The sequence below is a fragment of the Lingula anatina genome, chromosome 5 (assembly GCF_051362555.1).
Source record: "Lingula anatina isolate TDL-2025a chromosome 5, LinAna3.0, whole genome shotgun sequence".
Classification (NCBI taxonomy): domain Eukaryota; kingdom Metazoa; phylum Brachiopoda; class Lingulata; order Lingulida; family Lingulidae; genus Lingula; species Lingula anatina.
The window spans coordinates 25,189,829-25,334,007 of record NC_141771.1 but is presented as its reverse complement, the minus strand read 5'-3'; the positions used below and the strand labels follow the sequence as shown (position 1 = coordinate 25,334,007).

The window sequence follows — 144,179 nt, the reverse complement described above, 5'->3', positions numbered from 1 at the left end:
AATTATAAAATTATATATATAGTTATAAATGGCATAATGACTGTCAATTTTTAATAATAAAATATACGTATCATGGCTTTTCAGAAAATGTGACTGCTTGGGTCTTCAAGCCCGTGGAACTTCAAAGTCACACCTTGAAAATGCCAATGTGTGAAAAATTATATTTTCACAAAAAAAAAAACTGTTTAACTGGCGGTAAGAATTATCAAACAGACTGCATTGCCTACTGAAGCTATATTTTAGTACCATGTTTCTTTCCTGTAAGTTTGAGAACAGTAAGTGACATGGTTTTTCTTAAATGGTCATCATGGGAGCAGTGCCAAAAATAGTTTTTTTTTTTTTCAAATTTTGATGCAATATTACATAACGTTTAACAGCATAATGACCATCACTTTTAATAATAAAATATTAGTATTATGGATATTCAGAAAATGTGACTAGCAAAGGTCTTGAGGCCCATGGAACTTCAAAGTCACAACTTGAAAATGCCAAAATGTAAACAAGACATCACTGTTCTGAAATGTTTTTTTTCCATTTTTAACAATTTTTAACATAAAACATAATAAACAGTTTACTGCCATTTTTATATTACCAACTAAGGAAATTGATGGGATGGGGAAAATATCAATAAGACAGTGTTATATGTCCAATTTCCTCCATTCTGAGATTCTGAACATAGTGGATGATTGAATCTGACAAACTGCAATGATATGTGTTTATTTCCATTTTTGACACTTTATTACACAATACACAATAACAAGATTACTATCATTTTCACAAAATCAACTAACAATGTTGTAAAGATGCAGGAAATGCGAAACAAACACATTTACATATCTTATTAGTTCAATAATGAGACTGTTAACATGCCTAAGAATTGAATGTGAGGAAATGTGAAAAAACAGCATAACTTCTAAAATAATGGACCGATTATGCTGATTTTCCAACTCAACCTGCGTTTTAGTAAGATTGGCCACTCCTATGAGTATTATGACAATTGGCCTATCTGTTTTTCTTATATTGTGTTATCAGTGTTGCATATATGCTGAAAAAAAGTGAAAAAAACTTCCATAAAAGTGGCCCAATCATGCTGATTTTCAAACTCGACCTGTGTATTATGAATATTTATCAGTTCTGTAAGTTTCAGGCCAAAGGGTAAAACAGCTTCTCATTTATTGTGTTATCGGTATTGCAAAAATGCTGAAAAAAAGTGAAAAAATAGCCTAAATTCACTATAAATGACCCAATCATGCTGATTTTCAAACTTGACCTGCGTATTATGAATATTTATCAGTTCTGTAAGTTTCAAGCCAAAAGGTTAAACGGTTTTCCACTTATCGTGTTATCAGTGCTGCATATATGCTGAAAAAAGTGAAAAAACAGCATAAATTCCCTATAAGTGACCCGATCATGCTGATTTTCGAACTTGACCTGCGTATTATGAATATTCATCAGTTCTGTAAGTTTCAAGCCAAAAGAAAAAACAGTTTTCCACTTATCGTGTTATCGGTAAAAGTGCACGGCGACGGCAACTACGGCGACGGCGACAGACGCAGATGACGGCTATATGTACAGACACATCTGTGCCTGTACATAAAAATGACCCAATCATGCTGATTTTCAAACTTGACCTGCGTATTATAAATATTCATCAGTTCTGTAAGTTTCAAGCCAAAGGGTAAAACAGCTTTTCATTTATTGTGTTATCGGTGCTGCATATATGCTGAAAAAAGAGAAAAAAATAGCCTAAATTCACTAAAAATGACCCAATCACCCTGATTTTCAAATTTGTCCTGCGTATTATGAATATTCATCAGTTCTTAGGTTGCAAGCCAAAAGGTTAAACGGTTTTCCACTTATCGTGTTATCGGTGCTGTATATATGCTGAAAAAAGTGAAAAAACAGCATAAATTCCCTATAAGTGACCCGATCATGCTGATTTTCGAACTTGACCTGAGTATTATGAATATTTAACAGTTCTGTAAGTTTCAAGCCAAAGGGTAAAACAGCTTTTCATTTATTGTGTTATCAGTGTTGCAAAAATGCTGAAAAAAAGTGAAAAAATAGCCTAAATTCACTCAAAATGACCCAATCATGCTGATTTTCAAACTTGACCTGCGTATTATGAATATTCATCAGTTCTGTAAGTTTCAAGCCAAAAGGTTAAATGGTTTTCCATTTATGGTGTTATCGGTGCTGCCTATATGCTGAAAAAAGTGAAAAAACAGCATAAATTCCCTATAAGTGACCCGATCATGCTGATTTTCGAACTTGACCTGCATATATTTATCATTTCTGTAAGTTTCAAGCCAAAAGAAAAAACAGTTTTCCACTTATCGTGTTATCGGTAAAAGTGCACGGCGACGACGGCAACGACGGCAACGACGGCGACGACAGACGCAGATGACGGCTATATGTACAGGCACATCTGTGTCTGCACATAATGACAACCCAAGTGTTAAAAGTTTACAGTTATATAAATAGACAGCACCTGTCTGGTCGCCTTCCCTCACAGCAGTCCACAAGACACTGTTCTGATCCCCTGTTATCTCCTCTAGATATGTGCCAACATCACTGTCTACAAAATCAGGATGGTCACTTAATGGAAAGACCTTAAAAAGAAAATGTATATATGATATGATATGATATGATATGAAATGATATGATATGATATATAAATAAATGGACAGAAGAAAAGAGTGCTACATCCATACCTACTCAGTTCCATATTCCAGCCTTATTTACTCCACCCCCCCCCCCCTCCACCTTTAGCAAATACTTGCTTTAAAAAAGTACCAAAAGTCCAGTAGGTTTGAAAGTGTTTGGCAAAGAATGCAAATTCAATGTAAACATACCTGGACAGTGGAAGTCACCATAGTCCTTAAACCATTGTCATTGACAACATGTACACACTCTAACCCCCACAGATAATATAAACATACCTGGACAGTGGAAGTCACCACAGTCCTTAAACCATTGTCATTGACAACATGTACACACTCTAACCCCCACAGATAATATAAACATACCTGGACAGTGGAAGTCACCATAGTCCTTAAACCATTGTCATTGACAACATGTACACACTCTAACCCCCACAGATAATATAAATATACATGGACAGTGGAAGTCACCACAGTCCTTAAACCATTGTCATTGACAACATGTACACACTCTAACCCCCACAGATAATATAAACATACCTGGACAGTGGAAGTCACCACAGTCTTCATACCATTGTCATTGACAACATGTACACACTCTAACCCCCACAGATAATATAAACATACCTGGACAGTGGAAGTCACCACAGTCCTCATACCATAGTCATTGACAACATGTACACACTCTAACCCCCACAGATAATATAAACATACCTGGACAGTGGAAGTCACCACAGTCCTCATACCATTGTCATTGACAACATGTACACACTCTAACCCCCACAGATAATATAAACATACCTGGACAGTGGAAGTCACCACAGTCCTCATACCATTGTCATTGACAACATGTACACACTCTAACCCCCACAGATAATATAAACATACATGGACAGTGGAAGTCACCACAGTCCTCATACCATAGTCATTGACAACATGTACACACTCTAACCCCCACAGATAATATAAACATACCTGGACAGTGGAAGTCACCACAGTCCTTAAACCATTGTCATTGACAACATGTACACACTCTAACCCCCACAGATAATATAAACATACCTGGACAGTGGAAGTCACCACAGTCCTCATACCCAGGCATGAGATTTGGTTTTGATAAAAAAGTCTGAAAGATTTTTCGAAGAAAAATCTTAACGCACACGTAGGCTAGGCCTATACATGTAGGAATAGTTTGATTGACAGTATACACTATAATACAGTAACACACACACACACACACTCAGTGACACACACACACACACCAGTGACTGAGTGAGAACGTTACTGATCTCTAATTCAGCATTTAATTCTGTTGATGTACGTTTAAACCATGTCATAGATCTAGTACAACTATCGTTTATACTATTACTAGTGACAACACCGTCATCACATCAGACGATCAGTAGATTTAGTGATTCAACAGTTGGGCACAATTTTAAACGAGCGACAAGTCGACAACTCAAAACATGAAAATTTTCAAATGCAAGTTCAATGTCTTCATACGACATATACACAACCGATCTAGTAAAACAACCTATCTGAATTTATTCTTAATCCCTTTATCGATTTCTCTGACTCTATCGTCGTTTACACCGGCCTCAAGTAGCTTCATTTTCCAAAACGCAAAAGCGACACACGATACCACATGGAAAAAACCGCGCAGCGCTATATGAACAGGATACAGGCCGTTTTACGGTAATTGCATTCAATGACTGTATAAATGTCGTATAGATGTCGCAAAAGTTTCCCCCTTGATAACAGTGCGTCCCAGAATCGATATATATGTACGGTTGGTAACGTTTTTCGGCAAGGTCAAAATTGAAAACATGCGAGTGCCGATGAGTGAAGGGTCTCGCCGGGGAAGGGAAGGGTACCCCTACCCCCCCCCCCCCCCTGAAATTTTCTCAACGGATTTGCAATGATATAAAAAATGACATTTTTGAAGGAAAAAAGTCGGAATTCCGCCAAAAGACGGAAAAATCTCATGCCTGCATACCATTGTCATTGACAACATGTACACACTCTAACCCCCACAGATAATATAAACATACCTGGACAGTGGAAGTCACCACAGTCCTTAAACCATTGTCATTGACAACATGTACACACCCCAGACAGCCTCAGTAATCTGGCCCACGTCTGGCCCAGATCTGGCAACGTCTGGCAATATCTGGGCCAGATTTTGCCAGACACTTACCAGATCTGGTCCAAGTCTGGCAAATTCTGGCATTTATGCCACATTTTGCCAGATGCTGCCCAGACTTGGGCCAGATATGGTACTTTCATTTTCAATTTTTATTTTCTATTTATTTATTTTTTATTGACCAGTGAGCTGAATGCATTAAACTGACATCATTTGATAAATTTTGATTTAATTTCTCTCTCTCTCTTTTTTTTTTCAAAGTCCCCTCATAAATGTGCTGTTTGTTTAATTTGACTTGACATTTGAATGAATTCACTTTCTAAAACTTTTTTGAACTACTCGTTCCGCTGTTGTAAAATTCCGCTTTTTATGATAAGCCGGTCAAGGACCCGGATGTAGCGTTTCTTAGAGTTATGGATATGAAAAAAAACACAAGCGTATCAAACTGATACAATTCGTTGAGTGATTTGATTCGTGATGCGATTTATTTCTAAGGCATCAACACTGGCGACGAGGATTAACACTAGTGCAAAACTGTGAGCCAACTTTCTTTGAGAAAATGGAGGAAAATATGAAATTACGAATTTCGAAACGTACAGAAGTCCGGAGACATTAGGGTCACACGCGATGGCTAGACAGTTTTAAACTCTTCGCTGACGGAAAAGGATTGATCGTTTCAGACCCAACGGACGGCATGAATAATGTACAAAGATAGAAAATTAAAAATACATGTCAGAGGAGACGCGCGCTTATGTTGTATTCAGCAGGGACAGGTGTACAGTTACTGTACAAGATATTTTCAGGACTCTCCCAAACACAGGTGAGAAACATGAATATACAGTTAACGCTTTAAATGAAATTGGAACACCAGAAACTGTGAGTATGATGAAACCGAAGTCATTTGACAAACCAAGCCAGTCTTAACATTACGAGTTTAAACATGAAAAACGAAGTAGAAACTCCCCGACTGAGAAAACATGGAACGTTGGATCACTTTGCAAAAGTCTGCAAAACTGAAACTATTATTCATGTAAATGACAGCTTTGAACATGATAATCCAGGAGTGCATATACATTTGGTGTGGGAACCAATGCAATATACACAGAAGACATGGTGGAAATAGAGGAGGCGTTAATCTCAGTGTATTACCAGATTCAGGTGCATATTGTAATATCATTGATGAAAATACATGGAGAATGCTGAAATCCAAGAAAAATAAATGTGGCTCTTGTGGAGGCCCAGAAAACAAACAGTATTATTCATACATGTCTGAGAAACCTTTAAAAGTGAAGGGAACATTTGAATGTGACGTAAAGGCAAGCAAAGGAAGAGACCAGTAGTAGTGAAAGGACATGGGATTTGATATGAGTTGATTAGTTTTGAGAATTTTCAGTGTGGTTTAAAGAATAATAGTTGGAGTTCATATGCTATTCTGCAAATGCTTGAAAAGACATTTTAAAGACTGAACTGTCAATTAGCATATTTTGAAAGGACCGTTTCTCTCCATGAAAGGAAGGGATGTTGTGTTTTGACTTGACATTTGAATGAACTGTTGTTAACTTGGTAGAGTTACTTGTTCCATTGTTAATTCCTTTAATAATTATAAGCTTGTCAAGGAGCCGGATGTATCATTTCTTAGTGTTATGGATATACAAAAAAGCGCAAGCGTAGCAAACTGGTTCAATTCATTGAGTGATTTGATTCGTGATGTGATTTAATTCAAAAGCATTGATACTGGGGTTTGTTTTTGTGTACATGTAATTCTCTTTTAACTGTACATCTATATCTGTGCTGGGGTATACATAATTCTTTTTTCAGAGTTTACATGTATGTACTGTAGCCAGCATGCAAGTTGATTTGAAACAGTTACTGCATGGTTATTTATAATTTTGTTATAACTCTCCGTCATCTAAAAAACAATGTTTTTTCATTCATTATTCAAGATTTATTCATTACAGAACTATATTCATTAGTGATTATGATTATTAATGATATGTTTGAATTAGTTTAAAAATGACAATGTATAACATTATTTAGGTTAAGGTGTGCAAAAATATTTCTCCCCCTCAACCCCCCCCCCCCCCCCCCCCATGTACATACATAATTAATTACAATTTTTGTATTTTTGTGTTAATTCAGATTCGATGAGCAGCTTTGTGTTGAAAAAAAATTTTTGTTGTTATTACTTTTTTCTTAACATGTATGTAAGTGACATTTCCTCCTGTTAAGTGTCTGTATATTTGCCTTTTTGCGAGAAGTTTTTTTTTTTTTTTCAAACATACATTGTTTTGTACAAAAAAACAAGGAGTGGCCCTTAATTTGTTACATGTAAGTTGCCAGCAAGATGATATAATGTGTTATAATTTTGTTTAGGTTTGTAGCACAGAATAAATACTTGAATCTTGAATCTTGTATGTCTTTTTTTATAGTAATCTTATTGAATAATATAAAATAATTATTAAAAAAAAAAAACAAAAAAACAATCTGGGCCATATGTGGTCCATGTCTGGCCCTAATCTGGCCCCTTTGAATTTGATCTGGCCCACATCTGGTCCACATCCGGCATGCCATACCTTTGCCAGATATTGCCAGATCTGGAACCATCTGGCAACATGAGCAAATGTGGACTGGGCCAGATGTGGCAAGCCATACGTGGGCCATACCTTTTGCCAGACATTGCCAGACGTTGCCAGATCTGGGCCAGACGTGGGCCAGATCACTGAGGCTGTCTGGGACTCTAACCCCAACAGATAATGTAAACATTACCTGGACAGTGGAAGTCACCCCAGTCCTCATACCATTGTCATTGACAACATGTACACACTCTAACCCCCACAGATAATGTTAACATACCTGGACAGTGGAAGTCACCACAGTCTTCATACCATCTTCATTGACAACATGCACACGGACCTCCCCCTGACTGTTCTCACTGGCTGGGGACACAGACAGAGCAGAGATGTGGATATAACCACCAGAACTGCTGCCTAACAGGACACCTGAGGAAAATATGAACATTTTTACACAAATATTGGTGGATACCAACAGATCACCCCTTACTGTTGGAATATTACTATGAGCTTCAGGTGTAATACATGAAAGCTTCTTCATCTCCATATGTGCATACATATCAGACTCAGAAATTCAGCTAAGGTTTGGTTGAGATTTCAAAAGACCATGTTATGCAATTCCTATGATTATATGACATAGACTTGCCTAACAATTTTAACTGTTGCCATTTCGAGTTCTGTTTTGTCATTTAAAGCTGCAGTATTCTGTTATCTAAATTTGTTTTAAACTATTCATCAACAAACTGCAGATCAGTTACCTGATTGATTCTTGGTAGCAGGATCTCCGTCCCAAAAATGGTAGTTGTAGTGGAGTTGACTGGTGCTGTCAATGAACCCAGAGCAATTCACTGAGAAATTGGTGACAATCTCAAAGCCAGTGGAAGGAGAAACTGTGCATATTCCTGGACTAGGGCTGGTCCCCATTTGTATGACACATGATGTAGACAGCACTGTACCAGCAGACTGACTTGTACCTACAGACACACATGACATGATGTAGACAGCACTGTACCAGCAGACTGACTTGTACCTACAGACACACATGACATGATGTAGACAGCCCTGTACCAGCAGACTGACTTGTACCTACAGACGCACATGACATGATGTAGACAGCACTGTACCAGCAGACTGACTTGTACCTACAGACACACATGACATGATGTAGACAGCACTGTACCAGCAGACTGACTTGTACCTACAGACACACAAGACATGATGTAGACAACACTGAAGATATTGACATAACACTGCAGAAAATGTGTAAGATAGTCTTAAATATATGGGTATGTCCCAAGGGCAAATCTTAAATCTTCAAATTAGCAAAATTCATTCATCTGTTGTCACAATACTTACCATGTGTTGTGACCTGGTAGAGCTCCCCAGGTATAAGAACACCTGGTTTAATACTCAGTCCTCTCTCTGTTCTCTCAGTGGTGGTGTCCTGGCTCCAGTCCAGTCCCTGTACTGTGGTGTTCACTGGGTTGAGGTCCCATAGGTAGTCCATGGAGTCACAGTGATAACACACAGCCTCTAGGGACACCTTGGCTCCAGGGTCAGACAGCTTACACTGACCAGTACACCTAGAGAAACAACTGGACAATTAAGTATGGACACCTTGGCTCCAGGGTCAGACAGCTTACACTGACCAGTACACCTAGAGAAACAACTGGACAATTAAGTATGGACACCTTGGCTCCAGGGATAGACAGCTAACACTGACCAGTATACCTAGAGACCATTCCCAGTCTCTATCATCCTAACTGTGGATTGATCTATCTACAAGGAGATTTTTGCTAAACTGCAATCAAGTTAAGCGGCACAGATATCTGTTAGGCCTACTTACACTGCTAGCAGGTAATTAATTATCATTAACAGCCTCACTGGGGGAGCCAGGCATCAAAGCCTCTTCCGCTGAAAGCAATTTAGCAAGAAACCCCTTGGAGATGGATCGATCCTGGTAGATTGATCTAAGTGTGGGAACCCAGTCCAAGAGAAACAACTGGAAAATTAAGTTTGGAGAAGTATTTGGCTTCAGGGTCAGACTTTATACGCCAATCTTACATGTCAACTCATAATTTGTGGACAGTGGGAAATATATGATAATTAAATTTTCAGTGGTTAAATCCTTTTCCTCAGGAAGAATCACCTCTGTGTTATGTAGAGCGCTGAGTGTTCAACTGTGCCAACTTTGTCTTCCACACTGTGAGGGCAGACACAGTAGGAGTGTAGATCTCTCACTATACACAGCCCTAGGCAGTTCATTGTGCTGCAATCTGAAATAACCATTGACATATGTGCTTGGATATGAAACAGAAATTAATTATTAACTGATTTATTTGAAAACTAGAGAAAAAATAGTAGGGAGACAGTATCTTAAAATACAAATTATTATTATTATTATTAAAATAACATGAGTTCATATTCAGATATTAACAGCTGACACTTTGATATATTAAAATAGTACCATTATCTATAAATCTATGGCTGAAGGTAATATGTGATATTTTTGTTCAAAAATATGTTCAATATTTCTAAATACGTGGGCAAATTTGATCCAAGCAGGTCGCTGTCTGGGTTGAGTTGGTGGCGCCACCTGTACACAGGGCCTGTTCACTGGGCACATTTGGGTCATGACAGGTACGGTTTCTGGATGTGGTTCCTGTCCCACACAGCGCAGAACAATCACCCCAGGCTCCCCAGGCCAACCAGCTCCCTCCATCTGGATATATATATATATATATATATATATATATATATATATATATATATATATATATAAACTAAATAACTTCAAATATATAAATTAATTAAAGCTTAAGCCTAATTAATTAAAATATGTATTTACAGAAATAAATATAGATATATATGTCAGACCTTATAAACAGAAGAGACTTTTGCAAACTTGAACTGAAGATTTGTAAGCATGAACGGTCAAATTTATGACTCAAGACATCAATTAAGAACCTGAATGTAAAATTTTTGTGGCCACAAGCATACCACTATCTGGTCCATGAACCATAAATCTGCTCATCTAAAAATTTGTTATGTTCTCTATATGAACTGGAGATTGTCCAGCGTAAAATTCTGACATATACCTGGTATGCACAGTGGATTAATTACATGTGTATGAATACATTAGGCCCCACTTTTTATTTTTATGGATGACATCCTGCGCGCACACCAATTTTTGTCTGTTCTCCGAAAAAAAAAAACAAAAAAAAAACCTTACCCCCAAAAGACAGTTGTCGCAAACGTCCTTATTGAATTTTGCAGGAAAATGAGCTTTCTGCACATGCGTATTATCGCCACGTGGAAATTGGTGGCTTTGCCATCAAATTCATCTCTAGGATTACTGTCAAGTTACACAACAATTAAAGTCATAAAGAGGCGTGAGGCCGTCGTTTTGGATTGGCATGCCATTGTTATTGGGCATGGAGATATCACCTTTCTATAATTATAAGAAAGGCTGGTGGCTGTGAAAATTTCAGTGACATTCTGTCCAAAGCAGCACCTTTTATGTAGTGAAAACAGGGTCCACAAGGGTGTGGAGGTATTTGGTGGGCTGAAGGTCGGACAGGCCACCCGACACTTTGGCTACTTGGTGCGAGTCAAAGTAGACAAAACGGCGTTGACCGAAATTACCTTTAATTTGATAGTATTAATAGATTTGGTAGTATTAAGCATATCTTTGCATGATTTTTTACATTTCTGTGAAGTGTTCATAATGCCTTAATATTCTGAGAGCACAAAGAAAGACCCACTGTTTGTTTATTAGTTTTATTTATTGGTATATATATATATATATATATATATATATATATATATATCAACAAAATGCATAAAATACCCTTAATATAGATTTGGTAATATGTAGCATATCTATTCATGACTTTTTTTACCTTTCTTCGCAGTATTGACAATGCTTTAATATTTTGAGAGCATGGATAAAGACATAGTGTTAGTTTGATACGTGTTTCTGTGGTAAATTTGTTTCCAGCTGTGTACTAACAGAATTCCTTTACTTAAGCAGTATTTTTTTTGACTGCTTTTTTTGCCCAACCTCTCACACCAATTTCAGGGTCTCGAGAGGATGTCATCCATAAAAATAAAAAAGTGTGGCCTTAATATCGTTTGATAAAAACCTTTTGAGACTGTTTTGAGGTTTAATTGGGACTAAGTGACCAAAACAAGTATGATCACACTCCTCATATTCTGTCATTAAAGAACTATTGGGGCTTGATGAAGTTGCCAAGAATCCTTTCTCTTTTGCCAAACACAGACTGAGGAGAAAATGATACTCTTGTAGGACTAGGAATCTTGAGAGCTTTAATTGATTGTATCATTGAAAATTAGTCCTGGGTTGAGAAAAACAACCGGTATTGACAGAAGGGTCCACATGAAAGCTGGCCAAGTGGTTTGTGCACTCTAATGTTAATGAAGGGAGGAGGTCTTGTTCATGGCATCTGTTGCATTGTTAATAAACAAATGACAAATAAATAATTTCTAAGATATTCCAGCTTAAGCAGATATAGAAAAGGTTGCTGAAAAGTGAAATATTTTAAGGTAAAATTTTTGATAATTATAATATTTTGTAAACTTTGTGATTCGAATAAAGTAGAAGATGAGTTCCACCTCCTGCTAGAGTGCAAAGCATATGATTCAATACATGATCCCTTCAGAGGGCAGCTGTCAGAGTTCCTACCCCTAGGTGACCTCAGCAATAATAAACTGTTTAATCTTCTTATGGGTGCTCAAGACATAGACATTCTTAGAATGGTTATGTGTTTTGTAAATAGATGCTTACAACAAAGAGAACAGGTCCTCTCTTAATAGATTGTACTCTTTCCAGTGTATCTATTTAAATTCATCACCTATAGATTATCATTATACATTTCATATATATCTCTTTATAAATTAACTTATTGGTATTATTCTACATGTAAACATTGAAATCATGTATATTTATTCATTTACTTGTTTGTACTGTTATAGTTAGAAGTACTGTCTTTGATTGTACCTTATTTGTGAAGGTGTATCAATAAAGAATCTATAATAAATCTTGCAAGCTTTAATATTGGCACTCATTAATTGTTTAAATTTTAGGAGTTGTCCACCATATTCTTACATCCACAGACAGGCGGTGAGCCACTCCAGGTTCTGTTGATTAGACAGATCCTGGTCGTGTCCCCAGAGACCACTTTGTACCCAGGCAGGCAGGTGTAGGTGATATTGGTTCCTGTCATATTCCCGTCCCGTTCTTCAACAACATTTGGAATAAATGGGAATTCACACTCTGAAACAAATATATGATAGAGTCAAGTATTTTGTTGTAGGCAAAGTTCCTGTGGAAGTGATCTCCTCATGCACTTGAATAATGACCATTGTGACAGGCTCAATTTATGGTTATATTTGGGGGTCTGGTAGAGTTGCCTTCCAGCTTTTCTCATTTGTAAATGGAAATAGGATGAAAAATTATATCAACAGGTCTTTTAGCTCCCACTCAAAATTCAATCCTTACTGGTTCATTGTCAATTATAAAAGAGCAGTGCTGGGAGGAGAGAAACATCAACACAACTGCAAATGCCTATATAGTTCCAAAGTAACCGGTTCATGCATCTTCCAAATCATTCAGATTTAATGCACTTTCTCAACACTTAAAATATCTGAAATAAACCCCTTAATAAGCGTTTTATGTCTTACTCATGCAAGCAAATAAATTAAGCTAAAACCAATAACTTGTCAAAGCTCAAATGTTCTTTTAAATCCATGCATTTCACTCCCACACCCACTGTTTGTTCAATCAATAACTGCAGGGAAATGTCACTCAAAAACACTGTCAAATTAGACTCTTTGCCAAGCAAGCAGAACAACAGGAGGGGTCAAAAGACTGACAGGAGCCTTGAACAGGGCACCATCAGACAGCAATGTGCCACATTTATGTTACCTGGACATTGCTGACTGTTACATGTTACCTGGACATTGCTGACTGTTACATGTTACCTGGACATAGCTGACTGTTACATGTTACCTGGACATTGCTGACTGTTACATGTTACCTGGACATTGCTCACTGTTACATGTTACCTGGACATTGCTGACTGTTACATGTTACCTGGACATTGCTAAATATTACATGTTACCTGGACATTGCTGACTGTTACATGTTACCTGGACATTGCTAAATATTACATGTTACCTGGACATTGCTAAATATTACATGTTACCTGGACATTGCTGACTGGTACATGTTACCTGGACATTTCTCACTGTTACATGTTACCTGGACATTGCTGACTGTTACATGTTACCTGGACATTGCTCACTGTTACATGTTACCTGGACATTGCTGACTGTTACATGTTACCTGGACATTGCTAAATATTACATGTTACCTGGACATTGCTAAATATTACATGTTACCTGGACATTGCTGACTGGTACATGTTACCTGGACATTTCTCACTGTTACATGTTACCTGGACATTGCTGACTGTTACATGTTACCTGGACATTGATAAATATTACATGTTACCTGGACATTGCTAAAATGTTACATGTTACCTGGACATTCCTGACTGGTACATGTTACCTGGACATTGCTCACTGTTACATGTTACCTGGACATTGCTCACTGTTACATGTTACCTGGACATTGCTGATCTGGTACATGTTACCTGGACATTGCTGAATGTTACATGTTACCTGGACATTGCTCACTGTTACATGTTACCTGGACATTGCTCACTGTTACATGTTACCTGGACATTGATAAATATTACATGTTATCTGGACATTGCTAAAATGTTACATGTTACCTGGACATTGCTGACTGTTACATGTTACCTGGACATTGCTCACTGTTACATGTTACCTGGACATTGCTCACTGTTACATGTTACCTGGACATTGATAAATATTACATGTTACCTGGACATTGCTGACTGTTACATGTTACATGTTACCTGGACATTGCTCACTGTTACATGTTACCTGGACATTGATAAATATTACATGTTACCTGGACATTGCTAAAATGTTACATGTTACCTGGATATTGCTGACTGTTATATGTTACCTGGACATTCCTGACTGGTACATGTTACCCGGACATTGCTGAATGTTACATATTACCTGGACATTGCTCACTGTTACATGTTACCTGGACATTGCTCACTGTTACATGTTACCTGGACATTGCTGATCTGGTACATGTTACCTGGACATTGCTGAATGTTACATGTTACCTGGACATTGCTAAAATGTTACATGTTACCTGGACATTACTGACTGTTACAAGTTACCTGGACATTGCTGACTATTACATGTTACCTGGACATTGCTCACTGTTACAAGTTACCTGGACATTGCTCACTGTTACATGTTACCTGGACATTGCTCACTGTTACATGTTACCTGGACATTGATAGATATTACATGATACCTGGACATTGCTAAAATGTTACATGTTACCTGGACATTGCTAAATATTGCATGTTACCTGGACATTGCTAAAATGTTACATGTTACCTGGACATTGCTGAATGTTACATGTTACATGTTACCTGGACATTGCTAAATATTACATGTTACCTGGACACTGCTGACTGTTACATGTTACCTGGACATTGCTAAATATTACATGTTACCTGGACATTGCTGACTGTTACATGTTACCTGGACATTGCTCACTGTTACATGTTACCTGGACATTGCTCACTGTTATATGTTACCTGGACATTGCTGACTGTTACATGCTGACTGTTACATGTTACCTGGACATTGCTGACTGTTACATGTTACCTGGACATTGCTGACTGTTACATATTACCTGGACATTGCTGACTGTTACATGTTACATGTTACCTGGACATTGCTGACTGTTACATGTTACCTGGACATTGCTGACTGTTACATGTTACCTGGACATTGCTCACTGTTACATGTTACCTGGACATTGCTCACTGTTATATGTTACCTGGACATTGCTGACTGTTACATGTTACCTGGACATTGATAAATATTACGTTACCTGGATATTGCTAAAATGTTACATGTTACCTGGACATTGCTCACTGTTATATGTTACCTGGACATTGCTGACTGTTACATGCTGACTGTTACATGTTACCTGGACATTGCTGACTGTTACATGTTACCTGGACATTGCTGACTGTTACATATTACCTGGACATTGCTGACTGTTACATGTTACATGTTACCTGGACATTGCTGACTGTTACATGTTACCTGGACATTGCTGACTGTTACATGTTACCTGGACATTGCTCACTGTTACATGTTACCTGGACATTGCTCACTGTTATATGTTACCTGGACATTGCTGACTGTTACATGTTACCTGGACATTGATAAATATTACGTTACCTGGATATTGCTAAAATGTTACATGTTACCTGGACATTGCTGACTGTTACATGTTACCTGGACATTGCTGAATGTTACATGTTACCTGGACACTGCTGACTGTTACATGTTACCTGGACATTGCTCACTGTTACATGTTACCTGGACATTGATAAATATTACATGTTACCTGGACATTGCCGACTGTTACATGTTACCTGGACATTGCTAAATATTACATGTTACCTGGACATTGCTGACTGTTACATGTTACCTGGACATTGCTGACTGTTACATGTTACCTGGACATTGCTAAATATTACATGTTACCTGGACATTGCTGACTGTTACATGTTACCTGGACATTGCTGACTGTTACATGTTACCTGGACATTGCTGACTGTTACATGTTACCTGGACATTGCTGACTGTTACATGTTACCTGGACATTGCTCACTGTTACATGTTACCTGGACATTGCTGAGTGTTACATGTTACCTGGACATTGCTGACTGTTACATGTTACCTGGACATTGCTGACTGTTACAAGTGTGAGATTCTGATGTGGGTCCAGAGCAACTAGCACCTCCAAACTGAGGAGCTGGATTGGTACATGTCCTCTGCCTGGTCTGCTGACCACCACCACATGTGACTGCACACGTGCTCCAAGGACTCCAGTCTGAATAGCCACCATCAACTAGAATCACATACATAGATAATTAATTTCAAATGAACTGAGAGTACTAAAACTATTTTATGGTGCACTGAATTAATATACAAATTAGCAAAACAAACTTATATCATCACTATTGACTCATGTTAGTGTCTCTAATATGCCGAATCAATATACATACTCATATTTCAAACATGTTGATGTATATTTGAAATCCTTCAGATCTGAAACCCATTCCTACTGCATGCTTATAAATAGAAGGGACAGACTTTGCTGTGAATATCTATAGTTGGTGGCTCATCAAAACTCACACAAAGTATACAAGTACCTTTGCGATAAAGAAGTTACTAGAGAGTTTTTTCAGCCCACAAGAACTGTCAGCAACAGTTTCTTTTGTGAAGGATTATCTAGTTGAAAGAGCTGTGCAGAGTAAGTTTTAAAAGAGAACATCACTAACTGCAAGTTGATTATATTTATATCATTTAACAATACTTTAAATTTTGTTGGATATAAGTGAATGCAGCCATAAACCATAAGCTTTCAACATCACATAAATATGTAAGGGATGTACATGAAGTATTCTTCAAAGCAGTTTTAGCACTTTGTTTTTGTTTGTTTTTTAGTATCCAAGACATTTTTTATGCATTCCTTTCTACCTCTTCTTTATATGAACAATAACCACTTGAACTTGATTTTAGGACTTATCAAACAGTAATGTGTATATTGATGTTTTTTGTCCTCCACATGGATGTTTAAGATTTGGATGTTAAGCATTGTGCGCAGTGTGGTGAATTTGTAGGACTTTACGGTTTACTATTTTTTTAGATGGACGGAGCAGGACAGGATGAGTAAAGAAGAGAAATGTGGTAGAAAGAGGTAAAGAAGAGAAATATGGACATGGCTTGGATTTTGCTAATTTTGTTCGATTTTTTAATTTGATTGATAAAGCACAATATATGACTGTAATTTCTTGTTTGTTGTTGATAAACAGATTTAACAATATTTCTGTTCAATGACAGTACAGATTCTAAAGAATAATATTAACTTTTCTAACATTCTTAGTAAAATTTTAAGTTGTTGGCACATGTCTTTAGTGTAATTCTTTATATTAATTCTTTGTAGAATTAATATAAAGGGACTGAAAAACAAGCACGTAAAATTTAAATCATGTTATAAAATATTTTAATTAGTGTGCAGGAAGTGTGCAAGAAGGTATGCCAAAACTGTGCAGGAGGTGTGCATTAACTGCACAAGAGGTGTGCAAATAGTATGCAGAAGGTGTGCAAGAAGTTTGCAGGAGGTGTGCAAGATATGCGCAGAAGGTGTGCAAAAAGTATGCAGTAGGCATGCAAGAAGTGCGCAGGAGGTGTGCAAGAAGTACGCAGGAGGTGTGCAAGAAGTATGCAAGAGGTATGCAAGAACTGTGCTGGTTGTGGCGTTGGGGGTGTGCAGGAAGTGTGCAGGAGATGTGCAAGGAGTGTGCGGTAGGTGTGTATTTTACCATGCAAATGAGGTGTGCCGCACATGCGCAGAAACCCTTACTGTGAATATGCTGCGCATACACAGAAACAGTGTGCGGGAAGTTTAAAATTTTGCTACGGGTTCTCATTCTCTGTGGGGCTGCCTGAACAAAAACTACCACCATTTTGTGGTGGAGGACAACTGCGACCGCACGACCTGATCTACAGTTTACAATGCAAGCACTCCATGCTTGCCACACTATCCAGGTCCCATTCACTTGGAAGTGTGCAAGAAGGCATGCCAATTATTACTATATATCAGTTTAATCAGCTAATGGTGAGTACTACAAGAGTTCCTTTATTATACACAATTAATAATATATATATTTTTTTTACTTTATTGAATTAAGTTAATATCCATTTTTTTCAGCATATAATTATCTCTTGGGCTTTGAGTATATATATTACCTGGACAGCCATTAGTATTGCAGGACCCCGTATCAGTCTGTGTGTCTGGAGGTGATCCTGGGCACGGGCTGCCACCAAATGCTGGTACTGGATCACTACAGGACCTGGTCCTACTCCTACTGCCACCCCCACAGCTTACTGAGCAGGTGCCCCAGTTTAACCACTGAGACCACTGGCCATCCACTTCATATATATAGCAAAATATGAGACCACTGGCCATCTACTTCATATATACAGCAAAATATGAGACCACTGGTCATCCACTTCATATATACAGCAAAATATGAGACCACTGGCCATCCACTTCATATATACAGCAAAATATGAGACCACTGAGACCACTGGCCATCCACTTCATATATACAGCAAAATATGAGACCACTGGCCATCTACTTCATATATACAGCAAAATATGAGACCACTGGCCATCTACTTCATATATACAGCAAAATATATTTGACTGTTGTTCAAAGAACATTAAGATTTTTTTTTTTTTTTTTTTTTTTTTGCCTCTTTGGGGCATGTGAAAAAGTTGACATTAACTAGATTGCTTTTGAAAATAAATAATTATGTAATGCAACCAAAACACCCATTAATCCTAGGTTGTTGAAAACACATTTTGGATTATGTTTGATTTCAGGTCATTATGTTGCTATAATTTTGCTAAATGTGAACCTTAAAATGACAAAATAAAGTTGTGCAACAGTATGTTCTGCCTTTTTTTTATTTTTTTGGAGGTGGGGAGGTATGAAATGTTCACTCTACATGCACACACACACACACACACAAAGGGAACCCTAGATGTAGTAGATCCACCCATGGTTAAAAAAGAAAGACTCTCATACCTTTTGCACAATCCTCATTCTGTCTTCCATCACCATCTTCATCTGACAAAGAAAAAGGCTCATACTGTAACATGCTTTGAAGTACAGTTTACCCACAGTGATACAAGAAGTACATTCCAAACATAATTAATTAAATAGGTAAAAGTCACACAAGTCTTACATGAGGTTTTCAAAATTCCAAACTATTTAAGAAAATCAGGGTTATAACTTATATACCAAAATATGCATGAACACAAATCATTGAAACAATATACCTGTATTTGCATCACTGCAGTCTTCCTCATCAACCCGTCCATCACAATCATTGTCTATGCCAGCTGCTTGAAATTGGGCTTGGACACTGCATCCACAAGGCTACAAATAATATAAAATTGAATAACTTAGGTGTCATTTCACTTACTATAGGACAAGGCAATGTATAGAAGAAATAATCCAAATTATAATTATTGATAGTTATATCTATAATTATATTTAAAAAACCTTGGAAAGTTGTTTCACATGTACCTTACAATGAAACAAGTATTATTTGTACTTCTCAGGATTTACACTTACTTCATTAATCCTGGACAGCCTCATGCCAATAGCAGTAGCATAGGATTCTGAGGCTACTGTATCATTCAAAACAATTCCATACAGCACTGCACCAAAATAATGGTTCGCTTTGGGATGACTCAGTTTGTGAAAGCCAGCGCTGACAGTAAAGAAGCCGGCACTGTACATGACACCCCCTGCATCGACATTGGTCCAGGTAATTGCTGGTAAGGCATTCCCATCCAATGTGATGTCACCACGACCTGACAAAGGACTGACAATAATAACTGTGTTCACAAAAACCTTGTTTGTGCTGAGAGATCTTTCCAAGGCAGTGAATGTGTATTCATTCCTGTACAATGAAATAGGTGGCAGATAAATCATAGAAGGACCGGCTACCTCACTGGTACCTATCATACTGACAATGAATTCAGCTAACATTATTGGAGTGTTTGATGACAGATAGGCATAAGTGTTTTGGCTTCCTTGGCCAACCAGGAACTGGGCATAAGAAAACCCATTGGGCACTGCTGGGTATATGTGGTTGGAGCCCACTGTCAGGTCGAGTTGTGGTGTTTGACTGAATCTGGGAACCACAGCTCTGAAATTGTTCCCAGGATTAGATACTGTCCCGTCTGGAATTTGGAAAGTGATGAACTCTTTACCCCAGGCAGATACTGGTGGGAGCATTTCTACAGTGTGATCTTTTGTTTGTCCACCTAACCCTCGGTCTATGTTTGTATGCCTGTTCCCACTGAAGAAGCTCACAGGTTTGTTGGTTATGACATGAGAGCCAGTCAGGTCGTGAGCAGCCTGTATTTGAACAGTGTCATAGGCACTGAGGGTCAGGCGGATTGTTTGTCCACTATAGTATGTTGTGCCCTGAAAAGTCACCTGCACAATTTGACCAGAAGGCAGTGGAGAAGGTAAAGATATCGAGACCTCTGTTCCATCTTGTATTGCAGCAATACCAAACTGGCAATGAAGGAAAGCAGGACTGTAACACACTGCATAATACTCACTGCCAACAGCATCAATTGGAAGAGCAAGAAACATGCCCGTAGAGTGTTCTTCAGAATTCACACCCTGGACAACTACCTCCCCACTTGACTGGACCAAGATGGCCTTGGTGGAGAGAGTTGACTGCTGCATGCGGAGCTCTTGTGGAATACTCACGGTACGATACTGACCAGTGGCCAACGTGAATTGCTCATTTACACTTGGGCTGCTCCAGCGTGGCGTTATCACATTCACCTAAAGGTAATTTTTAAATTGGTTAGGCTGGGGTTTATTAGTTGAATACGGTAATATGCCAAACAATTCGACCAAGATTAATTAATTAATTTCATGGAAATGTCAGTTTGGTCGAATTGATTAAAATACAGCAAACGGAAACCTTTGATATCGTCGGATTGTTAAGGGCATCTGCTAAAACGTCCATCTTTCCGGAAGTATTGCATTTTACCGGAAGTGTTACGCAAGATAAGCCGCAATTTTCGCCTAACACGTGTTTCAGGCATGTTTTATCCTCCTGAAATCTTATTTTGCTGTGTACAATATGTGCTAACATTACTTAACATTAAAAAAGACGACAATTATAATTTTTAATTATATATTTCCCTCACCTACGATCACTTTCATGATGCGCTTCACAAGTGGGACGAGTATTTCCCCGGAGACAGGTGTTGTAAACAAAGGCCGGTCACTTATATTTGAAATCGGTAGCTTAAGTGGACTTAAACTAGTTATGTGATTTACGTACGCCCTATTTGAATTTTAATATGACAACTGAAATCAACCGAATTGAAACTTTTTACCAGTCTGAGATCAGTTGTTTTCAACCCGCAAGGCTTGCTCAGCGTCGAGGCGTAGACGTACGTACTTCCGAAGAAAATTCAATCACCCATATCAAAGAATACCAACTGGTACTCAAACGGAAATCAGTGTAACTTCAAATTACTATTAAGTATTTTATTTAAAAAGCATGTCATATAAAAACATATTGAGAAAAGGCAAAATACGGAGCGTACCTGTGCCGATAGACATACAGTATCTTGCTTGCACTCTTCCGATTTTCTTACTTATATACTCTCGCTGTGCACAAACCACGGTGCATATTGAAAACCCCACTGATAAAACCTGAACGTAAAAAAAAGCATTTACTTGCCATAATTTTCACAAAACATGTGCATTTATAATTTGAAGTGAGAATTGAGCACTTGCAGAAATGAGAGACTGGTTTTATCTGGCCTGCTCCAGCATAGCGCAAACCACATGTTAATAAAGACTGTCCCATTTTGGGGGAGGGGGGTCACAGGAATGGAGTTCGTCGTGGATTATGCTAAATATTATCAACATTTCATGCATCTGGGGAAATAGAAAGTGACTCACAGGTAACGTAAATACCCAGTGGAACTCTCTATGAAGCTCCCATGGAGTTAAAGAAGACGTCATTTTTATTGTTGACAAATCAGTTATCCATGCAGGTGAACAGCGACATGTGTTTGTCAGATTTTGACAGCGCGTGGTATTTGGCGCCAAGAAGTCTGGGCGGTCGATCCTGCTGATCTTTCGGTCGATTGTAGTAAATGTAAGATCTTGCGGTGTTGACTTCAAGAACGTTTCCCCATCTGCATATATATTTCAATCAAACTTGAAAATAAATTGCTTATTCTTCCCAAACTTTTTATTGCTAGCAAACGCTATATATGGTCTATATGAAGGTGTTTACGACGTATTCTACCCACTGTCGATATTTGGTTTCATCCAGAATAGACCTTTTTTTAACCCCCCCCCCCCTCCCCAGTTACGGGCGTGATGAATCAGTCAGCGAGGGCAAGTCTGCTTAATTAGCAAAATTTGTATGTCTATAAGCACTATTATTGTCATCGGGGACAAAGGAAAAGACAGGTACGTCATGCTTCCAGATTAGATCTTCAATTAATTGTTTCTTCCTCATTGACGAGAGCTATTGAAAGGACAACAATTGACAAAGGGCCGAGGCATGCAGCATCTATTTCACTGGCTTGAAAATTTACCGAGTCTTGTCGACGATGTGGTCGAACAATTGGAACAAGAAAAAAATTCTGCCCCATGATTTTGACGTATGGACTAATTGTTTGATCCCAGAAAAATTAATTTTATAAAATAATTTTTGTGGTCGGATTGACTGGGCCCGTTGAAATGCTTGGCACATTACCGTATATACACTCATTTATAGCTCAATACTATACAGTGAAACTGTGTCATCCAGAATAAATAAAAAGAGGTATCAAGTTGCAAGATCTATCATTTGGACAATTACCTAAATGCAATTTGATTAACTTTTTACCAGTAGAATGCCCACTGTTTGAGCCAAGAGGGCTATATTTTAGTTTTTGTATAGTTCAGTTTTTTTGAAATTTGAAAAAAATTCAAATGGGAATTATGAGGCATATAAAATTAATAATTTAGAAGAAAAGCATACCATGTTTTGTCCATAACTTTTCATCCTACCTGTACATTTTCTGTTTCAGCATTAGTAATGACCAGGAAGGGATTGTATGGGTTTCCCACCTGAGTGTAGTGCTCACTGAACATCAGCACAAAACCATAACCCTGATTGTCAAAGGGTGTGCCTGGAATAGTTGAGAGCAGGTTAAGGTGCACCTGATTTTATAATTATTCATTTTTTTCATATGGGGTGAAAAAAAGCCTACTAACTTTAAAAAGCGGTGGCGGTCATTTAAAAAATTGGTTGTCATACGTAAATGATGGTAAGTACTACTAAACATAAGGAATTACTTATTTTTTTATTATATATAGACTTGCATATTAATTGGCAAGACAATTTTTCTGAATTATTTGGATATCATACCTTGACAAAAGTTATTGCCATTGATAATGCATTGGCGATCAACTGCTTGACTACTGCACACTAAAAATAGTAAGAAAATGACAATATTATGACTAGTCCAAGGGAAATATGAAAATGTTACTATATTTGGAGACTGAACATGAATAAAATGATAACCTTTAATTTACAGGGGTCATCAACCAGACGTTGACATCATTGGTGGTTATAGTCCTCTGTCTTATTTTGCCGCAGTTTATGGTCCTACATGCTTACTCAGTACCCCTACCATTGGTAAGACCTAACCCTGCCTAGTGTTACACTGGGTTCCCATACTTAGATCGATCCAGCTGGATTGACCTAATTCCCTGAGAGTTCACTAAATTGCTATCAGCTACAGATGTTTAGATGTCTGTCGTGCCTAACAAAGCAGCTAGGGGTAAAGATAATTACCCAGGGGCGGATCCAGAGCTATTTACTGACAGTCTTCCAAATTATCTTATAGATACTTGTCAATGTCAACTTGAAAATCTGACCGTCATCTGGAAGACCCAGAAGACGGCCTAAATCCGCCCCTGTTAACAGCTTTACTAGGTGTGACAGACATTTAAGCCAGATAGTTTGATAGGAATTTAGTGAGACTCCACAGGGAGATTGATCAATCCAGATATCTGTGGGAATGGTCCTTTATAAACACTAGTTTTGTCAGGATGTGGATATTTAGTTTAAGACACTTTTAAGTACTACCAGTGCTACCACTAGTCACCGGCTAGTACTTAAAAGTCTGAAACACTAACCAGGGTTCAGCCTCACCTGCTGTAAGGGTACTATAGCATGTAAGGCCATAAACTGAGGCAAATCATAATGTATTATATATTACAATGGGCAAAAATCTAAAATTCAACCTTGCAAAAAATATCCCTTACGAAAATTTCCTATAGGATTTCCTATAGGATTTCCTATAAGATTTCCTATAGGATCCTATAAGATTTCCTATAGGAAATTGTCCCTTTTTCCTATAGGATCCTATATGATTTCCTATAGGATCCTATAGGAAATCTTATAGGATCCTATAGGAAATCTTATAGGATCCTATAGGAAATCTGATAGGATTCTATAAGAAATCCTATAGGAAATCTTATAGGATCCTATAGGAAATCTTATAGGAACCTTTAGAAATTCATATTAACTGCTTTGAATATTATTACCGCTTTTTATATATTGCTGGATCTTTGGCAAAATTGGTTATAGGCACTGGTTTCTCAAAACAAAAGAGAGTATCATTTTTACATTCTTTATTCAATATATATAAATGTACTAGTATGTACATATTCAGTATGGTATGCAACCAGCTTACTAGAGAATTGTTTCATAGATTTTTGCAAATTTAACGGTGGTGCTGCTACTGCTTTTGAATTATAAGTTCTATAAGTTAACACAAGGATCCAATACATCTTGTCAAGCTGTGCCATCACTGTCTTTTTCTTGTGTGCATTCGAACTCCTGCCAGAATGAGTGGCTAAAACCTCCCTTGGCCAGACCGTGTCCATTGTCAGCATACTGCTTTAGTCACTTAATAATTGAAGAATTTCAGACAAAAGTCTTTTGCACATTGTTCAACTTTACTGTGATAGTCTTCTTAAACTCCGTCTAGATTGTGTTGAACCATTTGCAGACGCATTCTGAAAGAAAGACATTGTGAATTTTAATTAATTGTACATGTCTACAAAAATGCAAAATGATGAAGGAAAGATTTTCTAATGAGATCAATAATAATCATTGCACCATTGTATTTTGAGCAATTCATAGCCTTTATTAGTTAACTGATTTTTTTTCAAAGACAAGATATTAAAGCTGGATAATTTGTAAAAAAATATTAAGAACATGAACATATTTCGTAGAACCAAGCCCACAGGAACAATCAGAAACGAATTTTAAAATGCAGAAATCAGCAGTGGAGAAAACTCTACTCTGGTGAATTATGCAATTGGGCCATTACAGAGCTGCCAGGGCCAAAAAAGTCCCAAAAACTCATGGAAAACTAATTTCCGAGGGTAAACAGTAATTCCCTATTCTCACCAGTCTTTGCTTGACCTAAATCATCGTTCCAAACAACAAAAAAGCAACCCCCAAGTTAAAATTTATAGCTTCTATATAAGCAAAATGGTCAGATTTCCATTATGTATAGGTTAGCAAAAAATATTTTCAAACAAACTATGGTGTTTACCTCACATTAAGGGTTGAAAAGAAATTAAGGGAAAGAAAACTTGGCAAATAAACGATCCTGAAGAACATGTGAGGTAATGAAATTTGCTCTGACAGCCTCTCTAACATGTTAATTGTATGTTATTTATTAGCATGGGTCTTTCTCAGTTATATATCGTGATGGTCCCTTGAATAACATTAATAGATAATTTATAATCAATCACAAACCAAAAGTTAAATGAAATGTAAATTGTTTTTTTTTAAAGATTCAACTGCATTTAAAGAAATATTTTGATGAACAAGTGATCACAGTTTTATACGAAATAAATAGACTAAACAGTGTTTCTTTGTTGGCTAAAAGGGAAGCTATACATTATAAATTATAACTTGTTTAATGTAATATGGACATGATGTTTACAAGGTACACTGCAAATTAGATCAATTATCTCATTTTCAATTTGATTAGAGCTATGCCTAAATGATCCAATGCATTACTGTAATACATACCTTCCTCAATCCGATTTTTCTACACTCTGTACCATTCCACTATGCTCCTGAATTTAAACTGTCTTGATAGCTGTATATACGACTTGCATTATTAATCGTCTCGTTTTCGATATTGAGCGCAATGCACTGTGGGTGAAGTGGGACCTATCTTGTGTTGCCGCCATTTCTGTACACAGAAATAAAATGCCTCTCGGCGGTTCTATGTGTTTTGTGCCTGTTTGTTTCAACAATACGAAGCGAGATCGAAATTTTTCATTTTATGCTTTCCCCAAGGACCCAAAAGAGAGAGGTATATGGATTGACAATATTGGACGAGCGGGAAATGAAGGCAAATTTAGTAAGTTCGAGCCCGCCAAGCATCACTGTGAGTGTAGTGCTCATTTTGAAGGAGGGAATAAATCGTATTTGGGTGGTAGACCAACTATATTTCCACTCAAAGAATCGAAGATTTGTAAGCCCAGAAGAAAATTTATAAGACATTTAACTGTTGATAACTCCAAAACAAATTTTAGTGAATCTGGCGGCGAGTGGGAAGTTGAACAGCGAGGACGAAATGGCTTCTCAAATACAGACCACGATGCATTGTATCAGATGCAGGCTCAGATGTGCTTTTAACGACAGTTAAGGAAAAACAACATATTATTTTCAGTATAGAACAGAAAATCGGATCTTTAGAAATTGAACTTTCGGAAACAAGAGTGGAATTACAACGAGCAAAAAAAAAAAAAAAAGATGCATAAAGAAATAGTGTGACAGAGGAAAAGTACATAAAATGCTGAAACAACTGTCCAAAGCACATGAGGAAGTTGACAAACACACTTTCAGCATAAAGTCTATGCACAACAAACCTGAAATGGTTAAATTTTACATCGGTCTTGAAACCTACGAGGAATTTAGAATTTTCATGACTTTTTATACCCTGACATTACCTCAGTATAAAAAAATGGCATGAAAACTGGTTTTAGTTTTACTTTGGTTTTAGAGTATTGTTATCGCCATTGCTTAGATCTGAGTAAAACAAAAAACCAGGTTAAAACCTGACTGTGAAGGAGTATTGAATCGGATATTACTTATGCAAATAACAAAAAAGAGAACAATTTACCAAATATCACATTTTTATTATCACAATGCACTTGAACATATCTAGAAAATGTTTAAAACATTGCATTTTAAAACATGAAATACCGTAAGGTACCTTGGAAAGATATTTCCAAGGCCACATCATTGATTTTATGCAAAATAAAATTGTGAAACGAAATCTTGAATTGTATTTATTAATAGGCAAATATTAAAAAAAAAAAAAAAAGGTTTGGGCATTCTCCACTGTCTTGATTCAAACTTCAATCTGGTAGGCCTACTTCTAATTTTCTCTGCCAAACTCCACCGTCTGGATCCAATATTTTGTTTCTCTCTCTATCGTCACTGTACAGTTTACAGCTATAAAACAAGTAAAACATAGTCATGAAAATAATTGTTAAAGTCATCATCACCTCATCTATAACAGTGATTTATTTACATACATACATATTAGACTGATGACAAAACGGAAAATTGACATGATTAGTCATTTTTTTTAACCGAAATCTACCTGGATACAGAACAGAAAGATAATGAAGAAGAAACAAATGATAGATCCACTGATACTGACATTGAGCTTGTACTTATTATCTGTACAGTGCACTAGCCCACCTCAAAGATTGTATCAGATAATTGCCTGAACCAGGTGACAGATTTATCTCCCCAATAAATGACTCAGGTGAACATAATAACATAATGACCACATGAGAGTTTTGTACTTAGGAAAATATCGTGTAACATACCTTTTTTATCAGCTCTTCTTTTTTGCCTGATTTGTGAGCATTCTACATTTTAACCAACGTTAAACTCCGGCACCATTGTCGCCTCAAATGGCTTGTTTAATATCGCCCCCGGCATGTCTTATGCTCCCATCATGTGTTCCTATCGCTGTCAACAACGCTTCCGGTACTATTTTGACCCCTGCAGTGCACAATTCCGGCCATGCGCACATCGCACCTTTCGAATAATGCAAGTCGTATATACGCATTTGCTGCTTGTCTCATATAAACAAAGACTTAGACAGGATACCACACATCTGATAACACCTAATAGGCGGTTACTATTGCTAGTGTAACAATAGCTACAGGAGTAGTGACCTAATAATAGGTGCCAGGCTAACAAAAGAAATTCACATCTGTTGAATCTGTGGTTATGGCTGGTGGAGTAGGGCATTCTCTAGCTAACATCAGTTGACTGTTAAACCTTACAAGTGATAGGGCATAAAATGTATCTTTATAAACATATTAATTTGTCCTCATTTTCCAGCCTTTATGAGGGACAGTACTATACCTTAATGTTCACTTATTTTTACATTATATTTTATATATTAGGCAGGATTGCACTTTCACTTTTAAACAGCCAAGGTCAAGTAAAATCTGATTAGATAAGGTTGACTTTCAATATAACAGAAGAAATATGAAGTGAATATGATCACACAAAAAGTAAAAAATACATTATATACTGATATTTAGACCAGTTTCATTATTTTTCATTCATCCTGGCCTTATAATATTCACTATATGAATTAACATAGGATTTCCTATATGTTCCTATAGAAATTCCTATAAGATTTCCTATAGGATCCTATAAGAATTTTTGTAATGGTCTGAACATAAATTAAAAATCAAAATCATATACTGATATTTAAACCAGATTCATTATTTTTCATTCAACCTGGCCTTATTAAAATACCCTTTATGAATTAGCATAGGATTTCCTATAAGATTTCCTATAGGATCCTATAGAATTTTTTTAATGGTCTGAACATAAATTAAAAATCAAAATCATATACTGATATTTAAACCAGATTCATTATTTTCCATTCAACCCGGCCTTATAAAAATTCCCTATATGAATTAGCATTAGATTTCCTATAGGTTCCTACAGAAATTCCTAAAAGATTTCCTAAAGGAGCCTATAGGAACTCATAGTAGTAGTGGTCAGTAGTAGTACTACCACTTGTCACTGGCTAGTACTAGCCGGTTTATTTACAAATTTATATTTTAGATCAATTCCAATGTATTCTTTAATACATACAGATACTGAAGACTGATAGTTCATCGTATTAAGCATGCATATGCAGGTGTGTAGATATACTAGGCTAAAACAAGGTAAACAGGTTTCAGATGCAATCAGTTTAACAGAGATACCGGGCACAGTAATTAACAAGTAAGTGACCACTCCATGTGGCAGATGAGTTAGACAAGAAAACTTGCCAGCCAGATTGGCATCTAGACAAACCGGTTAATTGCACTTGTGCAACATTACACTAGTAATTAATTCTTGCATGAGTCTGTTCAGTATGTAACTCCAGGATGTAGCAGTTTATCTGTCTCTTGAAGTAGAAGGTCCACTGGAGACCGGGCATAATTAAGTACAATTAAAGTAATTACAAGTCAGGTAACCAAAGGCACCTGTCCATCAAAACTAGTGTTATCCAATAGAAATTTGGACAGCCTCCACCTTCCATGTAACATAGATAAAAATATAGGAACTGACCATAGCCGGCAGTTGAGAGAATGGGAGTGAAGGAAGGCAGTTGAGGGAACACGAGCTAAAGGTGCCAGGTTGAAGGCAGAGATTGAGAAAGCTGTAGACAGGAGAACGAAGTGAACTGAGTACAGTATTGTAACCAGAGTACAGAAATAAACCATTTTGTTAAACCCACCAAACTAGTCAACTTGCTGTCTAAAAGTACTACCACTTGTCACTGGCTAGTACTAGCCGGCTGACCACAGCAATTAATATTAATAGTAGTACTACTCATAGTAGTAGTGGTCAGTAGTACTACTACCACTTGTCACTGGCTAGTACTAGCCAGCTGACCATAGCAATATTAATAGTAGTACTACTCATAGTAGTAGTGGTCAGTAGTAGTACTACCACTTGTCACTGGCTAGTACAAGCCAGCTGACCATAGCAATATTAATAGTAGTACTACTCATAGTAGTAGTGGGCAGTAGTAGTACTACCACTTGTCACTAGCTAGTACTAGCTGGCTGACCATAGCAATATTAATAGTAGTACTACTCATAGTAGTAATGGTCAGTAGAGAGAGTTAGGTAGACAGATGCAATTAAATTTTAAGGTCTTAAGGTATGGCATGACGCATGTCAATCATGGAAGTTAATTTAAAATGTAAATGAAGTTTTTGTATAAAAGCAGTGACAGGGAGAGAGTTAGGGAGATATAGATACCACAGACAGAGATGGAGAGAGAGCAGAGACCTGAGTCTTCAGTCAGCTGAATAAATCATGTAGCAGTAAACCATACCTGCCTGTCTCAGTTGTCTTACTGGTGAAAAAGGAACTCTAAGAAGGTGTGTTATTACAATGCGCATATCCCCTCAAACCTTGTTTGCTGTTTTACTTATGAACACTGTTTCAAACAATTAGGAGCTCCTTGGTTTCAAAGTATGTTTTAAGATTATAGTTTTGATTTTTGTATTTTCTATCTGGATTTTTTTCTTAAATGCAAGTGAAGATAGCAGCCCATACAACAATAGGCCTCTCTCCTAGTTTTTCAACTTTTCACTCACAATCCGGTCTCAACCGGGTCATAATCGATACACGTGTTACACGATGCTAAAGTTACAGCCGCCGAGCAAAAAAAAAAAAAAAAAAAAAAACGATTTTAAAATATGTGTGCTAAGGAATATTGACATAGTATAAGTCTTTATAAAGATTAGTTGATTAAAAAGTAGAAAGATAAATTACTGGCATGATGCAAACTTACCCTCTGGAGCAGGCTAAAAAGACAGAATGAATACAATATTTAGTATATTTACATAAAATCAAGGAAATTTATAAAAATAAGTCTATAACTATAGAAATAATGCTAAAATTAATGCTCTTGATCTTCATGAAACATATTCTGCCATTTTTTATGTACAGACACAGATGTGTCTGTACATATAGCCGTCACCCGTGTCTGTCGTCGCCGTTGCCGTGCATTTTAACCGTAAACACGATAAGTGAAAAAACATTTTACCTTTTGGCTTGAAACTTACAGAACTGATGAATATTTATAATACGCAGGTCAAGCTTGCAAATCAGCAAGATCGGGCCATTTTTAGGGAAGTTATTCTGTTTTTTTCCCCACTTTTTTCAGCATATATGCAACACTGTAAACACAATAAGTGAAAAACCGTTTTACCTTTTAGCTTAAATCTTACACAACTGATGAATATCTATAATACACAGGTCAAGTTCAAAAATCAGCATGATCAGGCCATATTTATAAAAGTTATGCTGTTTTTTCCATTTTTTTCAGCATTTATGCAACACCGATAACATGGTAAGTGGAAAACCGTTTTTCCTTCTGGATTGAAACTTACAAATCTGATGAATATCTATAATACACAAGTCAAGTTCGAAAATTGGCATGATCATGCCATTTTTATGGAAGTATATGCTGTTTTTTTTTTTTTTTTTTCACTTTTTTTCCACAAGTTATGCCTTTTTTATGTATACAAGTGTTTTTACAGGCATGTTAACAGTCTCATTTTTTAACTAATTTAGATAAGTTTTAGATAAATTGTTCTTTTGACATTTTCTGCATCTTAACAATATTGTTAGTTGATTATATAAAAATAACGGCAAACCTGTTATTGTGTATTGTGTAATAAAGTGTCAAAAATGGAAATAAACTCATATCTTAACAGTTTGTCAGATTCAATCATTCACAATGTTCAGAATCTCTGAATGGAGCAAATTGGACATTTAAAATTGTTCTATTGATATTTTTCCTATGTTAACAGTTTTCCTAGTTGATCATTTAAAAATGACAGTAAATTGATTATTTTGCTTAATGTGAAAAAGGTGTTGTAAATGGAAATAATCCCATTTTTCAGTAATAGCTATCTCTTGTTTACATTTTGGCATTTTAAAAGTGTGACTCTGAACTTCCATGGTATAGAAGACCTTCCCATATCACATTTTCTGAATATCCATGATACTTTTATTTTTTTTGTAAAAAAAATTGGTCATTGTGCTGTTAAGCATTATGTAATGTTGCATCAAAATTATACAGCTAGATTAAAAGTTTGAATAGCAGCTTTATTGGAATTTAGAAAAAAATGACATTTTTTTAAAACAAACTCAACTAAAACATGTCATGGACAAAAATCCAGTGTCATTTACTCACCGGGTTCAGCACATTGAGGTTAAATCCTAGAGGGTAATTGTAACTTTCCCTGTCCCCAGCCCCGTACAGAAGGACACTGAACATCGCGGTCGGGTTGACATTCGTTAGTGTGTATCTCATGTTGTTCTGTTGAATTTCAAAGGACACGGCCACCATTCTGGGCTTCCCTTGGACGATAGGTATAGAATGCCACAAAAGTCCGGGAATAACACTACCATTCAACCGCAGACCATCTTTGTATTGGTCCTCGATGATGATAGTCAAAAAGTAAAAGAAAGGTCCCTTGTTGGGTTCGCTTAAATCTGTCGGGTCTGTCATTCGAGGGACGACGTAGTTGTAGGCGTTGGTGTATTGAGAAAGGGGAGGGAGAATGGTAAGGGAAGTATCCCCCGGCTCAGGGTATCTATCATTGTTGCTAAGAATAATCTGGGCAACCATTATGGGTTTGTTTGAAATGATCATTATATCCTTAACTATACGAGAACTCAAATAAAATTCTCTTGAATTACCAGCTAAAGGTAAAGTTATGGATGAGGTAGTTGAATGTTCGTACCACATTACCATTGTTTTGGGTTCACTGAGGACAAGTTTAATGATATCTCCACTGGTGCGGAGGGGCGTTGATACTGCGATGAATTCAGTCCCCCAGTATTCTACAGAAGGCAGTTGCTCTACCAAATGGTCTTCCGTTAATCTTCCGTAGCCAACATTAGTCCTTTTATTTCCACTAAAAACGCCAATTGGCTTGGAGGAAACGATGAGCGTTCCAGACAAATCAGACATCGAAACCTCATCATCAAACAAGACGGTTTGAAAGGCGTTCAGTGTAAAACTGAACGTCTGATCACCTGAATATGAGATGCTATTAAAAGTCAGTTTGGCATATCTTTGAACAGTGATGGTCACGGTCGTGTCATACTCCACAGCGACCAAACCCATCTGTGTTGAGACACGGGGTCGGGAGTAAGAGACAGAATAGTGCCGCTTGCCTAGTTTTGAAACTGGAATTGCTGTAAAACCGTCGGAAGAATGGCCTTTCCTGTTGATAGCAGAAAGACAAATCTTTTCGGAAGTCACTACACGGATCCCGCAGTTCGATATCACTCCACTAGTCCTCACCTCTAAGTCTGAGGGTAGCAACACAGACGCGGCTGTATTGGGTCCTGCCGGTATCGTCCGTGTGATGTTTATCAAATCATTTTGAAGTATGTAATAAACGCTGAATGTTACAGCCTTGGTTCCATCGATTGGGGTTATATATAATGTCATATTGGATGTATTATATGGGAAGGGTTGATCGTTCACTCTGTTTTCAGTGAACATCACCATGAAATCAGTCCCAGCGCTGTCTGGTATGCCTGACACACCTAAAACAAGAGAGGAGTAGTGAGATTCAAAATCAAAACACATCATGGCAAAAAATATAAATATCAGTTTATTGGAGTAGTCGAGGATATATAAATTCACTAAATGTGACCAAAACAAAAAACATTAACTGAGAGTCAGTGTTATGCTTATGGAAGTTGGTCGCTTTCTAAGCTAGGTCAACCCCCCCCCCCTCCCTTTTCCTGTTTTCACTGGTTAAAATGTTCATAAACAATTCTCCTAAAATACAGGTGCTGTTCCAACATGTTTGCACTATGTTCTTTGCATATTTGGCTTTAGAGTAAATTCAGTGGCTAACTTCACAGATGACAAGTCCTTTAAAATTTGTCAAAGTCAGTTTTCGCCCCTATCCATGTTTGGTACTTGCGGAAACCGTTTAATACATGGTTAACTGTCACCCTAACAATGTCAGACCATGATGCCTTCATCATAAACCATATTATGAGAACATGCAGGTTTGAAACTTAGTAAGCATGGGAATAAAATGGGGGACACATTAAATTGATTCATGTGCTTGAAACAGACACCCTCTTTGGCAACTATGTTAAGTCATTATATTGATCTCCATGCACTGCTGCGTTCTTTTGTATGAGGCAAATCATAAAATTTAGAAAATAGACATTGCATGTGAATGAAGCCTAACAAGACAATAATGTTGGTTAAGATGCCTCTTATTTTAGTTACCTTGAAGACATAATTTGATCATCTTTGGTATTTTTACCTGTAAAGCATATTGAAATGACTACTAATGACAAACCAAATTATTGGCATTTCAGCAATGCATCTCAAAGATTGCGAGGACAAAGAAAGTCTGAAGAGAAATATTACAGAAGGCAGAAACATCATAAAATGTGAACGGTGGCAAAAGTTAATGATATCAAAGCTGAAAACAAACAAAATGAAAAAATTAAAAATAGTTAATAAAAAAATAAATAATAAATGATAGGGCCTATATAAATCAACCGGAGATTTCGTCTACCCTACTTTCATGCACAGTTGTTAAATTCTGTGTAAATATCAAACATTGTAGGAGCAATACTGGAGGAGTATCAAATTTCCAGATTTTTTCAAAAGAGATGGTCTTATATATGTTTTCTGGCTGGACCTTATATAGTAGGTAAAAGTACCATGCATGGGGCTTTTAACAGGTACTGTTAGGCCATAAGAGTTACCTGGACTACATTCCAGTTTTCATATGTTAAAATGCATTTGAACTTATTCTTCATCCTTTGATACAAGTAAGAGAAAATGTCTTGGTATATTCCATAGATCCTTTTAACCAAACTTTAAACCAATCTGTTGTGTCCTTTGTAAACAAACAGCAGTCGGTGCCAAAAACATTTTAGACTACTAGTCCTTCGGGCTAGCAGACTCTCAAACTTTACTAGCCCGGACCAAAAAACACTAGCCCAATTTAAAGGGATAATAACTCTTCGTTTTGGCCAAAAAATGAATTTTCCTGGAGTAAACAACAATTTTCCCATACTTACCAATGGTTAATGAATCTATTTTTACATTTAAAGTTAGTCCCTGGTTTTTTTCTAAAAAGTTTGGTTTTTTGTTAAAATCTCTTAAGAGATTATAACAGAGTACAGCCATCATTGGAGGTCACATGATTGAAGACAAGCTCAGATATCAGGATAATAGCTATAACTGCCGTTTTCATGGTAAAACAGAATATATATTATATTTCTATGAGTTGTTCACTATGTTTTTATTGTGAAATACAGATATCATACGAAGAGTTATTATCCCTTTAAATAATCATTTAAAAGGTTTAAGCAGATGTTGTAAAGAGTTGTGGTACCATACTGTACTAAGTGTACTTTCTTATAAACCTTATTACAGAAGCAGAGCAAGTGAATAACAATGTCAATCAGGTTAATTTCTAGTTGATGGGGTGGTAAAATTAATTAAAAATATATTTAATTCTTTGAATATTGAAAAAATTCTTTCTTCTAAATTTGTAATACTGAATATAGTTACCCTTTTCATATTTTTATAATATCTTTTTTTTTTTCATTTTTTATATTCAATCAAAATCTTTTTTTTTTAATTCCTATTCTTTTTATTGACAATGGCTATTTTCTGACAATTTATTTCCAATTACATTGGTATATAATGCCACTTCTAATTTAAAATACATAAGTGCTGTAAGGGTAATTAAAATTTTGGTTACAATTCTTTTGGTTATATATTTGTAAAAACAACTTTTCAAGGACTTTACCAGGACAAAGTGTGGAGGGGTAGCCATGGCATAAACCGAACTATCCCACATTGTCAAGAATAGTTCATAGGGTATTTATTGTTTTTAAAAGGCAATAAGCAAAGGAAAATGTATTTACTCATGGATATTAAAATTATACATAAAAAATATAAACAAAAAAGGAGATAGAATACTCCACCCCTCAGTCTGCTAAGTGGTCCTAACCAAAATGTTCTATGAGATAACACTTGCTTACGGAGACAGTGTTGTTTTGACAAAACCTGTTGCTAGTACTAAGGAATTCCGGTCTGATCCAGTTTCTTGATTGACAGCAATTTGTAGTCATGACAACAAACTGGTCAAATAAAAAGATGCCGACATGCTGATCAGACTGTCTGACAGACTGCTGCTATAAATAACTACAGTGAAGTTATTTATAGCAACTAATCAATATTCAGTAGTTAGAGCTAGGTGTGAGTTTTTTTCAACTGACAGGCATATCATACTACTATCTTCTAGATTCTAGAAACGTCAAATTAGAGGCAGAGACAAAGAAGACTGGCGACTTATATTTTTGAAATCTTACTGAGTGTTAAAATAGGTTCAAAATTACAACTAGCCTGTTCAGGCTAGTGCTTTATAAAATTTCAACTTTTTTACTAGCCCGTTGCCACTTTAGGTGGGCAATTGCCTCGGGCTAGTGCTTAACGTCGCAGACTGAAACAGGGCCCCCTATCTCGAAAGCTTCGCTTATGGCGTGCGGGTGCAAGCATGGCAATTCCTCGCTATCCCATATCTCGAAAGCCTTGCAAATCCCGACCATGCGCTAATGGCGAAATCACCATTAGTTTTGAGGCTATTATTTGGGGCCATACAAACTAGTCGCAATGGCCTCTGCATATGCATAATTCCTCATTTTATTGTGTCTTTCTGTCATTGAACATGGCGGCAAGTTTGGGTTGCTAGTCATAATAGCATATAACAAAACACATAACAAAAACATTTGTTATAAGTATAGAATATAACATGAAGGTGATCACAGGTCTACTGAGGGGTTGTGAGTCTATCCACTGGGGCAGGGAGAGGAGAACACACCATCTGAAGTATAGAATAACAGGAAGGTGATCATAGGTCTACTGAGGGTGTGTGAGTCCATCCACTGGGGCAGGGAGGGGAGAACACACCATCTGAAGTATAGAATAACAGGAAGGTGATCATAGGTCTACTGAGGGTGTGTGAGTCCATCCACTGGGGTAGGGAGGGGAGAACACACCATCTGAAGTATAGAATAACAGCTAGGAAGGTGATCATAGGTCTACTGAGGGTGTGTGAGTCCATCCACTGGGGCAGGGAGGGGAGAACACACCATCTGAAGTATAGAATAACAGGAAGGTGATCATAGGTCTACTGAGGGTGTGTGAGTCTATCCACTGGGGCAGGGAGGGGAGAACACACCATCTGAAGTATAGAATAACAGGAAGGTGATCATAGGTCTACTGAGGGTGTGTGAGTCCATCCACTGGGGCAGGGAGGGGAGAACACACCATCTGAAGTATAGAATAACAGGAAGGTGATCATAGGTCTACTGAGGGTGTGTGAGTCCATCCACTGGGGCAGGGAGAGGAGAACACACCATCTGAAGTATAGAATAACAGGAAGGTGATCATAGGTCTACTGAGGGTGTGTGAGTCCATTCACTGGGGCAGGGAGAGGAGAACACACCATCTGAAGTATATAATATAACATGAAGGTGATCATAGGTCTACTGAGGGTGTGTGAGTCCATTCACTGGGGCAGGGAGAGGAGAACACACCATCTGAAGTATAGAATAACAGGAAGGTGATCATAGGTCTACTGAGGGTGTGTGAGTCCATTCACTGGGGCAGGGAGAGGAGAACACACCATCTGAAGTATAGAATAACAGGAAGGTGATCATATAGTAGTACTCAGAGGCTGATTTAAAGGGGGGGGGGGGGGGGGCAGGGGGTCCAGACCCCACCTTCGATTTCTGGTCCCCCTCTTGAAATTAGAATTTTGACTAGCTGAATCATAGTTCTAAACCGTACTAAATGGCACTGTTAATCCACTAAAATACCAAAAAAAAAAATCCTGGATCCACACTTGGTACTTATATACAGTATGCAATGTTAACCACTTGTCTAATGCCCACGGTCAGTAAAATTTCTCAGAGACCAGTAGATTTTTCAGAATTTGTGAATTTCATTGTCTGACATGGCTAGTAGGTTCTTTTCTTTAACAATCTAACCTTTCCTTTAAGCTTTCTTAAAATATTTATGAGTGCATCTCACTTACCTCATAACAAACAAATTAAACCTCATTCTTCAAAACACCAAAATGTGTAATAAATGACATTGATGTGTAGTACTTATTACTAAGAATGTCCACTAAATTTTTAATGTGGACCACTGAAATTTAAAAGGATAACAACTATTCATTTTGGTCAAAAATGAATTTTCCTGGGATACAAAAACAATTATCCCATTCTTACCAGTCGTTAATGAATCCGTTTCTACATTCAAAGTTAATCCCTGTTTTTTTTTTTTTTTCTAAAAAGTTTTTTTTTTTAATAATCACTTAAGAGATTATTACAGAGCATAGCCATCTTTTTAGGGAATATGGTTTGATGGCAAGCACAGATTTCAGGATAATTGCTTTAACTGCTGTTTGTGTAGTAAAACAGAATACATTATATTTCTATGAATTGTTTAATGTTTTTATTGTGAAATATAGATCTCATATGAAGAGTTGTTATCCCTTTAATTAGAACCAGTAAATAAAATGAAACTGGTGGTTTGAATGCCCAGTAAGCTGAAATGTTCAAGGCACAGACTGGACATGATATAAAAGCTAGGTCTTCAATATAATAATACAGATTTAATATTAACTGTGAGTACTGCTGACATGGTTTGAAGACACTATAATAATTGTAACTTACATGTCAATTTAAAGGAAAAAATAAATATGTACTAGGTAATATTGCTTACATGTGTTGATTTAATCAAACAAGAAGGTTTTCCTACCTATGAGTACAGCAAGGAGCAAGATCAGAACTACTTTGGTGTGATCAGTGATACAGCTCCACAAAGAAAGATTTTTCTTCTTGTTAGGTGAGACACTGGTCCACATGCTGGCATCACCGCACTATCTTAAACTAAAAATATAAAATACCTCTTTTTCTAGTTGTGTGTTCGTAACATTCAATGGTTAATGGTCTGCAATGGCACCATAATACTACAAAACTCTTTATCTGTAAATTATAACTGATAACTGGTGTCAGCTGAGCCAACTCCTTCCCGAACATCTGGGGTGGACGACGACGGGACTCGAGAGGCCACTGTTTCACCCACACTTTGCCGCCGCTGCACTTATGCCTTTTTAGATACGTTTTACAAAATATTTGAAGTACACAAGGCTCTCATTAAATTGCTACAAATTATAAGAAGCATTGAAAACAACATCACATTGATGACCTTGCTGTTAGCTCACCATTTTCATATCATTTTTGGTGACCAAAACCACTTAAACAGAATTCGTCTGCACTGCGCCTTGTTGGACGTGAATGACGATAGGTGGCAGTGCGAATGATGTCTTCAAGAAATTCTTATTAAACCACGTTGATTCTTTTAAATAATAATAATAATAATAATAATAATAATAATAATAATAATTATTATTATTATTATTATTATAAGGCTAGGCTTGTCAAAACCAGCGTCAACAATCTATAAGCAGCGTCACTGTGTGAGAGGATGTAGGCGATGGCAGAGAGTGGCGGACTAAAGGAAGCAGAGAATTGAGAAAATATAATTTAGTCATTTTTTGTTTGAGCGTCACCTTTGCTTACTGATGAGCGTATTGATTGATTGATTGATTGATTGATTTTTGCAACTTTTGCATGACCAGAAATAAAGCATGAAAAAAGAAATACGTGACATAAAAATAATATTTATAGTAGAAGGACACATCCTTGTTTCATTTCTATGTCACAGATGGCAAGCCCTGCACTTAGAATGGTGCTACTGACATCTGAAGGGGTATGATAATGAAGCCTTTAAATCTTACACAAGTTATGAGAGCAAGAAAAGCCAAGAATCGGCGAGTTTTCCAAATTTTAAAAGCTCTTGATTTTTCAAAAAGTGTTCAATGCAATTTTCTGTAACTCCAGAGCATTATTTTAATGCAACAAACTGAGCTGAAAAAGATACATGTATATGTACTCTCTAAAACCCCAGATAGCATGATTACGGCGGCACGACGTCGATCGCTTGCTGGCCGCTGTTGACCCGCCGCAAATAGGCTACATTAGCGATGTGTACGGTAGTTGGCGGGATGACGACGGAAAGAGCGCTACTTCCCGTTGATAGCCACCGGTGGGCCGCTGTCGGGCCGCCAGCGATGCAGTTTGTATATGGTCACGCCAAATTCGTGTACGTGGCTGCTATTTGCATTACCTCCAGAACGACCATGACACGCTTTTAAAATCTCTATTAACCTGTTACGGAATGTGCAATTTTCATTGGCATCTAAATATCACGTGACGTCTTACACGCGACGGATGCACGCTACGAATGCATGCGGCGACTGCACGAGACGACTGCGTCGTTTGGTAGCGTTCCACTACTGCTGCTGCTTTGAGCCGGATTGTTTCAGTTATTTTATGTAAACAGGTAAGTCTACTTAAGTAGCAGTCTCTGTAAGGTTCAGAATAGGGTGGCACATGACCCTCTCAGATTTTGATGAAAATTGGTGTATTTGTTCATTATAGCCCCAAACCAACATAATGGATATTGGTTTGTTTGAATCACCCTCGGTTGCCATGGTAACAGCACTTAAAAATTTTCACCCAAGATGGCGGAATCCAGATTGCAAAATTTCAATTTCAGCTATATTTCAGCTAAAAAAAACATAAATGTGGATAAATTAACATTTTTCATTTTCAGACATTGTTAAATATCATATCCTATTTGAACTAAAAACATATAAATTAATGTTTTTGGTGGCCTTTAAAAATTAGAAAAATAACTTTGAAAATGGGGAATTTTCAAAAATTCCAATTTTTGCTAAAATGCCAAAATTTGCAAATTTCAAATACATTTTTCATAGACTGGCCAAAGCCATCTATTATCACCATACATTACATAAGAAAGTACATGTACTGTCCTTTTATAATCAAAAATAAAATTTTTTTCAAACACATTTTTCAAAAAATTATTCAATTTTTAAAATTCTTAATCCAAGATGGCGGCAACCAAATTGCACATTTTGCATATTTGTGTATATTAAAAATAACAATCATGGTTAAACACATATTTTATATTTGTATGTTGCTAAATCCCAAATCTTGATTAATTGAAAAACATAAAAAATATTATTTTTTGCTGGCCTTTAAAAATTAAAAAAATAACTTTGAAAATGGGGAATTTTCAAAAATTCAAAATTTTGCTAAAATGCCCAAATTTGCCATTTTCAAATACACTTTTCATAGACTGGCCAAAGCCACCTATTATTGACATACATTACATAAGAAAGTACATATACTGAACTGTTTTAATCAAAAATAAATTTTTTTTCAAACACATTTTTCAAAAAATTATTCAAATTTTAAAATTCTTAATCCAAGATGGCGGCAATCAAATGGCAAAATGTCCCTATTTCTGCTTTAAACTAAACAAGCATGGATAAAACACACATTTCATTTTAGTATCCTGCTAAATATTATATCTTGATTTAGTCAAATGCATATTACTTAATATTTTAAACAGTCCTAAAAATTTAGAAAAACAACTCTAAAAATGGCAGATTTCCAAAATTTCAAATTTTAGCTAAAATGCCCAAATGTTGGCATTTTTAAATACATTTTTCATAGACAGGCCAAACCCACCTAATATTGTCATACATTATAAGTGAATGTTTTGATTTAATATTTAAAAAAATCTTTTTTCAAACATTTAAAAAAATATGCAAATTTGAAAATTCACAATCCAAGATGGGGTCAACCAAATAGCAAATTTTCCATATTTCCCTATTTCTGCATTAAAAATGGATTAAAATACAAATTTTGTACTTGTGTCCTGCTAAATAACTTGATTTAGTCAAAAGCACACAGGTAAATATTTTTGTGATCTTTAAAAAAACTTTAAAATGATGAATTTTCACAATGGGACAATGGGTGTTAATCTTTCAGGGTCATACAATAACAGCAATGTGGTGGTATTCTTTTGGTTGACATCCAATAGTTGAGAAATATCTCCTGCCAGTCTCAGCTTCAGTTTCAATATCTTGTGGACTTTCTACCACTGTCCAGGAAAAAATTCCCTTATTCATAAACTACTATCTATAATCTGCGTGGATTTAGCAGTGCCCACCCCAGATTAGTTAACATTTTTATTTGATTCTTTTAATTGTATATGAATATATTTTAAACAAGTCACAGTGAATTAAAACATGTTTTTAGTCTTTCTTATTTGAAAGAAAATGAGGCATCTTCTCTGCATAGTAGTAAATTATATGAACATTTATTATGGTATTCAGCATTTTTGTCACAAACTTAAAATACCAATATAATATATTTTCCCTCATGCTCCTTGCCCTAAGATGTTCATAATTTATTAATTTTGCTAATTTTCTTTTGGTATACAACTTATTTGTAAGAATATTTGTTGTAGGTAAAGTCCATTGGTAACCAGCTACACTGTTAGAAGTTGTGATATCAAAGCAAAGCAGTTATCAATGTTAAGGGTGCCTCAACATGATAGTATTTGATGCATTTTGTCCCGAGAATCATGCACATTCATACATTTTGACGAGTCCAACATCTGCCTCAGCACTGAGGACTAATTTGGCATGTTACAATCAGGTAGAAAGTATCATTATGATAATTTCCCCTATTTAAGTTACTATTTACAATTTTTAATGTAAAGAGTAAAGTTAGGTCACCTGCTAGTTTTCAGTAAAGAAATATGAGAAAAATTTATGGATAACACAGACTTTATGATATCAAAACTGTGGGAGCATTATTCTAAGCAGGACTTGATTAGGTGAGTCTTTAATACAAATAGCATGATTATCAAGGCTTATACAGTAATGCTAACTTGTTTTCTCATTTAGTATTTTTTGTGACTGAAAAATCTAATGTACTGCTATATCTTTCCGAGAAAAACTGAGCTGCAAGACTGGTTTGTCAAATAAAGTGCAATAGTACACACCATATCACTCCCATTCTGAAAGGATAAAACTGGCTGCTTGTATTTGTATTATTTTTAAGGCGATACATACACAAGGACCATTATATTTATCTGATCCTATCTGTTTTAACTGACCAAGGCGGTCCACACATTTTAATACTGAGAATGACCTTATTTTAGAACAGTCTATTTTAGAGAAGGGGTGCCTCAAAAGTTATGGAGATCGGGCTTTTATAATCTATGCCTCCAAATTATGGAACGCCTTACCAAATTTTATTAGAAAAGCAGACGACTTTGACAGTTTTAAATCCCTTCTTAAAACTCACATTTTTAAATCTGTCTATATCTCTTAGGTATATATATATATATATATATATATATATATATATATATATATATATAATGTTTTTAGTAGTGTTAATTTTAAATGGTTTCCAATTGTTTCAGAATTAAATATTGTAGTGATTTTTTAATGATTTTAGTTATATTATTGTAAGGTGCCTTGAGGTAGCATGTAAGGCACCATATAAGAATATTATTATTATTATTGACAGATATCTTTTACATGTCTATTTTATTTTACAAGTTTTTTTTATTTAGAATCCTGGTTGTGAAGAACTAGAAATCTCTTCAACTTGTATGAGTACCAATTTCTACTGTATATATTAAGTATTCAAGCAATCTGTTCTGTTATCGACTTCAAGTACCTGAGAGGGCACGACGGGCCTTACAGGGCGCTGTTTTAAATTGGAGGTAGACCATACTCAAGCAGTAAATAGCCGTAAAAAACAAACTCACGTTGAACATCAAAACTTTATTAGAAAACCTGTATCAAAGTTAACACTGACTGTAATTTAGAGTATAGTAACTGACAGTGCTTTACTTATTTGTCGATTATATCGGATATTAACGGCAACTGCACGTGAGGGAGAAGACGAGGTTTTCACAGTGGTACATGTACCTGGTAGTTTTCTTGATATCCGTAGTTAGTAGTGCCGATTATTTACGACCATAAAGTTCTACCAGTCCTTTCTTGTGGGTAATTTATGAAAAATTGCATATCATGCCGTAAATAAATAACTGTGTGCATTCTCCTTCCACATACGAAACCGACGGCAATCAGAGCTCCCGCCATCTTGGACAAAATTAGTTATGTTGTATATAAAAAAAACGATGTGCGGAAACAAATACTACACACCAGTCAGCATAAAAACAATCCAAGCAATAAATGACCCAGAAAACAAGTGCCATTTATCCAAAAATATCCATTTCATGAGATAAATAACCTTAATTCAATTTATTTACATCTGAATGAGTTCGTAGTTTAGCAGTCACCGCTACTGCGCATGCGCAGATGGTCTTTTTCGCGTAGTTTTAGCGTTGATTGTTTTTAATGTAATTTAACCATTTTGTGTTTTGAAAAAAATTTTATTTCATTTTTTGGTACCTGAATATATGCTGTAAACATCTTGTATAGCCATCTTACATAACTACGTCGGCCATACGAGTTATTTGTCAGTGAATATGGGGTTACCTGAACATTTTATATAGAAAAGCATATGGGAGAAAAATTTCAGGCTTAAATATAAAACGCTCTAAAAAATAAATTATTTTAAATATGCAACTTTTCGGGCTCAATTTATTAGTTTTTAGCATAGTTCTTCACAATAAATTAAAAGAAAACAAAATCTGGGAGGGTCATGTTCCAATGCCCCTATGTTATTTTTCTGAATCTTACAGAGACTGGTACTTAATATGTTTGAAAGGATATAATTAAAGTTTACATTAGAATTATTCTATTAAAGGGTATGTTCTGAATGATATATATTTTGTTGAATATATTTATAAATAGTATTTTATCAGAGAACATTGTCGTTTTTGTCTTGTGGCCCCGTCGAGCTTCACTTCATCATTTTAAAAATTGTATTCAAGCAAAAATACGAAAATATATAATAAATTTAAAACAGCGCTAATCCGCGACCCGCTTTATGATGTGCCAAGACTCTCCTTTTAAGAAATCGACGGAAATCGGATTATTTTAAAATGTAAAGGGGCATGTAGAAAAAGATTGACAGCTAAAGAATTTTACACATAAGTGCTATATCAGAGGGAAGGGAATACCCCCCCCCCCCCTTAATCACCAATCACCAAGATTAAAACAGCAAAATCACCAAGATGTATTCAGGCCAATCCGGCCGGATCCATCAAGAATTCCTGAATCATGTTTCACGCAGAATATTGGGTTCAAATAACGCATCACGCTCGAAAAATAAGGCCAATCACGCGGAACGCGAAAGATAGGCCTATTCTCTATCTTCATATTGTGACGGTGTATGAAATCCCGTTTTTCACCATATTCATTTATCTATTTCTTCTTTCTTTTTTTCTTCCTCTTTGGTGGGGGTTGATTGGTTCATTCTCTCACGTGATGAGAATCGTCTTCACGTGATCTTAGTCGTTTGCCGTGCCCTTTTTCACTCTCTCTTTTGTATCTGACCATACAGTACTTCATTCTCTATTCTACAGGTATCTCTATTCTACAAGTATTCTTTTAAATTCAATTGCCTAAACATTGTTATTAAGTTATATTATTAAATGGGTATAGTTATTTGTTTAGTTATTTTATATTATTAAACGGGTTTAGTTATTTGATTAGTTATTTTGTTTAAATTGTGTTTTATATTCACTGTAACATAAAGATTGAGACTCTCTTTTGTACCTGACCAGAGCAGTCATACATATACTTCATTCTCTATTCTACAGGTCAAATAAATCCTTGAATCTATTACACAGTAGTTTGTTAATTTGACCAATAAAAACAAACTGTGACAATATCATATATACAATAAGTGTTGTAAATGTCAACCGACATTCACCATTCTGTATTAATGTAAAACTATTAGTTTTGCCTTTGCTACATAAAAGTTAAATGATTATATTGGTAAAATTTACAAGTAAAGATTTGATAGAAAGGGAACACAGCCCCAGTAATAACTTACTCATATTGGTAAAATTTACAAGTAAAGATTTGATAGAAAGGGAACACAGCCCCAGTAATAACTTACTCATATTGGTAAAATTTACAAGTAAAGATTTGATAGAAAGGGAACACAGCCCCAGTGGTAAATTACTCATATTGGTAAAATTTACAAGTAAAGATTTGATAGAAAGGGAACACAGCCCCAGTGGTAAATTACTCATATTGGTAAAATTTACAAGTAAAGATTTGATAGAAAGGGAACACAGCCCCAGTGGTAAATTACTCATATTGGTAAAATTTACAAGTAAAGATTTGATAGAAAGGGAACACAGCCCCAGTAATAACTTACTCATATTGGTAAAATTTACAAGTAAAGATTTGATAGAAAGGGAACACAGCCCCAGTGGTAAATTACTCATATTGGTAAAATTTACAAGTAAAGATTTGATAGAAAGGGAACACAGCCCCAGTGGTAAATTACTCATATTGGTAAAATTTACAAGTAAAGATTTGATAGAAACGGAACACAGCCCCAGTAATAACTTACCCATATTGGTAAAATTTACAAGTAAAGATTTGATAGAAAGGGAACACAGCCCCAGTGGTAAATTACTCATATTGGTAAAATTTACAAGTAAAGATTTGATAGAAAGGGAACACAACCCCAGTAATAACTTACCCATATTGGTAAAATTTACAAGTAAAGATCTGATAGAAAGGGAACACAGCCCCAGTGGGGTGGAACTCCAGCAGGAACTGTCCCACACTGAACAGGTTCACCTGGGGATTGTACAGGGTGAACTTCAGAAATACTGCACGCATCCTCTGGTCTATCCACTTGGTAAAACAGCCGAAAGTAAAATAACGAAAACTTTTTATGTGCTTGGAGAATTAAAGATGCATACAAAGTCAATTTTTTGTCACAAAAACTAACCAAATGCCAGCATATAGTTTCAAGTAGTATAACTAAGAGAATTACCAAAAGGCATTGTTTAATTTTACCCGAAAATGATGTTTGAACAGATTTTTCTGCTGGCATTCTAAGCTGTATGTCAATGGGGTAGGAAAGTAGGTCACGGAAGTAGGTTAAATTTACAACCATAAATTTAAAGAAAGGAGCAGTCTAAAGGTCTTTTATGGCTGATCGAGTGATCCATTCAGTTTATCCCTTGGCATGTGGAATTTATTTGAGCCATTTAAGAATCTAGTAGAAGTGGTTTACATGTGTTACTGGGAATCCACACTCCACCGATGCTCGGTTCATATGTACCTTTAATTGTGCACAGAAGTTGTTCTGCGGGACTTCTAGCAATAAAATGTACAGCCGATAATTATCTATGATAAACTTTTTATGTCCACTGTTTGTGCAGGAGTATAACCACGTAAAATATTCAATATACAAAGACATAACTGCAATTAATTTTCTAATAAATCCATACCTTTAATATACCAAATGTTTCTTTTACAAGTACAAATTCCATGATAATCAGACAAAAGACAAGTATTACAAAACCTGCAATTAAATTGAATTAACAGAAATGATAACATTAACCATGACATTAAATTTGAAAAAGTGGATATCAAATTACTGGTATAAAATACATTATCAAAAATATCAACAAGTACGTTAAAATCTAAATCTGAGGGATCACAACAACAACAACAACAAGTCAACAACAAATAAATAATAATAACAAGAATATAAAGAGCCTTAAAATAGGCAAAGATTGTGTCAATAATACTTATTAAATCATTTATTTTAATTAAATCTGCTACTAGTAAACACAAAATGTACATCCACGTGGAGTCTGCAAACAGTCTGGACTCAACTCCAAAGCATTCCATAACTTGTGATTTACTCACCCCATATAAAAGCCTTGAAATAAAAGGTGATATGGCTATGCGGTATTTGCAATGCTTTCAATTACGGAGCCCTGGTCCACATAGTATACAATTTCCTACTTTCAACAAGTGGCAGTAATTAGTCAATTATGTACAGAACTCTTATCATATACTCAATCTGCGATATCAAATATTGTCATTTGTTGAATTATTCCAACAAAATTTATTAAACATATTTCTGTTTGGAAAATTCCAAAACTAAGCTCCTTGTGGTGGTCAAAAGTAAAAAACATAGTTGCTTGTGGAATAAGTTAAAAATCAGTTCTGGTACCTATATTCCTTTAGTTCTTTTTGTTGGTTTGTTCAGGAAAAAATGTAAAAAACTGAGCTTTTCAAAAGGTCAGCAGTTTGTATTTGAACTATGTTGGTCTTGAGCCTCTTGTTGCAGTGTCTCCAAATCAATACTGGAAGGAATGGTGACCCCTGCCCCTGTGTGGAGACCAAGAATCACCAGTAATCTCGTCCACATAAAGTCCACCATCTCCAGCTCATTTGACGTCTCCTTGGTGGCCTTCAGAACATATCTGAATGACTCGTCGATAATGGCAATGAACATATTGATCAGCGACACCTGGACTATCATGGCAAAGGTGATCAGAAACATGATACCAATGACACGGTTTGAGTCTCCTAGAATTGCAAACTCAAATCCTCCCATGACCAGAGTGAACAAAGTCTGTAAGGTGTCCATTAAGGACTTGAAGTGTTCTATGTAGTGACCAAAAGCACATTGTCCAAAGAAGGAATAGGCCATCATGAGGAGAGCTAGAACTAGATAAAAATGTAGTGTAGGCTTCCAAGATTTCTTCAAAGTGGCAGACAACATGTTCATGCGGACATTAAACCGTAGCAGCTTGAAAAACTTAAGCACTGTCAGCACCAGCATAGCAGCCAAGGTGTAGCCCAGGATGTAGTCCCAGAATGCTGCTGGAAAAAAGTTCACAAATTCCTCTCTGCCATGTTCATGGAAACTGGCAATGGTGAAGTTCACTATGACTAAACGTTGAAAAAACAGACCAATAGCTGAGTATCCCAGGCAGACAATTGCCACCTCTACATAACTCCAGGGATCTGAGAAGTATTCCTTAGAACCAGTGTTTCTGAATTTACTGAACTCTCTGTATGTGGAGGTCAGAATAAACAGGATAAACATAACTTCACAAACTGCGACAAAGATTTCCAAACCATTCCTGAAATAACAATAAACCAAATTAGAAATAAATATTAAAGATACCTGTTCAGAGAATGGAGAAGGATATACATGTATTTTTTGCTGATTCAAAGCACTGAAGCACTTAAGATTGAGGATGAAATTGTAATCAATGCACTGAATGGTGAAGGTTTATCAAATCACCACCTTTCTGGCAAAGATTCATACTGTACATCAAAATTCTGACTTCAAGGTTGTTGTTATAAATTTGCTTTAAATGCAAATTGAATAATTTAAAAATTCTTAAAGTGGTGCATAAACCTGCTCTTGATGTTCAACACTCATTCTTTCAAAATATTCAAGTTTATTGTTGTAGATTTAACAAGGCAGCAAAGCTGTCAAATGTACAGACAAAAACCAGAAAATAAAAATGCAGGAAATAGGATACTGTCAATTCTGATGTACTAATGTATTATGCTTACTGTAACTGCATAGCCAACATCAAATTCTTATTCTGCATAACATTGGATTAGGATGAAAGTAAAATGTGTATCAAGCAATAGACTAAGTTCCCATACCTAGATCAATCTAACAGGATCAATCCAACTCCAAGGGGTTTCTCACTAAATTGCTTTCAGTTTGAGAGTCTTAGGATTCTGGCATGCCAGTTTCAGTAGGCGTGACAGACAACTAAGCCACTTACATTGATTGCAATTTAGCGAGAATTCCCATGGAGACAGATCGATCCACAGTTAGGGATAGGGTCTGGAAATAGTCCCTAAGGTGTCAGGCTGATAAGAGTTAAACTTTGGAAATGCCAGAATGAGGTACAGTGAAAATTACACACACACACACACACAAAAAAAAAATTGCTTAAACTCATTAAAAAAAAAAAAAAATATATATATATATATATATATATATATATATATATATATATATATATATATATAATTAATTTTTTTTTGGCTGTATGTCAATCCTAAGAATCATTCTTGTAACTTAACAAAATACAGAAAATGTTACAAAGTAAGAGTACAGGGCTCCTGGCAGATGGGAGTGATAAGTCACAACTTGAAAATGCCAGTATAGCACTTTATAAACCTGCATTGCTTCCAAAACAGAAAACAATCACACTGGTTTTCAAACACAAGCTGCACTTCTGTCTTATGAAACTTTTCAGTAAGTTTCAGTATCGTAAGTAAGATGGTTTTCCCTTAATCGCTATCCTGGCAGCAGTGTCCAAAATAGGGTTTTCTTCAACTTTCATGCAATAAAACATAATACTTAACAGCATAATGACCATCAAATTTTTTATAAAAAAATAAAAGTATCATGAATATTCAGAAAATGTGATTTGGGAAGGTCTTCAAGGCCATGGAAGTTCAGAGTCACACTTTCAAAATGTCAAAATGTAAACAAGAGATAACTGTACTGAAATGATTTTCTTTCCATTTTCAACACCTTTTTTTAAAATAAAATGATCAATAAACTGTCATTTTTAAATGTTCAACTAGGAAAATTGTTGACATAGGAAAAATATCAATAGAACAATTTTCAATGTCCAATTTGCTCCATTTGCAGATGCTGAACATAGTGAATGATTAAATCTGACAAACTGCAATGATGAGTTCCTTTCCATTTATGATACTTTAATACACAATGCACAATATTATAACAGGTTTACCGTCATTTTTATATAATCAACTAACAATATTGTTAAGAGGCAGAAAATGTCAAAACAACACTTTTACATATCTTATTAGTTCCATAATGAGACTGAGAAATGAGAATGAGTAAAAAATCACATCTTGAAGATGCTAGTGTTTGAAAGATAATTTAAAAAAAATTTTAAATAAAACGTAAAAAATTCCAATAAAGCTGCTATTCAAACTTTTAATCTAGCTGTATTAACTTGATATTAATAACCCTACCAATTTTTAGAAAATAAAGCACTGTTATTCATCTATAGTATGTTGGCATAACACATTCTTTTTGTTGTAAATTTATTTGCAATGTTAAACACCATTTATCTGCACAATTATCACCAAATCCTAATTTTGTGACACAGTTAAGAGAGCTTAACCTATGGGACTTTACAGGGAAATCTCAAGGAGTGTTTTATTTAATCTCATTTAATGGCCAATTGAAAATTAATGAGTAGGCAAGTGACTTTATAGACCTTAATTTAATTAGTGATCACCCAAGGGACAATTTTATAGACTGCCATCCATACAGTACCATCATATATCACAAAGGTGTTGCATACATGCTGAAAAAAGTGAAAAAACAGCATTACTTCCCTAAAAATGACCCGATCATGCTGATTTTCAAACTTGACCTGCGTATTATGAATATTCATTAGTTCTGCAAGTTTCAAACCAAAAGGTATAATGGTTTTCCACTTATCATGGTATCAGTGTTGCATATATGCTGAAAAAAGTGAAAAACAGCATAACTTCCCTAAAAATGACCGGATCATACTGATTTTCAAACTTGACCTGCGTATTATGAATATTCATCAGTTCTGTAAGTTTGAAACCAAAAGGTAAAATGGTTTTCCACTTATCATGTTATCGGTGCTGCATATATGCTGAAAAAAGTGAAAAACAGCATAACTACCCTAAAAATGACCCGATCATGCTGATTTTCGAACTTGACCTGCGTAATATGAATATTCATTAGTTCTGCAAGTTTCAAGCCAAAAGGTAAAATGATTTTTCACTTATCATGTTATCAGTGTTGCATATATGGTGAAAAAAGTGAAAAACAGCATATCTTCCCAAAAAATGACCCGATCATGCTGATTTTCGAACTTGACCTGCGTATTATGAATATTCATCAGTTTTATAAGTTTCAAGGGGAAAGGTAAAATGGTTTTCCACTTATCGTGTTATCGGTGCTGCATATATGCTGAAACAAGACAGCACTGTTCTGCAATGGGTTTACTTCCATTTTTAAAACACTTTTTTAACATAAAACAAAATAAACAGTTTTCTACCATTTGTATATGATCAACTAAGAAAATTGATGAGATGGGAAAAATATCAATAGAACAGTGTTAAATGTCCAATTTCCTCCATTCTGAGATAATGAATATAGTAGATGATTGAATCTGACAAACTGCAATGATATTTGTTTATTTCCATTTTTGACACTTTATAACATAATACACAATAACAAGTTTACCATCATTTTTACATAATCAACTAACAATGTTATAAAGATGCAGGAAATGTCAAACAAACACTTTTACGTATCTTATTAGTTCAATAATGAGACTGTTAACATGCCTAACAATTGAATCTGAGGAAATGTGAAAAAACAGCATAACTTCCAAAATAATGGCCCGATCATGCTGATTTTCAAACTTGACCTGCGTATTATGAATATTCATCAGTTTTGTAAGTTTCAAGGGAAAAGGTAAAATGGTTTTCCACTTATCGTGTTATCGGTGCTGCATATATGCTGAAACAAGACAGCACTGTTCTGCAATGGGTTTACTTCCATTTTTAAAACACTTTTTTAACATAAAACAAAATAAACAGTTTTCTACCATTTGTATATGATCAACTAAGAAAATTGATGAGATGGGAAAAATATCAATAGAACAGTGTTAAATGTCCAATTTCCTCCATTCTGAGATAATGAATATAGTAGATGATTGAATCTGACAAACTGCAATGATATTTGTTTATTTCCATTTTTGACATCATTTTTGGCCATTTTCCTTACTTTTTGTGAAAAAATACAAATACCTAAATTTGAAATTTTTTTTTATTAACCAAAAATTAGGAATATTTTACATGTTTTGGTGTATTTGAATAAGTTGAAGTCTATATTTTTAATTTTTACCAGTTAATTTATCACAAAATTGTACATTTGACGAAGATGGCTCTAATCCAAGATGGCCACCACATAAAATGGGCTTTTTTTTTTATATGTCAAAAAGCCTTTCTCAGTATAAAACATCTCAGACTACTTAAGGTAGATCGGTCGTTACATGTTCCAACGTTCGAATTTTTTTAAAATTTTTTTTGTTTGAAGAGACACCCAAGTATATTAAAAATTTGCAAAAAAAATTGGGGGTCACCGACCAAATAAGAGAACTAGCCCCAAATATGATACACCCTGCATATCGCACTAGTCCCCATTCAAATCAATGGGAAAATGGGTGTTTTCTCACTAAAGCATTATTTTTTATGACTTTCTGACGTTCGAATTTTTTTTTTAATTTTTTTGTGTAAAGAGGCCTCCAAGTACATTTAAATTTTACCAAAAAAATTGGGGGTCACCGACCAAATAAGAGAACTACGCCAAGTTGAAGTGCATTACACCCTGCGTGACGCACTAGTCCCCATTCCAATCAATGGGGAAATGGGTGTTTTTCACCAAAACGTTATTTTTTATGATTTTTCTAACGTTTGAATTTTTTTAAAAAACTTTATGTGTAAAGAGGCATCCAAGTAGATTTTAATTTTGCCAAAAAAGTTGGGGGTCACCGACCAAATAAGAGAACTACGCCAAGTTGAAGTGCATTACACCCTGCGTGACGCACTAGTCCCCATTCCAATCAATGGGGAAATGGGTGTTTTTCACCAAAACGTTATTTTTTATGATTTTTCTAACGTTTGAGTTTTTTTTAAAAACTTAATGTGTAAAGAGGCATCCAAGTAGATTTTAATTTTGCCAAAAAAGTTGGGGGTCACCGACCAAATAAGAGAACTACGCCAAGTTGAAGTGCATTACACCCTGCGTGACGCACTAGTCCCCATTCAAATCAATGGGAAATGGGTGTTTTTCACTAAATTGTTATTTTTTATGAGTGTGTGTGTGTGTGTGTGTGTGTGTGTGTGTGTGGAGAGACATCTAAGTACATTTAAAACTTTCATTATGTTTAACAGTTGAAATGAGTATACTCAGCTATTTTCAGATTTGTCAAATTGATGAGAAGGTGTAAGCCATTAACTTTACAACAAAATTCTTGAAGAGAGTAATAAGGGAAATACTCATGCATATGAAAATAGTTTATTGCCGTTGTTATTTTTTAATGAATAAAACATGAACGTGACATCGTAAACACTGTGATGTCAAGTAAAATGAAGCGTCTGATACAAAGTATCAAATGCGGCATTCACGTGCATGCTTGCTTGCGGTGCGTTCAGTATACTTTGTTTACACTGACAAGTCAAGGTCAGAAGTGCACAATTTTTCTGTATAATATAACGCAGTTTCAATTTTGATTAGTGAATTTTCTTCAAGCTGTATGGCCATTTTCTGAACATTTGTATAGATCTAAGCTACGAAATATTTCTCAGTCCAAATTTCTCTAACTCCAAATGAGTGGCGTTACGACGCACTTCCGGTTTTCGTCGAAATCTGAGCTGCGGTTTGCAGCACATTCAGGGCGTTCTACCTCAAAATGTAAGCAGCCGCTTTGATTGGAATTTACAACACTTATTCTTTACATGATATAGCATCTACGTGCATAATTTGTGAGCTTTAGCTGCCATACATTTGCTCGTGCCAAAGGAGCTATTCCGACGATTTCTTGAAGGGCGAGTCTATGAACGTGCTACAGTTGTCGTATGGAATCATAGTCGACAAACGTTGTCGAAAATCTATATCGATCATACAGAGTTACAGACAAGTTGATAATGTGTGTTTATCTTATAGATAATTGTTTTATTTCCTCAAATTGATAAAACAGACTGAAGTGTGACACTGTGTCGTTAGAGACGATTGACGATGCGCTGAAATTGCGCAAATCGTCAAATTACGTAACGACCGATCTACCTTAATGGAGGATTTATTGCACAGGTCATGGTATGAAATGTATGACTGAATAATTTAAATTGTTTTGAGATATTGTTCAGGGTAAAAAAATCCAAAATGGCCGCCAATTTCTGGATTCAAAACGTACATTATTTTGGTTTGCACGTTAAAAAACATTAATTGAATAATAAGTAAATTAAAAACATTTATTTTTTGATAAATTTATCTGTATTGAAATGTCATTTTGCTTCTTAGACACTTTATTCAGCCAAAAAGTGTTTACTCCTTGGCCAGTGTGTCACTGTGTGGAATTAAACAGGCTGCTTTTGCAAGTTTCAGTCCTTAAGTCTCAACCATGGTCTTCCTCTGAGATTGCTACCCAAAACCAATTGGTCAAATAGTACAGGTGACAGCTATTTTGGGATTTTGCTATGCAACATTCATCTAGTTCACATGTCCAAGTCAACTTAGTCTTCTTTAGCACAGAAATGCCTGTTTAAAACTTCTGTAATAGTTACTCTGGATTGCCTGATGATGCCAAAGGTTGTGTGCAAACACCTTTGTTTTAAGAGAGTGAGCCTCTTGCCCTGTGTTCAGGTCTCTGATCCATATACACACATGTATGCGGGAGCTTAGTATGCATGCTTTATTACCTCTTCCGAGAAGGTCACATTTTCACCTTCGCTTGTCCATTTGTTATGGTTTCTCAGATTGTTATCAGCCTAACTCAAAAATTTCAGGATAGACTTAAATGAAGTGTTCAGGATAGGTCATTTTTTAGGCTAAAAGTAAGTAGATTTTGGTGGTGATCTATTTGTTAATTAGTTTATTAAGAAAGTTTGTTTTAGTCTGTGTTTCTCCAATGTTTGGATCTCCAAATATTTTTCCTCTCAACAGAATAATGTTGGATTTTAAAAGAATTCATGGAACATATTGAGCAGTACCTATCCGTGAAGTGCAAGAATTACCTGCACCTATATATATACATTGTATCATAAACATCATTTGTCATGTTGTGCTTGAACTCCTTCATCGTCACTTACATGTGCCATACATCATTCACCATCAATGAACTTCACTTTGCAGCACCACTTCATGAGTTCCCTGAATGTATTATTATCCAGAACTGTTCTCTAAAGAGACAAAAGATGTTCTTGGAGATCCAGACATTTTCTTGCAACTTCTTTGCTGGTCTTACACCCCATTTCCATAGATTTTTAGATCGATCTATCCCTGTGGGGAGTCTCACTAGATTACTGTTAGCTTGGCCGGCTTAAGCGTCTGTCCCGCCTACTAAAAGCTGTAAGGGGGTAATTAACTATGGTGCCCGCTCGGCTGACTGCAATTTAGCGTGAACCCCCAGGGAGTTAGGTCGATCTAAATCTTAATCTCTAGATCGATCTAAATCTCTGGGAAAGCACCCTTAGTTTATGATAGTGATTGCTTCCCGGATTTATACATGTAGAATAATGCTACAGCTGCATGTTATCCATCCCTTTTTTTCAGATAAATTAAAGATTTTACCTTTTGGTTGCATGAGGTTAGGATAATTCTGATTCTTTTTTACGATCAACACCTAGCAGAATGTGAAAAGTCTTATCACTACTACTAGTAAGTCCCTTTTTTGACTGAGATCCTGGCTCTTTCGTCAAGCTTGACAGGGAACTTTCAACAAGCAATGTACCAGTAACCCAAGTCCATTTGAAATGTAACAATAGAAGTGCTATCATATGAAAATTAAATTTTACAGCCCATCCCCCATATAACAAACTATTGATCCTTAAGTTGTAAATGATGTACGTCACTCTTGTTAGGGCGTTTTGGGCATGCATTTTGTCTGCAATATTGAACATTGTCATTTTACTAACCTACAGGGTTACCACTTAATATGGAATATTATTTTTTGTCGAGAAAATGTTCTACAAAATATTTAATTTCTCTCCAACTATTTTAAATCCAAAACTGAGGGGTCACTCTATGTGTAGCCAGGTGTGTCCGCGTACCACACCAAGAAGACAGGATCGCCTTCTCCTTAGAGTGCGCCGTGCTGGTCGTACAAAGACAACCAGTGTCCTCAAAAAAGAGTGGCAGAATGCCTTTCAAACGCCCGTTTCAAGGCCCCTTGTGAACAAAAGATTACAGCAAACTGGTTATTTTGCACGAAGACCAGTACGTAAACCACTGTTAACAGCAGGTCATATACAGCGACGTCTGCAATGGGCTGGGGACCACGTGCTTTTGCAGTCAAAACACTGGAATCACGTCGTTTTCAGTGACGAGGTCAGATATGGAATTTTGGGGGTTGACTGTCGAATCCGTGTCCGCCGATGTGTACAAGAGGCATAAAACAATGATTGTGTACTACTTAGGGTGCAAGCAGGGGGTGGTAACGTCTCTGTTTGGGGAGCATTCCATGCCGGTGTCCAGAACCAGTTGGTTTTTCTGGGAAGCAACCTCAACCAGGGTTCCTACAGAGACATTCTACAGCAAACAATGCTTCGATTTGTAAGAGTCATCTTTAGGAACAGCTTTGTGTACCAAGACGACTGTGCAACCCCACATAGAGCTCGCAGAATCACTGTTTTTCTTCAAAACCAGTAGGTTCAGCAACTGCCCTGGCCTGCAAACTCCCCAGTAATAAACCCAATTGAAAATCTGTGGGCGGAAGTAACTCAGAGAATTAATGGCTATGGTCATCGGCCGGTAAATAGTGATGAAATGCGACAGGCAAATATCACTGCGTGGAATGATATCCACATCCAAACTCTAAAAAACTTGTCACAGGGTATGGCATGTAGGATGAGGGCGCTGCAAGCGGCTGCTGGAGGTCATACCCGCTGTTGATGACTTTTCATGATTTACTGTAATGATTTCTTTGACTGTGTAACTTATCACTGTCCGGAGGCTATCATTTTCTTTAATATCTTAGCTTAAAGTTAATACTGACATCAAACTGTTGATATGGTTTTCTGGGGGTGTTCTTTTCTTTTGAATGACATCTTATGTCAGATTTGATATTATTGACCAAAATATCTCACAATGGAAGACTGGATATTTTTCTCACTCAATGATATACTTTTTTGATGAATCAAGCCAAAAAATATTTAATCAGCACTCAAAAATAACAATGATAAAAAATATTCCATATTAAGTAGCAACCCTGTATATAGTTGCTGCTGAAAAAAATTGCTCATATATATATATATATATATATATATATATATATATATATATATATATATATATAAAATTACGACTCAACAGTGTGTTTTCATCCATGTTTACCTAAAATTCATTTTTGTTGGTGGCCATCTTGGATATTTTTGATGATTGGAGCTTAGATAATTACTTTTTGGAAAAATTAGATTCTAAACAGTAAGAGGACACTGCAGTTTATCAAAATATAGTCTTTAATCATTTGCCCATCATTCAATTTGATGCTTTTCAACATGCAAATCAAAATGTCATTTGTTTTGAATCCAGAAATTGACGGCCATTTTGGACTTTTCAACCCTAAACTACAAGCCTAAAAACATTTTGAATCATTCAGTTATATATTCCATTCCATTACTTGAACAATAAAGCTCAGAAATAGCCTTTTACGTAAGGCTCATAACATGTGGTATTGTCCATACGGGTCGCGTGCAGTTCATTTTTATCAATGGCAAACTTGGAATCATGATAAATGAAGAAAAATTAACCACTTTTTGACAGAATAAAGTGGCCAAGAAGCAAAATGAGATTGCAATACAGATAAATTTATCAAAAAATAAATATTTTTAATTTGCTAATTATTCAATTTAATGTTTTTTAACATGCAAATCAAAATAATGTATGTTTTGAATCCAGAAATTGGCGGCCATTTTGGATTTTTATACCCTGAACAAAATCTCAAAACAATTTAAATTATTCAGTCATACATTTCATACCATGACCTGTGCAATAAATCCTCCATTAAGTAGTCTGAGATGTTTTATACTGAGAAATTCTTTTTGACGTATCAAAACAAAAAGCCCATTTTATGTGGTGGCCATCTTGGATTAGAGCCATCTGTGTTCAAATGTACAATTTTGTGATAAATTAACTGGTAAAAATTAAAAATATAGACTTCAACTTATTCAAATACACCAAAACATGTAAAATATTCCTAATTTTTGGTTAATAAAAAAAATTTCAAATTTAGGTATTTGTATTTTTTCACAAAAAGTAAGGAAAATGGCCGCCATCTTGGATTCAGTCGCCATTTTGAAAAATGTAAAGTGCCTGAAAAATCAAAGAAGGCCAAAGTACTTGTGATCAGTGCAAATTTTGATAATATTAAGTTGTTAAGTAACTTTAAAATCAATTTTTGTATTTACAGTTGACACATGAATTTACTGGCGGCCATCTTGGATTTGGCCTGTTTCCGGTACAAACGGACACTTTTTCAAGCCGGAAACAAGCAGAAATGAAAAATTCAGGTTCTAAACTACAAGAATCAATCATAAAACCTTTGTTTGACGGGGGGTGCAGCCAAATCCTTAAATAAGGCCTTTTTTCAATTTGGCTCATGGACTATAACCTAACCACAATGGTAAAATTTACCTGTAAAGATTTAATAGAAAGGAAACACAGCCCCAGTAATAACTTACCCATATTGGTAAAATTTACTAGTAAAAATTTGATTGAAAGGAAACACAGCCTCAGTAATAACTTACCCATATTGGTAAAATTTACTAGTAAAAATTTGATTGAAAGGAAACACAGCCTCAGTAATAACTTACCCATATTGGTAAAATTTACAAGTAAAGATTTAATAGAGAGGGAACACAGCTCCAGTAATAACTTACCCATATTGGTAAAATTTACAAGTAAAGATTTGATAAAAAGGAAACAAGGCTCCAGTATTAACATACCCATGTTGGTAAAATTTACAAGTAAAGATTTGATAGAAAGGAAACACGGCTCCAGTAATAACTTACTCATATTCGTAAAATTTACAAGTAAAGAGATCTGATAGAAAGGGAACACAGCCCCAGTGGTAACTTACCCATATTGGTAAAATTTACAAGTAAAGATCTGGGCTGGGTTGTATGAAAGCCATATAGCACTATACGCCGGATAACTCTATACAGTGTGTAAATGCCCTATACGGTGTATAGCTAAACGGTGTGTAGACTCAAATGTGATGTCGTACAGGTACTCGTACTGATTCGTGAGGCTTGCTGGTGGACGCCTCAGTCAGAGATGAACTCAACGAAGAAGTTTAACTGTATAATTTATTGAACAGGATTAGAGGCGGCCTGGACATCGGCCTACAGTCGTTGTCGTTAACAAGTAGAGGTTCTACTGATCTGGGGCCGGTTTCACAAAGCAGTAGTTAGTTAGAACAACTAACTACTGAACTACCTCGCTAACGAGCAAACTTAGCGATTTTCGAGGGGTGTTTCACGAAGCAGTAGTTAACTCATCGCTAAGTTCAGTCGTAAAGTTCGGTCGTTAGTTCTCTTGTTACTCACCGTAGTCTCGAAACAGTCTACCGGAAGTGGAACTCTTGTGTAAAAGTGTCGCGAAAGCACTAACTCTCCAATTTCCGGCGGCTGGAAATGCATAAGAACGTCTGCTTTGAGGTCGTCGTAAAGGATCTCCACCACCCTTTTGCCGCTCTTTTTGTCACAGCTAGGCGCAACCTCTCGTAAATTGCATCATCGCGTGTATATTCTAATAGATTCTGCCTTTCATGAAAACGTCGTAGTCTACGTTGCCGTCTGGCGGTACGGATAGCAAAAAAGGTCGTCGCCATATTGGATACAAAGACAAACGACAGACAACGGTAACTAAGCAACCTTTCTATTTCATTCATTACGCATGCGTACGATGAAACTCTAGAGTTAGCGACTGGTCTGACCAGTCGCTAAATATCCATGGTAACAACGACACAATAAAGAGCGAGAGAACTAGCGACTGCTTCGTGAAACGGCATTATAACTAGCGAGAGGCTAACTACCGATCGCTAACTAACTACTGCTTTGTGAAACCGGCCCCTGCGTCTTCTACCTTCTATCCAACCGAGAGTTTTCTAGACCTTATATACTGAGTGTTGAGGAAGCTCGTTAAAAAGTCCTTATCCGATAATATGCTTGATGTCGGTTCAATGTCGCAACCCTGGCCGAACCCTCGGCGACGGTATGTCTGTCGAACGATCGACCTGTATTGAGGATTGGTAAGGTTACGATCATCTCCCCGACATCTGAGACAAAACGGCCCCTTAACGAGCTAATCCTCACCACTGCCGCGGCCCAACGTCGGTGGCTTTTGATGGAGGGTTATTCCCTGTATCTATTGTCATTGGTTCCACCTTTGCCAGCCCGTGGGGGTCCCCTTTCACGCTAAATATGTCATTGTACTCCCTTAACACCTCGTCTATTACCTCGTCACCCACAGGTGTAGTTTTCAATAGTGAAGTGCACAACGTAGACGCCGAGGCGTTACGCGTGTATTCCACTAATGGCCATTCCTTTCGGCACCAACACAATGTATTGGTGTTGTAATTAATGACACCCCTGTGAGTTTGGAGGGTATCGTTGCCCAGAATCATGTCGTGATCTATATTTCTAACCAGTAGCATATCTACTGTGGTGGCGTTGTCTATTCTAATTTGGGCTCTGCCTACCACGTCTAATCTCTGCCCTGTAACACTAACAATGGGTTGAGAAAATTTTACTAATCTTGGTCTCGCTATTTTTTCGCATAACTTCTGATAAACGGAATAGTGCAGCAAGGAGGTGCTGGCGCCGGTATCTACTAAAGCTACACATTTAATACCGTGTAAACTAACCTCTATTCCTACTCGGTCTCCAGCGCGTCCTGCTGCCGCTATTAGTTTAAATGGTTACTTCTAGGCCTACCTGTCCCCTGTCTTCTCTGACTACCTTTAAGCTGATAACAGTCTGCTTTATAATGTCCGATTTTGTTACAATGAAAGCAAATTACTTCACCATTTTCAGTCCAACCTCTTTCACCTCTAGGGCTGTTGAACCGTGGTCTGGGCTTAGCTTGTGTCTGTCGCTGTTGGGGTACATGTGTAGATCGCTGTTGGTTCTGCTGTAGTAGGGTTGCCATGGAACGTGTTAATGATGTCAGCTCTTCTACCCAGGCTGGCGTCTCTTCTTTTTGTGTTGCACCAATCTCCATGGGTTCTTCCACCCTGGCCGGTGTTGTCAGGCGGTCTCCGTACACAGTTTTAAACATGAGGTCTCCAACCTCCTCGTTATCAACAAATTTGATGGCGTCTTGTAGAGTTTTAGGCCTCCCTCGACGTAACAAGTCTCGCGCCAGTCGGACCTCTGACAGGCCGCGAGCGTAAATCTTTACAAGGTTAAATTCGGCGTCTGTGCTACGAGGGAGGGGGTACGCCTTCTTGGCGGCTTCTCTTACTCTTCGGCTATATGCTGCTGTATTTTCGTAAGGCGATTGTTTTATTTTTTCCAATTCCGCCCGCAAAGATGTTGTCTCATCCGCCGAAAGAAAAACCCGGCGGATGTGGTTGCGGAGGGTTGCCCAATCCGCACCATAATATTCGGGCCTCTGTTGTAGGTGGTGATCTATTTCTGAGGCCAACGCCCCGCTTGTGGTCTGCAGCGCGATGCGAATAGTGGCCTCCGGTATGTCTGTCGACCGGGGAATTGTCCTCTCCACCTGGTCAATCCACTCTCTCGTATCTTCTGGAACTGTGCCATCGCACGTCGATATGGGTCGACAGAGGAGGTCTATCCTACTCTGCGTCTCCTGTCTCTTTAATCGTTGGCCGTTCTCCGCCAATAGTTGTACCTGTGCTGTGTGGCGATCGTCCTCTGACCGCCACCTCTCCTGCATCAAATTCCGCCAGTGGCCGTCCTCCTGGGCTGTCTGCAGGCTTGTCTTGGCCATTAGCAACACGCCACTGGTGAGTTGCTTTACTATCTCCGGGTCCATCCCTGAATATCTGGGAGCTCGCCAATTTGTAGACTCAAATGTGATGTCGTACAGGTACTCGTACTGATTCGTGAGGCTTGCTGGTGGACGCCTCAGTCAGAGATGAACTCAACGAAGAAGTTTAACTGTATAATTTATTGAACAGGATTAGAGGCGGCCTGGACATCGGCCTACAGTCGTTGTCGTTAACAAGTAGAGGTTCTACTGATCTGCGTCTTCTACCTTCTATCCAACCGAGAGTTTTCTAGACCTTATATACTGAGTGTTGAGGAAGCTCGTTAAAAGGTCCTTATCCGTTAATATGCTTGATGTCGGTTCAATGTCGCAACCCTGGCCGAACCCTCGGCGACGGTATGTCTGTCGAACGATCGACCTGTATTGAGGATTGGTAAGGTTACGATCATCTCCCCGACATCTGAGACAAAACGGCCCCTTAACAAGCTAATCCTCACCACTGCTGCGGCCCAACGTCGGTGGCTTTTGATAATGATACTCTCCAATTATTTCTTTTGTCGGTGAATCCTGATATGGCTTAATTATTAAGATCGGTACGTTACAGGTGTATAAATATGCATTGCATAAAGAGCGTATAAACAGGCGGATAGCTAAACGGTGGATAAAATCACTATATAGTGGATAATTGGTAAGAACAACCTCACTTTGAGGAAGTTGCTATGAACAACTGGGTCTATGTCCATATTTGGTTACCCATCAGGCACTGTTGCTAAAACAAAAGTACAGTCCTGTGAAAATGTCTTCTGGTAAGAGGGCAAGGAAGACAAATTGGAGTTTGAGGGAAACCTCCCTCCTAACTGAGCTGTGCCAAGTGCACCAAAATACCATCAAATCCAAACTTACCACAAGTCTGGACAACAGACAAAAGAAAACTTGTTGGGAAGAGATTTCTTACAATGTCAGTGCACTTGGCATAGCTCAGAGGAGCACCCATGAATGTAAGGAAAAGTGGAGGGGAATGGTTGCCCATGCCAAGAAGATCCAGCATGGGCTGGTTAAACATGCTGGGGGAACTGGCGGCGGGCCAGCCCATCCCCCAGTGGACTCTCAGATACAGTCTATCATAGACATGTATTCCAATGACCCCTCATTTGAGGGTATTGCTGAAGGTTTTGAGACCACAGGTGAGTAATAAATTTTTATTTATTTGAAAAATATTTTCAAATGATGAAAATGTTCTTCGTTTCTTGTGTAAATGCTGCTAAAATCAATCACTGAGAATCACACTGCCGTTTCAATATGAACACGGTGCACATCATTCTTTACATAAAAAACTCAAACGGTTGCATGTTAACTTGTTCGCCGTAAGTGAATGTTCCATTGTCACATAGGTTTTGAACTTTCAAAATAAGTCTTGAATGTGATTCGGTTGCTCAGAAAATTGCATAAAATCATATCGTCTGCAATGTTTATATACTTTGACCTTGAACTTCTATAACGAGGCAGAGTCACTTACTGATTCACAGCCGCTGTTTCTTTCACTGCAAGCCTCGTAGTTGAGGTCCTAAACGATTAGATTCTAAACGTTAAATCCCAATGTGAATGGAAATATTCTCTTGTCCTTGAAATGTATCAAACATAGTCGAAAACAATAAATGCATGCCACAATCAATACATCCACTTCGAACTGGTAGTACATTACTGTATATAGTCAACCGATGCAGCCGTAATAAACTTTCGTTGTATCGTACCTGTGAACCACTAAGCACAATTGATATTACAGATTTGTCAGCTCTTGGTGGGTTTTGTAAAAAAAAATTTAAAAAATAATACTAAGAAAGGATAAAATTGTTGCCTTAACAAATTGTGAATATAAAAATAATGTACATTCACTTTTAAATTAGAAAATATTGTTTTTTATGTTTGAAAGTTATAATGGTAAAATTTATTATACCAAAATTTTATTGATAAATATTTATCATTTAGTAGGCAATGATGATGCAGATGATGATGATGACAATGAAAATGATGACAGCTCAATTTACAGCCCAACTCCAACAACAACAACAACAGCAACAACAACCAGCACCAGGGCTGCTGTAACACTGCCATCATGTAGCAGAGGGAGTGTAAAAAGTATGTATGTGGAATCTAAAAAACATATGTAACATATTAATGGAAGATATCACAGTTTAACAACAATTGCAAAATTGATTTTGTTTTAATGACAGATTTTTTTCATTTTCTTTGTAAGTACTTATTCATAAAAAGGCATACTCATGAAGCACATGCAACATTTTCCTTTATAGGTGGGGCAGGAAATAGAAAAAGGACAATTCATGGTCAGTTATATTTGCATTTAATTATTTTTAAGTCTTGCTGGGTATATATATTAGTTATGCATTAATGTTTTCAACACTTTTGCATTACTCTAATTTCACTACTCAAGTGGTAAAGTCACTTAATCATTTTGTTTTGGTATTTTACATGTAATATAAGTGATACTATGCAGAAATGAATAACCTTTAGATTTCATGTCTTTGCAGTGAGCAGTGTAGTGGAAGGCTTGCATGCCAAGCTTCTTGAACAAGAAATGAAAAATGCAGTAAAAAAAGAAAAAAAAATTAGATCTCCAAATAATTTTACTACAGAAACAATCCCAAGAAATTGACAATAGATTAATTACTTTTGATATTTAAATGTTAAATGTTACGATGAAGAAAAAACTGTTACTTTTTTTTTTAACTTAAAAGAATGATTCTTATGATTGACATACAGCTCAAATAAGAAAACCAACTCTATTGGATTATAAATTTTATTGAATTAATACAATTTTTCTGGTGAAATTTTTTTTTTCTTATTCTGAAATTTCCTAGTATAAACTTAAACTTTAATGGGTCTAAAGCCTTATGCCTTTACCTTCATCACTATTACCTTTTGTGCATAATTGAATTTTGATGTTCACTTTGCAGTTATAAGCATAATGTATTATTGCATCAGAATTGACTGTATCCTATTGTGTGCATTATTATTGCCTTTTTTTGGTTTGTTTGTTTTTACATTTGGCAGCTTTGCTGCATTGTTAACTTTTAGTGTGTGTAGTGTTAGTTGGTGTTTATGAAGAATTTTACATATGGCAATTGTGTTCTTAAAGCTTTACATTATTTACTATTGTCAATTTTAATATTTATTGCATTATGTGCTAATGAAAATGTACATACAATGTTATTTATAAAAGGATATCACGTTGAACACAATAATTGCTTTTCAATTACAAAACACATAATGAATAGATGATTACAATTTGAAACAAAACTGAATCAGTACTTTTATATGTACTTTTATATGTATATATATATATATATATATATATATGTTAGAAATAAATATCTGTTGGAATTTTTTTGAAATATAGCAACTCTCATAAAATGTTGATTGACAGTTACACACACAAAAAAATTATCTGGAAATATTAAAAATAACAGTTAATAAATATTGGTTCATCACAGCAAATGAGTTTCATTGCTTTATATTTAAATTTGATTGTAATGACATCGAATCCACTTAGACAGAGGAGAAAGAGAGAAGTTTCGAAGACACATATTTAACTTTGACTTTTACACTGATTCTGAACTGCATATAAGGTTTCATTTTGGGAGAGAAGATATAAATTTGAGAGAAAATATTGGAAAGGAACTGAAGCTAGGCACTAGCAGTTTAGTTCTCTCTGTTTGAAAGAACAAGTTGTCATTGCTTTACATTTCTATGCTTGTTAACTACATATCTCCAAGTTGTTGGTGGTACCAAAATATCAATCATGCAAAATATGTTGAAGCAAGATGATACCTGACTGCACGACCATCTTGGGGTCCTTGATACTGCACCCCCATGTCACCATTGTCTGCAGGCACTTGTACATTGTCAGGAATGGGCTCCTTCAAGTTTATTGCAATGTTGTGGAGGACGGCGCATGCTCCAACTATGGTACTCACTCTAGCTGGGGCCATCCTGAATCCTATATTTAGGCAACCAAATCTATAATGAGCAAAATGAAATATATATTATTATTTCTATTATTAATTTATTATTAATTATTATTAATTTACTTAAATAATTTGTGAGGATACAATTTTTTTCATTTAAAACATGTTCATTCACAGTGTATGCACACATAATTGTTTATTATCCCTCAGACATAAAGAAGTATTTGGTTATTGTTTTATTTCATTTTTTTTTTTTTTTTGTTCATTTCTTTATCAATTTTGCTTAAAATATATATATATATATTTTTTTTTTTGTTGCTTGCCTCTTTTTCCACATGCCAAACACTCGCTCTATGAGATTTCTTGTGCTCCTGTGGGCCCTATTAAACCTCCTTTGGGCTCTCCCTACAGGGTGAAGATATGGTGTCATTAAATATGGCCTGCAGGCATAACCACTATCGCCTAGGAGGACCCCATCCTCTGGTTGCTGGTTTTGATTTAGGTGACGCCCAACCGCTGATGTGGAAAAGATATGGGCATCATGGACACTACCAGGCCACTGGGCAACGATATTTGTAAATCTACCTGAGATAAAAAGAAAAAAAAAAAAGGAACTGAATATAGAGGATGTTTTTTTTTTAAGGAGAAGAGGAAGACAATAATTAAAACAATAATAATGGTGAAAGCATAACATTTGTGCAACAATTTCACTTTTTTCAATTTTTTTTCAAAACAGTTTAATATAAGTTTGCCTTTATGAAATGGAATATGACAAGGTGATGAAAATAAAATTGAAGTAATATGTTAGCATTCAATTTCATCATGTTAATCTTCATTTATATCAATACTTATTTATAACTCAAGTTTTAATATGAGAATTAACTTTTAAATTTGCAATTATGTGGCTCTGCAATGTTTTTGTTATTCATAAAAATGATTATCTAAGCAGATTGCATTAGTTGCACCTGCATAAACATTGCTTGCACATTCGATCAGTCACACTGAAGAAGTCAAGGTCATGGCCGCAAAAATGGCCGACTTATGAAGTTGAACCACGAACGCTGCAGATGTTGGTCGTGTTATTTACGGTGAGCTCTTAATATTTATGTTTTGAATATGTAATAAAGATCAATACCTTTGTGGTCACATATAGCCTGGACATTCAAACTGTGGTAGTTTTTTCTATTTACGAATGCAGGCTCATTCAACGTGGGCGCCGTTATCCTAATGTGTGTTCCGTCCAAACAGCCGATGACCCCAGGGAATCTGGCAATCCTAAAAAACCCACGGCGGATCGTGGCCTTCTCCCTAGGGTCTGTTGGGAATTGAATGAATTGGTCTTTCCTTCTGCACAGGGCTAACGACACTTTTCTCACAACCCTGCACACCGTGCCCTTGTCGACACCGATTGTATCACCAACCACTTGGAGATATGAGCCACAGGCATAGAAACGCAAAGCAATGAGAACTTGTTCCCTCACCGAGAGAGAACAGCTCCTGCCAGTCGCAGGCTGCAGTTCCTCTTCCTACATTCTCTCTATCAAATTAATGCCTTCTCTGCCAAAACGAAACCTTGCACGCAGTTCAGAATCAGTATAGCCGTCAAAGTCAAATACTTCTCTTCGAAAAGTCCTCTCTCTCCTCTGTCTAGGTGGATTATACTGCTGAGGATTCCTGTGGAACCTCAGCAGGTACGCCATTTTTATCCACTGTACAACTATTTAAACGACCTCCCTGAGACGTATAACTTTAACCGACCATTTAGCAGATTTATCCGCCGTATAAAGTTATACAGCTTTCATGCAACCCGTATAAGAACCGTATAAGTTACACGGCTGATTTATCCAGCGTATAGTGCTATACGGCTTTCATACAACCCAGCCCTGATAGAAAGGGAACACAGCCCCAGTAATAACTTACCCATATTGGTAAAATTTACAAGTAAAGATTTGATAGAAAGGAAACACGGCTCCAGTAATAACTTACCCATATTGGTAAAATTTACAAGTAAAAGATTTGATAGAAAGGGAACACAGCCCCAGTGGTAAATTACTCATATTGGTAAAATTTACAAGTAAAGATTTGATAGAAAGGAAACACAGCCCCAGTAATAACTTACCCATATTGGTAAAATTTACAGGTAAAGATTTGATAGAAAGGGAACACAACCCCAGTAATAACTTACCCATATTGGTAAAATTTACAAGTAAAGATATGATAGAAAGGGAACACAGCCCCAGTAATAACTTACCCATATTGGTAAAATTTACAAGTAAAGATCTGATAGAAAGGGAACACAGCCCCAGTAATAACTTACCCATATTGGTAAAATTTACAAGTAAAGATCTGATAGAAAGGGAACACAGCCCCAGTGGGGTGGAACTCCAGCAGGAACTGTCCCACACTGAACAGGTTCACCTGGGGATTGTACAAGGTGAACTCCAGAAACACGGCACGCGTCCTCTGGTCTATCCACTTGGACTCCTGCAGGTTCGCAAGAATTGCAAGGCTTTTATCTCTGGTGTCACCAAGGAGGTTCACATATCCTCCACCTAAAATATCATATAATACTAGAGACAGGCTTTTATCTCTGGTGTCACCAAGGAGTTTCACATATCCTCCACCTAAAATATCATATAATACTAGAGACAGGCTTTTATCTCTGGTGTCACCAAGAAGTTTCACATATCCTCCACCTAAAATATCATATAATACTAGAGACAGGCTTTTATCTCTGGTGTCACCAAGGAGTTTCACATATCCTCCACCTAAAATATCATATAATACTAGAGACAGGCTTTTATCTCTGGTGTCACCAAGGAGTTTCACATATCCTCCACCTGAAATATCATATAATACTAGAGACAGGCTTTTATCTCTGGTGTCACCAAGGAGTTTCACATATCCTCCACCTAAAATATCATATAATACTAGAGACAGGCTTTTATCTCTGGTGTCACCAAGGAGTTTCACATATCCTCCACCTGAAATATCATATAATACTAGAGACAGGCTTTTATCTCTGGTGTCACCAAGGAGTTTCACATATCCTCCACCTGAAATATCATATAATACTAGAGACAGGCTTTTATCTCTGGTGTCACCAAGGAGTTTCACATATCCTCCACCTGAAATATCATATAATACTAGAGACAGGCTTTTATCTCTGGTGTCACCAAGGAGTTTCACATATCCTCCACCTGAAATATCATATAATACTAGAGACAGGCTTTTATCTCTGGTGTCACCAAGGAGTTTCACATATCCTCCACCTGAAATATCATATAATACTAGAGACAGGCTTTTATCTCTGGTGTCACCAAGGAGTTTCACATATCCTCCACCTGAAATATCATATAATACTAGAGACAGGCTTTTATCTCTGGTGTCACCAAGGAGTTTCACATATCCTCCACCTGAAATATCATATAATACTAGAGACAGGCTTTTATCTCTGGTGTCACCAAGGAGTTTCACATATCCTCCACCTAAAATATCATATAATACTAGAGACAGGCTTTTATCTCTGGTGTCACCAAGGAGTTTCACATATCCTCCACCTAAAATATCATATAATACTAGAGACAGGCTTTTATCTCTGGTGTCACCAAGGAGTTTCACATATCCTCCACCTAAAATATCATATAATACTAGAGACAGGCTTTTATCTCTGGTGTCACCAAGGAGTTTCACATATCCTCCACCTAAAATATCATATAATACTAGAGACAGGCTTTTATCTCTGGTGTCACCAAGGAGTTTCACATATCCTCCACCTAAAATATCATATAATACTAGAGACAGGCTTTTATCTCTGGTGTCACCAAGGAGTTTCACATATCCTCCACCTAAAATATCATATAATACTAGAGACAGGCTTTTATCTCTGGTGTCACCAAGGAGTTTCACATATCCTCCACCTAAAATATCATATGCAGTACATGTAGTCATAGAGTTTTTCTAAATTTCCTCTGGCATCATCAAGGAGTTTTACACATCCTCCAACGAACATACAAAAGTATCTATCCAGAGAATGTTATTTTTAATCAAGTTGAACCAAAAAAGCGCCCCCCTCCCCCTCCCCAAAGTTAAGAGATACATGTATGGTCGTGTATTGGTTTATTTCAATTGCTTTAACATTCTAATCTATATTTTTATTTTATTGGCATTTTTCTAGTCAACAAAGTCAGCATAGTTGCTGAATTGTACGGATTCAAGAAAGACAGTCTAATAAAAACACAAACTATATTTATATAGTAAATATCTTCATAAGTAAAAGCAAATAAAGCAGCAAAAGATGGAGGGAGATGGTGAAGGATGCCGACAAGCCTTGTGAGCTGACCATGGCTCAAAGACAATAAGTAATAGTAAGCAATGCAAACATGAATAAAGAACGTACATTTTCAAATTAATTACTTTAAAATAAACATTTAATATGCTATTCTAGAAAAACCAAGCCACAAGTACCTGTAGCAGTTTGAATTAACCATCATTATATCACTAGTGGGCTAGATTTGGTCTTAAAGTGCATTTTAAGTTCACAAGTGATCTTACACGATCTTAATCATTACAGCAGTAGTTTTAAATTGGACTGAATCTGCTTTTAAGATCAAAAATGATCTAACATCTACTTCAGTGCTCAAGCAGTTTCCTCCCCTCACAATGGGGGGATACCTCCCCTAACAGTAGAGGACACCTCTGCTCACAATAGGAGAATGTGTAAAGGGGAACAACTTAATTAGCTGTCAAACTAGAAATGGTCCTACTCATGTTTTAAGATCATGTAAGACTACGGTAATTCTCCAATCTATACGAACGCCGCAATAATTACGAACGAAACGTTTTTTCTCTGAATCTGAATTTTTTGTCTCCGTTCTGTACGAACGATCGCTAAACTCACCTTGGGCACAATTTAAATTTTCCGAACGCAAGAAAGTGTGCCCAATTGAAACTCGCCCCATGATTCGTCAAAGCGAGTTTTCAGACCACCGTTCCAAACAAAGGAACTGCCACTTGACAGGAGAGATTATCATGTATTTGTGCTGTTTTTGAATGAGACGATAGAAGGACTCAACCTGCCCGCCGGCAGCTGCAGGCCAGTTTTAAAACCTTATTGTTATTTAGAAGTTATTGAAAGCATCAGTACACATAAATTACTTACTGTTTATTATCATTTCCTAACTTCTGCCGGCCGACTGGATCATCAACATCCACCATCGGTGTTTCACCGATAACCGGTTTCCCGTAAAATCTACAAACGTGAAACCCACGCACAACATACCCTCTACCAGGGTGAGTGATAGATTTTTTACAGATATTCACAGATATGTCTCTAGCTAGATAGATGGTCATTTTCAGCTAAACCCAGTTCAGCTGTAAATGACAATCTATCTAGCTAGAGACATATCTGTGAATATCTGTAAAAAAAAATCTATCACTCGCCCTGGTAGGGAGTACGCACAACAGAAGAGTATGAGAAATCCATAGTCAATGATCGAGTTTTTCTTTGTTTTTGGTAGTCATTAGGAAATTAAATTTTTAAAGAGGAGTTCTGTCTTATATTGTATTTATTTTTCTAATTTGAGTTGTGATAAAGTTCATGCTTTTTTGTTTGTTTGTTTGTTTGTTTGTTTTCCTTGTTAAAGACCTTGTCTCATGAACAACTATTAGGTAAACCTCACTGATATTGGTGATTGTGAAAAATAAAGGTGCCGTATGATTTTATACAAATTTGCCTGCAGTTTTCTGTATTTTTTCTAATTAAGTTTACATTGATTGCGTGCAAATTAATATGCTGTAAAAGACTTTCATAAATAGACGTGAATTGAGCTGATGTTATTTTTTATATCAAGTATAATCTCTATTAACGTCAGTGATATCTACTGTGAGGAGTTTCAAGTATTTTGTTTTGGCGGAAGAAATTTATGTAGGCCTAATTGGGGGGGGGGGGGGTGACATTATTAATATTGTAAATTTTCTATATGTGAATTAAATCATATGAAAAGTAAACACGCATTAAGTAAAATATGCAACTGGATACGCAAATATTCTTGTCTGTTTTTGACAGAAGTTGGGAAAAACGATGTTGTCCTGTCTTGGTAAAACATAACAGGGAAAAACGATGTTGTCTTGTCTTGGGAGAAATGTACCTCTTTAGTGTGAAGAAATTGTTTCTTAACTTGAATTCCCGACTTTTGTTTAGTTTGTTTTAATTCATTGCAATATCGCAAGAATAATTTGTTTGTGCTAAAAGCTGATCACAGTGATTTGATCTGAAAGTAATGCTTACACTTAGCAATGTAGGTAAGTGGAGATAACTTCGGGTACAGCCTTATTCCATTCGTATTTCAATGGATACGAACGCGTAGCAATTTTTAGCAGACTGAATTTCAAGCCTTACGAACAAAATGATTATCTTCCAAAAATAATTAATTTAAATCGTTCGTATAGATTGGAGAATTACCGTATTTGTGTTCTTAAATTGCACTTTAAGACCAAATCAAGCCCACTAGTTATGCACTTGCTACATGTTCATGTAGTCACAGGGAGAAATAGTTTACCATTGTAAGTGCCATGTTTTCCAGCAAATGGAAGTGACCTCAGCTTGAAAGCAGACTGGTATGTCCACTGGTCAGTGGGGTGGTCAGTTGTGTTGACCAGCGGTGTCCAAGAGGTGTTATAGTCCCTGCTGTCATCAGTGCCCCATTCATATCTCACTGTACAGGAGTGGATCAGGGACTGGAAGGTGGTAGGCACATCACAGACATCTGAAATATAAGATATATGATACAGTCATATCTCACTGTACAGGAGTGGATCAGGGACTGGAAGGTGGGAGGCACATCACAGACATCTGAAATATAAGATATATGATATAGTCATATCTCACTGTACAGGAGTGGATCAGGGACTGGAAGGTGGGAGGCACATCACAGACAACTGAAATATAAGATATATGATACAGTCATATCTCACTGTACAGGAGTGGATCAGGGACTGGAAGGTGGGAGGCACATCACAGACATCTGAAATATAAGATATATGATACAGTCATATCTCACTGTACAGGAGTGGATCAGGGACTGGAAGGTGGGAGGCACATCACAGACAACTAAAATACAAGAGATATGATACAGGAGCTCAATGAACTCACTACAACAGGGTCATAATAGGACTGCTTTCACAAAGTCATAATTTAACATACCCTGTCACAGTGTGTGTGTTTGTGAGTGTATATATGTGTGCCTTCATGAACTATCTGTATGACAGAAGAAAGAGACACAGAGAGAACCTTACAGTAACTAATAAACAGTTATATTATACTCAGTGTAGTACAGTAGAGAGAGAGAGACTATGAAAATCTAACCTTTAACTCTCAGCTGTCTGAGTCTGGCTGCCCCCACATGGAGTGACACCTTGTCAGCTGTCAGGATGTCACTCTCTGTCACACTGTCACCATTGTACCAGGTAGAAGTGAACAGGGAAGGTACAAATGTCTCCTCTAGGTATTCCCACATGGAGTCAGCATCGCTGATCTAGGGGGAATGGTGAAAATAAATGTAACAGGTAAGTGATATTTTATACAGCAGATTGCATAAACTGTTACCTACAGTACTGATAATGATCAAATTATTCTCTCAAACAAACATTTCAATAGAGAGCCACCATGAAACTCAAGGCTCTGTGTAATCCCCATCAGTACCAGTACAATGAAAGTAAAGCTTTTCAACAATTGCCATCATATGCAGTTCCTTGAAACTGAAGGTCTTGAAGAATACCCTTTAGTACAGGTCTTGAAATGTCCAGTACTGTCTAACTCACCTCTCCAAAGGCTGGACCATCTGCATACTCTGCCGTGATAAACATATCTTCTGTAGACTTTGTTACATAGAATGCCATGGGGTCTCGGTGGCCATACGTCACAAATACCAGGGCCAAAGTGAAGGTCACATAGAGCGCCAGCTCCACCAGTATTTGATGCATCCTCCTCTCTTTCATCCGTATGCTGCGCATGTGTTCTACCACGGGCTCTGGAAGAGGCTTGTACACATGCTGAGCACGCTTTCGTTGAAGATTCTTTCGATAATGAGCTATGTTTTCTTCCTTTAGGTATTTTTCATCTTCAGCTGTGGGGGTAAAACAAAATTAAAAGGAGTTACTTTCACACTCCTTTTTACTCCAGTTCTAACTTAAAACTAGAAAAAATTTAAATTTAAAAAGAATTTTTCTATTTTCAGCTACAAATGAGGAAGTACTTAGTTTAAATTACACAGAAAAATAACTATATGTGTTCAATATTTCAAAATAATTGAGAGAGCCAACTTTGCTTAGATTGCAACAACTGAAATGGAAGACTTATTAATTCAAAGACACCGGTAACTGAGTACATGAACCATATTCTTACTCAGAGGTATATCCTTCTTCCCCTCATTTACTGCAACTGATTTCTTCAGGATCAAACTCACCACCAACGCAATCAGGATGACCTGAATGTAGAATTTTAGATAAGACATGGCAAAATAAATAAATTGAAAATAAATAAAATGAAATAAAAAAAATGAATAAATAAGAAACAAATGAATTAATATCACAGCAATCTAATGCCATGCAAATGTGTTCTTAAGGTAGTTCTCTCATACGAGCTTTTTTTGCGATCTGCGCAGATTTCGCGCATGAGTAGTTTTTTGCGATAGCGGCTAATGATAAACATATAACATGCAATAAAATACGTAATTCACCCTTTTAAGAAATCAGTATGAAATCTTTGATGTTATTTTGGTCGAAGCGCTACGAATATGTCAACAATGCGTTGCGTATCTGTGAACGCTTGGTCTTTTACGACGTAAAGTACCCACTTGCGACTTTGTTACAAATGCCGCAATGTAAGAAATTACGTGAAGAAGGGATAGAAAAGAACGTTTTAGTAAGGCTTGTATAGCAGTGACAAGATCTTATCTCACGGAAAATAATCACAATTGTTTGCATTTTGACCACAATGTGTATTGTGGTGATTTATCACATGGTTATGATGTGTGCAACAAGACATTGCCTTCTTCAGCATTGGTTTCCGATCACCCAGGGCCAAGTTACCGTGATTTGTATGCTGAAAACAATTCTCTTCTTTCACAATAAGTTAAAATAATTAGACTCATGGCGTTTTGTTGTTGATTTAAGAATGTTATTGAACAATATGACCTGCAAACAGTGCGATTTTCAGCTCTCCAGAAAAGATGCAACCAGTGTACACCCACTGGCGTGTTGCGACGTCATTCTTGTAATGGTTTTGTTAAAGTGCAAATGGACAAAACCATAAAACACACAACAGAGGACCAAGGGTTTTTATGCAGATACATGTAATACTTTTTTGATGCTAGGAAAATAAACAGTATATTTCAGAAGATAAAGTGTACTTTATTCCAACTTTATCCTAATTTACCCAATCATAAACAAGAGACTTTAGTTTGTAAATTTATTACTTCACAGAAATTATTCAGCCCATAATGCATTAAAAGATAGTCTTGAGTTACAAAATTTAGTTAATTTTTGCAATGATGAAAGTGAAGAAAATCCTTTTTTCTGATTTATTATTTTATCCCAGTCAATTGACTAAATCCTGTGTGAAACCTTTACCAAATTCTGTAGAAAACCTTGTTTGTAAAAAAATAATTTCTCCATGTGTAGGAAAAAAATTAAGCTGTCAGGGTTAACATATCAGAATTTGTAATTGCTTTTCAAAGAGAAGGTCTAGATGGTCTTTATTTTCTTCTCAGTGAAATCAATCCAAACACAAAAAACCACGAGTAACAAAATGCATAAAAGTAATAAAAAAATTGTATGATTTTTTAATATTAAAATTAATATGCATATTTATATGCTATTGATATGTATTTTGTCACCATCTTCCATTATAGAAAAGAAATATGACTAACTTACCATAGTAAGAAATTGATACATTGTTAATATACAAAGGAAACAATTTATCCAGCTATCTTACCATAAAGTGCATATTTTAGTACTGAGTAAGAAAAATAAAGAAACAAAAGAAATAAAAATAAAAAGGAATAAGAAAATAAGTCACATGAGATTGATATAATATGCTTTTGGTCAATCTGCCTAGCCTATGAAAAATAATATGATTAAAATTAAAATAAAAAATGATATTGAAACATAATGAATTATCACAAAATATTCACGGCACACATTTTTTAAAAATGGCCCAGCCAGATTTTGACCCAGGAAGATCCCTGTTATTTGATTTTTTATTTCATCCCATTCAACTAACAAAATCCTGTGTTCAACCTTTAGCAAATTCTACATAAGACCTAGTTTATAATAATAATTTCTTCATGTTTAGGGGGAAAATCAAGATGTCGTGGTTAATATATCAGCATTTGCACATGTCATTTCAAAGAGGTCTAGATGGTCTTTATTGTCTTCTATATGTAAAATTAATCTAAACACAAAAAAAAGAGTAACAAAATGTATAAAGTAATAAGAAAAATGCATGTAGGATGTCTTTAATGCCTAAATTTTAAAAATGTATGTTTATTTATTTTATATATTTATTTGATTTCATGTTGTAAATATAATATGAAATCGAAATAAACTGATAACCAAAAGATGTCTTTAGACGAATATTCTAACTTTTTTGCCACCTAGTTTCCAAAGCACGTTTGTCAAGAAATATGGCTACATGTAACGTACCCGTAGTAAGAAATTGATACGTTGTTTAAACAATGTATATTAAAATATACAAAGCAAACAATCTATCCAGCTATCTCAATGTTAAAATGTATAAAACAGTAAGAAAAAAGGAATAGGAAGATAAAAGTCACAAGAGATTGATACATGTGCTTGTAGGTCCAGCCTATGAAAAATCCAATATGGCGGCATTCCATGAGACATACTGAAATCCAACTGATACTTTCAACAATTTAATATCTATTTATTATGAATGGGATAAGCAAACTTTATGAAATTTGGTTAGCTGATGCAGAGAAGTATAAATATAATTTTCATGGAAGCAAAATAAATGTATGAGTTAAAAAACCCACGATACAAAACACATTTATTTAAATTTGCTTGGAAATTTCCATTGATTCCTATGTAAATTTGATAAAAATCGATGTTCAAGCAGCCCTGGCTCAAAAACAAGCATGGTGTGGTACATATTTTTTTGTAAATTTCTTTGAGGTCTACCAAGATCTATAACATATCCACATAAAATTAAAATTGCTAGGGCAGAATTTTTTATTTTTGCATTTTTCAGCAAAATTAAGGGCATTTTGGCAAAATCCCCATACAACGCAATGTAATAAACGTAGCTGGACATGTAAAATTGTTTTCTTTTTATCTTTTTATTTAGTATTAAGTTATATATTATTTAACTCTAATTATTTAGTTATTTTTATTAATTTAATGTTTAACTTAATGTTTTATTTAATAAACTAATGAAACCTGTAATTAATGAAAAATAAAGTCTTTCTCTCCTAACTTCTCGTGAGCTGGACATTGTTTTCTGTTACAGAACTGTAAATAAACTGTTAAATTATTATTCTATTTATTATTATGTACAGTAACAGTAAATCATTAATCTCAATATTAGCAGAAGTTGTTTAATAAGGTATTGACAGTTGTAATTAATTGCTCCCCAAATCAAGCTTCTAAATTTATATCATACTCTTTATACCATTTTATTTTACAGCTTACATTGTCATTGTGTTGGTTTAAATCCATTTTTTCATTTTTTTTCTTTATACTTCTAACTTTGTTGCCTGTTAACAAGATAACAAAGATATATTTGTAAATCCTATTTTAACTGCCTACATTTATAGCTTTATACAAGGGTAATCAATGTAAACAAGTAACCTTTTCACAACATAACTCAATACCAAAAGTTAATTTGAATTTCAAATGAATTTATAAAGAAGAGTCCTACTGCTACTAGTTAATTCTAAATCAAAACAGCCTAAACATTTTTTAAACTAAAAATACTGAAAAAAGCATAGTAATGATACAAAAAGAACAAAAATCTTGTATGAGATAAAATACTAGCCTAAGCTTCTTTTGAGGTACAACCCTTCTGAAATAGCCTCCTATTTGCTGCTACTCACCTTAATTGGCTGTGTAATACACACACTTTGGAAGAACCCTGTAAAGAAGGCAACCACCCACTGCACACTTTTCTTGTGTCCATACTTCAGTCCATACAGCATGGTGAAGTAAGAGCAGACCAGACAGGTTAACACTGCCACCACCCAGGCTATGTAGATACACCACCATGGTAGTCTGAAGACAAAGTAAAGCTACAAGTTAACACTGTCACCACCCAGGCTATGTAGATACACCACCATGGTAGTCTGAAGACAAAGTAAAGCTATAAGTTAACACTGTCACCACCCAGGCTATGTAGATACACCACCATGGTAGTCTGAAGACAAAGTAAAGCTATAAGTTAACACTGTCACCACCCAGGCTATGTAGATACACCACCATGGTAGTCTGAAGACAAAGTAAAGCTACAAGTTAACACTGTCACCACCCAGGCTATGTAGATATACCACCATGGTAGTCTGAAGACAAAGTAAAGCTACAAGTTAACACTGTCACCACCCAGGCTATGTAGATATACCACCATGGTAGTCTGAAGACAAAGTAAAGCTAAAGAGCAGAGTCATCTAATAGCGGATTCTCAACGAATTAAGCCAGGCTTTACAAAGCCGGTGACCTAAAAATGGCGGACGTACATGAAAGAAAAACCGCCTAATCTTTTAATAGTCTCTCCGCCTCCCCACACGTCGTCCCTGCGGGGTACAGTAATTAAATCGCGTCTCCGTTCGCCATGCGGAAGCTACCTGAGAAATATTAAGTACCATGCTCATCAGTTAAACTCGTGGTGAAGAAAGCATGGCAGCTGAAGGCGATCGAAGGAAAAAAGCTCTTCTGTTTTATTATCTTTGAAAACAGAGACGAAAAAGGAATAATTTGGCCCGTAGAGCAGCAATGAATCGACTATCTACGGAGATAATATCACCAGAGATATTCACGGAAATATTAATGTTCGGAGCCGAGATTTAATTACTGTACCCCGCAGGGACGACGTGTGGGGAGGCGTGTGAGAGGCGGAGAGACTATTAAAAGATTAGGTGGTTTTTCTTTCATGTACGTCCGCCATTTTTAGGTCACCGGCTTTGTAAAGCCTGGCTTAATTCGTTGAGAATGCGCTCTAAGATAAAGAAGCAGCCAGGGGGTGTGTGGATGATGATGTCAAACAGTCAAACATTACATATAACTAGCATTCAGTTTTAGTACTGTACCTATACAGCATGAGATCTGTGTGTGTGTGTGTGTGTGTGTGTGTGTGTGTGTGTATGAGTGTGTGTGTGCATGTGTGTAAAAGGAGAGAGAGAAGAGAGAGAGGGAGAGAGAAAGGATAAAAGTTAAATTACACTTACATTTTCAGTAGTAACAAAAACAAGACAAATTTCATTCACCTGAAAGGTGTATTCTTTTCTTCCTCCAATGTAATCACAGAAACTTCACTTGAATTGTCCTAGATGAGAAAAAGTAAAAACAAACAAAATACTAATACTAATAATAATAATAATAATACATTTATAGCAATAAAACAAAATGTAATAAAAAAGGTTTAACCATGTTCTATTTAGTCTACAGTAAGTATACAAACTTATAGCACCTTAAAATATCTACAGTACCAGTGTAATCAGAAAATTAGTAGAAGACAGATGAAACAGATGGAAGTGACAGGGGGGAAAACCTTTAAATATCCCCCTTTTTGGAAAATTACATAAAAAATTCTGAAACTTTCGAAATTTTCTTTTACTCTGAGCAAAGCACCTACCATATGTAATAATGGTATGTCAGGGCTTTCTCCGTGAAGTAGGTCAAGGTCAAGGGTGATATCAAGGTCAGATGGCGTGATACCAGCACCTGATCCACACCATATGCTGGCCTTCTCCACAGTCTGGCTTTCTTTCTTACGTCCAATAAAATGTCCACCCATGTCCAGAGACTGGTCAGTAGACACCTGACCCATCACTTCTCCTCCAGCAAGGATGGCCACACCCAAAGTACAAGACCAGGAGTTGTTCTCACTTTCATTTTCATTAAAGAGTGCAATGTTTCTATCTGTTACAGCCTGGTCATCAGTATTTAAACTACTTTTAATTACACTGTTAGAGGTTGCATTTGGTACTTTATCTACATCACTACCACCAATCACATTCCCCAAGACCCTACTGCTATTTCTGCTCTGTGAATGGTTAACATCTGCTCCTAGCACTGACATCTGAGCTGAATCTCTTTGTTGCATGGAAGTTCTGGGCATGATGTCTTCCTTATGTGTACTCACAGGTCTTGGAGCACACATTCTAAATAGCTGCACTATGACCAGGTTCACTGGGAACATCAGCAGCCCACTCTCAATACCAATTATTATGTCAGACAGAGAAAATTGGAAATCTGCCACCTGGAATTGAATTTCCCTTATATAAATTCTTAAAATCATACTGGAAGAAATGATGAAAGAAATGAATTTCCTAAACCAATAATAAGAGTCTTTCCAATCAAAACCGCTCCTAATAAAATGTCACAACTAATCAAACATTTTAAGCAAACATTTTCTAAAGCAACTGCAACAATGACAGAATCTTTTCATTTTATTTATTTATTTTACTTTTTTTTTTTTTTGGGGGGGGGGGGGGGGGTACAAAACATAAACAAACAAGCAAACCACCTAAAACCAAAAAATAAATAAATAAATAACTAGATAAATACATGTAGATATATTCTGGATAAAAAGATTAATCAAATAAGTTTACTTGGTATTGATCTTCTGGGTCATCAGTTGGGATGCCATAAAACATGATATTGGTCAGCATGGTGGTCAGTAGAAGGGTCAGAGCACAGGTCAGTCTCTGGGTTCTTGTGAAGGGACAATTTGGTGGACAAGAGAACACACTGACCCACAGATGTTTTTCCCTCATGCTGAAGCCACTGTTACTGGAGAACAGGTACGAGAACTCCTTCATCTCCTCCACTGAGGCAGGGCGCAGTGTACGCTGGATGCAGAAGTCATCCAGGTCCAGAGCAAGCCAGCGGTTACACAGGAACTCACACACCTCATTTCTCTGCAGGTCACTCACTGTCAACTTCTCCAGAAACCAGGCAGGAGCAGCTCCAGAGTTGTCGTGCCAGATGGTGACAGAGACGAGGTCACCCAGGCACTGGGCACAGGTCAGTAGGAAACTGTCCACGCCACCACTCTCAAATACTGGACGCCTGGGGTCACTCAGGACATGACGCTCACTTTCACCATCTTCACCTTTAAAATGGAAAAGAAAAATTGAAAACAAGAGATAAGTTTGTGATTGTACAATTAAAGATTGAATTGGCTTGTAATTTATTTTCACAGCCTTTTTTTTTATTACAGCCTTGAAATTCACCTTTAATAAAACAACCCACATTAGCTGTGGTCCCTGCCCCCGTCCTCCAGCCAGTGATAACTGTGACAAGGTAGCCATACTTATTCTCTGGATCATTGTCTTCTAACACTGTCACTCCAGCCTGGAGAGATGAAAAGAATTGTTACTATCAATGTCATAAGCAACAGTGAAGCCAAAAGATTTCAATGGATTTAAGCTAAAATTTCTAGTGTGCAAAACGCTCATTCTATATTCTTAATCTACATGTAAATGTTTGAAAACATCAAAATGTGAGCACCTGGGAGCTTTGCATTAATTTAATGATTACTGATATAGATAATGCCCAATACTGAGTTTTATTTGGTTGCATAAAAACTAAAATAAGTATTCAGCATCAGCTGTTGTGGAGTGCATTTACTTTTTCAAGCACATATTACAGGGCTGAGAAAGAGTTAAAAAGGGATTCTTCTGAGACCCACTGAAGTCATGGTAAACTGAAATAAAATCCCCTCACACTCCCCAAGCAATCTTGTATATAAAAATTAGAGGTCCATTCACCTTAAGTAGGTCTTCCCTGTCCTTCTTGCGTGCCCAGATAACAACTGCCAGGTAGATGCCCCATACACACAGCACAATGCTCACCACCAATGGGTTCTCCAGTAAAGTCAGGAACAGAGCAGAGTCTGCCACAATATCAATGGCATTAGGCAGAATAAAGAAACTGCCAGAAAACACAGTCATGTGATGACAGATACAGTGTAAAGTAACAGCTGTGCTGAGAGGAGAAACCTGGAAACAGAAAGTGGGAAATGTGCTAGGTGAGAAATAGTTGGATTGTGTTTGGAGAAAACACCTGCTGTTAGAGAGACTTGGATACAGAAATTTGGAAATGTGTTAGGTGAGAAATAGTTGGATTGTGTTTGGAGTAGACATCTGCTATAAGAGAGACTTGGATACAGAAAGTGGGAAATGTATTAGGTGAAAACCCTGGTCAATGTTTTGGATACAGAAAGTGGGAAATGTATTAGGTGAAAACCCTGGTCAATGTTTTCATATTTATTTATCTATTTATTATTCTATCAATCCATCTATATTGAAACAAAAAAGCTGACTACCTTACATCCTTCACTACTCCAGATTTCTCTCTGCTCATCCCAGAACAGACAGGCACTAGAATGGACTGTGACCAGAAGTTGGACACTCTCATTAACATCTAGGTGCCCTGTGTATTGTAACATAGTAATAATTGTTAATTAACATCCCAGAACAGACAGACACTGGAATGGACTGTGACCAGAAGTTGGACACTCTCATTAACATCTAGGTGCCCTGTGTATTGTAACATAGTAATAATTGTTAATTAACACCCCAGAACAGACAGACTGGAGTGGACTGTGACCAGAAGTTGGACACTCTCATTAACATCTAGGTGCCCTGTGTATTGTAACATAGTAATAATTGTTAATTAACACCCCAGAACAGACAGGCACTGGAATGGACTGTGACCAGAAGTTGGACACTCTCATTAACATCTAGGTGCCCTGTGTATTGTAACATAGTAATAATTGTTAATTAACATCCCAGAACAGACAGACACTGGAATGGACTGTGACCAGAAGTTGGACACTCTCATTAACATCTAGGTGCCCTGTGGTATTGTAACATAGTAATAATTGTTAATTAACATCCCAGAACAGACAGACACTGGAGTGGACTGTGACCAGAAGTTGGACACTCTCATTAACATCTAGGTGCCCTGTGTATTGTAACATAGTAATTGTTAATCATCCTATGGATAAAAATAGTAGTACCCAGAGGAAAGTGCATTTCATCATCAGTGGATAGCGTTGTCCAGGGGATATACATTGTAGCACCCAATACTAATGTACTGGTACCAATATGTAATAATATACACAGACAGTGATGGAGTATAGTATTCAATACTAATGTACTGGTACCAATATGTTACAGTGTACACAGACAGTGATGGAGTATAGTATTCAATACTAATGTACTGGTACCAATATGTTACAGTGTACAAAGACAGTGATGGAGTATAGTATTCAATACTAATGTACTGGTACCAATATATTACAGTGTACAAAGACAGTGATGGAGTATAGTATTCAATACTAATGTACTGGTACCAATATGTTACAGTGTACACAGACAGTGATGGAGTATAGTATTCAATACTAATGTACTGGTACCAATATGTTACAGTGTACACAGACAGTGATGGAGTATAGTATTCAATACTAATGTACTGGTACCAATATATTACAGTGTACACAGACAGTGATGGAGTATACGGTAAAGTGCCATGAATTTCGAACGGCTCTTGAATTTCGAACGATCTTAAAATCGGCCGTCTGGAGTTTTTTCTGGACCATGAATTTCGGCCAGTAAGCAATTTTGCGCGATCTTGATTTCGTGAATTTCGTACACCTTAAAATCGGCCACCGGGCTATTCTCGCGCTTATGAAGATCTAACAGTCGGCAATGTTGCCCTAGCGTACCTTTACCTGAGTACTACGTGTGCGGCCCAAGGTGCAAGATAACGATCAGTACAGTTAGTTAAGGACGCTAAACAACATCGTCATATCCATTCATTCAGATAACAGGAGAATCTATTAAGAGTTGTACTGTCGGGCTGTTGTTTCTTTACCGCAATATTCGGTGTGAGATAGCGATCGGTAGTTTTGCTGAGGCGCACAATAGCATTGTTAACAGTAGAGACTTCAGTAACAGAACAAAAGAGCAATATTAAGAGCTGCAACAAAGATAACCATTATTGCTTTCTTGTCTCGCTCAGATCGTTCACGATCTCCAGCTGACGATCTTCCGCTAATGAAGTCCCTTGAAATGTACAAATGAAATGAAAAATATTTTTAAAAATTATAAATGGGGAGGGATGGAGGGTTAAAAACAATCGAGAACGATCTCCGGCTGACGATCTTCCGCAAACGAAAGCCACTGAACGAGTATGAGCTTTCTCGTTTCACTCGGATTGCGACGCTGACGATACGAAAATTGCGTTCTCTTCTCGCCCTTTGGCTTACGAAGTCTCTTTAACAAATATGAAAATTGCCTCCTGGTCTCTCTCGGATTGCGAACGATCTCTCCCTGAAAAATTGAAATTTTCCTTTTTGTCAATCAGCTTTGTCAGTTGCCGTGCGTATGAAGGTCCGGAAGGTGTCCCCTTTCACAAATTGGCCTGTAGTTTGCTTAGTGTTTTGTACCGCATGAAGGTCACTCTTGTCACTGCTGCATACGGCGTGGAATGTGTATCTTAAAGTTCATAGCAACATTTTATTGTGTTTTGTAAGCTTTAGGAAGTCGTTTCATCGTAACTGAATATCAGCGTACACTACAAAGTAGTACCATTCATCTGTGACGCATCATAAAAGCTAGGTACGTCAAATTACTCTAAGAAAATTTCTTACAACATCCACGGCTGCCCCGACAAGCCAAGACGTCATTAAAAAAAAAGTCGCAGGCCGTCTAGCCGTCTTTGAAAATACAGGCCGTCCGGTGATGTCAGCGGCCGTCCAAATGACGACTGGACGGTTCGCTTGGAAAAGCCTTGATCATAAGGGTATATTTATTTAACTAGGGGCTTACTTACATCACCCAGCTTACATGCGGGTGCATGCCTCATAAAATTATATTAAAGGATAAAATTGTAATATATCTAAGTTTAATTGTTTGTAAATTTTGTAAAAAAAGGCCCATGCCACCCCGTTAGTTTGGAGGGTTATGCTGGATCAAGTCCGTGTCAAAATTCTTTGACACTTTTCTGGAAAAGTCAATCTTCCTTTGTTTCTCTGGCTCCTTGTTTAGCCCGATGATCAGATTTATCTAGTGCCCCCAGGTCTGCTGGAGCAGCTCTTTGAAAATAACACACAGGTAGATTTTTATCTGAGATAAATATCGCGTTCGATACACTCAAGACAAAAGCTACCTGTGAGCTGAAGGGCACTCTACCCTCTAATTAAGAGGTAAAGCAAGTTCCAGCTAGATGGACGATTAAGATCGGACTTCAGATGGTAACTGTATTGTTTACCTCAGTTCTGCGAAAGCAAACGGAAAAGGGTGTCAGAACAATGGTGCATATATAAATTATACAGAGAATTTGTACATTCAGGTGACATTGACTTATAATCGAAGGGGATTTTCGATAATATTCCTTGAAAAGTACACTAGATTTATAGAGAATAATATCATGGTTGGCTAAAAAATTATATACGCACAGTGTATCCGTGCATATGCCTGGTTACGCCCCTGTCGCAAACCAGCAAACCATATCCTGCTGACTACATGAAAATTGCCTTCTAGCATGGACAAAAATTCCAAGCTTCTATGCTTGCTCGGATCGCTGACGATCTCTTGCTGACGAATATAGTAACGAAATCCCTTGAACTAGTGTGGAAATTGGCTTATTGTCGCGCTCAGATCGCTCACTATCTCCCATTGACGATCTTCTAGTCCCTTGAACGCATATAAAAACTGCCTTTTCGGTTTACTCTAGATTACCTATCTCTCGCGTTTGTTTGAAGATGGTTTCAATGACAAAACGTACACGCTTTTCAAATGCGTACATTGACGCAACTATGCGCCAGGAAATCAGTTGATGCTGCTGGTTAAGAATGGGTTGCCTGAGCGAAAAAAAAAAAAAAAAAACGGCCCTGCACCCCCCCCACCCCACCCCCCCACCCACCCCCCCAAACCTAGTATATTTGATCGCAGACAACAATCAGCGGTCATCTTGGTCGCAGCGCACGACGGATAGAGACCGTAATACACAGTTCGGCTGCCGTGGCGAAGGCTACCTGTGCGCCGCACATACCGATCTGCGGTCGTAGTGGCCTCCCCGCACGGAGGAGAGGCCGTAGTGCCGAGGCCGGCTTCTGCAGGGAAGGCTACGTATGCGTCGGAGACACCGACCCGCGAACGGCGAGATGAGGACACATTCGCGCGTAAAGCTCCACCCGACTTTAACGGTAAAGGCAACGAACCTGGTCGCGGAAGACTCTTATCGCAGATGAAGGCTACCTGCACGTGCGCCATAGACACTGATCGGCTGTCGTCTCGGTTTCAGTGCACGGAAAGGAGCAACGGTAACACTAAGCTTCCATAGTAAAGGTTATCTGGTCGTGGCAGACGCTAATCGTCGGCCGTCTCTCCCTCCGTCCACTCCCGTTCTGAGCGCCAGGATCGTTTTTGAAAAACGACACTAGTTTCTGGCTGCCAGAATCGCTTTTGAAAAACGACACTACTGATAACGATGCTGTTTTGCGGCCCTAGACAACAGTACCGCTCTATCTATGGGCCATACACAGTGATCGGGTGAAAGTACGTGTATACCTTTGGTCGCAATTACCGACACTCACACATCATACATTATGGTAACTCTAAATAGATCGTCGGGAGAAGATAACAGAAGGCCTAGCGACGAACAGACAACTTTCGGTCAAAATTGACAGAATTCCATGAAATTCGAACTTTCGGAAGTTCTGAGCACCTCCATTTCATGAATTTCGGCCAGAACGATCTTTTCCCAAATTTAATTATTTTCTACTGTTCGAAATTCATGGCACATTACCGTAGTATTCAATACTAATGTACTGGTACCAATATGTAATAATATACACAGACAGTGATGTAGTATAGTATTCAATACTAATGTACTGGTACCAATATATTACAGTGTACACAGACAGTGATGGAGTATAGTATTCAATACTAATGTACTGGTACCAATATGTTACAGTGTACACAGACAGTGATGGAGTATAGTATTCAATACTAATGTACTGGTACCAATATGTAATAATATACACAGACAGTGATGGAGTATAGTATTCAATACTAATGTACTGGTACCAATATATTACAGTGTACAAAGACAGTGATGGAGTATAGTATTCAATGCTAATGTACTGGTACCAATATATTACAGTGTACAAAGACAGTGATGGAGTATAGTATTCAATACTAATGTACTGGTACCAATATATTACAGTGTACACAGACAGTGATGGAGTATAGTATTCAATACTAATGTACTGGTACCAATATGTTACAGTGTACACAGACAGTGATGGAGTATAGTATTCAATACTAATGTACTGGTACCAATATGTTACAGTGTACACAGACAGTGATGGAGTATAGTATTCAATACTAATGTACTGGTACCAATATGTTACAGTGTACACAGACAGTGATGGAGTATAGTATTCAATACTAATGTACTGGTACCAATATATTACAGTGTACAAAGACAGTGATGGAGTATAGTATTCAATACTAATGTACTGGTACCAATATATTACAGTGTACACAGACAGTGATGGAGTATAGTATTCAATACTAATGTACTGGTACCAATATGTTACAGTGTACACAGACAGTGATGGAGTATAGTATTCAATACTAATGTACTGGTACCAATATGTTACAGTGTACACAGACAGTGATGGAGTATAGTATTCAATACTAATGTACTGGTACCAATATGTTACAGTGTACACAGACAGTGATGGAGTATAGTATTCAATACTAATGTACTGGTACCAATATGTTACAGTGTACACAGACAGTGATGGAGTATAGTATTCAATACTAATGTACTGGTACCAATATGTTACAGTGTACACAGACAGTGATGGAGTATAGTATTCAATACTAATGTACTGGTACCAATATGTTACAGTGTACACAGACAGTGATGGAGTATAGTATTCAATACTAATGTACTGGTACCAATATGTTACAGTGTACACAGACAGTGATGGAGTATAGTATTCAATACTAATGTACTGGTACCAATATATTACAGCGTACAAAGACAGTGATGGAGTATAGTTCCCAATACCATTGTACTAGAGCCAATCTCTATCAAGATATCAATATTAAAGAAAATAAAAACAAACAAGCACCTTATTCTGCAAACCATCTGCCTGAAACTTTGTGCAATAATTAACTAAGATATCAGTTAAAATGTTGAAGATTATCTTGTTTTATTGGAATATATTAGAGTTTAAAATCCCTAATACATTACAGTACCATAAATTACCCTTTAACATCCTGTAGTTATATGAATTTATTTGTACTTGACCATATGTAAAATTAACTTAAAGTAATACTGGCAAAAGTAAAAGCATAAGGCTTCAGGCCCCCGTTTCACAAAAAAACTTAAGTCGGTTTCCCTGACTTAGGGCTTGGTTACCAACGTAATTAAGTCGTTACGTCACTAAGTCCCGTTTCACAAAGAATCTAAAAGGTCGCTTACGTCGTTATTTTCTTAGCTGTAAGTCGACGATGTCAAGCCTCCTCGGGAGGAGACTTAAGTCGGCAAGCTCAACTAAAACTCGGTAAATGAGAGTATAAACAACAAAAATTTGGAAAGAACATACCTCCTTCAAGATATTGTGTTATAATATCCTTGAATAGCACTGACATTTATGGAATATTAAAATAAAAAATAAAATTCCACTTTACCCAGCCGATCGCGTGTTTGTTTATGTTTTTGACCGCTAGACGTCCCTCAGTAGTGTTCCACGACAAGCTAATGTTTAACTGTTACTTTGAAGTTGTATCGAAGTTAAACTAATCAGTAAAGTTCAAAAACAAACTTTGTTTCTGTTTTGGCTGATTTTTACTGTTGATAAACGTTCGTTCTCGGCCGAAAGAGGCCATGAAACGTCATGTCTTGTGAAACTTTTGCAATTTTACACCTCCTTTTCTTGAAGAGTTTCTTGTGCGCGTCGACTACGGTAAGCCCGCCAAGCTAAGACGTTAGATTCTTTGTGAAACACTCCTAGTCGACTGCAGCTAAGTCGACCTAGCTAGGCCACCCAGCTCGAGCTAGTCGACTACGGATTTAAGATTCTTTGTGAAACGGGGGCCAGGTCCATTGAGCATTTATTTTTCACACTCATATAATGCCAGAATGAGAAAAATAAAAATTTCACAAAAAATTGCATAAATTCAATAAAAATTCAATAATCCTATATGTCAATCCTAAGAATCATTCTTGTAAGTTAAAAAAAAAAAGTTTTCTTTGGTGAACGAAGTAGATTTTTTTGTCAATTTTTATTCAATATTACATAAGGATTAACTGTATAATTACCACCAATTTTTAATTATATACTATTAACAACAAGGACATGTAGAAAATTTGATTACCACTGGGCTTAATACATGCCCGTGGGAGTTCAAAAACCACATTCAAAATGCCAATATGTGAAAGATAAAAAATTCACAAAATGTAAAACAAAGCCAAAAAGACTGCTTTTCCAACTCGGGCAGCATTTTAGTCTTATGCTTCTTTCCTGTAAGTTCAAGAAGTGTAAGTGACATGGTTTTCCCTTAATGGTCACAAAGGAGGCAGTGCCCAAAACAGGGTTTTCTTCAATTTTGTTGTAATATTACATAATGCTTAACAGCATAATCACCACTAATCCTTAACAATAAAATAGAAGTGTCATGGACATTCAGAAAATGTGACTTGCAAAGTTCTTCAAGCCCATGGAAGTTTAAAGTCACACCTTGAAAATGCCAAAATATAAACAAGAGATAACTGTACAGAAATGTCGTTTTTATATAATCAACTAAGAAAATTGCTGAAATAGGTAAAATATCAATACAACAATTTTAAATGTCCAGTTTGCTCCATTGTGAGATTCTGAACATAGTGATTGAATCTGACAAACTGCAATGATGAGAATTTATATCCATTTTTGACACTTCATTACACAATAACAGGTTTACCATCATTATAATTTATAACATTTTCTAACAATGTTGCTAAGATGCAGAAAATGTCAAAAGAACACTTTAAGGTATCTAATTAGTTCAATAATGAGACTGTTAACATGCCTAAGAATTGACTCTGAGGAAAAAAAAAACACTCATATACATAAAAAGGCATAACTTCATCAAAATTGAACCGATCAAGCTGGTTTTCAAACTCAATCTGTATTTTAGTTATATTAATTATTTCTGTGCAAGAGGCCTATGGGTTTTCCTTGAAATGTGTTATCAGTGTTGCATATATCCTGAAAAAAGGAAAAAAAAACTGCATAACTTTTCTAAAAATTGTCCGATCAAGCTGATTTCGAACTTGACCTGTATTTTATTTATATTCATAAGTTCCATAAGTTTGAAGACAAAAGATAATACATGTTTCCACTTATTGAGTTATCGGTGAAAGTGCACGCTGACAATGACGATGGTGATGACAGACGCAGGTGATGGCTATATGTACAGACACATCTGTACATAATACAATGTATAATTAAATGCAATATATATTTTAAATGAACTTGTAAAATTAAGAATTAGTAAAAGTCCACAATAATGAAAATCAATTTTTTTTTTAAATCACTGTTCTGTTCCTACTCACTGTTCTCAGAATCACTGGTATTAAATAAAATGATTCCCATGTAATATACAGTGTCTGCTTCAGTGGTTTCATTTTCTGGGACAAACAAAACATAGCCACTGGCACTTTGGTTGCCATGACGATAACGCATCTCCTCGGGAACAGGGATAACTGTAGTGCTGTTTAAGATCTGGGAAATTAATCAATTAGGAAAAAATTAAATGAGTCCTCACATAATTTAATTGTAACTGAACAGTAATTAATTACTCACTGATTTATTACATTTTTGTGCTATGCTTTTGAGGTGATTAAAGGGATAACTCTTCATGTGAGCTCTATATTTCACAATAAATACATTGTAAATAACTCAGAAATCTAATTTATTCTATTTTACCACAAAAACGGCAGTTATAGTAATTATTCTGAAATTTGTGCTTGTCATTGGATCACGTGACCTCCATAGATAGCTATACTCTGTAATAAACTGTTAAGAGATTATATTACAAAAAAAGAAGAAAAAAAAATCCTTTTAGAAAAAAACAGGGACTAACTTTGAATGTAGAAATGGATTCATTAACCATTGGAAAGTATGGAAAAATTGTCATTTACCCCAGGAATATTCATTTTTTTACCAAAATTAACAGTTGTTATCCTTTTAAATTTCTGCATACTTAAAAAAAATACTTAGCTACTAGCTATTTAATACTAATGTTTCAACAATAATTGACCACATAACTTACTTCAAAAAGAACTTTTCTGTGAAAAAATATTAAAAATTTATCAGAACTATATTTTGTCACACAGAAAAGCACCTATTTAGCAGCATACCTCTTCCTTGCTAGGCCTGGCATTGGCTTTTAGGTAAACTTGCAGGGTGGCATTATTGTCTGCTGGCCAGATGGTGATCTGATGTGATTTGTTGGTCTCAGCATCAAACTTGAAGTAAATAACGTCCACCATGGTCCCGTTAGTTCCTTCTTCAAGTTGGAGCATGGTGATACCACAGTTCATGTCAGCCTCTAGTATAAAGGATTAAGATTTTTTACAATCTTTTTCATGGATTTATTTAAATCTCATGTAATCTTGTTGCCAACTGAAGCAGTAAGCCAGGGGCCGGTTTCACAAAGCAGTAGTTATTTAGAACAATTAACTACTGAACTACCTCGCTAACGAGCAAACTTAGCAATTTTCGAGGGGTGTTTCACGAAGCAGTAGTTAACTTATCGCTAAGTTCAGTCGTAAAGTTCGGTCGTTAGTTCTCTCGTTACTCACCGTAGTCTTGAAACCGTCTGCCGGAAGTGGAACTCTTGTGTAAAAGTGTCACGAAAGCACTAACTCTCCAATTTTTGGTGGCTGGAAATGCATAAGAACGTCTGCTTTGAGGTCGTCGTAAAGGATCTCCACCACCTTTTTGCCGCTCTTTTTGTCACAGCTAGGCGCAACCTCTCGTAAATTGCATCATCGTGTGTATATTCTAATAGATTCTGCCTTTTATGAAAATGTCGTAGTCTACGTTGCCGTCTGGCGGTATGGATAGCAAGAAAGGTAGCCGCCATATTGGATACAAAGACAAACGACAGACAACGGTAACTAAGCAACCTTTTTATTTCACTCATTACGCATGCATACGATGAAACTCTAGAGTTAGCGACTGGTCTGACCAGTCGTTAAATATCCAAGGCAACAACGAGACAATAATGAGTGAGAGAACTAGCGATTGCTTCATGAAACGGCACTCATAACTAGCGAGAGGCTAACTGCCGATCGCTAACTAACTACTGCTTTGTGAAACCGGCTCCAGCTTGCTAGCAGTATCTCTATAATTATGTTTTAAACTTGTTAATTCAAAATCCATTACATAGCTGCATGTCAGATTTCTTAACATACATGTAATATGGAAAATGCTTGAATATAAAGTGTTTTGAAAGAATATGAAAGTAAAGCAGAAATTTGAAGACAAAGTATCAAAAGTATAATCAAAATAATTCCCTTTTATGGAATATGTTGTAGCAACAAGTCACTAGTCTATGTGACTTCTTTTATTTCCTTACCTCCAACAGGGATGTAAATATCTACTGGTTCTGGCAGCCATTCGAGCTGGGACCTAGCGCCATCTACAGTCATTTCAAGACCAAAGCAGCCGGAGGTGACATCTTGAGCTGAAACATCCCAGGTGAATGGATTCTCTGGCATGTAGAACATCTGATAAATAAATAAATAAATAAATAAACACTCATTTTACTCTTAGATACTAAAATATGCGTATGTTCAAGAAATCATATATAAGGACAGCTCTCTTAAAGCATTTACAATGTTAAATAAATGAAAAAATAAAATAACATCAAAGTGTCTGTCTTTGATTACAATCCCCCCCCCCCCCCCCCCCCCCCCCACACACACACACACACACACTATGTGATATATTAGTTAAAGCAGTTACAGTCTGTGCCATAAATTTTTTCTGCTTACTGGCCATTTGGACAACCACTTCCCTTAAATGTACTGGTCCAAAGTGATGCGTGGGTCTGAATATACATCAAAAAGACTCAACATTTTCTCTCTCTTACAGTGATAATATAGATAATTAACCTTGTTTTTTTAATAAGAACATTCATGTAACAGTTACTTTTTTGAAAATAAAAAAACCTTAAATCAAATCAGAAGCTCTTTTGAAAAAATTTCATGCCAATGTTAGACCAATAAATCCACACTTTCTGAAAAATCTACTGGTCTAATCAAGGTATTACCTACTGAAGGCTTAGGACAAATGGATGACCTTGCAGATTGTGCAAGCATGTGAGCAATGAGCAGTTAAATAAACAAATAAGTGAATAAAATCAAATAAAAAACAGCTATAGTACCTGCAAATTTACTGCAGAGGATATATTTTTATTTCCATAACGGTGCATATCCTGAACAGAATGTAAGACAAAGCTGCCGACCATACATGGTGGTGTCTCATCATTCCCCCTTTCTGCTGAGCTGACCTGGGGCACCTGCAGCTGCTGGGAACTACTCATTGTGTCCAGGTCTAATTTTTGACACTAAAACACAATTACTCGTGGCATAAAGTATATGATGCCAAGGTTGACTTTAAAAATGAGTGAACCACAGAAAGGTGCAAAACTGATTCAAGTTGAAATAAAAATAGATAGGACAATATTTTTGGGGCTCTCTATCAAATGATAAGAGAGCTGCACAAAAGGGTTTAATTTCTTTTCAACAAACATTTTTGCTACCATATTACTTACAAATTGGTGATTTTTTTTAGGTAATAGTCAATATGATTAACATTAGATTAAATAATAAAGTGAACGTTTGTGTTTAACCATGTCATTTCTAAACTTAAAGATGCTGAACACTTCTTAGATTTTGATAAGTATGGGTTTAATTAACATTCTACTGCGGTCTTTTTTATGAAACTGGGGCATCAATACTGAAAGATACATATTCTGTAACCATTTGAACCAATTCAAGGGCAAACCTGACAGTTAGCCTTATCACAATAGTTAAGACATACCACATGTTAAATCTTAAGCATGTGGGTTCATTCTTGTTCTTGGCAAAGCTTACTTACCTTGACACTGAAAGTCTTGGTGGCTATAACAGTGGGCTCCTCTCCTGGCACCTGTTTTGCCAGCACAGTGTCTGAGATAGTGCTGATGATACTAAGTGCTTTATTTGCTATGTATCTGGTCTGCAAGAGGAAAATGCACATTTAACATCTTGTTTGGAGAGGTTCATAATTAGGGATTAGACTATTTGGTGCAGGAACTTTTTTCTTTGCTTTTGATTAAAGGGTTGGTTTGTTAGTTGTTGGTTGTTTGCATGTTTCATAGAGGAAATTGTTTTGTTTAGTCTGAGCAAAGAGCGTGCCAATTTTTCTTTTTTCTCTTCCTCTTTTGTGTTTGGTACAATGTAAGTGATTTATTTGATTGATGTTGCTGATTGTTTGGTTGATGTTGCTGACTGTTTGGTTGTTCGATTGATGTTTCTAGTTGTTTGGTTGATCTTGCTGGTTGTTTGATTGATCTGGCTGGTTGTTTTGTTGCAGCTTTCTTGCCTGTTAAATTGCAGGCCCATAGCCAAGGAGGTAAGTGGAGTTCAAATATTTGCCCTTTTTGTCGGAAAAAAGGTCTGCGAAGGTAAGAATTATTAATCTTTATGTAGGTACTCATGGTAAAAGATCCACTTTTTCAGAAAAAGACCCCTCTCCCTTTAAAATCCCTAACTACAAGCTTGTCTGGATGAGAATTAATCAGTCAGGTCACTAAGACTGGGTTCCCATACCTAGATTGATCTAACAGGTTCGATCCATCTCCAAGGGGTTTCATATTAAATTGTTTTTAGCTTAAGCTGCATAGATGTCTGGCACACCTACTAAAACTGCTAAACGAGAATTAATTACCCCCTAGTAGCTTCAGTAGGCATGACAGACATCTAAGCTGCTAAAGTTGATTACAATTTTGTGAGAATCCCCTCTGAGATAGATTGAACACAGTCAGTATGATAGTATCTGGGAATGGTCCCTTACGCTAAGATTAAAAAGAAAAAAAAAGCTGTCTTGCTTCTGATCTGTCTTCTCACCTTTTGCACTTTGACCTCCTCAAGTTGTGTCATGTTGGTGATATTCACTTCTCTCGACTCCTCCATGGTTGCATTCAACAGGTTAGAGGTGGATTGTAGAATCATACTGAATAATAAGAAACAATATTTGAAGTTTAACGATGAACAGCTTATAAAGATATTTATCGCGGGGTTGTTTATATTCTTGACTGCTAGATGTCCTACAGCAGCGTTCCAAGACAAGCTAATGTTTTACTGTTACTTTGAAGTTGTTTTGAAGTTAAACTGATCAATACAGCTCAAAAACAAACTTTGTTTTATGTTTTGACTGATTTTTATTGTTGATACACAACCGTTCTCGCCAAAACTTTATGATTTTTACACCTCTTTTTCTGAGAGATTTTCTCGTGCACATTGACTATGGTAAGAACAGTGAGCTAGGACTTAGGATTTTTGTGAAACAATCTTAATCGACTGCAGCGTAGTTGACCTTGTTATGTCACTCAGCTCAAGCTAGTCAACTATGGATTTAAGATTCTTTGTGAACTGGGGGCTAGGAAGACTGCAAGGTGTCTCTTCAATTCTTAGTATGTTACAAAGTACTTTTAAAGAGTTTCTTTCCTGGCTTACGTTGCAGTGTCCTCTACTTCAGTAAAAGTGGCATTTGTCTGTCCACTGCTCAACACCTGGGATACCCTCTCCACTGTGTCCATGCCTGAAGTCTGAAGAATAATCTAATCAATATGGAAGTAGTCCAAGACTGCTCCAGGAAATTGTCAATTGTCACAAAAGAAACAAGACATGTTTTTAACCTTTGGGGCATGATGTTCCCACTGTTCATCAATAGGTTAAAGCAATAATAACTCTTCCTTTGAGATTCAAAAATCCGCATGAAATACATTGTAAACAACGCATGGAAATATATTCTATTGTATTTTACCACTAAAACGGCCGTTATTGTAGGAAAACTAAAATCTGTGCTTGTCAATAGGGCTTTCGATCCCTTTTTTCCGGTCGACAAGTGCATTCGTTGCTAATGACGTAATGGTGTCACGCAGATTCTCGCGTTCATTCGAGACCAAAATAACATGTCGGGAAACCCTCAGATGTAAGTTGCGAGTTTTTGTACAGTGCGTCAGATAACGAAAAGCCCAGAATGGCACACATTGTAGATATAAATGCATTTTTAACAAAAAGACAAATATATCTCATGAATCTTATATAGTGTTGTTGTTGTCTGCTTTTCCCGCGGTTTTAAGTAGGTCACCAGTGACTTTGCAATGTCAGAGAGAGCTCCGACAAAAAAACGTACGTTTAGGAAAAAAACCCTGGATTAACTTTGAATGCAGGAATGGGGTCGTTGGCCATTGGTAAGTACGGGAAAATTGCCGTTTTTTCCAGGAAAATCCAATTTTTGGCCAAAACGAAGAGTTATTATGACTTTAAAAACATGCTTCATCTTAAAAAAAAAACAACTTTTTTACAATACAGATACAAGAAGCTATAAAAAATCTATTTCAACAGTTCAACTGTTTTGCATATTAAAGTACAACGGACAGAAACAGGAAAAGCTGGAAAACATACAGAAACAAGAAAGAACTTCATTATGACAAGTACATAACACATTCCAGATAACGGTATGAAATTATTCCACTTGCAGTGTCTGCATATAGACTCGCCCTTCAAGAAATCGCCGCCTTCAAGAAATCGACGAAAACCGGAAGTGCGTGTTTTTTGCACTGTTTTTCCTGTCATGCCCATCGTAAACACTGTGTTGTCAAGTAAAATCAAGCGTCTGATACAAAGTATCAAACGCGGCATTCATGTGCTTGCTTGCAATGCGTTCAGTACACTTTGTTTACACTGACAAGTCGAGGTCAGAAATGCACAATGTTTTTCTATGTAATTACGTAGTTTCAGTTTTGATTAGTGAATTTTCTTTTATCAGCATGGTCATTTTCCGAACATTTGTATAGATCTAGATCTAAGCCATGAAATATTTCTCATCGGAAAATCACCCAGCACCCTTCCAAGTACAAGCGAGTGACGTCATGACGCACTTCCGGTTTTCGTCGAGATCTTGAAGGGATAAGTGTTACGGTTTGCTCCACATTTAAAGCGTTCTGTCTCAAAATGTACTTAACTGCTTGGATTGAAATTTACGGAACTTATTCTTCACATGATATCACACCTATGTGCCTAATTTGAGAGCTTTAGCTGTTATATGTTTTCTACAGTGCCCATTCAAATTTGAAAAAGAGCTATTTTCCGTCGATTTCTTGAAGGGCAAGTCTAAAACCAAAAAACCCATAGCCAAAAAAAAAAAAAAAAAAAAAAAAAAAAAAAAAATTTGCAGCAACTAGTTTCCAGGAGTTTGCAAGGAAAAATTTTATTGCTGCTGATTTGCAACAAATTTGCAATAACAACTTAAGTTTACAGCAGGTTTGCAAGAACATATGAAGTTTGCAGTAAGGTTGCAAGAAAGTACTCAAGTTCTTGCAAATTCACAGCAAATTAGAAGCAAACTTGCAGCTAATTTGCACTGAATTTTAGAGAGGGTTTGCAGCAGGTCTGATATTTTGCTATTAGGGAATTCATTCATGAGAACCAGTTTGTACAATTTTTAATCTGATATAACAAGTTTTGAGGATTAAACATAAAAAACTGAAGCCTAAAGAATATAAATACTAGATTAGAGGCAACTATCTACAATGCAAAAAGACATCCAGTGTTCAGTACCTGTGAGTGAGCAGTAATCTCTGTGGTGTGTTCTGTGAGTTTGGCCAGCGTCTCTGCTGCTTGATGGGCAGTAGATAGGCTGTCAATAGTTAAATTACCCACTGCCTCCATCATATCACTGCGTATCTGTGGAAGAAAAGATTTACTGATGCCATATGTTTTATTGAGTGCTAAATAAACATACTTTGATATTATGGTATCTTTAACAATTATCAGAGAAATACAATCATTTTAATTTCATCTAATTTAAAATCAGCCAAAATAACAAAGCCAAATTTGCCAGTCCCAACTTTGTCTCAACTAACACAATCATCATTCACCAATCATCATTCACTACTAGCTGTCTTTCAAAATATATATATAATTTATTTTTTTTTGTCTATTCATTTCTTATATTTATTATCTAACCCTCTACTTCTTCATCATCATTTATTTTCACTTTAATTAATTTATTTATCAACACATTTATTTACCTGTTCCCGTCTTTTTGAGTCAGGTAAATTCTCTGTCCCAGAATTCAGCAAGGAACTGATGGCTTCAACCAGCTGTAGAACAGCTAAAAGCAAATATCACAGAGAAGGGTGAGACCAAAATTAATAACATGTAGATCTTTACATGACTGACAGCTTCAACCAGCTGTAGAACAACTAAAAGCAAATATCACAGAGAAGGGTGAGACCAAAATATTAATAACATGTAGATTTTTACATGACTGACAGCTTTAACCAGCTGTAGAACAGCTAAAAGTGAATAGCACAGGAAAGAATGTAATTAAAAATACAATTTAATACAAATCATAATAAAAGCAATAAATAATCAATAAAAAATGACAACCCAAGTGTTAAAGGTTTACAGTTATATAAATAGACAGCACCTGTCTGGTCGCCCTCCCTCACAGCAGTCCACAAGAAACCGTTCCTATCCCCTGTTATCTCCTCTAGAAAGGTACCAACATCACTGTCTACAAAATCAGGATTGTCACTTAATGGACGGACCTTAAACAGAAAATGTATATATGATATGATATGATATGATATGATACATAAAATAAATGGTGATACATAAAATAATATGATACATAAAAGAAAAGAGTGCTACATCCATACCTACTCAGTTCCATATTCCAGCCTTATTTACTCCACCCCCCCCTCCACCTTTAGCAAATACTTGCTTTAAAAAAGTCCCAAAAGGCCAGTAGGTTTGGCAGAGAATGCAAATTTAATGTAAACATACCTGGACAGTGGAAGTCACCACAGTCCTCATACCATTGTCATTGACAACATGTACACACTCTAACCCCCACAGATAATATAAACATACCTGGACAGTTGAAGTCACCACAGTCCTCATACCATTGTCATTGACAACATGTACACACTCTAACCCCCACAGATAATGTAAACATACCTGGACAGTGGAAGTCACCACAGTCTTCATACCATTGTCATTGACAACATGTACACACTCTAACCCCCACAGATAATGTCAATTACATACCTGGACAGTGGAAGTCACCACAGTCCTCATACCATTGTCATTGACAACATGTACACACTCTAACCCCCACAGATAATATAAACATACCTGGACAGTGGAAGTCACCACAGTCTTCATACCATTGTCATTGACAACATGTACACACTCTAACCCCCAAAGATAATATAAACATACCTGGACAGTGGAAGTCACCACAGTCCTCATACCATTGTCATTGACAGCATGCACACGGACCTCCCCCTGACTGTTCTCACTGGCTTGGGACACAGACAGAGCAGAGATGTGGATATAACCACCAGAACTGCTGCCTAACAGGATACCTGAGGAAAATATGAACATTTTTACACAAATATTGGTGGATACCAACAGATCAACCCTCAGTGTTGGAATATTACTATGAGCTTCAGGGGCCGGTTTCACAAAGCAGTAGTTAGTTAGAACAACTAACTACTGAACTACCTCGCTAACAAGCAAACTTAGCGATTTTCGAGGGGTGTTTCACGAAGAAGTAGTTAACTCATCGCTAAGTTCAGTCGTAAAGTTCGGTCGTTAGTTCTCTCGTTACTCACCGTAGTCTCGAAACCGTCTGCCGGAAGTGGAACTCTTGCGTAAAAGTGTCACGAAAGCACTAACTCTCCAATTTTTGGTGGCTGGAAATGCATAAGAATGTCTGCTTTGAGGTCGTCGTAAAGAATCTCCACCACCTTTTTGCCGCTCTTTTTGTCACAGCTAGGCACAACCTCTCGTAAATTGCATCATCGTGTGTATATTCTAATAGATTCTGCCTTTCATGAAAACACTGTAGTCTACGTTGCCGTCTGGCAGTACGGATAGCAAGAAAGGTAGCCGCCATATTGGATACAAAGACAAACGACAGACAACGGTAACTAAGCAACCTTTTTTTTTCACTCACTACGCATGCGTACGATGAAACTCTAGAGTTAGCGACTGCTCTGACCAGTCGTTAAATATCCAAGGTAACAACGAGACAATAACGAGCGAGAGAACTAGCGATTGCTACGTGAAACGGCACTATAACTAGCGAAAGGCTAACTACCGATCGCTACCTAACTACTGCTTTGTGAAACCGGCCCCAGGTGAAATACATGAAAGCTTCTTCATGTCCATATGTGCATACATATCAGACTCAGATATTCAGCTAAAGTTTGATTGAAGATTTACAAGTCAACAGTTACTGTGATTCTGTAATACTGACTTGCCTCACTTGTTTTAACAATGAAAATTGCTGTCACTTAAAATCAGACACTTTTATAAGCAAGGAAATTCTTTGCCTACATTTCTTTTACTATTCATCAACAAACTGCAGATCAGTTACCTGACTGATTCTTGGTAGCAGGATCTCCATCCCAAAAATGGTAGTTGTAGTGGAGTTCACTGGTGCTATCAATGAACCCAGAGCAATTCACTGAGAAATTGGTGACAATCTCAAAGCCAGTGGAAGGAGAAACTGTGCATATTCCAGGACTAGGGCTGGTCCCCATTTGTATGACACATGATGTAGACAGCACTGTACCAGCAGACTGACTTGTACCTACAGACACACATGACATGATGTAGACAGCACTGTACCAGCAGACTGACTTGTACCTACAGACACACATGACATGATGTAGACAGCACTGAAGATATTGACATGACACTGCAGAAAATGTGTAAGATAGTCTTAAATATATGGGTATGTCCAAAGGACAAATCTTAAATCTTCAAATTAGCAAAATCCATTCATCTGTTGTCACAATACTTACCATGTATTGTGACCTGGTAGAGCTCCCCAGGTATAAGAACACCTGGTTTAATACTCAGTCCTCTCTCTGTTCTCTCAGTGGTGGTGTCCTGGCTCCAGTCCAGTCCCTGTACTGTGGTGTTCACTGGGTTGAGGTCCCATAGGTAGTCCATGGAGTCACAGTGATAACATACAGCTTCTAGGGACACCTTGGCTCCAGGGTCAGACAGCTTACACTGACCAGTACACCTAGAGAAACAACTGGACAATTAAATATGGACACCTTGGCTCCAGGGATAGACAGCTTACACTGACCAGTACACCTAGAGAAACAACTGGACAATTAAGTATGGACACATTGGCTCCAGGGTCAGACAGTTTACACTGACCAGTACACCTAGAGAAACAACTGGACAATTAAATATGGACACCTTGGCTCCAGGGTCAGACAGCTTACACTGACCAGTACACCTAGAGAAACAACTGGACAATTAAGTATGGACACTTTGGCTCCAGGGTCAGACAGCTTACACTGACCAGTACACCTAGAGAAACAACTGCACAATTAAGTATGGACACCTTGGCTCCAGGGTCAGACAGCTTACACTGACCAGTACACCTAGAGAAACAAATGGACAATTAAGTATGGACACCTTGGCTCCAGGGTCAGACAGCTTACACTGACCAGTACACCTAGAGAAACAAATGGACAATTAAATATGGACACCTTGGCTCCAGGGTAAGACAGCTTATACTGACCAGTACACCTAGAGACCATTCCCAGTCACTATCATCCTAATTGGGGATTTTTGGTAAATTGCAATCAACTTAAGCGGCACAGATATCTGTCAGGCCTACTTAAGCTGCTAGCAGGTAATTAATCATCATTAACAGCCTCAGTGGGGGTACCAGACATCAAAACCTCTTACGCTGAAAGCAATTTAGTGAGAAACCCCTTGGAGATGGATCCATCTTGGTAGATCGATCTAAGTATGGGAACCCAATCCAAGAGAAACAACTGGAAAATTAAGTTTGGAGAAGTATTTGGCTTCAGGGTCAGACTTTATACACCAATCTTACATGTCAACTCATAATTTGTGGACAGTGGGAAATATATGACAATTAAATTTTCAGTGGTTAAATCCTTTTCCTCAGAAAGAATCACCTCTGTTTTATGTAGAGCGCAGAGTGTTCAACTGTGCCAACTTTGTCTTCCACACTGTGAGGGCAGACACAGTAGGAGTGTAGATCTCTCACTATACACAGCCCTAGGCAGTTCATTGTGTTGCAATCTGAAATAACCATTGACATATGTGCTTGTGATATGAAACAGAAATTAATAATTGATTTATTTGAGAACTAGAGAAACAAGGCAGCAAAGCTGTCAAATGTACAGACAAAATAACAGAAAAAAGGATGCGAAAGAGGTAATTTTGCCAATTTTGATGCAATAATAAACAAGCCCATGGAACTTCAAAGTTACACCTTGAAAATGCCAATATGTGAAAACGTTTAACTGGCAGTAAGAATTACAAAACAGACTGCATTGCCTACTGAAGCTGAATTTTAGTCCCATGTTTCTTTCCTGTAAGTTTGAGAACAGTAACTGACATGGGTTTTCTTAAATGGTCATCATGGGAGCAGTGCCCAAAATAGTTTTTTTTTTTTAATTTTGATGCAATATTACATAATGTTTAAAAGCATAATGACCATCAATTTTAATAATAAAATATTAGTATTATGGATATTCAGAAAATGTGACTAGCAAAGGTCTTCAGGTCCATGGAACTTCAAAGTCACAACTTGAAAATGCCAAAATGGAAACAAGACAGCAATGTTCTGAAACGTTATTTTTTTTTCCCCAGTTTTATCAATTTCTAACATAAAAACAAAATTAACAGTTTACTACCGTTTTTATATGATCAACTAAGAAAATTGATGAGATGGGAAAAATATTAATAGAGCAGTGTTAAATGTCCAATTTCTTCCATTCTGAGATTCTGAACATAGTGAATGATTGAATCTGACAAACTGCAATGATATGAGTTTATTTCCATTTTTGACACTTTATTACACAATACACCATAACAAGTTTACCATCATTTTTACATAACCAAGTAATGATGTTGCAAAGATGCAGGGAATGCCAAACAAACACTTTTACGTATCTTATTAATTAAAAATTGAAACTGTTAACATGCCTAAGAATTTAATCTGAGGAAATGTGAAAAAACAGCATTTCTTTAAAATAATGGTCCGATTATGCTGATTTTTGAACTCAACCTGCGTTTTAGCAGGAATGACCACTCCTGTGAGTTTAATGACAATTGGCCTATCTGTTTTTCTTATATTGTGTTTACAGTGTTGCATATATGCTGAAAAGTGTAAAAAACAGCATAACTACTAAAATAGTGGCCCCATCATGTGGATTTTCGAACTTGACCTGTGTTATAGTAAGATCGATTACTCCTGTGAGTTTCATGACAACAGGCCTATCGGTTTTCCTTGAAATGTGTTTACAGTGTTGCATATATGCTGAAAAGTGTAAAAAACAGCATAACTACTAAAATAGTGGCCCGATCATGCCGATTTTCGAACTTGACCTGCGTTTTTCTAGGATCGATTACTCCTGTGAGTTTCATGACAACAGGCCTATCGGTTTTCCTTGAAATGTGTTTACAGTGTTGCATTTATGCTGAAAAGTGAAAAAAAACAGCATAACTTCTACAATAATGGCCCGATCATGCTGATTTTCGAACTTGACCTGCGTTTCATGAATATTCATCAGCTCTGTAAATATAAAGCCAAAAAGTAAAACTGCCTTCCACTTATCGTGTTTACAAGGGAAGTGCACGGCGCCGGTGACGGCGACAATGGCGACGACGGCGACGACAGACGCAGGTGATGGCAATATGTACAGACACATCTGTGTCTGTACATAAAAATAGTAGGGAGACAGTATCTTAAAATACAAATTATTATTATTATTATTATTAAAATAACATGAGTTCATATTCAGATATTAACAGCTGACATTATAATATATCAAAATAGTACCATTATCTATAAATCTATGACTGAAGGTAATATGTGATATTTTTGTTCAAAAATATGTTCAATATTTCTAAATACGTGGGCAGATTTGATCCAAGCAGGTTGCTGTCTGGGTTGAGTTGGTGGCGCCACCTGTACACAGGGCCTGTTCACTGGGCACATTTGGGTCGTGACAGGTACGGTTTCTGGATGTGGTTCCTGTCCCACACAGCACAGAGCAATCACCCCAGGCTCCCCAGGCCAACCAGCTCCCGCCATCTGGATATATATATATATAAACTAAATTACTTCAAATATATAAATTAATTAAAGCTAAAGCCTAATTAATTAATGTATGTATTTATAGAAATAAATAGAAATATATGTCAGACCTTATAAACAGAAGAGGCTTTTGCAAACTTGAACTGAAGATTTGTGAGCATGAACGCTCAAATTTATGACTCAAGACATCAATTAAGAACCTGAATGTAATATTTTTATGGCCACAAGCATACCGCTGTCTGGTCCATGAACCATAAATCTGCTCATCTACCAATTTGGTATGTTCTCTATATGAACTGGAGATTGTCGAGAGCAAAATTCTGACATATACGTACGTACTTGGTATGGACAGTGGATTATATGTGTACGAATACATTAGGCCCCTCTTTTTTATTTTTATGGATGACATCCTGCACGTGCACAGATTTTCCTATGCTCTCCGAAAAAAAAAAAAAAAAAAAAAAAACTCACCCCAAAGAAGTCGGTTATCACAAATGTCTTTATTGAATTTTGCCAGAAACTGAGCTTTCTGCACATGTGTATTATCGCCACGTGGAAATTGGTGGCTTTGCCGTCAAATTCATCTCTACGATTACTGTCAAGTTACACAACAATTAAAGTCATAAAGAGGACAGAGGCCGTCATTTTGGATTAATGGTAAATATGCCATTGTTATTGGGCATGGAGATATCACCTGTCTATAATTATACGAAAGGCTGGCGGCAACCAGCGATTATCGCCTGGAAAATTTCAGTGACATTCTGTCCAAAGCAGAAAATTTTTTGTAGCAAAAACAGGGTCAACAAGGGCATTGAGGTATTTGGTGGGCTGAAGGTCAGACAGGCCACCCGACAGTTTGGCTGCTTCGTGCGAGTCAAAGTAGACAAAACAGCATTGACTGAAATGACCTTTAATAGATTTGGTAGTATTAAGCATATCTTTGCATGATTTTTTACATTTCTGTGAAGTGTGCATAATGCTTTAATATTCTGAGAGCACAAATAAAGACACACTGTTTGTTTATTATTTGTTTTATTTATTGGTATATCAACAAAATGCATAAAATAACCTTAATATAGATTTGGTAATATGCAGCATATCTATGCATGACTTTTTTTTTACCTTTCTACGAAGCATTGACAATGCTTTAATATTTTGAGAGCATGGATAAAGACATAGTGTTGGTTTGATACGTGTTTCTGTAGTAGATTTGTTTGTGTACTGTGTACTGACACCATTCCTTTACGTAAGCAGTATTTTTTTTTTCCCTCTCACACCGATTTCGGGATCCCCAGAGGATGTCATCCATAAAAATAAAAAAGTGTGGCCTTAGTATCGCTTGATAAAAACCTTTTGAGACTGTTTTGAGGTTAAATTGGGACTAAGTGACCAAAACAAGTATGATCACACTCCTCATATTCTGTCATTAAAGAACTATTGGGGCTTGATGAAGTTGCCAAAAATCCTTTCTCTTTTGCCAAACACATAGACTGAGCTCTGGAGAAAATGACACTCTTGTAGGACTAGGAATCTTGAGAGCTTTAATTGGTTGTATCATTAAAAATTAGTCCTGGGTTGAGAAAAACAACCGGTATTGACAGAAGGGTCCACATGAAAGCTGGCCCAGTGGTTTGTGCACTCTGATGTTAATTAAGGGAGGAGGTCTTGTTCATGGCATCTGTTGCATTGTTAATAAACAACTGGCAAATAAATAATTTCTAAGATATTCCATCTTAAGCAGATATGGAATAGGTTGCTTAAAAGTGAAATATTTTAAGATAAAATTTTTGATAATTATGATAAATCTTGCAAGCTTTTAATATTGGTACTCATTAATTGTTTAAATTTTAGGAGTTGTCCACCATATTCTTACATCCACAGACAGGCGGTGAGCCACTCCAGGTTCCGTTGATTAGACAGGTCCTGGTGGTGTCCCCAGAGACCACTTTGTACCCAGGCAGGCAGGTGTAGGTGATATTGGCTCCTGTCACATTCCCGCCCCGTTCTTCAACAACATTTGGAATAGATGGGAATTCACACTCTGAAACCAAGATATGATAGAGACAAGTATTTTGGTGTAAGCAGAGTTCCTGTGGAAGTGATCTCTTGATGCACTTTGATAATAACCATTGTGTCAGGCTCAATTTATGGTTATATTTGGGGGTCTGATAGAGTTGCCTTTCAGCTTTTCTCACTTGCAAATGAAAATAGAATGAAAAATTATATCAACAGGTCTTTTAGCTCCCACTCAAAATTCAATCCGTTCTGGTTCATTGTTAATTATAAAAGAGCAGTGCTGGGAGGAGAGAAACATCAACACAACTGCAAATGCCTATATAGTTCCAAAAGTAACCGGTCCATGCATCTTCCAAACCATTCAGATTTAATGCACATTCTCAACCAGGCCAACTTAAAATATCTGAAATAAAGGTATCACAATCTCCTCCGAGCGCAGCCGAGAATTAATTACAGTTTCGGAAGTAACTCGCTCGCTTTGCCAGTAATTATGCCGCAGGGTATCCAGGGCACAGACAGTGATCACAAGATACCGAAAATAGATTTTTAATTATTTAGAAAATAGATTTTCCATGTGAACGGAGCCTTAATGAATAAAATTTGTTAACATACAGATCTTCCAGATTTTTTGTATACACTTTCCCTTTTAATACAAGAAAAGAAAAACAAAAAGTGTTTGATTCTTGTCCTGCAAATAATTTTTGTAAAGTTGCTGTCTCACTTGGACATCCCTGTGTGTTGCATTGCTGTGTTTCTGAATTAGGTCCAAGACCAGAACAGTCATTGCCATTAAAAGCTGGAGTAGGGTTTGTGCAAGTTCTGGTTCTTGTTTGACAGCCACCTCCACATGTAGAAGAACAAGTGCCCCAAGTGCTCCACTGACTGTATCCTCCATCCACTGAAATATAAGGTATTTTGTACAATAGTTCTTGAAGACTGACCAGCTGGATACCATAACATCAGTTATATAGCTGTAGACCTTTTTACATTTAAATATACAAGATGGCATACTTTATTTTAATTAATACATCCTGAATAAAACAGTATTAATGGTACTGCATATGAATAAAATCTCAACAAAAAGAACATATAATTTACCTGGACACCCCTGAGTATTACACTGTTGTAACTCCAGTCTGATTCCCACACAATCAGCACCTCCATTTTGTGGTACTGGATTGGTACATGTCCTGGTTCTTGACTGGGAGCCTCCACCACAGGTGACATTACAGGTGCCCCATGAACTCCAATTTGTTAACCCACCATTGACTACAAATGAGATGTGTAGAGATATGCTCTATTAATGAATAAAATTTGTTAACATACAGATCTGCTAGATTTTTTTGTTTACACTTTCCCTTTTAATACAAGAAAAGAAAAAAAAATGTATTTGATTTTTGTCCTGAAAATAATTTTTGTAAAGTTGCTGTCTCACTTGGACATCCCTGTGTGTTGCATTGCTGTGTTTCTGAATTAGGTCCAAGACCAGAACAGTCATTGCCATTAAAAGCTGGAGTAGGGTTTGTGCAAGTTCTGGTTCTTGTTTGAGAGCCACCTCCACAAGTAGAAGAACAAGTGCCCCAAGTGCTCCACTGACTGTATCCTCCATCCACTGAAATATAAGGTATTTTGTAAAATAGTTCTTGAAGACTGACCAGCTGGATACCATAACATCAGTTATATAGCTGTAGACCTTTTCACATTTAAATATACAAGATGGCATACTTTATTTTAATTAATACATCATGAATAAAACAGTATTAATGGTACTGCATATGAATAAAATCTCAACAAAAAGAACATATAATTTACCTGGACACTCCTGAGTATTACACTGTTGGAACTCCAGTGTGATTCCCACACAATCAGCACCTCCATTTTGTGGTACTGGATTGGTACATGTCCTGGTTCTTGACTGGATTCCTCGACCACAGATGACATTACAGGTGCCCCATGAACTCCAATTTGTTAACCCACCATTGACTATGGATAAACATATGGAAGAAATGGGCAAAATCCCCAGAGGGATATGATGGATATAAGCCAAACACATGGTAACTAATGACAATATGTCCTGTATACAATGTATACAGTTTCTTTTACCCAGGTTGCTCATTGTCTGCTGTCTGGCATAGAAAGTCCAAAACTCTGACCCAGCTTAGTCATAACATATCAGTGAACTTTAGTACTAGTAGGCTTAATAATGTGCAATATTTTTAAGATATCTCTATATCACTGGGATAAAAGATGGCCACCATATGCATTCTTACTCCTCTGTGGTAGTTTATTTCCAGTTACAGTTATAAAATCAGTGTACGGTAATGTGCCATGAATTTCGAACAGTAGAAAATATTTAAATTTGGGAAAAGATCGTTTTGGCCGAAATTCATGAAATGGAGGTGCTCAGAACTTCCAAACGTTCAAATTTCTTGGAATTCTGTCAATTTTGACTGGAAGTTGTCTGTTCGTCACTAGGCCTTATGTTATCTTCTCCCGATGATCTATTTAGAGTTACCATAATGTATGATGGGTGAGTGTCAGTAATTGGGTGAGTGTCGGTAATACATTTGCTTTCACCCGATCACTGTGTATGGCCGAAGGTGCTAGATAACGAGCGGTACTGTTGGCTAGGGACGCAAAGCTGCATCGTTATCAGTAGTGTCGTTTTTCAAAAGTGATTCTGGCAGCCAGAAACAAGTGTCGTTTTTCAAAAATGATCTTGGCGCTCAGAATGGGAGTGGACGGAGGGAGAGACAGTAGGCGATTATAATCTACCACGGCCAGATAACCTTTACTGTGGAAGCTTAGTGTTACCGTTGCTCCTTTCCGTGTGCTGAAACCAACACGACAGCCGATCGGTGTCTATGGCGAGAGTACAAATAGCCTTTATCTGCGATTACCGTTGAAGTCGGGTGGAGCCTTATGCGCGAATGCGTCCTCATCTTGCCGTGCGCCGGTTGGTGTCTTCGACGCATATATAGCATTCACTGCGGAAGCCAGACTCAGCATTATGGCCTCTCTCCGCCGTGCAGGGAGGCCACTACGACTGCAGATTGATATGTGCGGCACACAGGTTACATTCACCATGGCAGCCGAACTGTGTATTACGGTCTCTCTCTGCCGTGCGCTGCGACCAAGATGACCGCTGATTGTTGTCTGCAATTAAATATACTAGGTTGAGGGGTGCAGGGCTCGATGTCCACTTTTTTTGCTCAGGCAACCCAATCCTGACCAGCAGCTTTTCAACAACGCAACTGATTAGCTGGCACATAGTTGCGCCAATGTACACATTTGAAAAGTGTGTACATTTTGTAATTTAAACCATCTTCAAACAAACATGCGAGTGATAGGTAATCTAGACTAAACCGAAAAGGCAGTTATCATCTATTCGTTAGCAATTCAAGTGAGACAGAAACGCCATTTTCATATTCATTTAAAGGACTGGAAGATCATCAATAGGAGATCATGAGTGATATGAGCGTGATGATAAGGCAATTTCCACACTAGTTCAAGCGACTTCATTACTGTATTCGTCAGCAAGAGATCTTCAGCGATCCAAGCAAGACTAGAAGCTTGAACTTTTTGTCCATGCTAAAAGGCAGTTTTCATATAGTCAGCGGGAATAGTTTGCAACAGGGGCGTAACCAGGCATACGCACGGATGCACTGTGCAAGCCACATCGAACAACAGTACCACACCGTTATTTAGAATTTAGCTTGATACAAGCAGGCACAATCTATATAAGTGCCCAAAGTTTGTGTCAGTAAGCCCCTTGTTAAATAAATATTCCGTTATGAGCAAGGCTTTTCCCAGCTAACCGTCCAGCCGTCATTTGGACGGTCGCGGCCATCACCGACGGCCTATATTTTCAAAGACGGCTAGACGGCTTAGAACTGTTTTTTTTTTTTTTGGAAAAATGACATGTTGGCTTGTCGGGGCAGCCGTGGACGTTGTAAGAAATTTTCTTAGAGTAATTTGACGTACCCAGCTTTTACGATGCGTCACAGATGAATGGTACTACTTTGTAGTGTACGCTGATATTCAGTCAAGATGAAACTACTTCCTTAAGCTTACAAAATGCAATAAAATGTTTCTGTTAACTTTAAGATATACATTCCACACTGTATGCAGCAGTGACAAGAGTGACCTTTATGTGGTACACTCTAAGCAAACTAACCGCCAATTTGTGAAAGGGGACACATTCTGGTCTTTCATACATACAGCAACTGACAAAGCTGATTGACAAAAAGGCAATTTTCAAATTTTCAGCGAGAGATCGTTCGCAATCCGAGAGAGAGACGAGGAGGCAATTTTCATATTTGCTAAAAAGACTTTGTTAGCCAAAGGGCAAGACAAGAACGCAATTTTCGTATTGTCTGCGGGAAATCGTTCGCAATCCAAGTGAAAGGAGAAAGCTCATATTCTTTCAATGACTTTCGTTTGCGGAAGGTCATCAGCTGGAGATCGTTCTCGATCTAAGCGAGACGAGGAGGCAATTTTCATATTCATTCAAGGGGTTCGTTCGCGAAAGAGTTTCAGTGGAAAATCGTTATCGATTGTTTTTAACCCTCCCTCCCCATTGAAATTTTTTTTAAAATATTTTTTTCATTTCATTTGTACATTTCAAGGGACTTCATTAGCGGAATACATATATTTTGTAGCACAATGACCCTAAATGGAATCTTACGGATACTGAAATGGATTGAAGATTTTTCCTGAATTGAATTAGAGGAAAATTAGGAGTATCTCACCTGGACACCCCTGAGTATTACACTGTTGTAACTCCAGTCTGATTCCCACACAATCAGCACCTCCATTTTGTGGTACTGGATTGGTACATGTCCTGGTTCTTGACTGGGAGCCTCCACCACAGGTGACATTACAGGTGCCCCATGAACTCCAATTTGTTAACCCACCATTGACTACAAATGAGATGTGTAGAGATATGCTCTATTAATGAATAAAATTTGTTAACATACAGATCTTTTAGATTTTTTGTATACACTTTCCCTTTTAATACAAGAAAAGAAAAAAAATGTATTTGATTTTTGTCCTGAAAATAATTTTTGTAAAGTTGCTGTCTCACTTGGACATCCCTGTGTGTTGCATTGCTGTGTTTCTGAGTTAGGTCCAAGACCAGAACAGTCATTGCCATTAAAAGCTGGAGTAGGGTTTGTGCAAGTTCTGGTTCTTGTTTGAGAGCCACCTCCACATGTAGAAGAACAAGTGCCCCAAGTGCTCCACTGACTGTATCCTCCATCCACTGAAATATAAGGTATTTTGTACAATAGTTCTTGAAGACTGACCAGCTGGATACCATAACATCAGTTATAGCTGCAGACTTTTTCACATTTAAATATACAAGATGGCATACTTTATTTTAATTAATACATCATGAATAAAACAACATTAATGGTACTGCATATGAATAAAATCTCACTAAAAGAACCATATAATTTACCTGGACACCCCTGAGTATTACACTGTTGTAACTCCAGTCTGATTCCCACACAATCAGCACCTCCATTTTGTGGTACTGGATTGGTACATGTCCTGGTTCTTGACTGGGAGCCTCCACCACAGGTGACATTACAGGTGCCCCATGAACTCCAATTTGTGAACCCACCATTGACTACAAATGAGAAGTGTAGAGATATGCTCTATTAGGCTCTGTTCACATGGAAAATCTATTTTCTAAAAATCTATTTTTGGTATCTTGTGATCACGGTCTGTGCCCTAGATACCCTGCAGCGTAATTACTGGCAGCACGAGCAAGTTAATTCCAAAGCTGTAATTAAATCTCGACTGCGCTCCGAAGAGATTCTGATACCTTGATGCATTGCTTGCCATTGGATCGTAACAGTTGCACTCATATCTGTTGTGTGTATAGCTTCTTCATCTTCTTCATCTTGTTGTTGCACAAATTCGACAAAAACATATTTCAAAGCAACCACGACCACCATTTACTTTCTAACTTCCTACTATGCATGCGTCAAGGTATCAGAATCTCCTCCGAGCACAGCCGAGAATTAATAACAGCCTTGAAAATAACTCGCTCGCTTTGCCAGTAATTACGCCGCGGGGTATCCAGAGCAAAGACCGTGATCACAAGATACCGAAAATAGATTTTTATAAAATAAATTTTCCATCTGAACAGAGCCTTAATGAATAAAATTTGTTAACATACAGATCTTCTAGAATTTTTGTATACACTTTCCCTTTCAATACAAGAAAATAAGAAAAAATGTATTTGATTTTTGTCCTGAAAATAATGTTTGTAAAATTGCTGTCTCACTTGGACATCCCTGTGTGTTGCATTGCTGTGTTTCTGAGTTAGGTCCAAGACCAGAACAGTCATTGCCATTAAAAGCTGGAGTAGGGTTTGTGCAAGTTCTGGTTCTTGTTTGAGAGCCGCCTCCACAAGTAGAAGAACAAGTGCCCCAAGTGCTCCACTGACTGTATCCTCCATCCACTGAAATATAAGGTACTTTGTAAAATAGTTCTTGAAGACTGACCAGCTGGATACCATAACATCAGTTATAGCCGCAGACTTTTTTACATTTAAATATACAAGATGGCATATATACTTTATTTTAATTAATACATCATGAATAAAACAATATATATGAATAAAATCTCACCAAAAGGAACAAATAATTTACCTGGACACCCCTGAGTATTACACTGTTGTAACTCCAGTCTGATTCCCACACAATCAGCACCTCCATTTTGTGGTACTGGATTGGTACATGTCCTGGTTCTTGACTGGGAGCCTCCACCACAGGTGACATTACAGGTACCCCATGAACTCCAATTTGTGAACCCACCATTGACTACAAATGAAAAGTGTAGAGATATGCTCTATTAGGCTCTGCCAATGGAAAATGTATTTTCTAAAAATCTATTTTTGGTATCTTGTGATCAAGGTCTTTGCCCTGGATACCCTGCAGCGTAATTACTGGTAGCACGAGCGAGTTAATTCCAAAGCTGTAATTAAATCTCGGCTGCGCTCAGAAGAGATTCTGATACCTTGATGCATCGCTTGCCATCGGATCGTAATAGTTGCACTCATATCTGTTGTGTGTATAGCTTCTTCATCTTCTTCATCTTGTTGTTGCACAAATTTGACAAACACATTTTTCAAAGTAACCGCGACCACCATTTACTTTCTAACTTCCTACTGCGCATGCGTCAAGGTTTCAGAATCTCCTCCGAAATCAGCCGAGAATTAATAACAGCTTTGAAAATAACTCGCTCGCTTTGCCAGTTATTACACCGTGGGGTATCCACAGCACAGACCGTGATCACAAGATACCAAAAATAGATTTTTAGAAAATAGATTTTCCATGTGAACGGAGCCTTAATGAATAAAATTTGTTAATTAACATACAGATCTTCTAGATTTTTTGTATACACTTTCCCTTTTAATACAAGAAAATAAGAAAAAATGTATTTGATTTTTGTCCTGAAAATAATTTTTGTAAAGTTGCTGTCTCACTTGGACATCCCTGTGTGTTGCATTGCTGTGTTTCTGAGTTAGGTCCAAGACCAGAACAGTCATTGCCATTAAAAGCTGGAGTAGGGTTTGTGCAAGTTCTGGTTCTTGTTTGAGAGCCGCCTCCACAAGTAGAAGAACAAGTGCCCCAAGTGCTCCACTGACTGTATCCTCCATCCACTGAAATATAAGGTACTTTGTAAAATAGTTCTTGAAGACTGACCAGCTGGATACCATAACATCAGTTATAGCCGCAGACTTTTTTACATTTAAATATACAAGATGGCATATATACTTTATTTTAATTAATACATCATGAATAAAACAATATATATGAATAAAATCTCACCAAAAGGAACAAATAATTTACCTGGACACCCCTGAGTATTACACTGTTGTAACTCCAGTCTGATTCCCACACAATCAGCACCTCCATTTTGTGGTACTGGATTGGTACATGTCCTGGTTCTTGACTGGGAGCCTCCACCACAGGTGACATTACAGGTACCCCATGAACTCCAATTTGTGAACCCACCATTGACTACAAATGAAAAGTGTAGAGATATGCTCTATTAGGCTCTGCCAATGGAAAATCTATTTTCTAAAAATCTATTTTTGGTATCTTGTGATCAAGGTCTTTGCCCTGGATACCCTGCAGCGTAATTACTGGTAGCACGAGCGAGTTAATTCCAAAGCTGTAATTAAATCTCGGCTGCGCTCAGAAGAGATTCTGATACCTTGATGCATCGCTTGCCATCGGATCGTAATAGTTGCACTCATATCTGTTGTGTGTATAGCTTCTTCATCTTCTTCATCTTGTTGTTGCACAAATTTGACAAACACATTTTTCAAAGTAACCGCGACCACCATTTACTTTCTAACTTCCTACTGCGCATGCGTCAAGGTTTCAGAATCTCCTCCGAAATCAGCCGAGAATTAATAACAGCTTTGAAAATAACTCGCTCGCTTTGCCAGTTATTACACCGTGGGGTATCCACAGCACAGACCGTGATCACAAGATACCAAAAATAGATTTTTAGAAAATAGATTTTCCATGTGAACGGAGCCTTAATGAATAAAATTTGTTAATTAACATACAGATCTTCTAGATTTTTTGTATACACTTTCCCTTTTAATACATGAAAATAAGAAAAAATGTATTTGATTTTTGTCCTGAAAATAATTTTTGTAAAGTTGCTGTCTCACTTGGACATCCCTGTGTGTTGCATTGCTGTGTTCCTGAGTTAGGTCCAAGACCAGAACAGTCATTGCCATTAAAAGCTGGAGTAGGGTTTGTGCAAGTTCTGGTTCTTGTTTGAGAGCCACCTCCACATGTAGAAGAACAAGTGCCCCAAGTGCTCCACTGACTGTATCCTCCATCCACTGAAATATAAGGTATTTTGTAAAATAGTTCTTGAAGACTGACCAGCTGGATACCATAACATCAGTTATAGCCGCAGACTTTTTTACATTTAAATATACAAGATGGCATATATACTTTATTTTAATTAATACATCATGAATAAAACAATATATATGAATAAAATCTCACCAAAAGGAAGAAATAATTTACCTGGACACCCCTGAGTATTACACTGTTGGAACTCCAGTGTGATTCCCACACAATCAGCACCTCCATTTTGTGGTACTGGATTGGTACATGTCCTGGTTCTTGACTGGGAGCCTCCACCACAGGTGACATTACAGGTACCCCATGAACTCCAATTTGTGAACCCACCATTGACTATGGATAAACATATGGAAGAAATGAGCAAAATCCCCAGAGGGATATGATGGATATAAGCCAAACACATGGCAACTCCTTACAATATGTTCTGTATACAAGGTACACATGTATATACAGTTTCTTTTATCCAGTTTGCTCATTGTCTGCTGTCTGGCTAAAAAATCTGCCCCAGCTTGATCATAACAGGTCAGTGAACTTTAGTATTAGTGGGCTTAGTAATGGGCAATATATATATATATATATATATATATATATATATATATATATATATCGAGGGGAAAATGGTCACCATGCATTCTTACTCCTCTGTGGTAGTTTATTTCCAGTTACAGTTATAAAATCAGTGTATGGTAATGTGCCATGAATTTCGAACAGTTGAAAACAATTAAATTTGGGAAAAGTTCGTTTTGGCCGAAATTCAAGAAATGGAGGTGCTCAGAACTTCCAAACGTTCAAATTTCATGGAATTCTGTCAATTTTGACTGGAAGTTGTCTGTCCATTGCTAGGCCTTATGTTATCTTCTCCCGAGGATCTATTTAGAGTTACCATAATGTGTGATGGGTGAGTGTCGGTAATTGGGTGAGTGTCAGTAATACACATACTTTCACCCGATCACTGTGTACAACCCAAGTTTCTAGATAACAAGCGGTACTGTTGGCTAGGGACGCAGAGCAGCATCATTATAAGTAGTGTCCTTTTGCAAAAGCGATTCAGGCAGCCAGAAACAAGTGTCGTTTTTCAAAAACGATCCAGGCACTCAGAATGGATGTGGACGGAGGGAGAGACAGCAGGGGATTATAGTCTACCATGGCCAGATAATCTTTACTGTGGTAGCTTAGTGTTACCGTTGCTCCTTTCTATGCACTGAAACCAACACAACAGCCAATCAGTGTCTATGGCGAACGTACAAGTAGCCTTTATCTGTGATTACCGTTGAAGTCGGGCGGAGCTTTATGCACGAGTGTATTCTCATGTCGCCATGCGCGGGTTGGTGTCTTCGACGCATATGTAGCCTTCACTGCAGAAGCCGAACTCGGCATTACGACTTCTCTCTGCCGTGCAGGAAGGCCACTACGACCACAGATCGGTATGTGCGGCACACAGGTATCCTTCACCACAGCAGCCCAACTGTGTATTATGGTCTCTCTCTGCCGTGTGCTGCGACCAAGATGACCGAGATGCGATCAAATATACTAGGTTGTGGGGGGTGCAGGGCTCAATGTCCACTTTTTAGCTTAGGCAACCCAATCTTGACCAGCAGCTTTTCAACAATGCAACTGATTAGCTGGCACATAGTTGCGCTAATGTACACATTTGAAAAGTGTTTACATTTTGTAATTTAAACCATCTTCAAAGAAACACACGAGTGATAGGTAATCTAGACTAAACTGAAAAGGCAGTTATCATCTATTCGTTAGCAATTTGAGCAAGACAGAAAGGCCATTTTCATATTTGTTCAAGGGACTGGAAGAGCGTCAATGGGAGATCGTGAGCGATCTGAGCACGACGATAAGGCAATTTCCACACTACTTCAAGGGACTTTGTAACTGCATTTGTCAGCAAGAGATTGTCAGCAATCCGAGCAAGCCTAGAAGCTTGGACTTTTTGTCCATGCTAGAAGGCAGTTTTCATATAGTCATCAGGAAATGGTTTGCAACAGGAACTGCGAAAAATTTAGTAATGAATTCAATTTAGAAAAAGGCTTGAAATACGGACACCATTGAAGGCTTTCAATTTGGATAACACATTGATATTACCTTACAAGTTCGTGGTCAAAATAGTTAGGTGTAGATCGCTATGAGGAAATCCAATGCTGACAACAATAACCAGTTTCAATCATTTAATGTTCACTTGTCACTTGCCCAGGTTCATTCTGACAATATGCTGACTATTACACCCTTCCCAAAAGGCATAGTCACCTAGGATCAACGTTGAAAACAGGTTGATACATTGAATTGCCGTTGATCTACCTTAATTCAAAGTAAAATCAACCTTGATCCAGCCACGTCAAAACACCGTAATAATGTGACGTTGACTCAACGTTGTATTTTGGTCATTGACACAACCTTGCAGACATGGATTATATTTTAAAATATTAATTGTTGAAAACGTGATACTTTGTTTATCAATACTGTAACTAACTTTATCAAAATAATGAAAAAAAGTGTTAAAAGTAAAAGTGACAGTTGTTTAGTGTCTTTAGTGAACTAGTGAATTTTCTTAACTTGTTATTCAGAAATACATTACAATAAACTGAACTCCTTGCAAGGTCAGCTAACACTAGGATGAATAAGTTGCTGTAAATGTGACTGAGTGAATTAATAAAGTTAACAGTTCTTGGTAACCTGTTATACATAGACAGGTTTAGTTGACTGTGACTTTGTTATATATATATATATATATATATATATATATATATATATATATATATATATATATATATATTAATCTAAACCTTGGAAATTTTAACTTAAAAGCCATACTTTTATACCCTACCCTCAAGTCATTTCAATGTCTTTTCATGCAAGAATGTTGTCTAACAACTGGAGTTGATACAATGTTGTTATCTGACATTGATACAACGTTGTTATCTGAGGTTGAGTCAAATTTCAAATCCAATGTTTATCCAACGTCTTATCAACGTTATGGTTCAATGTTGTTTCAGTGAGTGTTAAAACAACATATTTTGCCTGCTGGGTTTAGTATCCAACCAAGACAATGGCTTCATGAACTTCCTAATCAATGGCTTCTTAATCAAAATAGTAAACAAGCCTACTCTAGCTGCCTCTTTAGACATTACCTAATGTACTATTAGGAGCTACAGCCTACAGTAAAAAGATATTACGTGAAGTTACCGAAATTGCCTGTGAATATATATTAATATATGTCTTTGACAAGGGGCATAACCAGGCATTCATACGGATTCACTGTGCATACAATTTTTTGGCCAACCATGATATTATTCTCTATCAATTTAGTGTATTTTTCAAGAAATATTATCAAAAATCCCCTCCTATTGTAAGTAACAGGTAATGTCACCTGAATGTACAAATCCTCTGTATAATTGCATATATGCACCATTGTTCTAACACCCTTTCTCGTTAGCTTTCACATAACTGAGGTAAACAATACTATAGTTACCATCAGAAGTCCAATCTTAATCGTCCATCTAGATGGAAATCCCTTTACCTCTTAATGGTAAAGTGCCCTTCAGTTCACAGGTAATCTTTGTCTTGAGTGTATTGAATGCACCCTTGCTGGCGATATTTATCTCAGGTAAAAATCTACCTGTGCATTATTTTCAAAGAGCTGCTTCAGCAGACCTTAAGGCACTGGATAAATCTGATCATTGGGCTATACCAGGAGCCAGAGACATAAAGAAAGATTGATTTTGCCTGCAAAGCTTAAAAGAATTTTGCACGGACTTGATCCAGCTTAACCCTCCAAACTAACAAGGTGGTATGGGCAACTTCTACAAAATGCACAAACAATTAAACTTGGATATATTAGAATTTTATCCTTTAATATAATTGGTTGATTTTGGGAGCCATGCACTTGCATATAAGGTGGGTAATGTCATCTGTAAGTTTAACCTAGAGAAGCCGACGATGAAGTGGATATCACAAAGTGGATAGCAAGAAGGCCCCGGCCATGATAGTACAATGATCCAAGTGTTCTGTTTTTCAGATTTTTTTTTTTTTTTTTTTTGAGAACTCAGGATAAGTACACCAAAACACATCGAACAGCAGTACCTACCACACTGTTATTCAGAATTTAGCTCGATACAAGCAGGCACAATCTATAAGAGCGCATTCTCAACGAATTAAGCCAGGCTTTACAAAGCCGGTGACCTAAAAATGGCGGACGTACATGAAAGAAAAACCGCCTAATCTTTTAATAGTCTCTCCGCCTCTCACACGCCTCCCCACACGTCGTGCCTGCGGGGTACAGTAATTAAATCTCGGCTCCGAACATTAATATTTCCGTGAATATCTCTGGTGATATTATCTCCTTAGATAGTCGATTCATTGCTGCTCTACGGGCCAAATTATTCCTTTTTCGTCTCTGTTTTCAAAGATAATAGAACAGAAGAGCTTTTTTTTTTCGATCGCCTTCAGCCGCTATGCCTTCTTTACCACGAGTTTAACTGATGAGCATGCGCACTTAATATTTCTCAGGTAGCTTCCGCATGGCGAACGGAGCCGAGATTTAATTACTGTACCCCACAGGGACGACGTGTGGGGAGGCTGAGAGACTATTAAAAGATTAGGCGGTTTTTCTTTCATGTACGTCCGCCATTTTTAGGTCACCGGCTTTGTAAAGCCTGGCTTAATTCGTTGAGAATGCGCTCTTAGTGCCCAAAGTTTATGTCAGAAAGCCCCTTGATAAATATATATACCGTTATGAGCAAGGCTTTTCCCAGCGACCGGTCCAGCCATCGTTTGGACGGTTGCTAACATCACTGGACGGCCTATATTTTCAAAGGGGGCTTGACGGCTTATGACTTTTTTATTTTTTGGAAAATGACGTCTTGGCTTGTCGGGGCAGCTGTGGACATTGTAAGAAATTTTCTTAGAGTAATTTGACGTACCCAGATTTTATGATGCGTCACAGATGAATGGTACTACTTTGTGGTGAACGCTTATATTCAGTCAAGACTAAAATACTTCCTACAGCTTACAAAAAGCAATAAAATGTTTCTGTTAACTTTAAGATACACATTCCACACTGTATGCAGCAGTGACAAGAGTGACCTTCATGCGGTGCACTCTAAATAAACTAACCGCCAATTTGTGAAAGGGGACACATTCTGGTCTTTCATACGTATGGCAACTGACAAAGCTGATTGACAAAAAGGCAATTTTCAAATTTTCAGCAAGAGATCGCAATCCAAGATAGACGAGGAGGCAATTTTCATATTTGTTAAAAAGACCTCGTTATCAAAAGGGCAATACGAGAATGCAATTTTCGTATCGTCAGGAGATCATTCGCAATCCGAGCGAAAAGAGAAAGCTCATAAATGTTCAATGACTTTCGTTTGCGGAAGATTGTCAGCTAGAGATCGTTCTCAATCTAAGGGAGACGAGAAGGCAATTTTCATATTTACTCAAGGGAGTTAGTTCGTGAAAGAGCGTCAGTGGAAGATCGTAATCGATTGTTTTTAACCCTCCCTCCCCATTGAAACGTATTATTTTTTTAAAATATCCTTTCATTTCATTTGTACATTTTAAGGGACTTCATTAGCAGAAGATCGTCAGCGGGAGATCACGAACGATCTGAGCAAGACAAAGCAATAATGGTAATCTTTATTACAGCTCTTAATATTGCTTCTTTTGTTCTGTTACTGAAGTCTGTCATTCTCTCATTCACAGTTGTCTTTTCTGTCTTGAATAGCCCATGGGACACCCTATATTTCAAAACTTCAGTAAAAAAAAAAAGTAGAAAAAGACTATAACTTGACTCGAGGAATAAATACTTATTTTGTAGTATAATGACCCTAAATAGAATCAGCATCTTACAGATAATGAAATGGATTGAAGATTTTTCCTGAATTCAATGAGAGTAAAATTAGGAGTATCTCACCTGGACACCCCTGAGTATTACACTGTTGTAACTCCAGTCTGATTCCCACACAATCAGCACCTCCATTTTGTGGCACTGGATTGGTACATGTCCTGGTTCTTGACTGGGAGCCTCCACCACAGGTGACATTACAGGTGCCCCATGAACTCCAATTTGTGAACCCACCATTGACTACAAATGAGATGCTCTATTAATGAAAAGAATTTAACATGCTAGATTTTTTTATATATACTTTCCCTTTTAATACAAAAAAGAAAAAAATGCATTTGATTCTTGTCCTGAAAATAATTTTTGTAAAGTTGCTGTCTCACTTGGACATCCCTGTGTGTTGCATTGCTGTGTTTCTGAGTTAGGTCCAAGACCAGAACAGTCATTGCCATTAAAAGCTGGAGTAGGGTTTGTGCAAGTTCTGGTTCTTGTTTGAGAGCCGCCTCCACAAGTAGAAGAACAAGTGCCCCAAGTGCTCCACTGACTGTATCCTCCATCCACTGAAATATAAGGTATTTTGTAAAATAGTTCTTGAAGACTGACCAGCTGGATACCATAACATCAGTTATAGATGCAGACTTTTTTACATTTAAATATACAAGATGGCATATATACTTTATTTTAATTAATACATCATGAATAAAACAATATAAATGGTACTGCATATGGATAAAATCTCACCAAAAGGAACAAATAATTTACCTGGACACTCCTGAGTATTACACTGTTGGAAGTCCAGTGTGATTCCCACACAATCAGCACCTCCATTTTGTGGTACTGGATTGGTACATGTCCTGGTTCTTGACTGGATTCCTACACCACAGATGACATTACAGGTGCCCCATGAACTCCAATTTGTGAACCCACCATTGACTATGGATAAACATATGGAAGAAATGAGCAACATCCCCAGAGGGATATGATGGATATAAGCCAAACACATGGCAACTCCTTACAATATGTTCTGTATACAAGGTACACATGTATATACAGTTTGTTTTATCCAGTTTGCTCATTGTCTGCTGTCTGGCTAAAAAAATCTGCCCCAGCTTGATCATAACAGGTCAGTGAACTTTAGTATTAGTGGGCTTAGTAATGGGCAATATTTTAATATATATCTATATCATTGGGGGAAAATGGTCACCATGCATTCTTACTCCTCTGTGGTAGTTTATTTCCAGTTATAGTTATAAAATCAGTGTAGCTAGGTTTGAGTCATCTGTTCCTGGCTAGTTATTATAATCTTAGTAAAAATCAATTCATTTACCCCCAAAAATTAGCACTTTTGTTGCAGAAAATTAATACAGTCTTGAAATAGAATGACACATTCCAATGCTTAAAAGTTTAATCAAGGTAATATGATAATTTGACTATAAAATCATATCATTTGTACGCATGCCTGTATAACTATTTTATATCCATTTACTATTCCAATATCTTAATCAAGAAAGATACAGTCACTTACTAGGGCAGCCTTGTGAGTTGCACGTCTCTGTCAGATTACTGGATCCAGGACAGGACACCCCACCATTGGAAGGCATTGGGTTATTACACTCACGTGATTTAAACCTTACGCCTCCCCCACATGTCCTGCTACAGTTGCTCCATGATGTCCAACCTCCCCAGTTTCCATCAACTAAAAACCATCAAAAGAACAATATGTGGTACACTGGTACACGTTATGTGTTTCAGCTTTAAACCCTCAGAATTGGATTTAAAGCTATTATACTTCACTTGATCACTGCTACATATTTCTACACATTTGGGAAAAATTCATAGGAAGTCATTTCAATACATTGTCTCCTAAGCCAACTCCACTCTCCCTGTCCATGTACTTAAAAACACACTGCACCGCACACTTCAGTGCCCAAGTAACCTTCCCAGCTTTTACCTGAGCATACACAGGTGATGAGTGTACTCACTGGTGATACACCATTTTTTTTTTAAATCTTAATGTTTGTCATGTTAGTTGAGTAGACCAAGATTAACTCAGAAGTCCGAGACAAATGTCAAGGAAAAGTGTTGGTGAGAAGGAAAGGTGAGGTGCAGTTTCCTTCACTAGTGAGCTTGATTTGGTCTTAAAGTGCAATATAAGTTCACAAATAGTCTTACATGATTTTAAACCGTGAGTAAGGCCATTTCTGACAGCCATTTATCTCCCCTTACACATTCTCCTATATTGTGAGCAGAGGTATCCTCTAGCTACACCTAGCATTGCCATGCTGGAAACAGCAGAGGACCACCATGACCCCTGTGGTGCACGGTTCCTGTCATGCGCACTTTGTATTTCCGCAAAAGATGAAAAAGGTCTATTGTGAACAAAGGTGTCCTCTATTGTTAGGGGAGGTATCCCCCATGGTGAGGGGAGGAAACTGCTTGACCACATAAGTAGATGTTAGATCATTTTTGATCTTAAAAGCAGATTCAGTCTATTTTAAGACTACTGCTGTAATGATTAAGATCGTGTAAGATCACTTGTGAACTTAAATTGCACTTTAAGACCAAATCTAGCCCACTAGTGATGGTCCCATTCACTTGAGACAACAGACAAAAATATCATTCAGTTCTAATCCAGACTGTAAAACAACAATAACAACAAATGTCCACCAACTTATCTGAATAAAAATAAAGTATACAAATATAAATTACTATATATCAGGTTAATCAGCTACTGGTTGGTACGGTAATATGCCAAACAATTCGACCAAGATTAATTAATTAATTTCATGGAAATGTCAGTTTTGTCGAATTGATTAAAATATAGCAATGGAAAACTTTGATATCGTCGGATTGTTAGGGGTATCTGCCAAAACGTCCATCTTTCCGGAAGTATTGCATTTTACCAGAAGTGTCACGCAAGATAAGCCGCAATTTTCGCCTAACACGTGTTTCAGGCACGTTTTATTCTCCTTTTGATATTTTATATTACTGTGTATAATATTTGCTAACAGCACTAAACATTCAAACAGACGACAATTATAACTTCTATCTATTTATTTCCCTCACCTGCGATCATTTTCATGACGCGCTTCACAAGTGGGACTAGTACTGTATTTCCCCGGAGACAGGTGTTGTGAACAATGCCCGGTCACTTATATTTGAATAGTTTTAATAGACTTAAACAAGTTATGTGATCTACGTATGCTCTATTTGAATTTGAATATGACAACTAAAATCAAAAGTCTGCTTAATTAGCACAAACTGTATGTCCATATATAAGCACTGTTATTGTCATCGGGCACAAAGGAAATGACAGGTATGTCACGGTTCCAGAAAAGATCTTCAATTAATTGCTTCTTCCTCATTGACGAGAGCTATTGAAAGGACAACAATTGACAAAGGGCCGAGGCATGCAGCATCTATTTCACTGGCTTGAAAATTTACCGAGTCTTGCCGACGATGTGGTCGAACAATCGGAACAAGAAAAAAATTCCAATGATTTTTATGTGTTGACTAAATGTTTGAGCCCAGAAAAATTAATTTTTTAATATAATTTTTCTGGTCGGATTGACTGGGCCCATCGAAATGCTTGGGACATTACCGTACTACAAGAGTTCCTTTATACACAATTAATAATATTTTTTTAAAACTTTATTGAATTAAGTTAATATCCATTTTTTCAGCATATATCTCTTGGGCTATGAGTATATATATATTACCTGGACAGCCATTAGTATTGCAGGACTCCGTATCAGTCTGTGTGTCTGGAGGTGATCCTGGGCACGGGCTGCCACCAAATGCTGGGGCTGGATCACTACAGGACCTGGTCCTACTCCTACTGCCACCCCCACAGCTTACTGAGCAGGTGCCCCAGTTTGACCACTGAGACCACTGGCCATCCACTTCATATATACAGCAAAATATGAGACCACTGAGACCACTGGTCATCCACTTCATATATACAGCAAAATATGTGACCACTGGCCATCCACTTCATATATACAGAAAAATATGAAACCACTGAGACCACTGGCCATCCACTTCATATATACAGAAAAATATGAGACCACTGAGACCACTGGCCATCCACTTCATATATACAGAAAAATATGAGACCACTGAGACCACTGGCCATCCACTTCATATATACAGCAAAATATGAGACCACTGAGACCACTGGCCATCCACTTCATATATACAGCAAAATATGAGACCACTGAGACCACTGGCCATCCACTTCATATATACAGCAAAATATGAGACCACTGAGACCACTGGCCATCCACTTCATATATTCAGCAAAATATGAGACCACTGAGACCACTGGCCATCCACTTCATATATATAGCAAAATATGAGACCACTGAGACCACTGGCCATCCACTTCATATATATAGCAAAATATGAGACCACTGGCCATCCACTTCATATATACAGCAAAATATGAGACCACTGAGACCACTGGCCATCCACTTCATATATACAGCAAAATATGAGACCACTGAGACCACTGGCCATCCACTTCATATATACAGCAAAATATGAGACCACTGAGACCACTGGCCATCCACTTCATATATACAGCAAAATATGAGACCACTGAGACCACTGGCCATCCACTTCATATATACAGCAAAATATGAGACCACTGAGACCACTGGCCATCCACTTCATATATACAGCAAAATATGAGACCACTGAGACCACTGGCCATCCACTTCATATATACAGCAAAATATGTGACCACTGGCCATCCACTTCATATATACAGTGAGACCACTGGTCAGTCTCAGTGGTCTCATATTTTGCTATATATATGAAGTGGATGGCCATTCACTTCATATATACAGCAAAATATGAGACCACTGGCCATCCACTTCATATATATACAGCAAAACACGAGACCAATGGCCATCTACTTCATATATACGGCAAAATATGTGACTGTTGTTCAACTGTTGTTCAACTGTTGTTTTTTTTTTTTTTTTTTTTTTTTGCCTGTTTGGGCAAAATGTGATAAAGTTAACATTAACTAGGCTGTTTTTGAAAATGAATAATTATGTAATCCAACCAAAACACCTATTAATTCTAGGTTGTTGAAAACACATTTTGGATTATATTTGCTTTTAGGTCATTATGTTGCTATACTTTTGCTAAATGTGAACCTTAAAATGACAAAATAAAAGTGTGCAGCAGGACATTCTGCCTTTTTTATTTTTTGGAGGTGGGGAGGTATGAAATGCTCACTCTACACACACACACACATACACACACCAACGGATCCCTAGATGTAGTAGATCCACCCATGGTTAAAAAAGAAAGACTCTCATACCTTTTGCACAATCCTCATTCTGTTTTCCATCACCATCTTCATCTGACAAAGAAAAGGGCGATCATACTGTAACATGCTTTAAGTATAGTTTACCCACAGTGATACAAGAAGTACATTCCAAACATAATTTATTAAATTGGTAAAAATTACACAAGTCTCACATGAGGCTATCAAAATTCCAAACTATTTAAGAAAATCAGTGTTACATACCAAAATATGCATGAACACAAATCAATGAAACAATATACCTGTATTTGCATCACTGCAGTCTTCCTCATCAACCCGCCCATCACAATCATTGTCTATGCCATCTGCTTGGAACTGGGCTGTTGTAGTGACATTGCATCCACAAGGCTACAAATAATATAAAATTGAATAACTTAAGTGCCACTTCACTTACTATCGGACAAGGCAATGTATAGAAGAAATAATCCAAATTATAATTATGGATATCTAATTGTATTGTCATTATATTAAAAAAAACCCTGGGAAGTTGTTTCACATGTACCTTACAATGAAACAGGTATTACTTGTACTTCTCAGGATTTACACTTACTTCATTAATCCTGGACAGCCTCATGCCAATAGCAGTAGCATAGGATTCTGAGGCTACTGTATCATTCAAAACAATTCCATACAGCACTGCACCAAAATAATGGTTCGCTTTGGGATGACTCAGTTTGTGAAAGCCAGCGCTGACAGTAAAGAAGCCGGCACTGTACATGACACCCCCTGCATCCACATTGGTCCAGGTAATTGCCGGTAAGGCATTCCCATCCAATGTGATGTCACCACGACCTGACAAAGGACTGACAATAAAAATTGTGTTGACAAAAACCTTGTTTGTGCTGAGAGATCTTTCCAGGGCAGTGAATGTGTATTCATTCCTGTACAATGAAATAGGTGGCAGATAAATCATAGAAGGATCAGCTACCTCACTGGTACCTATCATACTGACAATAAATTCAGCTAACATTATTGGAGTGTTTGATGACAGATAGGCATAAGTGTTTTGGCTTCCTTGGCCAACCAGGAACTGGGCATAAGAAAACCCATTGGGCACTGTCGGGTATATGTTGTTGGAGCCCACTGTCAGGTCGAGTTGTGGTGTTTGACTGAATCTGGGAACCACAGCTCTGAAATTGTTCCCAGGATTAGATACTGTCCCGTCTGGAATTTGGAAAGTGATGAACTCTTTACCCCAGGCAGATACTGGTGGGAGCATTTCTACAGTGTGATCTTTTGTTTGTCCACCTAACCCTTGGTCAATGTTTGTATGCCTGTTCCCACTGAAGAAGCTCACTGGTTTGCTGGTTATGATATGAGAGCCAGTCAGGTCTTGAGCAGCCTGTATTTGAACAGTGTCATAGGCACTGAGGGTCAGGTGGATTGTTTGTCCACTATAGTATGTTGTGCCCTGAAAAGTCACCTGCACAATTTGACCAGAAGGCAGTGGAGAAGGTAAAGATATCGAGACCTCTGTTCCATCTTGTATTGCAGCAATACCAAACTGGCAATGAAGGAAAGCAGGGCTGTAACACACTGCATAATACTCACTGCCAACAGCATCAATTGGAAGAGCAAGAAACATGCCTGTAGAGCGTTCTTCAGAATTCACACCCTGGACAACTACCTCCCCATTTGACTGGACCAAGATGGCCTTGGTGGAGAGAGTTGACTGCTGCATGCGGAGCTCTTGTGGAATACTCACGGTACGATACTGACCAGTGGCCAACGTGAATTGCTCATTTACACTTGGGCTGCTCCAGCGTGGAGTTATCACATTCACCTAAAGGTAATTTTTAAATTGGTTAGGCTGGGGTTTCTTAGTTGAGTATATACACTCATTTATAGCTCAATACTATACAGTGAAACTGTGTCATCCGGAATAAGGAAAAAGAGGTTTCAAGTTCCAAGATCTATCATTTGGACAATTACCTAAATGCAATTTGATTAACTTTTTACGTGTAGAATGGCCACTGTTTGAGCCAAGAGGGAAATATTTTAGTTTTCCTCCCTTTTTTGCAATTTGAAAAAAATTCAAATGGGAAGTAGATATGGGGCATATTAAATTAATAAGTAAAAAGAAAAGCATACCATGTTTTGTCCATAACTTTTCATCCTACCTGTACATTTTCTGTTTCAGCATTAGTAATGACCAGGAAGGGATTGTATGGGTTTCCCACCTGAGTGTAGTGCTCACTGAACATCAGCACAAAACCATAACCCTGACTGTCAAAGGGTGTGCCTAGAATAGTTGAGAGCAGGTGAAGGTGCACCTGATTTTATAATTATTATCGTTTCATATGGGGTGAAAAAAACCTACTAACTTTAAAAAGCGGTGGCGGTCATTTAAAAAATTGGTTGTCATACGTAAATGATGGTAAGTACTACTAAACATAAGGAATTACTTATTTTTTATTATATATAGACTTGTATATTAATTGGCAAGACAATTTTTCTGAAATTATTTGGATATCATACCTTGACAAAAGTTATTGCCACTGATAATGCATTGGCGATCAGCTGCTTGACTACTGCACACTAAAAAAAGTAAGAAATTGAAAATTATTATTAGTTCAAGGGTAATATGAAAATGTTACTATATTTGGAGACTGAACATGAATAAAATGATAACCTTTATTTTACAGGGGTCATCAACCAGATGTTGACATCATTGGTGGTTATGGTCCTCTGTCTTATTTTGCCTCAGTTTATGGTCCTACATGCTTACTCAGTACCCCTACCATTGGTAAGACCTTACCCTGCCTAGTGTAACACTGGGTTCCCATACTTAGATCGATCCATCTGGATCGACCTAATTCCCTGGGGGTTCACGCTAAATTGCTATCAACTCAAGAGGCTTACATGTCTGTCAAGCCTAACAAATCAGCTAGAGGTAAAGATAATTACCCACTAACAGCTTTACTAGGTGTGACGTTAAAGCCAGTTAGTTTGATAGCAATTTAGTGAGACTCCCCAGGGAGATAGATCGATCCAAATATCTGTGGGAATGGTCCTTTATAAACACTAGTTTTGTCAGGATGTGGATATTTAGTTTAAGACACTTAAGTTTGAAATACTAACCAGGCCCCCGTTTCACAAAGAATCTTAAATCCGTAGTCGACTAGCTCGGGATGGGTGGCCTAGCTAGGTCGACTTAGCTGAAGTCGACTAGGAGTGTTTCACAAAGAATCTAACGTCTTAGCTTGGTGTGCTTACCGTAGTCGACGCGCACGAGAAACTCTTCAAGAAAAGGAGGTTTAAAATTTCAAAAGTTTCACATGACATGACTTTTCATGGCCTCTTTCGGCCGAGAACGAACGTTGATCAACAATAAAAATCAGCAAAAACGCAAACAAAGTTTATTTTTGAACTTTATTGATTAGTTTAACTTCGATACAACTTCAAAGTAACAGTTAAACATTAGCTTGTCGTGGGACACTGCTGACGGACGTCTAGCAGTCAAAAACGTAAACAAACACGCAATCGGCTGGGTGAAGTGGCATTTTATTTTTTATTTCAATATTCCATAAATGTCAGTGCTATTCAAGGATATTATAACACTATATCTTGAAGGAGGTATGTTCTTTCCAAATTTTTGTTGTTTATGCTCTCATTTACCGACTTTTAGTTGAGCTTGCCGACTTAAGTCTCCTCCCGAGGAGGCTTGACATCGTCGACTTACAGCTAAGAAAAAACGACGTAAGCGACCTTTTAGATTCTTTGTGAAACGGGACTTAGTGACGTAACGACTTAATTACGTTGGTAACCAAGCTTTTAGTCAGGGAAACTGACTTAAGTTTTTTTGTGAAACGGGGGCCAGGGTTCACCCTCACCTGCTGTAAGGGTACTATAGCATGTAAGACCAAAAACTGAGGCAAATCATAATGTATTATATATTACAATGGGCTGAAATCTAAACTTGCAAAAAATATCCTAAATTTATTTCATAAAAGTAAGATAAGACAGTGTGGTACAAAACCCCTGTTATTATTATTATTATTATTATTATAAATCAACATTATATTAAAAATGCAGATATTATAAAAACATACTATTATCTTTAACCTACTATTTTGCGCAATAGTTACTATGTCATAAGTGAACGCCAATAGCAGTAATACCACGTTAATATTAATAGTAGAACTACTCGTAGTAGTGGTGGTCAGTAGTAGTACTACCGGTAGTACTACCAGCCGCCGCTGCACGAGCCATTTCTTCTTCCACATTTTCCCTTTGGCAGCCAACTGGGCTAACATATACAACATGTACACTCAGAACTATAGAAAACCTCTCTTTCTGTGTAAATCTCACCTTCAACGCTACACCCTACAACTTTCTAAGTACTGCAAGCCACACATTGTATTGTGAATACTGCGAGAGACGACCGTGAGAAAGAGGTCACAAGACACGCATGCACATATCCCCTCAAACCTTGTTTGCTGTTTTACTTATGAACACTGTTTCATACAATTAGGAGCACCTTGGTTTCAAAGTATGTTTTAAGATAAAAATTTTCATATAAAAATATATATAGTTTATATATTAATGTTGTTTTTTTTTGTACTCTCTATCTGGACTTTTTTTCTTAAATGCAAGTGAAGATAGCAGCCCATACAACAATAGGCCTCTCTTCTAGTCTTTCAACTTTAAAACAAAAAAAACAAAAAACAAAAAAAAAAAAAATGTTTTTAAAACTATGCGTGCTAAGGAATGTTGATATAGTATGTGTCTTTATAAAGATAAGTTGATTAAAAAGTAGTAAGATTAATTAATGGCATAATGCAAACTTACCCTCTGGAGCAGGCTAAAAAGACAGAATGAATATAATATTTAGTATATTCACATAAAATCAAGGAAATTTATAGAAATAAGTCTATAAGTATAGAAATAATGCTAAAATTAACGCTGTTGGTCTTCATGAAACATTCTGCCATTTTTTTAGATTTGGTATAGGGCCTGCCGATGTTGGCATCCTTTTTTACTGGACTTCATGTGTAGGTGTGAGGCTCCACAGTTAGGGCCTATTAATAAAATTTTCGTCACCTTATCTTTTTGCTAGATATCTACGTCACATGTAGAATTATTCAAAAACACTGCAGTCTTGCGTTTTCCAGATATTTTTCTCAATTCAGTTCTGTTGGTGTAAAATATAATGTGATTTCAAGCTTATATTTAAATTTCGGGACGTCATCTTGACTTATGATTTTTCTTTCTTTATAATTTATGAAATTTACTTCTTTTTGAATAATAAATAATAGTCATCTGTTAGAAAACTGGCTTTAGTTCAACGTAAATAGTACTATAGCACCCTTTGTCTTTTAGCAATTTAGAAAAAAATTGACATTTTTTGAAAAAAAAATCTCAACTAAAACATATCATGGACAAAAATCCAGTGTGATTTACTCACCGGGTTCAGCACATTGAGGTTAAATCCTAGAGGGTACTCGTAACTTTCCCTGTCCCCAGCCCCGTACAGAAGGACACTGAACATCGCGGTCGGGTTGACATTCGTTAGTGTGCATCTCATGTTGTTCTGTTGAATTTCAAAGGACACGGCCACCATGCTGGGCTTCCCTGGGATGGCAGGTACAGCGTGCCACGAAAGTCCGGGAATAACACTACCATTCAACCGCAGACCATCTTTGTATTGGTCCTCGATGGTGACAGTCAAAAAGTAAAAGAAAGGTCCCTTGTTGGGTTCGCTTAAATCTGCCGGGTCTGTCATTCGAGGGACTACGTAGGTGTAGGCGTTGGTGTATTGAGAAAGGGGAGGGAGAATGGTAAGGGACGGGTCCCCTGGCTCGGACATAGGGTTGCTACCAATGTGGCTATGAACAATCTGGGCAACCATTATGGGTTTGTCCGAAATGATCATTGTATCGGCATCTATACCAGAACTGAGATAAACTGCTTCTGCATCACCACCATTTTCTAAAATGATGCTTCTGGAAGTTGAATGTTCGTAGATTGTTATGTTTGTGTTGGGTTCACTGACAACAAATTTAATGATATTTCCACTGGTGCGGAGGGGCGTTGCTACTGTGATGAATTCAGTCCCCCAGTATTCTACAGAAGGTAGTTGCTCTACCAAATGGTCGCGCGAAACTGTTCCATAGCCAACGTTAGTCCTTTTATTTCCGCTAAAAATGCCAATTGGCTTGGAGGAAACGATGAGTGTTCCAGACAAATCAGACATCGGGTAAACCTCATCATCGAACAGGATGGTTTGAAAGGCGTTCAGTGTAAAACTGAACGTCTGACCGCCCGAATATAAGATGCTATTAAAAGTCAATTTGGCATCTCTAGCAACAGTGATGGTCACGTTTGTGTCATACTCCACAGCGACCATACCCATTTGTGTGGAGACAAGGGGTGGGGCGTAAGAGACAGAATAGTGCCGCTTGCCTAGTTTTGAAACTGGAATTGCTGTAAAACCGTCGGAAGAATGGCCTTCCCTGTTGATAGCAGAAAGACCAATCTTTTCAGAAGCCACTACGCGGATACCGAGGTTCGATATCACTCCACTAGTCCTCACCTCTAAGTCTGACGGTAGCAACACAGACGCTGCTGTATTGGGTCCTGCTGGTATCGTCCGTGTGACGTTTATCAAAACGTTTTGAAGTATGTAATAGACGCTGAATGTTACAGCCTTGGTTCCATCGATTGGGGTTATATATAATGTCATATTGGGTGTATTATATGGGAAGGGCTGATCATGCACTCTGTTTTCAGTGAACATCACCATGAAATCAGTCCCAGCGCTGTCTGGTATGCCCGACACACCTAAAACAAGAGAGGAGTATTGAGATTCTAAATCAAAACACGACAGTAGGCAATAGATATAAATATCTGATTATTGGAATAGTAGAAGATATATAACATCACTAAATGTGATCATAACAAAAACATTAACTGAGAGTCAGTGTTATGCTTATGGAAGTTGGCCGCTTTCTAAGCTAGGTCAACCCCCCCCCCCCCTCCCTTTTCTTGTTTCCTGTTAAAATATTCATAAAGGCGGTGTTCCAACATGTTAATTTGCACTATGTTCTTTGCGTATTTGGCTTTAGAGTAAATTCAGTGCCTAGCTTCACAGATGACAAGTCCCTTAAAAATTTGTCAAAGTCAGTTTTCACCCCTATCCATGCAACTGTTTGCAATTTGGTACTTGCAGAAACCGTTTAATACAAATGTACATGGTTAGCTGTCATCCTAACAATGTCAGACCATGATGCCTTCATCATAAACCATATTATGAGAACATACAGGTAACTTAGTAAACTTAGTAAACATGGAAAGAATGGGGGACACATTGAACTGATTCATGTGCTTGAAACAGACACCCTCTTTGGCAACTATGTTAAGTCATTATATTGATCTCGATGCACTGCTGCGTTCTTTTTTTTTTGTATGAGGCAAATCCAAAGTCATGTCAATCTTGGTATCTGGTCCATATCGTTGATCTTCTAAGGTGAAAATGCATCTTTTATCATTTATAATGTGAGTATTTTTTCCATTTCGTAACGCAAGTATTTTTTTCTGTTTCGTAAGATATGGAAGTCAAGTCAATAGGCCCTACTAGGTAATGGAGAAATGAGATCAGGATAACAGATGGATTTAATAAGGCTATCATTCTCCTTATTTCTTTGATCGAGAAACATCACCAGATAACAGCCAGATTGTGCTTTTTTGACGATAAAATTAGTTTGATAAAATGTCAGTATTTTAACCAGAAAGAATCCCATTCATCAAGACAGTTGAACATAACAATAATGTTGGTTAAGGAGCATCTTATTTTAATTACCTTGAAGACATAATTTGATCGTCTTTGGTATTTTTACCTGTTAAGCATATTGAAATGACTACTAATGACAAACAATTTCTTGACACATTATTGGTATTTCAGCAATGCATCTCAAAGATCACGAGGACAAAGAAAGTCTGAAGAGAAATATTACAGAAGGCAGAAACATAATACAAGGCAGCAAAGCTGTCAAATGTACAGACAAAAAGCAGAAAATAACAATGCACAAAATGGGCTACTGTCAGTACTGATGCAAAAGTACATTATGCTTAACTGCAAATTCAACAACAAATTTTAATTATGCTCAACAGGTAATACCAATGTAAGTAAAATGTGTAACAAGCATAAGGCTTCAGGCCCATGGGGGTTCAAGTTCACACTTTGAAAATGCCAGAATTAGAAAAATGAAAATTCACACAAAATTGCATAAATTCAATAATAAATGATAACCCAATTGAGCTGGCTTTCTAATTTGAACTGCATGCCAATCTTAAAAATTCATACTTGTAAGTTAAAAATAATAATAAGTAGCACAGTTTTCTTTTCATAGTTTTCATGTTTGTAGAAGCAGTGCAAAAAGATATGTCAATTTTGATGTAGCATTTCAAAATAAATTACAGAATAATTATCACCAATTTTTGATTATTGACTATAAATAGCCTGGATATGTAGAAAATTTGATTACCATTCGGCTTCATGAGTACATGGGAGCTCTGAGTCCCACAATAAATATGCCAAAACAATAATAATGAATTATTCACTAAAATGTATAACTTCCAGAAAAAGAAGCCAATTAGACTGCTTTTTCAACTCCCATATCTCGAAAGCCTTGCAAATCCCGACCATGCACTAGTAGCGAAATCACCATTAGTTTGGAGGCTATTATTTGCGGCTATACAAACTAGTCGCAATGGCCTCTGCATATACATAATTCGTCATTTTAATGTGTCTTTCATGTAATTAAACATGGCGGCAAGTTTGGGTTGCTAGTCATAACACACCATTTGAAGTATAGAATATAACATGAAGGTGATCATAGGTCTACTGAGGGGGTGTGAGTCCATCCACTGGGGCAGGGAGAGGAGAACACACCATCTGAAGTATAGAATATAACATGAAGGTGATCATAGGTCTACTGAGGGGGTGATAGTCCATCCACTGGGGCAGGGAGAGGAGAACACACCATCTGAAGTATAGAATATAACATGAAGGTGATCATAGGTGTGAGTCCATCCACTGGGGCAGGGAGAGGAGAACACACCATCTGAAGTATAGAATATAACATGAAGGTGATCATAGGTGTGAGTCCATCCACTGGGGCAGGGAGAGGAGAACACACCATCTGAAGTATAGAATATAACATGAAGGTGATCATAGGTCTACTGAGGGGGAGTGAGTCCATCCACTGGGGCAGGGAGAGGAGAACACACCATTTGAAGTATAGAATATAACAGGAAGGTGATCATAGGTCTACTGAGGGGGAGTGAGTCCATCCACTAGGGCAGGGAGAGGAGAACACACCATTTGAAGTATAGAATATAACATGAAGGTGATCATAGGTCTACTGAGGGGGAGTGAGTCCATCCACTGGGGCAGGGAGAGGAGAACACACCATCTGAAGTATAGAATATAACAGGAAGGTGATCATAGGTCTACTGAGGGGGAGTGAGTCCATCCACTGGGGAAGGGAGAGGAGAACACACCATTTGAAGTATAGAATATAACATGAAGGTGATCATAGGTCTACTGAGGGGGTGTGAGTCCATCCACTGGGGCAGGGAGAGGAGAACACACCATTTGAAGTATAGAATATAACATGAAGGTGATCATAGGTCTACTGAGGGGGTGTGAGTCCATCCACTGGGGCAGGGAGAGGAGAACACACCATCTGAAGTATAGAATATAACATGAAGGTGATCATAGGTCTACTGAGGGGGAGTGAGTCCATCCACTGGGGCAGGGAGAGGAGAACACACCATCTGAAGTACAGAATAACAGGAAGGTGACATATAGTAGTACTCAGAGGCTGATTTAAGGGGGGGGGGGGGGGGCAGGGGGTCCAGACCACACCTTAGATTTCTGGTCCCCCTCTTGAAATTAGAATTTTGACTAGCTGAATCAAAGTTCTAAACCGTACCAAATGGCACTGTTCATCCACTAGAATACTGAAAAAAATCCTGGATACACCCTTGGTACTTACATGCAGTCTGCAATGTTAACCACTTGTCTAATGCCCACGGTCAGTCAAATTTCTCAAAGACCAGTAAAGTTTTCAGAATTTGTGAATTTCATAGTCTGACATGGCTAGTAGGTTCTTTTCTTTAACAAACTAACCTTTCCTTTAAGCTTTCTTAAAATATTTATGAGTGCATCTCACTTGCCTCATAACAAACAAATTAAACCTCATTCTTCAAAACACCAAAATGTGTAATAAATGACATTGATGTGTAGTACCATTGAATTTCTAATGTGGACCACTGAAATTTAAAAGGATAACAACTGTTAATTTTGGCCAAAAATGAATTTTCCTGGGACACGAAAACAATTATCCCATACTTACCAGTTGTTAATGAATCCATTTCTACATTCAAGGTTAATCCCTGTTTTTTTTTTTGTTTTTTTTTTCTTAAAAGTTTTTTTTAAATAATCACTTAAGAGATCATTATAGAGCATAGCCATCTTTTTAGGTAATATGGTTTGATGGCAAGCACAGATTTCAGGATAACAGTGATCATTTTACCTTTAAATATTATGAGTCCAACAGGACGCACATGATATTGAACAATGGGTCCCTGCCAATTGTGATGGGTCCCCGTCATTTTGAACGATAAAGGTTAATTACCACAAAACTGACAATTTGTTACTTTTATTTTTTCAAGTTTCTTTATTTCAGCAATTTGACAGTGACGAGTTTACTTCAGTTCATATAGGCCTATATCCGCGGATCTTTCACAATCCCATTACGTTTATTTGCCAATGGTCATACATCACAATACATGAAATCAGTCCCATCCTCATTTTTTATACCTTAACCAAGCGCAGAGCTTTGTCCAGTGTTGTTTGAAGGAACAGATTTTCCTTTTTGACTCCGTTTTTGCCTCCGTCAAACATTCATCCGCGTCACTCTCACTCTCAGCCTCAACGACAGTCACAGCGTTTACTGTCTCAGAAGTTTTCTCTAACTCGGCTTGACTCTGTCTCACCTTAAATATATTCTTTATTGTCTGTTAGCTTTCTATTAATAATTGCTTTTTCGGAGGCATGGTCGGATGGTCGCTGAGCAGACGAACACCAGTGTATGAAATTCAAGGAAATTACTCTAAAAAGTTACCAGCCCGGCCATATAGTTACCTGCCCTAGCTACAATAACACCTAGAGTTAAGAGAGGTATACTGAGGGGGTCTAGAATGCATTCTTGGGAGAGTAATTTGGAAATGAAAGGGCAATATCGTGCCTTATGCATGGAAATTTAAAAATTGTTTGGAATTTCTACTGAATGATACCTTGTCAGTGTTGGATTTAGAGGGGGTCAGGGGGCTCCTGACGCCCCCCTTTTACACCGTTTTTTTTTTTTTTTTTAAACTCACCTCTTGAAATAAGACTTTCACTAGTTGAATCATAGTTCTAAACCATACCAAATGGCACCATTCACCATCTAAAATACCAAAAATGTTCAGGGCCCTTTAGCGGGCGGGGGAGGGCGGGGGTAGTCAATTCAGTTTATGCTCACCTTGCAAGCTGTCTCATTTCTTCTTCAATAATTTATTCATAACTTTTATTCCAATTTTGTGATATCATTTGATCATAATTTTCGCTTTTCTGTATAGCAACAAGTATGACCAAATATATATATTGTTGTCAAATAAATCGATCTCTGTGCTAACAATAAAGAAGAAAGAATTTAGCATGTAGGGTCCCTTTGAATATCGCTTTTAAGCTTTAAAAAGCGATCGGGAACAGTCCTGCACGCTAATGGCCCATAGACAGTCCTGCAGGGCCCCGTATCTCGAAAGCATTGCTTATTGAGAAAAGCTATATATATCACATAGAGGCTACAATAAATAATATGGGGCGAGTATGGGCGAGTTATTGTATCCAGATGGTTGCGCTCGATCGCAATGCGTGATACTTTCGAGTTACGGTTTTACAAAAAATGTTGCCGCTCGACTAATTGCAAATCGAAGTCACCTTTCCATTGGCCCCAATTTGTTCTCTTTCGTTTGGTTCTGTCGTAATCTTTGTTAGTTTTATTTCTTTCCTCAATTGTTTTTCTTTTGTGAACTTCTCTATCGGACTTGATAGAATTTTTTTCATTTTTGACAGCCCAAGATGAAAGCACGTGGGAAAAGAACTACATCTGACGCACGGCGTAAACTCGTACGTTCACTTATAATTTTGGGATTCAATTTTTTTGTAAAATTCTCCTTTAATTCGCCTTTATTACTGTTGCTCCGTTGCCTTTATTACTGTTGATTATAAGCACTTCATGTACCTATAAGTCTATTTAATCAATATCATAACTTTTTATACTTTCACATTTTTATTACTCTCGACCTACAAATTGCTACTCGCGGTATCTCCTCTACACAAAACAATGACGTAACGTTATCTGCTGTGCACTGAAGCTGGTTAAGAACAATGTGCCTCGTTTCAAATTGTCTTTCAACTTCATATTACACAGACGGAACTTCGAAAACGAGGCCACTGAGAGGGAGACTGTTGGTTACATTGCGATACGAGCGCAAGCTATGGTTAGTTCTTTGCTTCTATGAAAGTGGGTGAAAACAATGAGTTTATTTGATATTTTGCTGAAATGGCTTGTGAACATAGACAAAATAAAAGGTGAAAATAGGCTGTAAAAATAGCCAGCCCGTCGGGCGGGTAATCTGCAAATCTTACCCACCCGGCCTGAAAGTTACCAGCCTCGGGCTGGCGGGCAGGCGGCCATTTCATACACTGCGAACACGCTGCGGAAAATCTATTTTAGTCGAAAATAGGTCAAGTGTAGAGTGAAGTGTGCAAAGCCATTACTAACGAGTGATATTATTGGCTATTTGATGCGTAAACAGCCAATCAGCTGGCATTTTTAAAACACAGTCTAACCGGAAGCTATTGTAATATTCAATACAACAACAGGAAAATGAACATGATTAACCTACTTTAACGACTAGTATTCTATGCGGATCAGCGATGCATACGGACAGGTTATTTATGAATCTCACACAATTAAAAATCTTTGCGTCCATGGGGACGCATATGCTATAAAACTCTGCGTCTACGGTAAAAAATGTGCGTCAGGGATGCGGGACGCAGAGGTAAAATGATCACTGGGATAATTGCTTTAACTGCTGTTTTTGTAGTAAAACAGAATACATTATATTTCTATGAATTGTTTACAATATTTTTTATTGAGAAATATAGATCTCATATGAAGAGTTGTTATCTCTTTAATTAGAACCAGTAAATAAAATGAAACTGGTGGTTTGAATGCCCAGTACAATGTAAGATGAAATGTTTAAGGCACAGCCTGGAGTGGACATGATATAAAAGGTCTTCAATATAATAATACACATTTAAGTATTAACTGTGAGCACTGCTGAAGACACTGGTTTGAAGACACGATAATAATTGTAACTTACATGTCAATTTAAAGGGAAAAAATAAATATGTACTAGGTAAAATTGCTTACATGTGTTGATTTAATCAAACAAGAAGGTTTTCCTACCTATGAGTACAGCAAGGAGCAAGATCAGAACTACTTTGGTGTGATCAGTGATACAGCTCCACAAAGAAAGATTTTTCTTCTTGTTAGGTGAGACACTGGTCCACATGCTGGCTTCACCGCACTATATCTTAAACTAAAAATATAAAATACCTCTTTTTCTAGTTGTGTGTTTGTAACATTCAATGGTTAATGGCAGGGACTTGACCCAGCTTACCCCTCCAAACAAACAGGGTGACATGGGCAATTTTTACAAACAAATAATTAAACTTAGATGTATCAGAGCTCTGTCGTATCCTACAATTGGTTGTTTTTGGGAGCCATGCATCCACATGTAAGGTGAATGAAACCGTATGTTAGTTCAACCCAGAGGTGGATCCAGGGTATTTGAAGGGGGTTCCACATATGCCAAGTTAGCCTCCTTTTAAATAAATATACCGTTCTGTGTAATAAGAATATTGAAACTTTTTTAATTGCGAGAATATTTCTTACTAAATGTTGATTTTATTATTAATGGAAATTAAGCTGCGATGTGTGGTACATATGCTGTAATTACGCTGCCCTTCATCTCTTGCGTTAGTCTACATTTTAATTGCTGGGAATTTTAAAAAATCTGTGCGTATAATTTTTAAAGGTCTTGTTACGCCCCTGAATGGTCTGCAATGGCACCATAATACCACAAAACGCTTTATCTGTAAATTATAACTGATAACTGGTGTCAGCTGAGCCCGAACATCTGTATAATAATAATAATAATAATAATAATAATAATAATAATAATAATCTTTAATGGAGAATGGCAACCCGAAGGTTGAAGTTATACAATTACATATATGAATATATGAATATCTGGGCGAATGTTGCCTCAGTATTCGGCCTTACTGTAATACAAGCTCATGGTACCCTTACCGCTGTTAAGGCCTCATAGCAGCATGTACAAAAACCTTGAGACACTTAAGTACCTGAAAGTATCCACGTTCTGACAATCTCTGTGGGTCCTCTGTTGAACCTTGTAGTATGTTAATCCCATTAATTAAAAGTGTTTTCGTGTCTCTTCAGGCACGAGGTTCATAAAGTTTTGCTCTTTTTTATTTCAGCTTCCTCCTGCACCGACACAACAGCATGCCATACTGTGGAACTCTCGCGGAAAGGGCGCCACCTTTTCAAGGTCGACCTCGAAATGGAGTTGATCTGTTTCATGTTTCCAATTTATAAACTTTTTGCACCCTCGGGTGACAAGTTGTGAAAAATGGTGTTTGATTCATGTAGGCGACCTCCATTTTATAATGTATTACAAGCATTTGGCCATCCATTTGCACTTGTTAAATTTGGCCTACCTTTGCCTTGAAACCGACATGAATAAATATTTGAGAAATTTTATAATTATAGTATTTTATAGCAATAAAAAAATATTTAAAAATCACGTATTGTATTATTTTTTTTAAATATTAGTAGTATTATATTTTCGCCCTTTATTTTGTTTATTTATTATTTTATGTATGACATGCTCATCTCTGGAGTTCCAAAAACTTCTGGGAGAGGACAAAAAAAAAAAGCAGCTCAAGTAAAAAATACAAAACTGGAAATGAAAAATGAACCACAAAACAAATCGGCGTCATTCACTCTGGGAACTCAAAAAAGTTACCAGTCATTTATTTCATTTTTGCATCACACAAATGACTTCAAAGCCTTTGTACACCTTAACCTCTTCCTCAAATGAAATTAAAATAAAGAAATTTAAAAAAAAATAAGTAAAAAGTTTTCCTTTTAATTTAATTCATGTATGTATTTTGATCAAGGGCAAAAATATAATACTACTACTAATAAAATCATAATAATACAATACCTGATTTTTAAATATATTTTTATTGCTATAAAATACTGTAATTATAAAATTTCTCAGTTCCACAGTATGGCGTGCTGTTGTGTCAGTGCAGGAGGAAGCTGAAATAAAAAAGAGCAAAACTTATGAACCTCGTGCCTGAAGGGCGGGACACGAAAACACTCTTTTGTAGTATACCCCCCCACCCTGTAACTTCCTGAAACCTTCATTTTTCAAACATTTTTTATAGTGTCTTTTGCACCTATGTCAAAGCTGTTGAAATAAAATGTTTTTGTAATTACCTGTGGTCTTTTTATTAGTTTTAATCACGTTTAATCCACCCCATTGAAATACAATGTGAAAATTTACAATGTAACTGCAGTAAATAACTTGCTGCGTTTTCGTTGGCTAACTCTACCTTATTTTATGTGAACATAGCTAGGATTGATACGTACATTGTATACTTGGATTTCCTCTGTGAAATTATTATGAGCTTCTTGTTCACATAAAATTACCTTAGAGTTAGCCAACGAAAATGCGGCAAGTTATTGACTGCGGGTGTAAATTGAAGATTCTAACCTTGTATTTCAATGGGCTGGATTAAACGTGATTAACACTAATAAAAAGTCCACAGGTAATTACAAAAGAATTTTATTTCAACAGCTTTGACATAGATAAACAATAAAATGTAAAAAACTGTTTGAAAAGTGAAAGTTACAGAAAGTTACAGGGTGGGGGGGCTACAAAAGTACCAACACTTTTAATTGGATTGACATACTACGTTGTACAAGGTGCAACAGAGGCCCCACAGAGATTGTCAGAACGTGGATACTTTCAGGTACTTAAGTGTCTCAAGATTTTTGTACATACTGCTATGAGGCCTTACCAGCGGTAAGGGTACTGTGAGCTTGTAAGGCCGAAAACTGAGGCAAGGGTGGACGGCGACGGGACTCGAGAGGCCACTGTTTCACCCACACTTTGCCGCCGCTGCACCTACGCCTTTTTCAGATACGTTTTACAAAATATTTGAAGCACACAAGGTTCTCGTTA

At 37.2% G+C, this 144,179-nt stretch overlaps 5 protein-coding genes and 3 long non-coding RNA genes across 9 annotated transcripts in view; 4 read left to right on the top strand and 4 right to left on the bottom strand.

Annotated features, from left to right (window-relative positions):
- The window catches only part of LOC106173747 (polycystin-1-like protein 2), a 57,312-nt gene extending 28,966 nt beyond the window's left edge, over window positions 1-28,346 (bottom strand). Inside the window, exons 1-16 of one of the 2 annotated variants that reach the window (XM_087012654.1) lie at window positions 28,085-28,346; window positions 27,623-27,701; window positions 23,577-23,636; window positions 23,216-23,337; window positions 19,742-20,974; window positions 19,444-19,543; window positions 19,190-19,231; window positions 18,345-18,527; window positions 16,270-16,440; window positions 12,505-12,672; window positions 9,919-10,098; window positions 9,526-9,652; window positions 8,733-8,959; window positions 8,135-8,350; window positions 7,660-7,805; window positions 2,492-2,612 (exon numbers count right to left, since the gene is read on the bottom strand). In XM_087012654.1, coding sequence (XP_086868780.1) covers window positions 2,492-2,612; window positions 7,660-7,805; window positions 8,135-8,350; window positions 8,733-8,959; window positions 9,526-9,652; window positions 9,919-10,098; window positions 12,505-12,672; window positions 16,270-16,440; window positions 18,345-18,527; window positions 19,190-19,231; window positions 19,444-19,543; window positions 19,742-20,974; window positions 23,216-23,337; window positions 23,577-23,636; window position 27,623 — 3,097 coding nt within the window. In that variant the 5' untranslated portion in view covers window positions 27,624-27,701; window positions 28,085-28,346. Of the gene's footprint in view, window positions 1-2,491; window positions 2,613-7,659; window positions 7,806-8,134; window positions 8,351-8,732; window positions 8,960-9,525; window positions 9,653-9,918; window positions 10,099-12,504; window positions 12,673-16,269; window positions 16,441-18,344; window positions 18,528-19,189; window positions 19,232-19,443; window positions 19,544-19,741; window positions 20,975-21,750; window positions 21,833-23,215; window positions 23,338-23,576; window positions 23,637-27,622; window positions 27,702-28,084 lie in introns of those variants that run through there. The other variant, XM_087012656.1, reaches the window with a different exon arrangement.
- Window positions 16,618-17,382, top strand: LOC147761991 (uncharacterized). Its single transcript, XR_015334457.1, has 2 exons — window positions 16,618-16,845; window positions 17,242-17,382. It is a non-coding gene; the product is annotated as an uncharacterized LOC147761991 (long non-coding RNA).
- Window positions 28,347-30,028: 1,682 nt separating the features above from the next.
- LOC147761990 (uncharacterized) lies at window positions 30,029-30,613 on the top strand. Its single transcript, XR_015334456.1, has 2 exons — window positions 30,029-30,214; window positions 30,327-30,613. It is a non-coding gene; the product is annotated as an uncharacterized LOC147761990 (long non-coding RNA).
- Window positions 30,614-32,474: 1,861 nt separating this feature from the next.
- On the bottom strand, window positions 32,475-39,728 carry LOC147761989 (uncharacterized). Its single transcript, XM_087012671.1, has 2 exons — window positions 39,120-39,728; window positions 32,475-33,853 (listed from the first exon to the last, which is right to left on the bottom strand). The coding sequence occupies exons 1-2, from the start codon at window positions 39,223-39,225 to the stop codon at window positions 32,475-32,477; spliced, it is 1,485 nt and encodes a 494-aa protein (XP_086868797.1). The 5' UTR covers window positions 39,226-39,728.
- Window positions 39,729-47,682: 7,954 nt separating this feature from the next.
- On the bottom strand, window positions 47,683-84,436 carry LOC106151000 (polycystin-1-like protein 2). Its single transcript, XM_087012667.1, has 13 exons — window positions 83,540-84,436; window positions 82,983-83,213; window positions 82,446-82,566; window positions 81,822-82,324; window positions 80,843-81,469; window positions 80,475-80,533; window positions 79,095-79,269; window positions 75,386-75,467; window positions 74,803-75,107; window positions 74,348-74,516; window positions 73,542-73,748; window positions 69,299-69,533; window positions 47,683-49,355 (listed from the first exon to the last, which is right to left on the bottom strand). The coding sequence occupies exons 1-13, from the start codon at window positions 83,660-83,662 to the stop codon at window positions 48,506-48,508; spliced, it is 3,687 nt and encodes a 1,228-aa protein (XP_086868793.1). The 5' UTR covers window positions 83,663-84,436; the 3' UTR covers window positions 47,683-48,505.
- LOC147761988 (uncharacterized) lies at window positions 63,724-66,360 on the top strand. Its single transcript, XM_087012672.1, has 4 exons — window positions 63,724-64,182; window positions 64,985-65,134; window positions 65,308-65,340; window positions 65,545-66,360. The coding sequence occupies exons 1-4, from the start codon at window positions 63,795-63,797 to the stop codon at window positions 65,667-65,669; spliced, it is 696 nt and encodes a 231-aa protein (XP_086868798.1). The 5' UTR covers window positions 63,724-63,794; the 3' UTR covers window positions 65,670-66,360.
- LOC147761987 (uncharacterized) lies at window positions 72,926-75,731 on the top strand. The gene is made up of 2 exons (XR_015334458.1): window positions 72,926-73,284; window positions 73,566-75,731. It is a non-coding gene; the product is annotated as an uncharacterized LOC147761987 (long non-coding RNA).
- Window positions 84,437-89,424: 4,988 nt separating the features above from the next.
- On the bottom strand, window positions 89,425-141,460 carry LOC106151007 (uncharacterized). Its single transcript, XM_087014123.1, has 42 exons — window positions 141,311-141,460; window positions 133,192-134,567; window positions 132,576-132,588; window positions 130,263-130,322; window positions 129,905-130,026; window positions 128,335-129,567; window positions 128,027-128,132; window positions 127,779-127,820; window positions 126,166-126,348; window positions 123,972-124,142; window positions 123,209-123,379; window positions 122,830-123,006; window positions 122,519-122,689; window positions 116,761-116,931; window positions 116,394-116,570; window positions 115,558-115,728; window positions 115,191-115,367; window positions 114,355-114,525; window positions 113,988-114,164; window positions 113,154-113,324; window positions 112,779-112,955; window positions 112,444-112,614; window positions 109,505-109,675; window positions 109,128-109,304; window positions 108,791-108,961; window positions 108,414-108,590; window positions 107,550-107,717; window positions 105,494-105,673; window positions 103,527-103,653; window positions 102,384-102,610; window positions 101,954-102,169; window positions 100,792-100,937; window positions 99,995-100,115; window positions 99,594-99,676; window positions 99,121-99,246; window positions 97,012-97,103; window positions 96,403-96,508; window positions 95,393-95,512; window positions 94,677-94,859; window positions 93,867-94,017; window positions 92,644-92,834; window positions 89,425-92,005 (listed from the first exon to the last, which is right to left on the bottom strand). The coding sequence occupies exons 1-42, from the start codon at window positions 141,414-141,416 to the stop codon at window positions 91,829-91,831; spliced, it is 8,604 nt and encodes a 2,867-aa protein (XP_086870249.1). The 5' UTR covers window positions 141,417-141,460; the 3' UTR covers window positions 89,425-91,828.
- Between the last annotated feature and the right edge of the window lie 2,719 nt (window positions 141,461-144,179).

Excerpts from the sequence above, each read along its gene's own strand:
- LOC147761989 (XM_087012671.1), bottom strand. The coding sequence starts at position 39,225 with ATGTGGACCAGTGTCTCACCTAACAAGAAGAAAAATCTTTCTTTGTGG. Across the intron at positions 33,854-39,119 it reads GCTCCTTGCTGTACTCATAG|GTGTGTCAGGCATACCAGAC; the intron begins GTAGGAAAACCT and ends CTCTTGTTTTAG.
- LOC147761988 (XM_087012672.1), top strand. The coding sequence starts at position 63,795 with ATGTCTTCTGGTAAGAGGGCAAGGAAGACAAATTGGAGTTTGAGGGAA. Across the intron at positions 64,183-64,984 it reads TGAAGGTTTTGAGACCACAG|TAGGCAATGATGATGCAGAT; the intron begins GTGAGTAATAAA and ends TTTATCATTTAG. Across the intron at positions 65,135-65,307 it reads TAGCAGAGGGAGTGTAAAAA|GTGGGGCAGGAAATAGAAAA; the intron begins GTATGTATGTGG and ends TTTCCTTTATAG.
- LOC106151000 (XM_087012667.1), bottom strand. The coding sequence starts at position 83,662 with ATGTTACAATACACAGGGCACCTAGATGTTAATGAGAGTGTCCAACTT. Across the intron at positions 75,468-79,094 it reads GTATTACACAGCCAATTAAG|GTCATCCTGATTGCGTTGGT; the intron begins GTGAGTAGCAGC and ends TTCTACATTCAG. Across the intron at positions 75,108-75,385 it reads GAAGAAGGATATACCTCTGA|CTGAAGATGAAAAATACCTA; the intron begins GTAAGAATATGG and ends TTACCCCCACAG.
- LOC106151007 (XM_087014123.1), bottom strand. The coding sequence starts at position 141,416 with ATGTGGACCAGTGTCTCACCTAACAAGAAGAAAAATCTTTCTTTGTGG. Across the intron at positions 112,615-112,778 it reads CAACACACAGGGATGTCCAA|TCAATGGTGGGTTAACAAAT; the intron begins GTGAGACAGCAA and ends TCTCATTTGTAG. Across the intron at positions 99,677-99,994 it reads GAGGGAGGGCGACCAGACAG|CTGTTCTACAGCTGGTTGAA; the intron begins GTGCTGTCTATT and ends ATTTGCTTTTAG.